At 45.4% G+C, this 144,179-nt stretch overlaps 2 long non-coding RNA genes across 3 annotated transcripts; one reads left to right on the top strand and one right to left on the bottom strand.

Annotated features, from left to right (window-relative positions):
- Positions 1-1,173: 1,173 nt before the first annotated feature.
- LOC128352403 (uncharacterized) lies at positions 1,174-4,108 on the bottom strand. Its single transcript, XR_008320382.1, has 3 exons — positions 4,006-4,108; positions 2,532-2,609; positions 1,174-1,357 (listed from the first exon to the last, which is right to left on the bottom strand). It is a non-coding gene; the product is annotated as an uncharacterized LOC128352403 (long non-coding RNA).
- Positions 4,109-37,837: 33,729 nt separating this feature from the next.
- On the top strand, positions 37,838-99,229 carry LOC128352404 (uncharacterized). Of its 2 annotated transcripts, none has more exons than XR_008320384.1 (3): positions 37,838-37,926; positions 41,748-41,815; positions 96,627-99,229. It is a non-coding gene; the product is annotated as an uncharacterized LOC128352404 (long non-coding RNA). The 2 variants fall into 2 exon arrangements; XR_008320383.1 differs by lacking the exon at positions 96,627-99,229 and adding an exon at positions 65,265-68,386.
- Positions 99,230-144,179: the final 44,950 nt, after the last annotated feature.

Here is a 144,179-nt window from a genome sequence, read left to right on the forward strand (position 1 = left end):
ACACTTGGCTTCCTATGTCCAGCTCTGACATCTTCAGAAGTACCAACACTTGGCATTACTGAGACTTCTAGCAGTGCACTGTCATAACTTCAAAAAATACTGTTTAGACACCGGATAGGAAATAAGAATTGCTGGAGGTGCACCTTTACAACTCTAGATGAATCAGGACTCCTGTGCAAGCAATTAGAACTGCTGCTAACCTGAGTATCTTTACTTGCATGAAAGTATTATGGTTTTAAGTGAGATTAGTGCACATATAACTGGCATGAGAACTACTGACTTGACAAGGATTAGACATTCGCATTTTCATCATTCTAGGCTGATGCCAACTCCACTTTTTGTTCCACCAAACTCCCTCCCTCATCTTAATCTTGAAGCTTCCATGCTTCACTTGGCCTGCTGCCTTCTCAGGCCCTGCCGCCTCCTTTTCCAAGGTTCTTGTTTTCTCTCCCTCTGTCCTTAGGACTTTCTGCAGTGCTGACCATCTGAAGGATCAATACAAGTTCACTCAATGGCAGCAAAAGACAGTACCACAACATCCCTGAGCACATTACAATATAGATAATTGGAATTCTTCTGGTTACAGTGATAGCAGAAAGCTTAAAACTGATATGTAAAATGGAAATGCTTTTCTAAACATTTTGTTTCATGCAGTCTGTAGTTAATGTGTTTTACTTATCTGATCTGCATTCTATGTGCTTATCAAGAAAGCTTGTAGGTTTGGCTAAAATGTAATTCAGTTATAGCGCCTGCTTCAAGCAATATAAATAGTCATCGCTCATGGAATCGAAAAGTGAGCAGCAATAAGATATACATTCTTCAGGGACATATTGGATTCAAAAAGTGGAGATATTATCTCTCTTAAACCTACTAAAAATAAAAAGTAGGCTTTTTACTGAATGAGGCAAAAGAGAGAACAAAGACAGAGAGTTCTTCAATTGCAAACACAAGTCACCTGTAAAGAATGTTCCCTGAATGGTATTCTAGCTTTCAAACTGTTTTATTATGCTGAAAGAGAAATTAAACTTTTAGAATTTCATGTGCAATTTTTTCTGAGGTATGCAATATCTATTTTTCAATTTTTCATACAGTGTTGAGTTGTAATAAGTAGAAGAAATAAAGCTCAAAAGAAAAAGAAAAGAAAATCCCTTGCAATGGTGCAGTATTCTGAAAAGCAAGCAAACAAACATTTAGCCAGGAGATCAGAATAGTTTCACTTTGAAAATAGTGAAAGTCACTTGCCTGAGGCATTAAAAAGCAGGCTAGAGGTCAGCTGCCAGTGTTGAACCTTTGGCTAGAAAATTCCAGTGCACATAATTTTCTGCTACCTGCCATGTAGCTATTCAGCCAACGAACCCTGAGAAATAAGAATACCTTCGTTCCCTGTGGAAGAGATCCCCAATGCCTATCACTTTCTCTCCCCCTTTCTCATCTCTCTCACTCAGTCCTGTTCTCCCATCTCTCTCTCTTCTATATATATAAAATGCTTAGGGTGTATGTGGCAAGCCCCTCCCCACCACAGCTGCAACCAATGAAAACACGGCCCATGCTTGGAGGAGGAGACACAGATAGGAAAAGGACATGGGGGGCAGGATGGCGGTGACAGGTATGGGGCCAGTGAGGTGCGATGCCACAGTGGCGCATGGATTAGTGCTGCTGGTGGCAGAGAGGGGAGACCAAGGTGGGGATGGCGGCAGGGATGGCAGTGGGATGCAGCTGGCGGGGTGAAGTTCTGGTGGTGGAGAGGGAGACCCAGGTGGAGATTGTGGCTGGTCGGGCCTTTTTTGGCCCATTTTGGGGCTCTCTCATTTGGGCAGCAGGAGGGCACACAGAAGGAGGTTTCACTTCCTCCACTGCCATCCTGGATGGCAGGGAGCGGCTTAAGCAGGGAGAAGGTGGGTCAGGGGGCCAGAGCGGCTTAAGGGGGGATAAGCAGGGAGAACTAGAGCACAGATGCAGAGGCGTAACTAGGGAAAACGGCACCCGGGGCAAGCACTGAAATGGCGCCCCCAGCGCCCCCCCAACATACTACATTATACTTAGGTTTTTCCTCACAAGCGCCCGCCGCTGCCGCCAAGCCAGGCCACTGACTGGCTGCCAGGCACCATCAAAGCAATGGGGGGCGCGGGAGGCGCGGAAGGGACCGTTCGTGGGGGAGGGGGTACTGACGCGCTCCCTTGACTGCTGCAGCGCTGCTGCACTGAGCAGGAAACATCTGTATTAACAAAAAATTAAAAAAAATTAAAAAAATTTTTTTTGTCATGGCGGCGCCCCCCACGTGACCAGAAAAGATGGCGCCCGCGGCACGTGCCCCCCTGCCCCCCCTATAGTTACGCCTTTGCACAGATGTTTGGTGCTGGGCCAGCTAGTTTAGATTAAACTACTTGTTACATTAAATACATCATTCGAGCAGACATCTTTAACTTTTCTCTATATTAAACAGGATCTTTTGGGAGCCCAATCCAAACTGAGACTATGGTGTGGAGACTTGAACCCCATGTCCTGCTGCAGTCCTGCTCTAGATTGCCTACCATTTATCCCAAGAGGAAAGTTCTGATTCTTTCTCCATTTTCTTCCTTGATACATGCATTGTTTATGACGAGACTTAGCTGCAATAAGCACAATACAAGATGCAATGAGTCAAGGCAGTAGCGTTTAAACCAATCCAGAATCTGTAGATTGTTGCAATTAAAGAAGGCTGTTCTCTGGGAAAGCTCCTACTAGAACGGAGACAAATCTGTTTTTCATGAAAGTTTTTGGCAATGATAAAAGGCACCACCTTTTTCTGGCAATTATCAGCACTTCTAGTGAAAATGTTTACCTTGTCCTTACTTGCTGTGAAGAGCTTACATGGTTTAAAAGTCTATTGTTTGCTAGGGCCATGCAAAGTTTTAGAGGGCTATTCAGCTTCAGCCCACTTTGGCCTGCTTCAGCTCAAAGCAAAGTGCCATCTGGTTGGGGTCAAAGCTGGGTAAAGAAAACTAGACCAAATCCTCAGCCCTCCCAAGTTTCACTCCTCCGCCCCCACCTCTGGCATTCCTAACTCTAAAAGTAGGCAAGGAACAAGAGGCAGGCCATTTTCCTACAACATCACACCTGGTGATGAAGGAGCAGGTAGTGTCTTCTACGGTTTGTATTTCAAATGGTTTTCCCCGCCCCTTTACTTTCCAGGAGTCCTGAGAATTATGCAAGTGCTTCTGGGAAATACAGTCTTAAAGGTTACCTTGGACTAGGCCTGCAATGAATAGACTCACTGAATACAATGTTCATGTATACATCTGGGAACTTGTAAAGAGAGACCTCTATAGGTGTGGTTATTTACTAAGGTTGCTAGGCAGCCATTTTAGTTACTAAGGGAATGGAAGGAAAGCTGGAAAGTTTAAGCTTGAAGACAAAGCCCATTATAATCAGAGGCGCTTTTACCCCTGGACTTCCAGGCCGAAGTCTAGGACCGCCACACCCAAAGGGGAGCTGGTCCAAGTTTGAACCAAACTGGGCCCAGTTCGGATCAAACCAGTTCAAACCAGCAAGGATTCCCATTTACAAGCAAAGGGGAATTCCCTACCTTAAAAGGGGTCTGAGGGACAGGTGGAGGGGTGGGAGAGAGGGCACCTTACTGGCTGTGGTGGCAGTGGTGGCTCCCCTGTGGTGGCAGCTCCATGGCTGAGGCCCCTCTCAGCCCTGCCAGCGCTCTCCCCCCCACCCCCAGCATGGGCCAGCTGGCGGCCCAGTTCCAGCAGGTACCTTCTCACCTGCCCAGTAAGGTGTAGCTGATAAGGTGCAACTGATAGGGTGCCCTCTCGCCTGACCCCCCCCCAAACTGCCCTTAGGTAGGGAACCCCCCTGGATCCCCCTTCACAAGCAAGGAACAAACTGGGTCAAATTGGTTCGACCCAGTTCAACCGCCCAAACTGAACCGCTGGCCAGTTCTAACAAACCAGTTTGTGGATTTGGTATAAACTCATACCGAACCACAGCTGGCAGTTCTGTGTACACCCCTAGCACCTGGAAGAGGAAGAGTTATTGTGGCTGGAGTCCAGAAACCTTCAACTGGTGTGGACAAAGCAGTGCAGAACATTCAAGGCAGGAATGTTCCATTCCAACTGCCAATTGCCAAAATGGGTCTAGCAATGGTGGGGCCTAGAGCATTTAAAGGGGTGCTGCATCTTTACAATAGTAGGAGTATGTTCCAGGCAGGAAGACCTAGGGGTAATTTGGCCTTAGGTTGGCATAGGGAGTTTGAAATAATTCAGCTAATCTATACTACTCCCTCACAGTATATAATATGCAGTACTACTCCATAGAAGTAACACAGCCGTATTATATTTGTTTCTGATTCATGGTGCTACCATGTCTAAAGACTTTGGTCACTTATTGAGGAGGAAAGGGGCAAGGTTATTTAATTTAAGGGAGATTTGGTGACAGTGGAGTCTGTTGGAAATGAGTAAAACTATGAAGTAATGATTCTCCAGGTATGAGACACACAAGGTGAGAATCTTCAGTCCTCCACACTTGCCCTCAGTAATGTCATCACACAACCAATCTAACTCCATAGTGTTGCACCATCATCCAGTTTACTAAATGATTCCTAGTTAAGTGACAACTATGTGACTAATCTAGGAAGTTGAAAGCAGCAGCTGTGGGCGGGGGTAAAAAAATGGCACCAAACAGGACAATAAAAGAAAGACCCATGCACTATTTTCAGGAACAATTTCCACCCCAATAAATTGATCCTTTTTAGCTAAAAACAGAAACTGGAGAATATCTGGTGTAGCATTGGCTTATATTGCAATAAGCCAGGAACTCTCTAATGCCAGGGCTGGGTCATCGGCAGCAGTCATTATGTGGCACAAGACTCAAAGCCAGGGCTGGGAGGGAGAGCAAGGCAAGTTGGCAACCAGTTGGGGATCAGGGATTATCCAGTAGCTGTAAGTCAGGAATGTACTGGAGGTCAAAAAAAGGCAGTCGGGAAGCAGAGGATGAGTCAGTAGCCAGAAGTCGGGAACACATCAGAGGTCAAAGACAGGCCAATGACTGACTGAGTAACTGCACCAGAAACAAGGAGACCTTGATGCTGGGGTAAGGCCTGCCTCAAATAAACAGCATCTTCCTACAAGGGAGCCAGGGCTTGATGTGCGTACATGCTCATGTGTGTATGATGTGCATGCACAAGAGCATGTTTTATTAAAAAAAGACACTTGACTTACCATGTACATACTGGCTGCAGTCATCTCTTTCTAATCAACAAATCTATGGCAGAGCTTACATCCTGCTCTCTCTCTCTCTAATCCACTGAACCACATTCATTCAAGACAATCCCCTTTTGATATCTATATAGGTATAGCATCAAAGATCATGAAGAAAAAACAAAGATTCGCCTTGTGGTAAACAGGGATGTACAAAGCTTACCTATTATTTTTTGCAGAGGTTTCTCCTTTCCTAAACACTGGCATTGCATGGCTTGGCCACTTAACTGCAAAGGTGGATGCTATCTGATTTTCACACTGCAATGGCTTTTGCAATTCCCAGATCATTACTGTGCATTGTGGTTATGCGTCACATGCACAATTGGCTTAATTGCACATTGTTCCCCATGCTTTGTTCCCTCTCAAAAACCTACAATAACTTTTTATGCTTTCCCATTTTCTCCTCTTCATGTTCGACTTGCTTTCATATTCACATCATTTCACTTGCAAAAGAAATGCCAGCCCTTCCTTAGATACCTCCACAAAACAATCCCTTTATATTGTATAGTACGAAACAGAAACAACAATGGCAGGCATTATTACTTTTTCAATGAAATGTAATTACAATTATTGAGCTACATTAGATTTAAATTAGTAGTTTGATGATGGATGCATCCCTGGCCTATCAGCCCAATCTATCATGGTGAATCTATTCCTCAAATAAAACCAACAAATCAATTGTTATTGGTGGCAAGGGGAAGCATCTTCCCTAATACTGGGTGAAAAGAATTCAACGGAGAGTCCATAAATACTGGTTGTTCAATCTCATCTGAAATTAACAGTAATGAAGTAAAGAAGGCTGTTAATGAAGTCAGTTAGAACCCAGTTGACTAAAGGTTGAAGGTGATATTACAGAAGCATTTCCTGTGATCTACATCCCTTTTTATCCTATTCTTGTTTCTAATCAAATAGTTTGTATAGAGTTTTGAAGCATGGCAACGTCCTGTAATATCAATAAAAGTAAATGATACTGGAACAAGTGTGCACATCATTGGCAATGAGGCCTGTGTATACCAGCTTCAGCTTTTTGGGAAAACATTTATTTTCTCCTAAGAGAGTAACATAAGAAGAGCCTTGCTGGATCAGATCAAAGGTCCATCTAGGCCAGCATTCAGCTTCCAACAGTGGCCAGCCATGGGCCTCTGGGAAGCCCACAAGCAGGGCAAGGAGGTGACGGTCCCTCCCTTTATTATTTCTGTTTCCCAGTAATTGACATTCAGAGATACACTGTCTCTGAACATTTCTTTATGTATTTATGTTTTTCTGTACTGCTCATTCAGCCCAAATTTCACAGCAATTTCCAGCAATTAAAAACACATCCAATAAAATCAGCTAAATAATAATACAACATTACATCAGTGAAAACCAAAACAATTTAGCAACAACAACAACAACAACAACAAAAGCCAGCAAAGGAATCCAGGGGCATAGAGCGTGGTCATTAGTCAGTTAACAATTCTCAAAGATGCATGGGGGTGGGGGTGGGAGTGTTTGAAAGGAAAATTTCATATGAAGCTTCCAGTCAGCCTCAGATAGATCCAGTCGAGGACCTGGTATCAAAGTGTTTGTATAATCAAGCAATAACTAAAGTGAACTCTTTAAATCTTTATAATGGAAAAGGTCAGTCATTTCATGAGTTAAGCTTCAGCATTTTCTCTGTAAATATAGAGGACACAAAGCAAAAGAAATGGTTCCTAATCAAGTCACATATTCTCTGTCAGATAAAAACTTGGGCTGGGGAGCAGTATTCATGGCCAGCAAAATATTTTTGTATCTGAGGTGGGAAATCCAGGTTTCATCCTCCCCATGGTAAAGAAATTAAACAGACATTGGTCTGTTATGAAACCTAGGATCTGCTGCCTGGGTGACCACCTGCCCTCTCTCACAGTAGGATCAGCCCTGTGTATACTATATGTGTAAATCTTCTTTGCCTTGAACCGTGCTCCAGAACAAGAAGTAGAATGTTACAAGAATGTAATCAAGACTTCATGTTACAAGCCAATGTCTGCAAGAACGTATAGGGCTCTAATCCAGGCCTGCTCAACTTCGGTCCTCCTGCAGATGTTGGCCTACAATTCCCATAATCCCTGGCTATTGGCTGCTGTGTCTGAGAATTATGGGAGCTGTAGTCCAAAAACAGCTGGGGGGCCTAAGTTGAGCAGGCCTGCTCTAATCCTACCCCTGTTTGATTTTAGCTGCAATTTCTCTGCCTCCAAGACAGAGTTGCTCTTGTTCAGTTCTCGATCTGGCCAGGTTCCAGTTCCAAGTGTTTCCCTTGATGGGGTTGCACTCCCCTTGAAAGAAGAGGCTCGCAATTTGGGGCTCATCTTGAATTCATGGCTCCTGCTGGAACAGCAGGTGACAGCCGTGGTCAGGAGAGCCTTTGCCCAGCTTCGTCTGGAGCGCCAATTGTGGCCTTACCTCGACCAGCAGGCCCTGGCAACCGTAACTCATGCCCTTGTCACCTCTCGCTTGGACTATTGCAATGCACTCTACCTGGGGTTGCCTTTAAAGATAACTCAGAAGCTTCAGCTGGCTCGAAATGCCACGGACCAGCTGCTTATGGGCAGCAGAAAATATGCTCATGTTTCACCTTTGTTGAAGTTGCTGCATTGGCAGCCAGTTCGCTCCCAGGTCCAGTTCAAAGTGCTGGTTATCATCTATGAAACCCTTCAGGGCTTGGTGACTGTGTACCTTCAGGTCCACCTCTCCCATCCAAATTCGACCCGCCCTGTGAGGTCATCTCAGGTGGGCCTTCTCAGAGTTCCATGCCCAGGAGAGGTACATAGGGCCTGGACTTGTGGGAGGGCCTTCTCTCTTGCAGCCCCCTCTTTATGGAGGCCTCTTTATGGCCTCTTGAGATTTGTAATGCCCCCTCCCTTCTGTCCTTTAAGAAGTTTCTGAAAACTTATCTATTCTACCAGGCTTTCAGTTTCCCCACTATTGTTGTTTTAATTTATGTAATCCACTACGAGTCTAAAGAAGTCAGGCTGACAATAAATTTGCTAAATAAAATACATAAATAAACTTCTACAATTCTTCTCCTGGATAGCAATGTTTTTAAAGTTGGATTTTAAATCAGTAGATAGTCTTGTCATAAGATCTCCTTCTTCCTCTGGAAGCTTACATGGAGGAGAGGAGGGGGGCAGGGTAGAAGGAGGCTCAACTTCCTCCCTTATAAGCCAGTATGAAATTCACCAGCAGGACTTCCCCAATAGAAAAAGAAAAATAATCACCTGTTTAATAAACCCCTGCTAACTTGGCAAAGAGGCACCTTTTAATGTGGTGATTCTCTTTATTTAGCAGGGGGAGAGTAACAGGCCCTCCAGCACAGCATCCCTCCAGTAGCTGTAGTTGGTGTCTATCTTACATTTCTTTTTTAGATTGTGAGCCCTTTGGGGACAGGGAGCCATCTTATTTATTTATTATTTCTTTGTGTAAACCACCTGAGCCATTTTTGGAAGGGTGGTATAAATAAATAAATAAATAATGATCAAGTCTCTGCTCTTATGAGGCGATAACGCAGTCCAGGAGGCTCCAGACCATGCTGAAGTGTATCTGACTATATTGCCATCTTGACTGGAAGTCCTGAGTGGCATTTTGGCGGACTATTTTTCCCTTGCTTCCTGTTTTTGGTACTGGCTTCCAGTTGACTTGCGCTCTCCTTGCTTCTTGATTGTCTTGTTATAATAGAAATCAAGTTGATTTTTATGATAAGAAACCAATCAAGAAGCAAGGAGATCACAAGCCATTTGGAAGCCAGTTCCAAAAACAGGAAGCAAGGGGGAAACAGCCCACCAATATGGTGCTCAGAATGCTTGGAATGTTCCTATTCGGAATGGGGTCATTCTGTTTAGAGTTTCAAACAGGCCCTTCATTTGAAGGGCATTCTGTTTTGAGATTAGGACACTCAAAATGGCCTGTTAATATTAATAAATTTTATTTATTTATTTATTTATTTTGTATACTGCCTGATTACAGGGCTCTGTTTTGAGTTGGGATGTTCCAAGTTCGGAATGTTTTGCACAGCCCTAGAAAGCATAAAGGACAAAATTGTTAAGCATATAGACGAAAAGACCTTGCTGAAGGAGAACCAGCTTCTGCAAAGGCAAGTCTTATCTCACTAACCTTTTGGAGTTTTTTGAGAGTGTCAGCAGGCATGTGGATAAAGGTGATCCAGTTGACATAGTATACTTGGACTTCCAAAATGCTTTTAACTAAGTTCCCTACAAAAGGCTCTTGAGTAAACTTAGCAGTCATGGGATAAGGGGAAAGGTTTAATTGTAGATTGGTTACTGGTTGAAGGAATAAATGGACAGTTTTCACAATAGAGGAAAGTAACGTGGGGTCTCCCAAGTGCTCTTTAACTTGTTCTTAAATAATCTAGAAGTTGGGGTGACCAGCGAAGTGGCCAGGTTTGCAAATGACACTAAACAATTTAGGATAGTGAAATCCAAAACAGATTGTGAGGAGCTCAAAAAGAATCTCTCCAAACTGCACAAGTGGGTGACAAAATGGTGAATGTGGTCCAATGTAAGCAAGTGTAAAGTGATGCATACTGTGGCAAAAAATAAATAAAAATAAAATCCCAGCTTCACATATACACTGATGCAGTCTGAGCTATCAGTGACCAGGAGAGAGATCTTGGGGTTGTGGTGGACAGCTCATTGAAAGTGTTGACTTATTGTGTGCCAGCTATGTAAAAGGCAAACTCCATGCTAGCGAATGGAAATAAAAATGCTAATATTATAATGCCTTTATACAGATCTATGGTACAGCCACATATGGAGTATTGCGTTCAGTTCTGGTCAAAGTCCTCAAGAAGAACATTATAGAAGTGGAAAAGGTGCAGGATAAGGCAACCAAGGAAGGTGCTCTAAGCCTGGAGCACCTTCCTTATGAGACAAGGCTACAGCATTTGGGGTTTTTTAATTTGGAAACGTGGTGACTACGGGGAGACATGATAGAGGTGTATACAATTATGCATGGAGTAGAGAGGGGACAGAGAGAAATTTTTTCTCCTTCTCTCACAACACTAGAAACAGGGGTCATCCCATTAAACTGAAGACTGGGAAATTTAGGACCAACAAAAGGAAGTACTTTTCCCACACAGTGCATAATTAATCGATGGAATTCTCTACCACAGGATGTGGTGATGGCCACTAGCTTGGAAGGCTATAAAAGGGGCTAAGATAAATTCATGGGGGACAGGTCTATCAGTGGCTATTAGCCCTGTGGCTATAGGCCACCTCCAGCCTCAGATGCAAGGTGCCTCTAGATACCAGTTGAAGGGGAGCAACAGCAGGAGTGAGGGTGTGCCCTCACCTCTTAGTTGTGGGCATCTCAGAGGCATCTGGTGGGCCATTGTGTGAAACAGGATGCTGAACTAAATGGGCCTTGGGCCAGATCCAGCTGGGCTGTTCTTAAAACATTGCTTTCTTTCCAGGGGTATTCTAGGATAATATCAGGAAAGGGAAGGTTTCGCTTTGAAATGCTGCTGCTGCAGTTGACTACAAAGCTGGTTCTTGATTAAAAAGTACATCCCCAGCCCAACCCCTACCCATACAGTGAGCTGATGCAAATTATCAATTTGATGCAATCTAGACCATCCCGTGCATCATGTGCATAATGTAAGAATGGCCTAGATCATCATTGGGATTGGTTGATAATTTGGCCCATGTACACCCCTATTATTTAAATACTGCTGTTTTTGTGAAATCAGTAGAATTCAAGGTAATTGAGATTTTCACTGTGTCAGATGAGATGAGGCCGTTTGAGTCACCATGTGGATGAAAGTGGTCAAGGAATGCTCCTGCTTCTGGTCCAAGCCTGCTCCTTCCAAACAGTGTTGTTTAAGTACCAGCTCTTGTAAATTGTCAATAAATGCTGCAGCCCAACATATAGAAGTGAATAGACGCCTCAGATCACTTCTCTACCATGCAGCTTAACCATGATGAAAACAAAAGCTTATATCAAGACTAACACTGCACTAGTGCAATGAACAAAGATGCACTTACACAAGCAAGTTGTATATGTGAGTGGATGCTCAAAGTTGCACAATCTCTTGTAGTCCCGCTTGTGCAAGAAAGACAGCAGATAGCTTTGCATCATTCCCTATATGAACTGAGGAAGAGGAGCTGCATCTGAGGTGCACACAGATTGTGGAAGAGCCCTTTGTTGCACCAGTACAACACTAGTCTGGCATGTAAGCTCCCAATTTAGCACAAATAGCTAGTGCAACATCCTTGCACTAGTACATGTTTGAGTTAGTACAGCTTTAGTCAGTATGACAATGATGATATTTTGCTTAGACTCATACATAGGATATTGAAATGTGAAGTCAAGCATTTACATTGTAGATAAAAATAGTGTAGGGTTGCAAAGGGCTCCTGGTCAACGTGCAGTGTCTGCCGACTTTGAAATCATTCTTATGCTTGCGAGCACTTATTTTTTTAAACTTCATTAGTTGCAAAGAAAAGAAGTAGCAGTTTTTTGAGCTGCCAAAAGCTTGAGCACTGTAACTAGTGATTACAATCAAGTCAAACTCTGAATGACTAATTCCAGGTAGCGGAGAGTTTTATTCTAATAAGAGTACTTGAAGCAGCCATTTCAGGTTAAATGCAGTTATCAACAGAGGCAAGAATCCAAATAAAACCCAGCAGAACATCATGAGATGTTCTCAGTCACAAAGAGATGAGTCATTAACAGAGAAAATCCACTTGTCCATCCATTTTAACCCAACAGGATCTCTACTCTGGTAAAGTTAAATTTATAATTCACTAGAGTTGGCTTATAAATTTACTAGCTGAGCCAGGTGCAGAGCATCTGCTCCTCTGCCAGTCCAGCTAGCCCGTTTCTCCCCCACCCCGGCCCACTTCTCCTCCCCCCGCTTCTCCCCCCCAGCTTCTCCCCCACTCCCCAGTTTCTGGCTGGCAAGCCCACTGGAAAGTTGACCCTCCACCTCCTCCCGCCCTCCCACCCGCCTGCCAATTCTCACCGACCAGGCCAGCCTCCTACCACCTGCTGCTCCCAACGGCCAGCCGCCCACTTGCGGGAGCAGCCCACTTCTTCCTTGCACCTGCCCAAGGTTTCTGGCTGGCGGGCCGGAAAGAAAACTGGCCTGCCACCTCCTCCTCCCACCCACCCGCCCATTCCCAGCGGCCAGCCCAGCCCACTGCCACCTGCTCCTGCCGGCCGGCCTGCTGCCGCCTGCTCTTGCTGGCTGGCCACCCACTGGCGGCCGGCATCCCTATTTTCTCCCATCTCGTCACTAATGGGCAGCTGCTCATGAACTCTCACGAGAGCTGCCATACATGGGATTAGTGACGGGTATGCCTAGGAGAATAAATATAGAGATAGAACCAGTGCTGGCTAGTCTGTAACTCTTCAGAAACACTGGTGCTACACAGGTGCTTATACCATTGCATTGGTGCTGCATTAGTCAGAATGTCAGCCACTGGAACTTGGCATTCAGCCCAATTCAAAAGCTTTATATTGTTTCAAGAGCTTGAAATTAGGGATGTGTGAACCAGTTCGTGGGTTCATGGATTCGGTTTGGGGGTTCGACAGTTCGGGGTTGAACCTAAACCAACCCCCCCCCCCGAAGTTCAGGGGCTTCGCGATCTTTAAATTCTTTTTTAAAAATTTATTTTACCTTTTACTACTTTCCAGGGAGTTCCTTGAGGTGGCAGGAGTGAGTCCATGGAGGTTCCCCCTCCCCCACCTGTTGTAAATCTGTTGGCACAGCTGACCCGACAGGATTTACGATCCCTTCAGCTCTATTTGTGTGAGTCAAAATAAAGATATGTAGCTAAAAGAAGCAGCTTAGCTACACGAACGAAAGCAAATAATGACTCTCAAGATAAAGTATTATAAACAAAAGAAAGTCCCTTGAAACTAAACTAGGTAACCCCCTCTACAATAACTGAGTAATAACTGAAATAACAGAACAAGGAAGAACAGAACAAGGACAGGCTGAAACAGGGAAGATTGAGAAAGTACAAATACAAGGACACTGTCTGCGAAAAAAAGGCAAAGTTGCTGACAGTGCTGACTTAGAAACCATGTCGGCTTGATATAGGGCTCGAGATAACCGGCAGCCAATCAGGCTTTCCTGACTCAGCATTTCTATTGCCTCTCCTGTGAGATCTTGCGCCTGTGTGTCTCCCACTGAGCCTTTCTCTTGAGACGTCTTCTTAACACAGGTGAAATTCCAGCTTCCTCCAGATCAGACTTCTCAGCCCTCATCTCTGTCAGCTGTCCAGATTCCCCTGTCTGTTGCTGACCCCACTCAGCTTCAGCGTTTGTTCTCACAGCCAAATCCTCCTGCTGTGCTTCTGAGCCTGTTCTCCCAACCAAGTCCTCCCATTCATCCTCTGACACTTCTGACTCAGAGGTCTGAGCCATGACACTGCTGACCTTCTAAATCACCCCCTTGCCCGGTTTGGGTGCTCTTTGACCAGTTGTTGGCCTTCATCTGGCAACCCAGTGGCCATGTTAGGGGCTGGGTGTCTGCGCACATGGCCTCTGTGCCCAGCTCCCAACATGGCCACCGGGCCACCAGGTGAAGGCAAAAAACTGGCCAAAGAGCACCCGAACTGGGCGAGGGGTGATTTAGATGGCTGGCAGTAGAGGGGAACCTCTGCAGATCGCAACCCCCCCCCCAATCCAAACCCAAGGGGGTGCCAGGCCAAACTGGCCTGGTTGGGTTCGAGGCTGGTCCAGCCTCGAACCAAACTGGGCCAGCTGGTTCCATGCACACCCCTACTGGAAATAGTGGCATCACTTTGCAGAGTCCTTAATTTACCACATGACAGTCCTTCCCCATTGAGCATTTTTTAATCTATGTGTAATGCTTGGCTCTTACTATTAATTATAGGATTTACTGGCTCTTTCTTGTGAAATCATCTTTCTGCTTACCTCATTGTCCTTGTCAGAGTCATGTGGTATGCACAGCTGGAGTAAATAATCAATTATTTTAACCAAAAGGTTATTAAGCTTTTTGCAAAGGCAGCAAGTTCAGGGAGCATATCACAGGACTATGAAAGCCTGCAGATTTTCTCCAGTACTTTTATTTGTATGTCTGTGATGTTCTCGATTGTCTTCAGTTCTTTAGTTGGGAGTTGCTCTAATTGTTTCCCACAGAAGATGTGGGCAAATCAGTAATGCAGTGGAGTTACTGATGTCACTCTTAATTTGATCAAGTAGCATGGGATCTTTGAGCAAATCACTATTTAGTGTTCAGTGAGGCTAGATGTAGAGTTGATGTTTCTGGCGCATGGATTTTAGTAAATTATTTTAAGGATTGCTGTGGTAAATCACTGAAACTGTCATCCTTAGCACATGATTATCATTTGGAAAAGTCAGATTGACATAATAAGCTAATGAAGAAAACACGGTGCTTGGTATTATATGACATATCCTGTAGATTCTGTTTGCCATGCTATGCACTGAGAAGATATTGTGTTGACTATTCTGAAATGTAGGGCTTCCTTAATAAAAGCCTCAGCATGTTGAGTAAGATGGCATAATAGAAACCTTTTCTAAATGAGAGCAAGTAACTGCCACCAAAAAAAGAAAGAAAAGGGGGGGGGGGAATACTAACATAGCAAAACTTTTCAAAATGTAAAGAGAAAATAAATTTGGGGGAAAAGAATAATTAATTTATAATGCATTCAAAATCTCACATGATTGGGGAGTTTAAAGTGGCACATAAAGAAGAAATTGGGCCTAGTTCTTAGTGAGGTGGTACATCTTTGGGCTGTACCTTCTCAGACTGCTGGTAGGGGTTGACATGATTTCGTTTCTCCTCCTCAAATTCCCTATATGAAGAAAACTATCTTGTCATAGAGAAGAGTTCTAGCCCAAGTATGGCATACTTGCCAAAAAGTATGCCACACTTGCACTGAACGAGACAATCCACTCCAAACTCTGGGTATGAGAAATGGAGCAAAGGAGATTGAATATGGTCAACGAAGTCTACAAGGGTAATCTAGCAGAATCCTCAGTTTGAAGCAGAGACTTCACAGCCTTAGTTAAGCACAATGTTACATTGGGTGTAAAGTGGGTGGGAGTGGGGGCTCATGATTATATTCATGCCACTCACAGACAAATTTTTAAAAAGAAGAAAGAAAACTAATTGTGCAACTTAATATGTGTTGTAGGACTCCAAAGCTTGTGAGAAATACATTTATTGCAGACAAAGTGGAGGACAAGAGGAAATCAGGTTTCACAAAATTATTTGGCCCAGAATAATTCTGGGTTAGTACTTCTATCCCTCTAAGTAAATAGGACTTGACAAGTTTGTAAGTGGCTCTGTTGCTGTAAGAGGAGTCTTGTTTTTCTGTAACACATGCAGTGAACTTGTCAGGAAGTGGGAAGCTGAAATGCCACACACAGCCTACACATTACAAAGAAGAGTTTAGAAACTCTGCTACTTAATAATTACTAATATTTGCATCATACCTTCTCTAAAATGCTTGTAATGTTGTTTGCTAATTCATTGTTGCCAAGGGTGTATACTAATATCCAGATCGTTAAAACCAACCCCAAGAAGAGAGCTGATTCCGAAAAGGGCAAAATAAATGAACAGAGAAGCAAAGATTCCAAAGTTTAGAACTGTTTTCTTTAAATAAAGTGATCAATGAGTCAATGGCACAAAATATATAAAATGAACAAGAAAGATTAGAAGCCACCAGTTCTTTTAATCAGAGGCCTGAATTTCACAAAGTGAAAAGTTTTCTGTTTATTTTAGTGTGGTAATCATTGCTTCTGGAATAACTCGAGATGTGTTATTCACCATTCATTATAGGAAGACCAACTGAAAACTAAAATTCTTCCCAACATGATAATCACCAATTTGCTAAAGGAGAGCAGATTCAGCAACTGAGCTCCACTCTGAAACATTTGGCAAACCCTGGGATATGTTAGTCCCAGCTTTCTCAGACTTTGGAGTAGATCACAGTAACTTGAATAGATTCCAAAATCAACCTATATCCTAAATGAGGTTCCGAGTAGTCTCAGGTCTGCAAGCATGACGGCCTCTGGGGCACCCATGTGCCAGTGTCACCAGCTCTTGCAATACACTGGTGCTGCCAGAAGATGTACAATAAGCCTTAGAGATGTGCTAGAATGCTGTGGAATCTCTTCGAACTTGAGTGCTGGGCTTCTGTTTCAGGAGGAGCTCTCAAAGGGAATCCTCAATTGCCCCCATATACCCATAAAGCTATGAGGCAATAACAAGAGAGACAAGTCATTGTGGGCTATCTATCTATCTATCTATCTATCTATCTATCTAGTATATTTAACATTATAGTATATTTAGAATTATTAAAGTTAATAATTAACTATATTAACTAACTTCAGTTCAAATTAGTGGCAAAAGGCTAACTCACTGCCCTCCAAGCAGTTCGGCCACTACACTCAGGCCAGAGTTCAGACAATAACGGCCTTCCCCTTAACCTGTTCAGGCGATCACATCCTGGCTCAGAACAGCAGATGAGAAAAATGTGGATCCCTGCCAGGGTTCCCTCTAAGATGTGTGCACGTACGCACGCTCACAAGGTTTTTGATGTCTACTCAGTTAATGTTAGATCCTGCTCAGGTTGAATTGGGAAGGCCCCCACTCTGAATGCATGTGCACACATACTGCCTTGATACTGCTGCCTAGAACAAAACTCATTCCACTCCAAGATGGGGGGTGGGAATTAGAGAGAAGACTGATCCCTGCACCTTGTTGCCAACCCTGAAGAGGAATTTCAGAGGTCTCTCTGTACCCCGCAAGTCATTTAGCCTTTAAGTATGGTAAAGGTAAAATGTGCCGTTGAGTCAGTGTCGACTCCTGGCAACCACAGAGCCCTGTGGTTTTCTTTGGTAGAATACAGGATGGGTTTACCATTGCCTTTTCCCATGCAGTATGAGATGATGCCTTTCAGCATCTTCCTGTATGGCTGCTGTCCGATATGGGGTTTCCCATAGTCTGGGAAACATACCAGCACGGATTCAAACTGGCTGGCTTGCTAATCAAGTCATTTCCCAGCTGGGTGATTAGGTGGCTCTTGATAGTGTCCCTGAAATATGGTGGACTCCCAGTTATAGCTCTCACATCACCAAGTCTTGAAGGCCAAAGTGACCACTGTCCTCTTTGTTAAATCCTGCCCAATGGTGCTCATCAGTCAATCACCCTACCTCTACATCTGCCCACACTGAACCTGCCACTTGTGATCTAAAACAGCCTAAAGTAAAGAGAATGAGGTAGTTGAAAAAACTCCCCAGTAAGGGCCAATCAAGGAGGCGCACACAACTGAACCAACCCACACCCCCAGCTGAGTGTCTCCTCAAATCCCATCAAAGCCTCACCTCCTTTCAAAGGCAGAGTGAAGCAAGTCCTCATCCCTCTCAGATTTTCACCTCAGATTATCATGGTGGTAATCTGAGGGGAAATTCAGATGATATAGAAGTTGGTGGCACCTCTTGGATTACACAGAAATAACTGGAAACATCATCTTGTGGTGACTTTAGTATTTAGTAGTAGATAATTATGATAATCAGACCCATCAATGACCCATCAATCAAATCAGTACTAAGGCTTGTGAGTTAAAAGTTAAGCCCTACAGAGATCCTGCCTTCAGCCTCCCACTAAACATCTCCCCATCCACTCTGGACTCAGTCAGTAGGGAAACACACACACACACACACACACACACACACACACACACACACACACACACACACCACCTCAGTGTATGTGGGAAAGAAAGTAATATCTGACACTTTGTTCTTTTACAAAGCAGGACAGTCTGGCTTTTTGCCAAGGAGATGGGTGAGTTGCATGGCAACAGATGTCAAAATCAAATGAGACTGAAAATCACAATAATCTCTTCCTGAAATTCAAAGGACATTCTTCAAAGGCTACAATGGGCAATGGAAATGGAATGAAATTTTAGACTTTGGGGAGCAAATTCATTACAGCTCTAAATAGCAAGTCTCTGCCATCATCTTAGCCAATGACTCTCGTTGCTTCTCTTTCATTCTTCTTGGATGCTGTGCTTGTCATCTCACTGCTATTGTACTCTCATTCTATCACATTATTTCTCTTGCTACTCTCTTGTCATATTTATCATAACTTCTGTTGACCCCTGTCTCACTGAAATTTGTTCCCATTTTTAGATTGTAAGCTTTTTCGGGGATAAACCTTTTGCGTATATTGCTCTATAAAGTGCTTGTACACTGATGATGCTATGTAAATGATAAGTAATAAACATCTTCCTCTCTTTAGTGCATTTGTGAGTAAGGAAGACTCAGCATAAATGAAAGCCTAAACATTCAAAGAGGTGAGTCTCATGATCAGTGAGAATCGCCGTAAGGGGGTTTGTGGGGAGAGTGGACTTAGCCCACTCTCCCTGCAGAAGATCACCAGACAGCCCTGGGCAGCTGGTTCGGCCACCCACAAAACTGCCGGTTCAGCCGCCCACACGACTGCTGGCTCCATCACGGAGCCAGCGGGGGCTGCAGGGATCGGGGGCTGTGTGGCCCCTGGAAGTTCCAGGATGCCCCAGCGAGCATGTAGCGCATCCTGGAGAGACCTCTGAGCCCAGGTGGCTGCTTGCAGCCTCCTGGTTGGGGGTCTCCTCATATTTTGCCACACCATGGCTCACTCCGTTAACCTCGGCTACGGGGAGGGTTACTTGGGGCAGTTTGCTGCTGGCAGCCATGCAGCTCCCATTGCAGCACACAATCGTCAAAAAGCGGGCTAGGCTCCCTTAGCCCACTTTTCGGCAATCATGAGAATCACCTCATTGTCTAATAGAAGGAAATATATGAACTCAGAGCAGATAAGAGGAGGCCTAGTGCAGCTCAGGGACATCTGTAAGGCTGTGCTTCATCTGTTCCAAGGCTTCTGGCTTCTTAATAGGACTAGAGATGTAAATATTTAATAAATTGAATTAAATGTTTAAATGGTTAACATTTATTTGTTTGAAGTGTTACTATGGTCAGCTTAGATTTTTTTAAAAATCGGGGGGAAATGCCCACTGTATCCAGTTGTAAAAATAAAGAAGGAGGGGGAGAGTATTTTACCAAATGTCCACATTGCAAGTGCCTCTAATGTGCATGCTAAACGTGTATGGAGCACTAGCTTCCATACACTATGTTCCACTGCTGTTGCTACAGAAATTACTACACATTTTGGTAGCATTAGCAACATCATGTAGGTTATGACAGCTTTTGGAAACTAACCATGAGAATCTGTAAGTAGCAAGCCAGAAAACAGAATGATCAAGGGAGCAATCAAGCTAAGTAATTTAAACATTTTCTGAAATTGCTAACCAATAAGGCTCATCTTAACAGTTAAAGGTTTAATCATTTTGTGTTTAGCATCCCTAGATCCAATCACCCTCATGGCATGTCAGAGATCTTAGCACAAAAAGAGGGAGGCCTAGAAGCGCCCGCAACACTAGGGATGGAACAAACGTTTCTCCAAAATGAAATTCTAAAGAGAAATTCAGAGTTCTTTGGTGGAGAAACTGAACTCTGAAGAATTTCAAGGTTGGATCCAAAGAGACACATTGAAGACATTTCTCAGATGTTTTCTCCACATCGCATCCCATGCCAGACTTCATCTTGTATGCTCTGAGGCTTCCAGAGCACTGAGGGATTAATAACAAAAAAGCATTCTGAGCATACTCCTGACATAGGAGGTGAGCATATGATAATCCAGGGATGTTTGTGAATCTGACTTTAACTTCAAGCCAGTTAGGGAAGAATACTGCCTACCTCTAACAAAGCTATAATAACGTATGTTAGGAAAATCAGGAAAGGTAAAGAAAAGAAAAAACCCAACCTCCATTGCTTCAATAATTTTAAAGTAAAAGAGGATTCTTTCACATATTTTCTTCTTAGGGAAATTCTTGAGCTTCCTGGGGAAATTCTTGTTGTTCAAAACTTCACCTTTCTGAAAGCATGCTACTACTACCACACCACTACCATTACAACCCCCTGTTAACTGAACAAAGAGGCATCTTTTAAAGTGGTGATTCCTTATATTTAGCAGGGGAGGAGCAACTGTCTCCATCCAACCCCAGCAGAGCACCCCTCCCAGTGGTGCACCTAGGTAGTTTGGGTGCCTGGACCACCCCCATCGTGAGCCCCACCACAGCGCTATTCAAACTGCGAAGGTGCGCTGGAGCACCTCGCTGTTCTCAAGGGCCACTGGGCCAAATGGCCAGGCCGCTCCTGCTCTGCTCACCGCTGCCACCAGGGGGGATGCTTGCTCAGCTCACCCCGCACCCCGACCACGCACATGGCAGCTAGAATTACTGGCAAGATTGGTGGTTCGGCCTTGCAGCGGCGGTGACAGAAACTCACGGCGGGGGCTTTCAGCAATGGTGGAGCCCTGCTGGGTCTTTGGAGGCCCCCTCTGGAACTTGGAGGCCCCAAACCAGGCCCCCAAGGTCCAGGGGTAAGAACGTCTCTGATCCCTCCAGTGGTTGCTGGTGGCTGCCTTATATTTCATATTCATAGAACATATTCAATGTAAAACCTGCTAATTGGGCAAAGAGGCACCTTTTACCATGGTGATTCTCTTTATTTAGCAGGGGGAGAGTAACTGGCCCTATCCACCCCCAGCACAGTACTTCCAGTGACTGTTGCTGGTGTGTGTCCTATGTTTCTTTTTAGAATGTGAGCCCTTCGGGGACAGGGAGCCATCTTATTTGTTTTATTTCTCTTTGTAAACCGCCCTGAGCCATTTTGGAAGGGCGGTATAGAAATTGAATTATTATTAATAATAATAATAATAATAATAATAATAATAATAATAATAAACAGCCTTGAAAGGAACTCTTGCATATCTACTGTAGAATCCCTGCATATCAAAGAGGACATCTTGGTTCCCCAGAGGTTGTTCGATTTCAAGTCCCATCTCCCTCACCCACGACGCCAGCCTATTGTGGCTGGGGATGATGGGAATTATAGTCCAACAACTAGGGACCAAGTTTTGGAACCTTTGCCCAATATGCCTTGTCTCTGTACATGAGCCAGTTGGGCCTTGTTGTTACCCAGTATGATCTACACATAACACCTCCTTGTAGCTGCACACTAAAGGAGTGGGTATGCTTTCATTCAGATACTCTTGTCTGCCATCACTAAATTTCACATTGAAAACCCTTGATGCACTTCCAAGGAACTCCAGATTACCCTTAATTAATATTGAAAACCACCACTTTAAGATGCAGACTGCAAACAAGATGCCAAATTAGACAGAACAAATGGCATATCTGATATAGTAATTCTTTACGTTCTGATTAGAGTCCTTGAGTGGCATGGCAGATTGTCCTCTGTTCTATAACTGGTCCAATTAACTGCTTTTTGAACTGCAATATTCTACACTAGCAACTGAGATGTACTCAGAAAAGTGTGAAATCTTCACCTCCCTGAAAGGAACTCAAAGCCTTATTTCCAATCTTATTAATACAACAGAATGCTCCAAACAATTTGGGGAAATAAAGAAGTGTATTGATGGGCAAACCCTATGACCTAACTTAATTTTTTTTAAAAAATGGATTAAGGAAGTGAAAATTAAATTCTAGGCTCCTTCACTGGCTCCACCAAGAGACCTCACTGGGCTTTGCCCCCCAGTTCCCATCAACATATAAGGAGTTCTGATGTCAAGAGTCAGTAGCCCTTTCCAGACCTGGTTGAGATCTGTTCCATCACTAAAAAATATTAAATAATATTTAATTACTTAGCATAGGCCTAATGATTTAGGCGAATGCAGTTAGATATATCTGATATGGCTACTGGAATGATATCAGGGATATCGGATATATCAGAAATAATTCCGATCCAATATTTAGAAGTCTATATAGAATCAGAATTATTGGAACCACTATCCTAATATTAAAAAAAATAAGGAAGAATATCGGAAGACAAAAAAGCATCAGAAATACAAAATTGCATCTGAAGATTGGCTGATAAAAACTTTGGAATATGCTGAGATGGCAAAATGTACAGTACTGATAAGAAATGAAAACCTGGAATGTTTTAAAGAAGATTGGAAACCATTCTTACTATACTTAAGGAACTATTTTTCTAATATTGATTTTTCAGCAGGGTTTGAAATTTAGTAATAATAGGTTGAGTAGAGTAAAATCGAGTTTGTAAGGTATAGGATATATGTTTTGAATTACTATAGCAACGGTTGAATTGTATAATTAGTGATTCACACAGATTGGCGAGCGGGAAGTCAACATTTGTTTAAAAACCAATAAAAATTTTAAGAGCGGAGGAATACAAAATTGCATCAGCATCTTTCAGCAGCTACAGCAATTACTTTTTGATGGCAGTTTGAAAAATGGCTGTGACCTTCTGCCATCTTTCTGCGTGCCGGTGCATTTGCCCATGTTCCAGGGCATGAAACAACCTCTCCTCTCAAATAGCAGCAGCTGGGATTATCATTCCCAGAAGCTTTTTAAAAGGTTTGATAAGGTGTTCTTGTGCAAGAGCATGCTTTAGGTTTGACAAAGTGGTGCTCTTGTGCACGAGCACCATTTTGTCAAACCAAAAACATGCTCTTGCACAAGAATACCTTGTCAAACAAAAAAAAATATATTAAAAATCAATGGAAGGACCAATTTACTTAAAATTCAATACACTGAGTCCTATCATCCTGAAGTATACATGTGCCAAGTTTTAGACCTCTCTGCCCAGCCATTTCCTATTTCTGATTTTTTCTCTCTTTTCCCATTGTCATCTTATGGAGATTTTCCAAGCATACAATGTCTATTATTTGCTAGGGTCCCCAAATCCTATTCCAATACTTATTAGATTGGATCCAACTGGATATTTTCCATTGTACATAGAACCTATTAAATATATCATTAGGAGAAAAATGAAATAGTTATTATTTGATTATTTCAAACAATTGCTACAGATAGATAGATAGATAGATAGATAGATAGATAGATAGATAGAAGATAGAACTTTCTTAGAAAGATTCAGTTACATTATATACGAACATATAAAGTTGCCTCACGATGAGTGAGATTCTTGGTCCATTTAGCTCAGTATCATCTACATTGACTGATAGGAGTTCTCTGGCCTTTGAGACAGGGGTCTTTCCTTCTGTACACAAAGAATGTGTTCTTCCACTGAGCTACAGCCTCTCCTGTCTGTCTGTCTGTCTGTCTGTTGTGCTGTGCAGAAATGACAATAGCTCTGTTCAGATATTCTCCCCCATCCCCCCATATAGAACAAGTATGAGGGGGCAACCGAAGTGTGACAGTTAGACATGTTCTCTGTTGCCCATATGTGCACCCACTGGCCATGCTCTAGACATTTGTGTATTGGACATTTTTTAAAAAGTGCAATGCTAAATGCAAAGAGAATTCCTCCACATAATCTGGAACTCAGGCTTTCAAATCATGTGGAGGAATCCTCCCTGTATCCAAGGCTCCCTCTTTCCTCCCCTCGTTGTGTGCCACCTCAGTGCTTCCTCCCCTCATTCAGTGCTGCTTCATTTAGTGCCATGTCAGTGGCAGAGGGTGTGGGTGGCTGAGGCACTCTCATTTTCCCTGTGCAGTACTCAATGGAGAAGAGCAATTGAACTAACAGACTAATAAAGCTGTTTCAGTTTAGTTTCTAATGGCAAATATCCCATGATGGCTTTGTTGTGAGTGCTGGTATTTCAGAGTGGCTAAGAGACTGAACAACAAACCAGGAATTCCTCAGTTTGAATCCGGTCTCTGTCATAAAGTCAACCAGGTGGTCTTGGACAAGCCACTTCCTCTCAGCCTCGGCTGCAATATGGGGATAATCATGCTTACATTACCTTTCAGGGTTGTTGGGGGATAACGAGAAGATAAGGCATGTGAAGCATTTTGAACTCAAAGGCACTATGCCAGTGTTAAATATTCCTATGTGAGAATATGTAAATGAAAGATAGAGCTTTCTTATGCTTTCAGTGAAATTAACTGTTACAATCCAAGACAGTTTGATTTATTAAAAAGAAACGTATAGGATTCCCACTCACTCCCTCTTGCCTGGTGTGGTGTTTTTGGTTAATCCATTCCTTGATCCAGGCCAGCTTTTGAATGGGGCTTTGGTTACTTGTATCCCAGTCCTGGAGTATAGGTGGGGCTAACAGCCAGCAGCAAGAGCACTGAAGGCAGACTGCACTTGCCTCTCTGTACATAATGAAACTCTTCACACGATCCGTGTGAAGAGCTTTGGGCAGGTCTGCAGGAAAGAGTGGATTTTCTCGATTGCAAGCAGCTGCGGCAGCCACACAATCACTTAGCCCAGTTTTGGGGCACACTTGTACCCAAAACCTGGGTTAAATGGCAGGCTACTAGGAGGGCTCACCACCATGCCACCACCGCGTGGCTCCTGGTGGTTCTCATGAGCAGCGAAAACCAGGCTGGGCTTCCCTAGCCCAGTTTTCGCTGCTCATGAGAATAGCTTCAGAATCTATTTCATTAAACCTGATTGATTCCATTCCACTGCCTTGTCCTTGCATTCCACAACACTTTCCCTTGGATTCTACACCTGGGCTTGAACAGCAGTCTCACACACCAAAATTAAGCAAGAGCTTTTTTCCTGGCATACAGAGACGATGATGGGTTTTTACAGAGATGTTGTGAAACTTGATTGTAGGTTGCAGCAAAACTCTCTCAGCAAAACTTTCACATTAAGCAGGACACCACAGGGTCACTGAAAAACTAGCCTATGAATTAGTTTACAGCTCTCATGTTCATAAAAGACCAAATTGTCACAGTGGGAGCCTCTTTGAAATGGAAAATTACCATAAATGAATGTGTTATGTTTTATGGAACACATTACTTATGGAGAGGTTTGAGACAGGGAAAAATATTTGCGAAGTTAGGGGACTGCTTTCTCTAAATGTTCAACCACTGCAAAGCAGTGGATAAAGAGATGACTGAAGTTATGTGTTCTCCAGCCCCACCTCTGTAGTCACTAAGGAGACAAGGGACTTAGGCAGAAGATGCAGTCCTTGTTTAATAAAAGAAGAGCCCTGGAACTCAAACACATTTGGAAGCTAAATCTTTTGGTGTAGATGTCATTAGCATAATCCCTGTTAGAGGACTGGTTGAGGTTACTCTCCTCTCATTCATTACTCATGAGGAAGAAGACTGTGCTTTCTGGTCCCTCCCAGAGAGGTCACAAAGTCCACTGGTGACTGCACATTCAGTGTTCTTGAGAAAAGGGTGGCACTTTTGTACACTACAGAAGCAGGATCATTCAGGGCTCCCACTCCAATGGCATATTTGGGTACCAATGCCTTTACAAGAATGGCAAAGGTGTGGTTGTCATGGGTGTGACTGGTGAGTAAGTTGGTGTCAGGGAATGGGACCAGTGGGTAGAGTCCACTGCCCCTCCCCATATTTGATAAACATGGGGAGTATTACTTGAGAGCAGAACTTCTGTGCTGAAAGTTATTCTGCATGTGCTCCAAAACACCCTGCTTCTTGACTGTGTTTCACATCGCCAGGGCTTCATTTATCAGGGTCTATACACTTTCTCCGTGATGTGTTAATTTTCTGTGTGCGAGGACCTCTTTACATGGGAAAGTACTGAAACATAACATGACACCCCAGTGTACCTGCAGTCTTAAGTACAGTCCAATTAAAGCTGCACCATGTGATTTATTCATTATATATATATATCTGCACAAGATGTCACAAGCTTACAAACCCAGGGTTCCCAAGTGGTCTCTTATCCAAGCACTGACCAGACTTGCTTAGCTTCAACAAGGGGGCATCATTATGTGTCTGCAGACAATTAGGGATGTGTGAACTGGCTCAAGATTGAGCTGGTTCCCCATTGAACCAGTTCAGCTTGAGGGTTTGCCCTCAAGACGGACTGGGCCCGGTTTGGCTTGACCTTGAGCCAACCCCCCTGGGCCAGCTCGGAGCTGGCTGGGGTTCGAAACAACAACAACAATAATAATAATAAAATTATAACTCACTGCCAGGTCCAGGTCAACTTTGCTGCCTCCAGGGGGTGCTGCCTTGGCAACAGGGGGTCTATAAAGTTTCCCCCTCCCATGCCAGGCTCCCTCCGGTCTTTATGGGACCAGTTTGGGCCATTTTCAGTCCTTTCTGGCCCCCTCCCAGCTCGTGGCAGCCATTTTGAACGCTGCCCACACATGCATATAAGCTATTTGCATGCCCAAGACATATGGGGCTAACTCTCTGCAACTGAAAGCTCATATCAGGATATTGCTACCAGTTGGCCAGCCTACAGAAGAACTTCAGAAGAGAGGGCAAGAACAGCTAGGCAAATCCCTTTTTACATCTATTAGTGGTGCTTCCTTAATTATGACTTGAATCATATTGATGTAGGAGGGATAGGGAACTTTGAAAGCTCTTATCTTCTTGATGTTTGGGGAAGGGATACATATAAAATACATCTTTGACACATTGCTACCAGCATTTGGGTAATGACATTTAATAAGAATATTTACAGGATGATAGCACAGCTTGTAGTGATAAAACATGCTGTTGTGTATGTCAAACTGTTCCTACACCATGCTGAAGAGGATGGGGTGGGTGGGAATGAGGGGAGGAGTTGTACCCAACAGGTTATTTGACTAGGACTATCTCAGTAGCTCAGAAGTTATTATTCTGATTGTAAAAAATCTCCAAGTGCTAGAGTGATGACAAAGGGTTGTTGTTGGCAAATAACAGAGCTGAATGAATTTGCTTATAAACAAATCCCCGCTTTGCAACTTTTCTTAGTGCTGAGCAAAAACCAAGAGGCCAAGTTTTGGGTACATTTTCACACATTTAAAAATGCATCCCACAACCAGCCATTTCTTTTTCAAGAGGCACTCAAAAAACCTGAAAATATTCACTGGGCAATTTCCACAACTTTTTTTTTGGGGGGGGGTGCCAGGGGCGGGGTCCAAGATGTTTATGATCATCAGTGCACAATCAGATTTTTAAAAGACTTTTAATCCCACATCTGTTTATAACACCAGGTGTTTATGTGCATCATAACACAGCAAGGGGGTGTAGTAGGAGTGTGGAGGGCTGGTCATGAGCTGCTATCTTCTTACTGATGCAACAAAATGTATACTATCTTCTGAATGATGCAGCAAAAAGTAGGGAGGGATATGCGAGCCCGACACTAGCCCAGTTTGGCTTGAATCTGCACCAGATTTGAGTCTCCCTTGACAGCTTGGAGGTCTAGAAGTTGGGGTAAGCAGCGAAGTGGCCAAATCTGCAAATGACACTAAACTGAACTTAAAACTGTTGTTTATATTCTGTTCTGTTCTGTATATGTCAACACCTCCGTCAGATCTACATTGTGTCATGTTAACGTAGACTATTAGTCTTTTATCGTGATATACATATTATGTAATATTTATACAATTTTAAATACTCAGTGGTGCAACCCCATTACTGTATACACCCATGGGGGGCATTAAAAAGAGTATTTTAATGTGCATTAGCATTTGCATAAACTCACACCTTTGTAGGTCTGGTCGCTCTACGGTCGATCAAGCCATGATACTCTGACACTTGGCTGAAAAATACACAACAAAGCCAAATAAAGCTTTCTAAGTGGCTTTTGTTTATTTTAGGAACGCTTTTGACTCAATTTCCAGAGAAAAATTATGGCAAAAATTTCTGCAGCCTACTCTTATTGATATACAACATGTATGAGAATACTAGTTTAAAGATCCCATGCAGTAGGCAACGTCATCTTACAGAAGAAATCCCAGTCAAAAGAAAAGTAAGACAAGGTTGTATTTTAGCTCCAGTTCCTTTTAATCTGTATATTAATTCCCTTGTTAATTATTTAAACAATTCAAATCATCATCCACCTAAGTTAGCCAATAAACATATGCTCAAACAAAAACAAGGGCAGTCACGGGATTAAACCAAGGCAAAGATCATTTGTTGGAATATAACAGCTAAAAATATAAACTAATAACCAACCAAACAAGGGTTGGAAAAAAGATGACTAGAACCAGAGATAGTAAATGACAAACATAATAACAAAAACAATCTAGTGGAGATGCTACTGGGCAAAACAAATGTGGGGCTGTAAAGCAACAAAATGGGGCAGACAAGGCCCTGAGCTGACTGTCCCTAACTGGCTAACATCAAAGGAGTGGCTGAAATAAAGCCATGTAAGGGTTGCAAGGGCTAAGGTGTGTATATCCAATAGAGTAAGACTGAGACTGATAAATCAGAAGCCCCTTTGCCTTTCTTGGTTTGCTAACATGTTTAAGTGCATTCCTTCCTGCATTCCCCTGGAAACTCTATTGGATATACACATTCTGTCATATGAAGGTCGGATTTATTGAGTGGCATGTGGAGGCTGATACGTGCTGCCTTTGCAACATATTTATCTTACAGCATTCTACAGCTACCACCTGAGATTTATTGAACTTGCACTCTACCGAGGCTACGCCCACAGCTGGACTTATTTCTGGAGTGTGTACTTCTTAACCCTTGCACGGATGCAACTGAGACAGCACCATTGAAAGTATTTTCATCATACAGCAGCTGCACCCAGTAACTGTCCTCCTTCTGTCCCCTAGTACTGGCTGTCAGTAATTCTTAATTTTTGCTATTTCCATTCCGGTGTTGTATTTCCATGGTAATTGGTTATGTTAGATATATTGTTTTATGTTATGGACTTTTAAGATTTAACGTCTTAGTTTTTCCGCTTTCTGAGCTTCATATACGGTTTCAATATTTAGGTTATTCACTCCAGTTTTGCAGGTTTTTAGCTCTTTATGAATTACATGGCTTTATTTCAGCCACTCCTTTGATGTTAGCCACTTAGGGATAGTCAGCTCAGGGCCTTGTCCGCCCCATTTTGTTGCTTTACAGCCCCACATTTGTTTTGCCCAGTAGCATCTCCATTAGACTGTTTTTGTTATTATGTTTGTCATTTATTATCTCTGGTTCTAGTCATCATTTTTCCAACCCTTGTTTGGTTGGTTATGAGTTTATATTTTCAGCGGGAATAAACATGTGCAAACATTATTATATGCATATTATATTGCTCTTCTTTCTCAAACACCAATTGGACTCAGAAGCACTTTAAATGCCCTGTCTTCTTATTGCAAGGATCATGACTTAGAAATAAATTATGACCAGACCAAGGTACTGGTGTTCTGAGAAATTGGAAGATGAATAATCACAAAATTGAACAAGTTGTATGCTTTAAATATATAGGCATAGTTTTTTAAGAATCAGGCAGCAGAAATGCTCATCTAAATTATGTGCTGCTAAATGCTCAGAGATCTACAAGGGCTATATTTTTCTTTCTTTTGTTCCAGAGGTGCCCAGTTTATACATGCTGCAATTAAACTATTTTTAGCTAAATCTTCCATGCAGTTACTCTATGGAGTTCAGATCAGACCGCCAAATGATTTTGTCAATTTTTTGTCTTCACCATGTTTTGTCTTCACCAAAGTTTTGTCTTCACCCTGAGCCCCACTGCCCCATAGTTTGTGATGATGCCATCAACACCGATTCAAGATGGCACATGTGTAAACTTTTGGGGCACAAGTGGGCTAACTTGTGAACCACTTAACCAATCTGAACCAAATTTGCTAAAGCTGTAGGGACACATAGGGATGCCCTAATGGTGTGGTGTGTGATGATGTCATCCACCCCAATCCAAGATGGTGGTCGCATGAATGTCTGAGGTGCAAGCCTGTTTAACCCATTTGAACCAAATTGGCTACAGTTGCAGTGAGTGACACACAGGGACACCTCAATGGCATCGTTTGTGAGGATGTCATCTGCTCCGATTCAAGATGGCAGACTCGTAAACTTTTGAGGTTCCAGTGGGCTAACTTGTGAACCACTTACCTGATTTGAACCAAATTTACTGCAGCTGTAGGGACACATAGGGCATAGATTGTGATGATGTCATCCATACCAATTCAAGTTGGCAGACGGGTAAACTTTTGAGGTGCAAGTGGGCTAATGTGTGGACTGCCTAACCCATTTGAACCAAATTGGGTACAGTTGCGGTGAGTGACACACAGGGACTAGGGGTATGCATGGAACCGGCTGTGAACTGCACTCGAACCTGACTGGACCAGTTCAGTCGGACACCCCTTTAAACTCCCCACCACCCATTCAGTTTGGTCCAGGTGGGTACGTGAATATATATATATATATATATATATATATATATATATATATATATAATTCAATTTTTAAAAATTACCTCTAGCCCCTTTGGGGGGCTTCCTAAAGTCCTCAAGGGGGGGTCCACAAAGGTTCCCCCTCCCCCCGCCGGCCTTGGTAATCACTGCCATGGCACGTTTTAGTGCAATTTCCAGCCTGTTCAGGCCTCTGTAAGCTGGTGCAGCAGCCATGTTGCCCGCTGCCACACATGCGCAAATGGCCTTTGCGAGGCCTGGCATGGCCCAGGGCCTTGCAGAGGCTATTTGCATATGTGTGGTGGCCATTTTTTTAAACAAAAATGCAGCGTAGCCCTAATTTTGTCTTCAAATATTCCTGGTTTCTAATATATCCTCCAAATATTTGTTATCTGTATTGGCCACCCAGTAAAATTATATTTAATTTCAGAATTTGAGATATGATTGTTTCTGATTGTCACCATGGCTTTCAAATTTTCTGTCTTTAGCAAACATATTCCACATTGATTTGTATTCCAAGGAATCTCTGGTCATCTGCCACAGAGCCCTGCATATTGCAAAGAATTCTGGAGCTTAAATCATAATTAAAAATCATATTATTTGCATATTAAAGTCAGATGGAGCCCTGATACTGGCAATGTCCCATGCCTGGAACAGCCCCCCAATTATCTGAACATTTCAGAAAATCACATGATCACCACCAAGTCTGGAAGCTGGGGACAGGAGGGTTCCTGGTGAGTGTGCACGCCTGGCAGGCATGTCTTGTGAACCTGCCAGCCACTGATTGCTGATCCTGAGATTCTTGCCCTCTCGGAACCAAGATTTTAAGTTGGGTGGAACATGTTGGTAGAATCTTAGGTGGATGATCAGGAACTGCCAGTTGGTGAATTTGCATGACACACCCACTGGGAACATGAATTCACTGGAAATCTCCAATTCCCAGCATCCAGGCTTGGTGGCAATTGTGTGAAACCACCCAGAAAAAGAACTGTCATGGAATACTATAATATGCATTGTATGTTTATATAACAGTGTCATATGCTCATAAAGACATAAGATTCTGTAAGAACATAAGAACAGCCATTCTGGATCAGGCTCAAGGCCTATTTAGTCCAGCATCCTGTTTCACACAGTGGTACACCAGATGCCTCTGAGAAGCCCACAGGCAAGAAGTGAGGGCATGCCCACTCTCTTGCTGTTGCTCCCCTGCAACTGGTATTTAAAGGTGCTTTGCCTCTGAGGCTGGAGGTGACCCATAGCCACCAAACTTGTAGCCATTGATAGACCTGTCCTCCATGAATCTGTCCAATCCCTCTTTAAAGCCACCAAAGCTACTGAATTCCATAGATTAATTATGCACCCTGTGAAAAAGTGCTTCTTTTTTTGGTCCTAAATTTCCTGGGGTGAATTTCCCTAAATTTAATGGGATGACCCTGGTTCTAGTACTGTGAGAGAGGGAGAAAATTTTCTCTCTGTCTACTCTCTCTACTCCATTCATAATTTTATATACTTCTATCATGCCTCCCTGAAGATGGATCTTTTGCAAATTAAAAAGCCCCAGATGCTGTAACTTTGCCTCATAAGGTAGGAGCTACAGGCCACTGATCATCTTGGTTGCCTTCTTCTGCACCTTTTCCAGTTCTACAATGTCTTTCTTAAGATATGCTGACCAGAACTTTATGATATACTTCAAATGTGGCCACACCATAGTATTGTATAAGGGCATTATAACATAAGCATTTTTATTTTCAATCCCCTTCCTAAAGATCCCTAGAATGGAGTTTGCCTTTTTCATAGCTGCCGCACATTGAGTTGATACTTTGAATGAGCTGTCTACCATGACCCCAAGATCTCTCTCCTGGTCACACACTGATAGCTCAGATCCCATCAGTGTAATGTGAAGTTGGGGTGTGGGTTTTTTTGCTACAATATGCATCACTTTCCAATTGTTTACATTGGACAACATATGCCATTTTGTCACCCACTCACCCAGTTTGAAGAGATCCTTTGGAGCTCCTCACAATCTGTTGTGGAATTCACTTTCCTAAATAGGGTAAGCATAACCCTAATCACTGGTCACAATATTTATTTATTTATTTATTTATTTATTTATTTATTTATTTATTTATTTATTTATTTATTTAGTATACCACCCCAAACTTTCATCTCTGGGCAGTTTACAATAACATAAAACCAGTTAAAAACTTAAAAATAATTTAACAATTTAAAAATAATAGAAATTAAAACCCAAAAATATTAGGAAGCTGAGAAAGCTTGAGTGAAAAGATGGGTTTTCAGGTGTTTTTTGAAAATTGCCAGAGATGGAGAGGATTGTATCTCAGCAGGGAGCGCATTCCACAATCTTGGGGCAGTGACCAAGAAGGCCCATCTCTGTGTAGCCAACAAACAAGTTGGCGGTAACTGGAGACGGACCTCCTCAGATGACTTCAATGAGCAGTGGGGCTTGTAATGAAGAAGATGCTCTCTTAAATACCCAGGGCCTAAGCCATTTAGGGCTTTGTAAGTTATAACTAGCACTTTGTATTTTGTACAGAAACCTATTGGCAGCCAGTGTAGCTCCATCAGTAAAGGAGTAACGTGGTGTCTCAGAGATGACTCAGAGACCAACCTGGCTGCCGCGTTCTGAACCAACTGAAGTTTCTGTACTATGTACAAAGGCAGCCCCACATAGAGCACCTTACAAAAGTCAAGTCTGGAGGTTACCAACAGATGTACCACTGTTTTGAGGTCATTGATCTCGAGAAACGGGCGCAGCTGGCGTCTCAGCTGGAGCTGAAAGAAAGCACCCCTGGCCACCGCCTTAACCTGAGAAACCAGGGAGAGGTGTCAATCCAGAAGTACTCCCAGACTGCAAACGTGTTCCTTTTGAGGAAGTGTGACCCAATCTAGAACAGGCAGATCAAAATCGTCTCTAGAGTTCTGACCCCACACAATAAGTACCTCCGTCTTATCTGGATTCAGCTTCAGTTTATTCTCCCTCATCCAGCCCATTACTGCTTCCAGGCAGGCATTTAGGGAGGATATGCCAGCTCCTGAAGAAGTTGATATGGAGAAGTAGATCTGGGTGTCATCAGCATACTGGTAACACCCAGCTCCAAATCCCCTGGTGATCTCTCCCAGCGGTTTCATGTAGATGTTAAAAAGCATTAGAGAAAGTACAGAGCCTTGAGGGACACCATACTTAAGCTCAGATTTCAAAGCACAACTATCTCCAATCGACACCATCTGGAATCTATCTGACAGGTAGGAGCAGAACCACTGTAAAACAGTGCCTCCCACCCAGAACACCCTTAGACGTTCCAGAAGGATACTATGGTTGATAGTATCAAAAGCCGCTGAGAGATCCAAAAGGACCAACAGAGTCACACTTCCTCCGTCAATTGCCAATTGGAGATCATCCATCAGGCCGACCAAGGCAGTCTCCACCCCATAGCCTGCCCAAAAACCAGTTTGAAATGGGTCTGGATTATCTGGATTCAGCTTCAGTTTATTCTCCCTCATTCAGCCCATTACCACTTCCAGGCACAACACAACATAACATAACGGGTTTTAAGTTTAGTTTAGTGTCATTTGCAAATTTGGCCACTTCACTGCTTACCCCAACTTCTAGATCATTTATGAATGAGTTAAAGAGCACTGGTCCAAGTACAGATCTTTGGGGGACTCCACTTTTTACTTCTCTCCATTGTGAAAACTGTCCATTTATTCCTACTCTCTGTTGCCTTTCCTTCAAGCAGTTACCAATCCACAGTTGAACCTGCCCCCATTTCCCATGACTGCTAAGTTTACTCAAAAGACTTTAATGGGGGACTTGGTCAAAAGCTTTTTGGAAATCCAAGTATACTATGTCAACATGATCATGTTTATCCACATGCTTGTTGATGCTCTGAAAGCTCCAGAAGGTTAGTGAGGCAAGATATTGCCCATTGCAGAAGCCATGCTGATTCTCCTTCAACAAGGCCTTTTATTCTGTGTATGTTATTCTGTACATTTTGTCCTTAAGTATGTTTTCCATAAATTTACCCAGCACAGATGTTACATTTACCAGCCTTTAGTTTCGCAGATCCCCCCTGGATCAGGCGCGGCTTGTGAACTCTCCTCCTAGGGAGCGGCAGGTGGCTTCTTTAAGGGTAAATGGAGCCAGTGCTCCGTGCCGCCCAGCAGCCCCCGCGGTGGGGAATCGCCTCCGCCACTCACCTAGCCGCTGGCGGGGGCTCGCCTCCGCGGGAGCCAGGTGAGTGGCGGAGGCGATTCCCTGCCGTGGAGGCTGCTGGGCGGCATGGAGCACCGGCTCCGTTTACCCTTGAAGTCACCCACCGCCCCACCGCCCCAGAGGAGAGTTCACGAGCCATGCCTGCCCTGGATCCATTCCGGCTGAGCTTCTACTATTATGGTTATAAATGAGTTCCATGCTCTCTGGAGTGATCTGACTCTCCTGACTTTCCTTTTCAGCTTCCTTTTTATCAGTCCCCTCATTTTTGAGTAGTTTCCTCTTCTGAAGTCTAATGCATCTGTGTTGGACTTCCTTGGCAATGTTCTACTCACATATAAGCTTAATTGGATCACATTATGGTCACTGTTCCCCAAAGGTTCTACAGCTCTGATATCTTGCACCAGGTCCTGGGCACCACTCAGGATCATGTCCAAGGTTGCCCTCTCTCTTGTTGGTTCCATGACCAACTGTTCTAAGGCACGGTCATTTAGCATGTCCAGAAATTTGGCCTGTCCTTCCAATACCTGCACTTGAATTTGCCCCATCTATGTGAGGGTAACTGAAGTCACCCATTATTGCCTCTTTGATGCCTCTCTGATTTTCTTCTCCAAATCCAGGTCACTCTTAGTATTTTGATCTGGAGGGCGATAGCACATCCCTAGTAACACACTTCCCTCCAGTCCTCATACTGTCACCCAAAATGTTTCTGTGGATGACTCCAGTCCTCCTAGGTTTCCCTCCTAGGTTTTCTAGCTTATTGGATTCTATCCCTTCCTCAAGGGATACAGTGCTACTCCACCCCCAATCCTCCCTTTCCTGTCCTTGCTGTAGAATGTATGTCCAGGAATAATTGTATACCACTTGTTCTCAGTGTTCCACCAGGTTTCCATTATGCCCACTATTTCTTTGTTTTCATTAGTAACCAAGCACTCCAGCTTACCCATCTTGGCTCATAGGTTTCTGGCATTGGTATATAAACACGTATACACTGAGACTCTTACCTTGCATTGGCATGTGCTATCTCTCTTACTATCACTTGACCTTTTTGACCAACTGTCACATTCTTCCATCTGATCCACTCTTGGTTCTACTCTGTTCCCTTCTGGTTTATCTGAAACATTTGCACCCTGGCACCTTAGGGGATTTTGCTTGCTGAACCAGACAACACCCAGTTGGCAATCCCCCAGGCATTTTTTTTAAAAAGCTGCTCTGTGATCTTATTTAAGTGTCAGCAGTCTGGTTCAATCTTGTTTCAAGTGGAGCTTGTCCCTTTTGTACAAGCTTCAGTTGCCCAAAGTATATCATAGTGCCTAACAAATCTAAATCCTTCTTCCTGGCACCACCATCTCATCCATGCATTGAGACCCCTCAGCTCCACCTGTCTCACTGGCCTTGCACATGGAACAGGTAGCTCTTCAGAGAACACTAGTCTGTGGGTCCTGGACTTCAATATGCTACCTAACAGCCTAAATTTGGCTTCCAGGACCTCCTGACTACATTTCTCAACATTGCTGATGCCAGTGTGCACCATGACAGCAGCTTCCCCAGCTCTACCTAATAGCCTATCTAGATATTGTGTGATGTCCACAACTTTCACACCAGGCAGGCAAGTCACCATGTGGTCTACATGCAAACCCATCTCTCTATGCCCCTAACAATCAAGTTGTCTACTACAAGGAGGCCCCCAACTAGGGGTGTGCAAACTGGCTCAATTTTCCCTTCTTATCTGTTTTGTGGATATACCCATTGTATATCTGTCTGTCTGTCTGTCTGTGTGGTGGTTTCCGGGATTCCTGGGTACCCTATGCTACTTGTAGGGTCCTAGGAAGTCACTGTGCCAAGTTTGGTGCAAGTTTCTCTTTGTTATTGCATCCATATCCATTTTGTGGATATACCTGTTGTATATCCATCTGTCTGTGCAAGATAACTGTTGGGATTCCAGACAGTCACTGTGCAAAGTTTGGTCCTGCTAGCTCAAAGGCCTTTGCCTTTTGTTTTGTGGCTATACCTGCTGTAAATCTGCCTGCCTGTCTGTGCAGGGTGGTTATTGGGGTTCCTGAGTACCTTATGTTACTTGTAGGGTCTCAGGAATTCATTTTGCCAAGTTTGGTCCCAATAGCTCAAAGAGTGTTGGAATGTATAGGGGACAGACAGACAAACATTCAATTTTATTTATATGGAAGACAGATAGATAGACGGGTAGATGAAGCTGCATTATATATCAATTTCATTTTTATATATTATAGTTTCATTTATAGCTATAGCTATAGCTATAGCTATAGCTATAGCTATAGATATAGATATAGATATAGATAAACAACCGTTGAGTTGTTATACCAGCCAGTCTGGTATAGTGATCAGTGTGTCAGACATGGACTCCTAGATTCAAATCCCAACTCAGTCATTAATCTCATTGGGTGACTTTGGGTGACCTTGCCATATAGTCGCCATATTATTAATCACTGTAATTGTTTAATTGTTGTTTTAAAATGTTTTTAAATTGTTAATTATTGTTATATTCTTTTTAATTTGTTTTAGCTCTTTATTGTTTTAGTGGTTTGTTTTAATTGTAAACCGCCCTGAGTCATTTTGGAAGGGTGGTATATAAATCAAATAAATAAATAAATAAATAAATAAATAAATAAGTCATTGCAATTATTATTTTATATTATCTGCAAATCTCCTTGAAAAAAATGTTTGAAAGGCAATAAATTAAAATACAAGAAAAAGATCCTTTGGAAAACATGTTTGATCTTTCTGCTGAGGAATTCAGGGTAAACTTCCAAAGAAGTCAGAAGTCCTCTTCAATTGTTAAAAAGGGGGGCATATAGCACCCTTTCCCCCCTCATATTAACATCCTGAGAGCAAGCCCACAAGCCTTGCCCAGTGCTGAAGTGCTCAGAAGCTCTACCTACCTGCTGCTCACATTTACAGCATTTATCTGAAGACAATAACCTCAGACAGATTCTTTCCATGACAGGATAACTGGGGTGCCTCTGCCTTCCAATCACAGAAATAATCTGTCCATGGTTGTATTGTTTATCTCTTGGAGAGAACATCTCTCCTCTCTAAGCCAGTGAGTATGGCTTAATGCTTTATGAACCTTTTGAAGATGCTGAGAAACAGAGGGTTAAAAGGTGGTTGATGAATGGTTGCTAGGTGAGCTTTGTTGTCAAGGGGGCATGACTGTGTTCTCAGTAGAAGGTTCTATGGATGAGTGACAGCAGAGGTCAGTTGGAGAATGACAGAGCTGCGGAGAAAAGGATCTGGAGGAAACGAGCTGAAATCATGCTGTGAGTCAAAGCAGAGGCTAGGAGAGGAATTCTAAGTTGGAAATGTTATCAAGGAAAGGGGAGTTGAAGTTGGGAGACAGAAGAAATTTCCTTCAAAAGAGACTTCTGGGAAAGATACAATTTACCTCAGAATTCCTAAACCAATCAGACTGTACTAACTGAGGCTGTTCTTCGTTCAGCCAAAACCTAGCTAAGAAAGCCAAGCCCGGTCTTGGCTGATCGTAAGAACCACCGGAAGCCATGTGGCTCCCAGTGGTGGCACAGTGGCAAACCCACCAAAGAAGCCAAATGGGATGAAGTGAGCACTCCCTTAACCCATTTTTTTAAATCACCTGCCAGCTCCGACTGCTTGCAGCAGGGCCTAGGAGACTGCAGTGCTCATGGCTGGCACCGGGAAGGATACTCACAAAGCACCACACACTCACATAATGCATTATGGGATTTCTGGGGGCTGGGGTAACATGTCCCAGCCTTCGACTCACCGCGCTGTTGGGGAAAGCCAGTGTCTATGTGGGCATGTGGTCCGCACGTCCAGCACGGACGGGGTGATCATCTGAGGGGGACATTTTTACAGCCTTCCTCCCCACGCACCCCAAGCCCTTTCTTGTTGATCATGAGGAAGGGCTCAGTAAAAGTTGAGATACTGTGAAACAGTGAAGAAACTAACTGTTGATAAGAAAGCCTATAGCTCAGGCACAAGGAAATATGTTGTATAAAAGGGAAAAGGAAAGGTTCAAGTCTGGGTTTGAAATGAAAAAAACTGGTTCCACGGACCACTGACCTTCATTAACAGACTGGAAAGAGAATAACATCTTAAATTGTTAAAAAGATCCTGCAGATAGTTATATATTCATATACACCTAGAAGAGAACAACATTTTTAAAAAGAAACTTTACACCTTTTTATTCAGTCTTGTATCTTGGATTGGTTCATTCCCATACCTAATGCCATTGCCTTCTACTAAGGAAGAGGAGTGTAAAGAAAGTGGTGGCAGTGACAGACACAGGGGTAGAAAGTAATACAAAGAAGAATTTAAATGGAAAGGTTTGTGCATGAGGCACAACAATCACAAACCTTTCCAGGGCAGAGATGCAAGCAACATGCTGGCTTAATTTTTCAAAGCACAGTTCAGACCCTCTTGCAGCACCATAATTTACTCTATCACACAGTTCTGGAATTACTGGACTATTCAAAAGCCCAGATAGATGGTCATTTCTGTGAACAGGACAGCATTGTATGACAATATAAAAGTTCTGTATGGTTAAAATGTTTAGGTCTCTAATTAAACTCTCTTCATTAAAATTCAGTGCTGAGGTGAGAAGTTCCCAGCTACTAGGCCTCATCAGGCATCAAGTTCAATGAATACTCTCAGGCTAGGTAGAATGTGAAACTTCAAAAATTTGTGGGTTAATGTCCACGCTGGGAAGCCAGGTTGCTTCAGCTAAAGCTAAATGTTTCTACTTCTGATTAGGCTTCTGTCAGATTATTGAATAACATTATTCACTGCCATTATGTCTGATATGGCTGAATAGATTGGATAAAATTCAAGGAAATAGTTAATTTCCCAGAAATTCACAAGTGGACATAACAGACGGAAAGAAAATATGGGAGACACTGATGTGTTAGCACTTGACCAGAAGAGAAGAGAAAGAGACTGGTTATCTGTGGGGAGGGTATGTTGAGATTCATTAGTTACAGGATGTGTGACTTCATTGAGGACTTGAAATATATTTTACTAATAACTATTTAAAAGCTTGTAGAGGAAGCTTTGAAGTTCCTTTGTTACTTTCCTGTCTGAGGAGGAAAAAGTATGAGCAGACAAAGGGTTCAGCACCTCCACATACCCCATTGTTTTACAGCTGTTTAGCAGAGACCCACATTCAAAGACACAAATCTGCACCAAACGCATCATTTGGCCAAAAGAAGTAGGTTGAAGGGGACAAAGGGAAATATAACATCCTTACATTGTTTTAAAGAGAAATCCAAAATTTAAAGATGGTCATGGAGCATTTCATATATTCTATAGGGTAAACCCAGGTTTGCCACTCACTAAGGTCATTCACACAACCATCTGACATGGTGCTGGGGAGGGCTGGTGGGAAGGCAGGTTCCTACTTGCCTCCCCACAAATGAGCAGGCGGCTTCCTCTTACTCAGCTGCTCACACACCTACACGAGTGCTAGGGAGGCAAGCAGTAGAGCTGTTTTCTGGAGGAGGAAATCCTCTAGAATCCCACAATGCACTATGTGAAGAGCATGGTCCATTGGGGGATTTCCCCTTTATGGACACTCGGGTTGCAGGCAGCCTGAGCATCCACAAGACTAGTGAAGGGGGTGAGGCAGAAGAGTGCATGTGTGCCCTTCTACCTCACTTTTTGCCTAGGTAGAAAACATGGACTACACAGTGGAGCAATTGAATCAGTCTCAATCTCCATGCTCTACATGCCCAGGTCTACCCAGGTAGGGCTGTGCTTGCTAGCTTGCTTGCTTAAACCTGTCTGTGTGGACAGCCTTACTGTATATTATGCATGGAGCTGCAGACAATCCTGTCTCTTTGGTTAGCATATCTATATGACACTCATGTTTGCAAACATATGTTTGTTGTTTTAGGTTGGGGATGTGTGAATTGATTCAGGTACAAAACAATTTGTACCCAAATCTACCTGTTTGGGGTGATTTGTAGACAAAACAAATCACCCCTGTGCTAGCTGGCCAGATTCAGGTCCAAAACAAATCGCCCAGATTTCAGACCTAAAAAAAATCATAGATTCAGACCTCCATTTCATGGCAATCTCTCTTGCTCCATTTTGTGTCAGGAATTTATTTATTTTTTTGAAAACTCTGCTCTCCCAAGACTCAGATTGGTGACTTACAGTGTGCAACAATTTGTGCAACAATTGGCTGGCGATTCCCCCCTGGTTCCAGATTGGCTCGTTTCCGATTAAATCTTGTGTTGCCAGGGCTGTCTGACCCCACAATGGCTAGGGAAGGGTCAAAGAAGGGACAAGGGTGGAGGAGTTTGAAGGATAGATATTCAAATGTACATAAGGAGGCAGCCAGCCACCATTCTTCCTCATGGGAGAAGAGAGAGAGAGTGAGAGAGCCAGACGAGCTTTGCCTTGCCTTGCCTGCCTGCTGCCTGGAGTCGGTTCTCGGCTTTTTGTTCCTGCTTTCCTGATTGAGGAAAAGAGAAGATAATTTTTTTCCACCCCTTTCATGCTGCTGAGAGATTTGTGGCCTGTGCCTATGTGAATTGATTTGGGTACAAAAAAATTGTACCCGAATCTACCTGTTTGGGGAGATTTGTGGACAAAACAAATCGCCCCTGTGCTAGGTGGCCATATTCAGACCCAAAACAAATTTGGGGTGATTCAATTCGGGTACAAATTGAATTGAAAAAATTGATTCATGCACATCCCTATATTAGGTGTAGTTATGTTAGAGTTTTAGGTGTAGATTTAAAATGTAATGTGAGAAGAAACTATAAGAAGTAAAATCACATCTCACCATCTTTCACCATCTTTTCCTATTTTTCTTCTCATTATAAAAGTTTGCAACTACCTTTCTTGTGCAGAATGGCTAAGTTTAACTCAAACCTTCCACTGCCTCCATAATTCTATGTGTGCTTTTAGCAAGGATAAGTGAATAGCAATTCCTACATCCTCCCTACATTTCATGCTGCTTTCTTACATAAACTAAAACTAAAATAAAATGGTGCATGCATAGAAAGAATGGTCCCTTTCGGATCCTGAAAGATGTTCCTTCAGCAGAATGATCTCCCATGAATTTTCCACATTATATCCATGTTTTTTTAATCCACAGTTTTTTAAATCATTGGAACCAGCAAGACAGATTTAACATCAGATGTGAAGCAAGTTGAGTACAAACAGGTGAGCTTGCAAGTACTATCAGACCCAGATATTGCTAAATATCTCAAATATATGGAGAACATTGTTATGAAGAAAAACATTTCTGCTGTCAGTGTTCAGCAACTTTCCCCCCTTTTAGTCCCCCCATCCCCCGAATAAAAATACATGTTGAATAGGAGAGTCCCATCTATAAGCAACACAAAAGAAAGTAACAGCAGGAGCCACAAGAGGCATAGAAAAAGGAAAGAGAGGAAATAATTAGGAACAACTTAAAGAATGTGGTAGAGAGAGCAAGGGTTTAAGGTTACTCTCTGAGGTATTACTTTTAGCTTCTCAAAAGTTGAACAGTCAATAAAGAGAGGGAGAGTGTGAACCAATAATTGCCAAGCAAAAGAAAATTGTGGGAAATGATCAAGAGATATGCAGTGACTGTCTTCAATAGCTTCTATTCACCAATGCTCATTTAGCTGGGTAAATGAAATGTATTCATTATGTATTTTAAAGTGGGTGAATCTTAAATGATTTCCCCATAGAAGTTGGTAACAAAGGATAATCAGTTTTAAAATTTGGGGAGAACATTACATTGCATAACCGTTTGGCCAGAGCTAGTCTGTTCAGATATGAATCCTAATCCCAGCAATGTTCTAAGGTAATGGAAGAAGACCAAACTCCGTAGGCACATTCACATGACCTGCTGCAAGTTAAGAAGGAGGGAACTGGAAGTTCCCAGGGAGCACACATTCCTGGTGCGAGCTGCAACTTCCAAACATTTCCATGTTGTCTGAAGCCAGAAATGTTGGGTAGAGAATGCTGGGTTCCAGTTTCCACTCAACTTGCAGCTTGCATTGGAAACACATGCTCCCCTGGGAAGCCTTGTATCCCTCCTGCCTCCTCCCAGTGGCTGATGTGAACCCACCCAATGAAAGTGTGAACACCCATCAGGGAAAGGAATACCCAAGGGATGTGTAAACATTTTGATGTCGAAATGGGCCGTTGGGAGTGTTTCAAGCTAAAAAGAATCACCCTTTAAATAAAGGGCCTGTTTTGAGCTCAGCACAAAACAACCCCATTTTAATTTGAAATGTTTCAATGTCTGTTTTTCCCTTGCTGATCAAGGCCTGTTTTTTCCTTGCTGATTGTTTTTCTGGCACGGGCTTGCGATCCTATGGGGGTTTGGGGGAAAGGTTAACAATTTGTTTAAAATTTCCTGCTTGCTCATTTCTTTTATGGGTTGGGTGGTAGGTATCTACCATCATACCCTACCACCCAACCCACTTTGGTGTCCCTAGGAGCTGCCCATGGGGAACAATGGGGTGTTTTGAGTTTCCCCATTGTTCCCTATGGCTGAAACACTCGAAACCTTTCAAGTTTTGTTCTGTCAAAAACAACTGGGTCGAAAACTGTTTTGAAAAAAATGTTCTGTCCACCTGCATTCTGTTTTGAGCTCAAAACAAAAAGCAAAATCCATTTAAGGCACATCCCTACAATACTCCTCTAAGTAGTAGTAGCTGGTGGGTACTTGGGCTGGGGTGGTGGTGGCAGGGGAGAGCCCATCTGCTGTGGCAGGAACTCCCACCCCTTTTTACTCCATGCTGGTCAGCTTGGGTATTTATATACCAAAGGCTACCAGCATGAAGGAAGGCAGAGGGGCAGGAAGCAGGAAGAGAGGAAGAAAGCAGAAAGAGGGGCAGAAAGCAGAGGAATAAAGCAGGAAGTGGGGGAGAAAGCAGGGGCAGAAAGCGAGGAAGAGAACATGGAAAACAGAGGCAGACAGAAAGTGGAAGAGGAAGAAAGCAGTGGAGGGAGAAAACAGAAACATGTGCAGAAAGTAGGATCAGAAAGCAGGGGAGAGACAGCAGAGGAGAGAAAGCAGAAAGGGGGGCAGAAAGCAGGAGGGAGAAAGCAGAAAGAGGGACAGAAAGCAGGGGGAAGCAGGGATTACATCCCCTCTTCCACCACACAAACAAGCTAGTATCTACACTCAGAAGCAGCCCCAGAATGTGAATCCTTCGAGGCACAGAGCTTCCTCCAGCCCTTCCACTCTGTTTCTCTACCTTCCACTTGTTTGTTACTGGCTGGCTGCTACTCAACTAGACATGTTTTTAGTTGCTTCTTGAAGAATGAGAGCTCAGTGGAAATCCCACACAGTCACCCTGCATGCAAGCACCTACACTTCTGAAGTGTGGATGCTACAACTGAGCCTGGGCATCCTTTGCTGCTTGGACACAGCATTTTTCAGGTTGTCAGCTGGTGATTTTTCAAATTTGGGGAAAGGGGGATGTTTTTAGATACTGTGATTTTATTAAGGATTGGAGTGTCCTTTCACTTGGAGATATACAGTCTACACTACAAAATCAAGGTTTAGAAAAATATTTTCCTGTCACCTACCACTGAGAAAAATGATTTTGAAGGGGGCTTAGGAATGATAGAGGAAATTAGTGAAATTTGAGACACTCCTCTTTTAATGGCTGTAGTAAGCCATTTGGAACCCCCAAATAAAAACTATTGGCTTCAGTCAGAAAAAGACATACAGTTGATGAATATCCTTTAAAAGAATAAGAATTATATGTTTTTAATGAAAGCTTGATTTTCTTCTAATGTGTCTATCTAATAAAATATTTTTAAAATTCTCTACCATTGGTACTTTATTCTAGTTAGACTACCAAAAAATGTTTGGTCGGTATTTTAAAACACTGGAGATGTGATAGACCACAAGGTTTCACACCTTTTGAATAAGTGTACCCTTTCTGCCTCAAAGCTTCAGCAAAAAAATTGTGACCTGCATTATTATATCTTGCTAAAGTCGGTGGAAAATACACTACAAGCTATGAATTTGGCCTGGAATAAGGCAAAAACAAACAATCAAAAACAAAACAAAACCCTCCCCCACCCCCAAACTCCTAACTCTCTTCTGTGGCTTATTTCCTTCTCCCGGGTTCTGGAGCCTCATGGCTATGGATCCACAGCATACCCCTGACCTGATCCCACTCCTCCCTCCTCCATTCAAGGTCACTGGCTAGCTAAGTGCTCAGGTAAATCCCACCTCTCTCTCAGCCAGACAGGCTTGGCAGCAAGGGTAATGCCGATGCTAAGCATTAGCCAGCATTTCCCTTGCTGCCAAGCCTATCCAGCTGAGGGAGTTGTGGGCTGAGCCCGAACACCTAGCCAGTTAGGAGGGAGGGATGCTGCCTGAATTCTCCTCCTCCTAGAAAAGGAGCCAAAAGCATAGCATACAAGTGAGTCAGGGAGGTGCAGGCGCGTAACAATGATAGGGCAAGGGGAGACAGTTGTCTGGGGGCCCCACTGCCTGGAGGGGCACCCCAGAGGCACCTCATGTGACTCCCCATTGCCCCCAGCCCAGCCCCATAGCCTCTCAGCCACTTGCCCTCTTCGCCGTCTCTCCTGCTTGTTCTGCTGGCCCGCAATCGAAGCGGCAGGCAAGCTGCAAAGAGCTCCTTTTCTCCCGCCTCTCAGCTGATCGGCGGGTGGGCGGGGCTTCCACGGAGGCCTCCGTGTAGGCCACAGTGAAGCCTGAACTCCAGTAGGGCCCAAGCAAGCCAGGAAGGAGGAGGCAGCCAGAGTGTTCTCTGCAGCAGAAGACCCCTTGCTGCCCTGCTTAACCCAGACCAGCATTTGCCAGGTAGAGTGTGAACTCCTTTTTGTGGTTACCTTTCCCGCCCCCCCCCCCATATATAGGGATCTGCTTGCCATAGGGCTTCGATATGGGCGGGGGGGAGGGACCGAGAAGTCTCTGAATATTTATTTTGAAACAGCTTGGAAAATTTGCTGACTTAAAAAAAACTATCTAAAAAGTCCTATAAGTGGCTTGTTTCATGGCAGAAAATTGCAAAAACTTCTGGAACAGTATTTTATTAATTTTATTTATTCATTCATTCATTTATAAATGCACTTATGTTCAAGTTGTTTTGCAACCCAGAAGGTCTGAGTGAGAACTGTGAAGCATGTGTGGTGCTTTTATTTTATTTTTCTTGTGTGTGAACTGCTCCCCAATAACTTGCAGGGACTTCAGGGTAAATCTGGCCAACATGTGAATGCAGCACCTCCATTCCAGAGGAGATGTGTCTTAAAGGGCTTTAAAAGCCTCCTGTGAAAAACCTCCTGCAATCAAACTTGACTGAATTGGTTCAGAATTCTGAGAAAACAAACATAGGTTCACCCTGCATGGTTGAAAGTCTCCTTTGCTAATCTGCAGCGAGGGGCCCATTTTAATAATTCATCTTTCTAGTGTGTTCTAGGCATTAAAAGTAATACAAATGTATAGTACTCAATGTATATCACTATATATTGTGACGTGTGTGTGTGTATTCAGTGAAATGTATTTGCAGGCAGCAGACTTATTTTGGAATATCAGACTTAAATCCTTGGGGGCCTGGGGTGTGCGGAGGCCCTGGACTGGGGGGGGGGGCATTTTAAAATCTTGTCTCTGGGCCCACTCCAACCTTGTTACGCCCCTGGGGAGGTGTGAGGGTTCTGTGTATCCCATGTACCTCCTTTAAGGTTTCAAAGTACCCCCCAGGGATTCAAGTACCCCGGTTGAAAAGCTGTGTGATAGCAAACAACTGATCTTTTTCATACTAGGGATATAAAATTAACACTTTTTGGAAGGTGGTTTAAAAAGGAGTCCATGAGATAGTAGCCACTGACCTTAATACAAGTCAAGTCAAGTGGTGTGTTTTAATTGTAAACTGCCCTGAGCCATTTTGGAAGGGCGGTGTTAAAATAAAATAAAATAAAATATAAAATAAAATAAAATAAAATATCTGCAAAAATATTTATACCATACAATATTTATGGTACTCCTCCATGTCAACTTCTTCAGGAGCTGGCATATCCTCCCTAAATGCCTGCCCGAAAGCAGTAATGGGCTGGATGAGGGAGAATAAACTGAAGCTGAATCCAGATAAGACAGAGGTACTTATTGTGTGGGGTCAGAACTCTAGAGGATATTTTGATCTACCTGTTCTAGATGGGGGTCACACTTCCCCAAAAGGAACAGGTTTGCAGTCTGGGAGTTCTTCTGGATTCACACCTCTCCCTGGTTTCTCAGGTTGAGGCGGTGGCCAGGGGTGCTTTCTTTCAGCTCCAGCTAAGACGCCAGGTGCGCCCGTTTCTTGAGATCAACGACCTCAAAACAGTGGTACATCTGTTGGTAACCTCCAGACTTGACTTTTGTAATGCGCTCTATGTGGGGCTGCCTTTGTACGTAGTCCGGAAACTTCAGTTGGTTCAGAATGCAGCAGCCAGGTTGGTCTCTGGGTCATCTCGGAGAGACCATGTTACACCTTTACTGATGGAGTTACACTGGCTGCCAATAGGTTTCTGGACAAAATACAAAGTGCTAGTTATAACTTACAAAGCCCTAAATGGCTTAGGCCCTGGGTATTTAAGAGAGCATCTTCTTCATTACAAGCCCCACTGCTCATTGAGGTCATCTGAGGGGGTCCATCTCCAATTACCGCCAACGCGTTTGTTGGCTACACAAAGAAGAGCCTTCTCAGTCACTGAACCCGAGATTGTGGAATGCGCTCCCTGCTGAGATACAATCTTCCCCATCTCTGGCAATTTTCAAAAAACACCTGAAAACCCATCTTTTCACCCAAGCTTTCTCAGCTTCCTAATATTTTTGGGTTTTAATTTCTGGTTGTTTTTAAATAGTTAAATTGTTTTTAAGTTTTTGTATATGTTTTTAACCAGTTTTATGTTATTGTAAACTGCCCAGAGATGAAAGTTTGGGGCAGTATACAAATTTGATAAATAAATAAATAAATAAATAAATAAATAAATAAATAAATAAATAAATATTATTTATTCAGTTTCTATAATTGAGAAACAAAAGGTTAATGTAATCATTAATATGATTCTAGCAGCAGGAGTGCTAATAGCTAAAAGTTGGAGATGATTAAAAATACCCTTACTTCAGGAATTGCTTCATAATAACCCAGGATATGATATTCTTGGGTGAATGGATGACAAGTATGTAGATCTGAAAATACAAAAGCTATCTTCATGTTTTGTGATAACTGTAACCCTTTTATAATATTGTAGAATTGTATATTTAAAGATAATTCTGTTAAACTTCAGATTCTGGATGTGTTATAGATTGTAGAGGGGAGACGTGGTGATAATCTGTGTTGTTCCAGTGAACAGAGGATTTTCAGTAATGAGCCTATTGAACAGAGGACTTTCAAGATCTCACTTAGATTGCTGTGCCATGTGTCACTGCATGCTTTTTTATGCCAAAAGCCTCTACACAGCATTGCCAAATCTTCAAGTAAAAATTCAAGTACCTGGTGGAGGGATGAGTCTTTTTTTTTTTTTTTACCTGTACACTTGGGTGAATAGACCACTTTTGTGCTGGGCTGTGTTCTCAGACTCAACTAAAACCACTGCACATCACCCCCAGACCTTCACCAAATCACTCGGCCCCGCCATTCAATATCCCTTCCCCACAACTGTTGGGCTGAACCCTTTAGGCCTGGAGGCAATGCCTAGAATAGGTAGAGTGGTCGAGCCCAGAGGTTTGAAGTTAGTTTTGGGGTAGAGGCCAGTGGTTTGGAGCAAATCCATGTGAAGATTCCAGCAGAAAAGTTGTCTATTCACCTCACACCACCTGGTCAAGTTTGGTTTCACAACCACAACCCAGCCTTGCAGGGGTAGTGGACCTATTAAGATGCCCCCCCACCCCTGAGAAGACTGCTGGATCCAGTAGAATTCCAGAAAGCCTTGGAGGGTTTCAGTGTTGGTGCTGCCAGAGACTCTGTTGATGCCCTGGTGGGAACCCGGAATAGGGAACTCTCCATCGCTCCTAAGCATCCCTTCCTCCCTGCTTTAAAAGTGGCCCCTTGATATACAGAGGAGTTTCAGGGTCGGAAGCAGCAAGGTAGGTGACTGGAACACAAGTGGAGGAAAACTTAGCTTGAATTTGAAAGGACACAGCATAAAGCACATTTGAAGGTTTATGTGGAAGTGGCATGTGCAGCAAAACTCTAATTTTGGTCTGCATGCATTGCTTCTGCAGGCTCATGTTTGGCAGAGTTGTCCTGGGTTGTAAAGAGTTTGATTCAGGCTCCTTCCAGTTCAAACCAATCCCTGGAGACTATGTTCTGCTGTAATGTCTTTAATGGGTTCTTTGCGGACAAAATCTCTTGTATTTGGGCCAACTTGGACTCATCTGTTTTTGCAGAATCTATTAAGGTGGTGTCCAGCAATCCCTCTTGCAGTATTAGATTGGATCAGTTTCAATCTGTGATGTCTGAGGATGTGGACAAGCTGCTTGGGGTGGTGTGGCCTACCACTTGTTCTCTGGATCCTTGTCCAACATGGCTGCTTCTATCTAGCAGGGAAATTGTTGGAGATAGCCTAGTTAATATCATTAACTCATTGTTGAGGGAGGGTAGGATGCCTCCTTGTTTGAAGGATGCAATGATTAGACTACTTCTTAAGAAGCCTTCCCTAGATCCCTCAAAGATGGATAGCTATAAACTGGTCTCTGATCTCCCATGTTTGGGCAAGGTGATTGAGAAAGTGGTGGTTAACCAGCTCTAGGCAGTTTTGGAGAAAACCGATTATCTCTAGACCCATTTCAAACTGGCTTTAGAGCAGGCTATGGGGTTGAGATGGGCATGGTTAGCTTGATGGATGACCTTTTCTAGGGAAGAGAGAGACAGAGACAGAGACTGAGACTGACTTTGTTGGTTCTTTTGGATCTCTTGGTGGCATTTGATACCATCAACCATGATATCCTTCAGGGGGATAGGAAGCACTGCTTTACAGTAGTTCTGCTCCTATCTCTCAGGCAGATTCCAGATGGTGGAGCTTGTTGAAAGTTGCTCTTTGAAACAGGAGCTATTATATGGAGTCCCTCAGGGCTCCAACCTGTCACCAATGCTTTTTAACATCTACATGAAACTGCTGGGTGAGGTCATCAGAAGATTTGGTGCAGGGTGTTTTCAGTATGCTGATGACACCCAAATCTATTTATCATCATCATCATCATCATCATCATCATCATCATCATCATCATCATCATCAGGAAATGGCATTCATTCCCTAAATGCCTGCCTACGGACAGTAATGGGCTAGATGAGGGACAACAAATTGAAGCTGAATGCAAGCAAGATGGAGGTGCTCATTGTGGGGGATCGGAATCTGAGGGATGAGTTAGATCTTCCTGTCCTGGATGGGGTTACACTCCCCCAGAAGGAACAAGTAAGCAGCTTGAGAGTACTCTTGGATCCAAGCGTCACCCTGGTATCCAAGGGGGAGGCTATGACAAGGAGTGCTTTCCTTCAACTTTGGCTGATTTGACAGCTGCATTCATTCCTTGAAGAGAATGATCTCAACAGTTGTGCATCAGCTGATAACCTCCAGGCTTGATTATTGCAATGCGCTCTATGTTAGGCTGCCTTTGTACATAGTTCAGAAACTTCAGTTAGTTCAAAATGCAGCAGCCAGACTGGTCTCTGGGGTAACTCGGAGAGACCATATTATGTCTGTTCTCATTCTCAAACAGTTGTATTGGCTGCCAATATGTTTCCAGGTAAAATACAAAGTGCTGGTTATTATCTTTAAAGCCCTAAGCGGCTTAGGTCCGAGTTACTTTAGAGAGCGCCTTCTTCTGTATGATCCCCATTGCACGTTGAGGTCATAGGGAGAGGTCCATCTCCAGTTACTACCAGCACATGCCATGTGATCAGTAATGATGTTGTACAGTGTCAGAAATTGCACTCGCTTCCAACCTGCCCTCCATGCACTCACACTTTTCCTCGGTCTTTGAAGCCCAAATCAAGATGGGGATATGGAACGCCAGCAAAGATGTCCCATGTTGTCCTGCTCCTGTACTGCTTTATGAATTATCTGAGCCTTGGAGCAGTAATTTTCAATCTTGGGTTACCAGAAGTTGTTAAACTCCAACTCCCATCATCCCAGCAATTGTGGCTAGGGATGATAGGAGTTGTAGCCCAACCATCTCTTGAAATGCAAGTTTGAAGACCCCTGCCTTACTGTATTCTACAGGAAACCCCACAATGTTGCATTCCCAGATACAAAGTAAGAAGCTTGAACTCTCACATCATTCAGCAGGGGAGCTCCTAGGAACGGGCAGTGTGGTTAGCTTCTTGAGTACCAGAGCAAGCCACCCTGCCTGGGGTACCTACCATGTGACCCCTTCACCTGCCAGAGCAGCATCCTTTTTCTCAGCCTCCATTAACCAACTGAAGCTTTAAAAACAGAACTGGAAGACATTAGACTGAAAAACACACTGCAGAAAACATTAATGAATCTAGAATCTTTTATAGACCCAGTTTTTAGCTACTTCTAAGTCTATAGTCCCCAACAGAAGAGGGATGGGTTATCATATGATCCTCTTTCTCCCTGAGCTTTGGACAAGCTTGGGATGGTGCTGTCATCCAGCCTTTACTGGAGTGTACCATAAAACATCCTTTCTGTTGAGTCAGGCTAAGGATTATGAAGGATGCTAGAAAAGGGGCCCCTCCCAACTGTTGATCCCATCCTGCAAATTAAGGATGTAAACAACAAACAGGTCAACTCACAGAAGAATTTATTTAGCAATACAGTTTGGGTGTATGGAGGGCAAGTTGTAAGTGAGCACAATTTCTGAAATTGCACAACATAATTACTGATCACGTGGCACATATGTTAAGGCAGAAGCCTTAGATTCCAGTTTCTTGGCTTTGCAGAGCTTGAGTCAGATTGAGATTGCCTTAACTCTGATTTTAAACTGGGAGGTTTTTTGACCATCAAATTTCTATTACTATATTTTCAACAAAGGCAGGCCTTGTATTGATAAATAATTAAAGATGAATATCTCACACAATTATTAATCACTATTAGCATGAGAAATGCCAAGTAGAACTTGCTGTGTAATTTGAAAGAAATAATGAACTGAATAATCCCCCTTGGGTAACAGTGTTAAAAAAGATCAAGTATTGCTCCTACATGCATTTAATGATCATAGAACATACAATATCTTGTAATCTACCTGTGGAGAAGATTACAATTATTGCCCATTGGCCAGCCCTAAAAAATCATCCTATCAACCTTGATAGGCAACATGTTTTAATACCACTCTCCAGGGCAAAATAAAATCTTATTTTATGTTATTCAAATATTGCATTTTCAGACCCACTGCTTGGTTTTATTTTCTTATTGATTAGCAGCTGAAATTAACTTGCTCACTTAGCTATGGAGCCCCTAGTGAGTACTATTGGAGCTTATGTTGCCTGTTTTGCAAAAATTAGGACCTGCTTTTTTTCCTTTCGGGGAGTGAAAAATATTGAAATGCCTTAATCTTACACATAGATATTTTACTTCCACAGAGTGGCTGGCATCCTGACTAACAAAGTGTGCATGTAAGGAGGCTCTGTAGGGATGTGCTGAGAGCTCTACAGCATAACGTGGTGGTTAGAGTGTTGGATTAGGACCAGGAAGATCCGAGTTCAAATCCCCATTCTACCATGAAATTCACTGGGTGACTCTGGGTGAGTCATGTATCTCTCAGCCTAATCTACCTCACACGGTTGTGAGGATAAAAATAACCATGTACACCATTCTGAGCTGCTCAGAGGAAGAGCAGGATACAAATGTAAAATAACGATAATAATAAATAAATAAATAACTAATCCAGTCCTCCTATGCAGCACTGTTGTGCCACAGGGTAGGGATGTGTGAAACAATTTTGGTACAAAATGATTTGTACGTGAATCTGGCTGATTCGGGTGATTTGTAGGCAAAACAAATCATCCCTGTCCTCAATTGCTCAGATTCGGGTACAAAACAAATCACCCCAGATTTGGACCCCCAAAATCCAGAGATTCAGACCTCCATTTTGTGGCCAAAGTGGGTTGGGTGGTAGTGCCCAATGGGTGGAAACTACCACCCAAATTTCAAAGAAATTGGGCAAAGGGGTGATATTTAAAGAATTTTTGAAGTTTGCACATCTTAAAGCTTCTCCCGATAGGGAATAATGTTTCAGTAGCCTTATAGCTTTGAAAGCTATAAGGCTGCTGAAATCCTCATTATTCCTTATGAGAAAAAGCCCGATTTATTTTAAATGTGGGTGGTAGTTTCCACCCATTAGGCACTACCATCCATCCCACTCTTTTGCCCCCAGAACCCCTTTCTTTGTTCCGAATTCATTCAGATCCAGATTTTGGAAATGTGGGTACAAATTGAATCTGGAGTGTTTTGGTGGGGGGCAGATTTGGACCCAAAACAAATTGGGGGTGATTCGATTCAGGTACAAATTGAATAGAAAAAAAACAATTCGTGCACATCCTTACCACAGGCATAACATTTCTGAGTGCTGCTCGTGCTCTGGAAGTGCTCTGCAAGTAGGGATGTGCATAAAACCGGTTCTCCCGGTTCGGTTCGGGTCCGAACCGGGTCCGGACCGGACCGGGGTGGTTCGGTTTTGGTTTTGCCAGACCACCCCCCCGGTCCGGTTCGGTTTCGAACCAGTTCAGATCCGAACTGAACCGGTTCGGATCACAAAAAGTGGCTGGTTTTGAAGGGGACATTGTGTTCTACCTGCCACCCAAATTTCAAGTCGATTGGACCTTCCTCTGATTTTTAACAATTTTTTTTCAAAAAATAAATTTTTGCCCATAACTCACAATGTGGAGCCCTTAGGGGCAAAAAAGCTGGGGTGGGTGGTAGCCACCCATGGGTGTCCTCCACCCCAAAAATCCCAAGGCAATTGGTGGCTCCTAGTATTATTGGTGAATTTCTGAAGAAATTTTTTTTCCATTGGCTAGAATGGGGGTTTGGGGCTGCCCCAGACCCACCTCTGTGGGGTGGCAGCACCCCCAAAGTGGGTCCGGGGCCATGGCAAAAATGCCCTCAGTCCCTCCCAGCAATCCCCGTAGAGATAGGAGTGATGGTTCTGTTGTTTTTCTGAGGTATTCTGAGTGTAGATTCTATGATAGCTTATGAGATTTCCAATGAGACACCATGAATCCACTCTCATTTGCTATCACAGAATCCACACTCACTCAGAACACCTCAGAAAAACAACAGAACCATCACTCCTATCTCTACGGGGATTGCTGGGAGGGACTGAGGGCATTTTTGCCATGGCCCCGGACCCACTTTGGCGGTGCTGCCACCCCACAGAGGCGGGTCTGGGGCAGCCCCGAACCCCCATTCTAGCCAATGGAAAAAAAATTTTTCTTCAGAAATTCACCAATAATACTAGGAGCAACCCAACAATTGCCACCCCATCTTTTTGGCCCCTCTCTCTGGGCGCCCTAACACGTAACACCTAGTCAGTCCATCTTAATGCCTACCTACTACCACCACTCCTATCCAAGCAAGTAAGAGGAGGACACTCAGAGAGACAACACCCACTCTCTGATCTAACAAAAAGGCCACTGCTGTGCTGCCTGCCAGCACAGCAGCAGCAGCGGAGCAGCACACTAAGCACAAGAGCAGCACACACAGAGAAGAAGCAGGAGGCGGAGCAGCAGAGCAGCAGACCTGCCGCTCTGCATGATGGGTGACGTGATGCCCAAAGAAACCACCGCCTCACTCAGTGCCTGCCACTGACTAGGCCCGACAGACAGAAGCCAGCCAACCTGCTCTGCTCTGCTCTGATGTTCCGCATGGATGATGCACACACACCCTACATCTGCATCCAAATGACCAGACCAGACCAGACCAAGTGCGCAGAGTCAGCACAGGCCAGCAGCCACCAGCCCAGCAACAACAACAGCTACTACTGCTACCACCACAACCAGTGTTGCCGCTACAATAACATTCCCAGTCCAGTCACGCGCGCCACAGCCTGAGCCTAGCACACAGCCAACAGCTGCTGCCAGCCAGTGCCTGGCAAGCCCAGCCAACATGAGGAGGAGAGAGCTAACAAGTAGACGGCGCACGCACATCACCAACCCATCACGACGGCGCAACTGCAAGGGGAGAGGGCACAATTACAGGCAGGAGGAGGAGGAGGAGGAGGAGGAGGCGGGCGAGGCAATCCTAGCACAGATTTGAAAGTTTAAAATCCACCAGGACATCTTCTAGAATCTAGACTTCTGTTTTTTCTACCACCAGCTGTAGTGTCTAGTTAGTCAGTGTGCTGTGCAGCTGAGCTGAGCTGAGCTGAGCTGCATGTGAGGAAGGGTGATTGTAGCTAGTTCTTTAGTTTCAGCAGACTGAGCATTGAGCATGGGCAGTGGCCTTGGGAAGCAACACAATTACACGACACTCACCTGCTGCTGCTGGTTCTAGAAGTTGCCTCTTCTCGTCTTCACCTCTTCGTGTGTGTGTGTGTGTGTGTGTGCAGTGAGTGCATGCCTTTTGCCTTGCTGGAAAGAAATGCTTCTCTGGTCCACCACCACATATCTGCTCAAGGACACAGAGGCCCAAGGCAGAGGTGGTGGCACCAGTGTGAGTGCATGTGTGCTGGTGGTGTTTGCCACCACAGGTGTTTTGTGTGTGTATGTGTGCGCTGCTAGCTAGGAGGGGGGAGGGAGGCAGGGAGGGAGGCTGGGAGGCAGGGGGGAGGAAAGGGGAGGGGGAGAGGGATGTAGAGGGGATTGAAGGGGGGAGGGTCCGGCTCAGAGTTGGTCAGCCACATATTTGTGCACACACGTGCTCACGTGTGTGCTTCGGTGGGAGAGACCAGACTCTCATCATCTGCCAGACCGGGGTTGGGGGCAGGTGAGGCGGTGGTGGGCTGGAAGGGAGGGAGGATGGAAGGTGGTGAAAAGGAAGGGGAGAGGATGAGAGGGGAAGGATGGAAGGAGGCATGGGGGGGAGGAAAAAAAACATGTAGACAGACACACACCACACTACACACAGAAAGCATCCACACACAGAGACAGTGCTAGGCATCCATTCACACAGACAGACAGACAGACAGACAGACAGACAACAGGAAGAGACAGACTGAGCCTGCACCACACACACACACACAGACCCAATTCCCCCCCTGCACAGTTATCAATCAATATGTTGTGTTGGCAGCCAGTTCATTGCTATTCTGATGGTTTTGGGTTTTTTGCCATCAGCCAACATCAACAGTGACCACAATCAAGATGAACATAAGATGATAATAATTCATTCGTTTCATTTCAAAAAATCACCCAATCATTTTCTCCATGTAAACCAAGCTCCCCACACATGATTTCTGGTGACATTTTCAATAAAATCAATTCATTTGGCATTCATCATTTTGTTCTCCCTTTGTCACCTTTTTTTCTTTCTTTTGCATAATTTTGAGGCTTGATTTTGACATGGGGTTTTTAAAGAAAAAATTATTTACATGTTTATTTACATACAGTATTTACATATCTACACTGCATTTTTGAACGTATACCTGCCGCTGCCGCTAAGTCTAGTACTCCGTGGGCTGTGCTACTTTGGGGGGGTGTGCCGTGCCCACGCCAGGTCCCCAAATGCTGACAGGTGGATAGATAAAGGGCCTGTGCTGGTCAGCATTGGGTTTCTTTTTAGGTGGGCGTGGGCATTGTAAACATCTGGCCAGTCGCAGCACTACAACTACTACTACAACTGCATCTCTGTGTGGGCACACTACACGCTGCGACTGGCTGGCACGGCTCAGCATCTGTCACGTCAGCTCAGCTAGAGGTGGAAGGGGGGAGGGTAGGGATAAGCACAGAGTTCGAGCCAGGCAGGTGACCAACCATGGGGCAACCCACGGTAATCACTCGCCCGTCTCAAACTGCAGCTTGGGGTAGCCCAACAGGGGGAGGTTCACCTTAAGGAAGACCAGCTGCTCCACCAGACCAGGGTCCAAGCGGGAGCGAGAGGGTGTCACCACGTCCCCGGCACGTGAAAACACCCGCTCGCTCTGGACACTGGTTGGGGGGCAGGAGAGGAGGCGCACAGCCACCACCGCCAGGTCCGGCCAGACTTGGCGGCGGCTCGCCCAGAACTGTGCGCAGTCCACGCCGTCTCCCTCCACAGGCTCCTCCAAGTACTGCGCAACGCATTGCTCAGCACTGGAGGGGGGCCTGGCAGGTCGAGCCTCCCGCATACCAGGCATGGCGCCATAGCAGAACCGCTGAAACCACTGGGCGGATCTCGAGTCGGTAGCAAATGGCTGCTGCGATGGCGCCGCCTGGGATGCCGCGCTGCTGGACTGGGAAGAGGGAGGGGGAGGGGAAGCTGACGCCGGCTGGCCGCCCATGCTGCTGCTGGGTGCGGGTTGGGCCGCGAGGGCTGCCCCCGCACCACTACCAACACCCTGGTCTCTGCGGGCCCTAGCGGCCTCCTCCTCCCTAACCTTCTCGACCAGGATGCCCTTCCACCTGGGCAAGTCGTCGGCACTCACGGCATTGCCCTTGAGGGCTGGGTGACAGAGACAAGCGAGGACATACTCCTCCCTGTCTCCCAGCACATCAACGAGCCGCTTGTCAACCCCAGACCTCAGCCTCCCAGCCAGAGCACGACCCTCTGGCGTGGTCAGAGAGATATGGAGTCCACCCATCAGCTTCTCGAGACCAACAGCTGTGGGCAGCGCCTGGCTCAAGGGAGTGGTGTCGCCACACAAGCCCTTCGTGGCAAGCTGGAAGGGCTTGAGTGCCGACACCGCCTCGGACATCTGCTTCCACTCTGCGTTCGAGAAGTCGCAGACATCCAAGGACTCGTCCCTCGCCAGGGCGACAAGGGCTCTCTCCTGCTCCAACAGGCGCTGGAACAGGAGGAAGGTGGAGTTCCACCGCGTCTCCACATCCGTAGGGATGAGATGGCGAGGAAGGCCAAGGTCATCCTGCTTCTGGCGAAGCAGTCTCCTGGACTTCTCGCTGTGGTGGAAGTGGGCGGCCAGCTTGCGGGACTTATCCACAAGCGTGGCCGTGGCAGCAACAGCACCTGCGATGGGGCGGGCCCCCTTCTCCTGGGACGCCTTCAGCTCCTTAAGGCCAAGGGCGTCCCTGACGGTCAGATGGAGCGTGTGTGCCATACACCGTATGTTCACACAGTCCATGACTGTCTCGACAGCGGCGGTAACGTTGGCTCCATTGTCGGTGACAATGAAGCCGCGGGAGAGGTGTGGACACCCGCCAATCCACTCCTCTATCTGGCGGTCGAGTACGGCCGCCACCTCCTCCGCGGTGTGCCTCGTGTCCATCGTCTCCACGTGCAGGACGGCCCACCTGTGCCGTAGTGCATCGGGAGCCGCGCCGGACCCGGAAGCATCGCCCGCGGAGGTCCCCTCACTCTCCGGTCCCCACCAGTGGGCAGTGAGGGCCAGGAAAGAAGCGTGCATCCCACTGACACTGGTCCAGAGGTCAGTCGTGAAATGCACGCTTGTCCCGGCCAGAGCTGCACGCAGCTCGGCCGACACGAGCTCCCTGCACCGGCGGTACAGGGAGGGGACCACGTTCCGGCTGAACGTCGTCCTTGAGGGGATGACGTATTCGGGAGCCAGGTATTGGAGAATCCGGCGGAAGCCGTTGTTCTCGACCACCTGAAACGGCTGGTCATCGGTGGAAATCATCTCCCCTATGAGGCGGGTGAGGTGATGATGGTCCACGCGAACAATACGCTGGCTGCCCGAGGACTGCGTCCACCGCTGGACGGGCAGTGTAGCCTGCCTGCTGGCTGACACACTGCCGCTGCCCGCCCTAGTGGCAGATGCACAAGGCGCACTAGCGCTGCCAGCCTGTCCCCTGAGACCTGGGTGGTGACGCTCTAGGTGTCTCCACATAGGCGTCGTACCCAGGTGCGCAGGGTCCCTTCCACGGCTGACAAGCATCCTGCAGTGGACACAGCGGGCGTGGAATGGGTCATCTTGAGGGACCTCAAAATGCACCCATGCACCACTGCCCTTGGCCTCCTGCGCCCTGGGCGCCGTCCTAGGCCGTTTCTCGCAGGGTGGCTGCAGTCCTGGGGGGGGGGGCGGCCGCCGCTGCCTGCCCACTGCTGCCACCCAACCCGCCCCTTCCGCCCTCCACAGCGGAGGAAGGGCCCGGCTCAACTGGCATCGGAGAGGCAGGCCTCTCCTCCACCACCTCGCCAGACCGCTCCCCACCAGAGTGTCGGGCTTCATGAGGGGGGGCCCCACTGAGCGGCGAAAGGATAGGGGGAAGGGGCCCCAGAGGGAGGGAGAACCTGGCTGCATCGCTGCCAGCCGCACGGTCCTCACCGCCCTCTACCTGCTCTTCCAACTCCACAGTCTCCTCCACCTCAACAACTGGCGGTAGCTCAGCAGCACCTGGTGCCGCCGGCGAGGAGGGACCCGCCACAGCCCTAACAGTGCCTCTGCCTCTGCCGCGATTGGCGGCAGCAGGCGTGGGGAACTGAATCCTGCGCACCAAAGATGGGGCCGGAGCAAAGAATTCTCCAATGGGGAGAACTGGGGTGTCCTCAGGCTCCCCGCGTCCTCTCCCTCCCCGTGCCGCAGGCGCACCCCGCACCTGGCCTCTCCCACCTCTGCCTGCCAGCCTTGAGCGAGCCCTGCCCGCCACACGGCGCTCAGACATGCTGCTAGGTCAGAAGGAGGGAGACTTTAGGAGGAAGGCCAGACAGGGTCAGAAAAATAATTTGGAGGGGCTTAGGGGCCAAAAAAAAGGCAGCTGATTTGGAGGCGGCGGGGGAGAAGTTTGTTTTCAAAAAAGGAAGCCAATTGGGGGGAAAGGAAGACTTTTTGATATGGGGGGGAAGCCAATCGAAGTGAGGGGGAGGGTGTCCTTTTTGAATTTGGGAGTCAACCACCAAGCCAATTGGGGAGATGGGTCTGGGAGGGGTTTTTTTTAGAAAAATAGGGGGTTAAAGGGTGGAACCCCGGTGTGGGAGGGTGGCACGGGCAGTTGGGTGGAGTAGTTGTGGTGTGGGTGGCAAGTTTTTAGCTTTTTTTGGGGGGGAGAGTGGATGGGGGGAGGGCACAGCACCTACCGGGGGTGGGGGAGGGATGCAGTCAACGCTTGGGAACCTGCAGATCAAAGGAGGAAACCCTTATTTAGTGAACTGGAACACAAAGTGTGGGTTCTGGGGGGTGGTTCTCAAGTAATGCTCCTGTGGGGGGAGCATCAAACTCAATGCAGCCTATTTAGTGACTCTAAATTGCACACAACCAAAACCAGAACCCAGTCACACCAACACAGAGGTTGAACCCACCCACTCTGTGACTCTGCCTGCCCAATGCCATGGCAAGCAAGCAGCAGCAAACACTTGATGGCAGCCTCATGGATTGAACATCATGATCATCATCATACGTGTGTATTGGCCCAGCATGTAGTGGCAGCATCAGAGCCCAGCCAGGACCCCACTCAGACTGCCCCAGAGGCAAGGAAGCACTCTGGCATGGCATGGGCCCAGCATGTAGTGGCAGCATCGCATCAGAACCCTGGACCCCACTCAGACTGCCCCAGAGGCAAGGAAGCACTCTGGAAGGCACCTGTTCAAAAACCACCTGCAAGACGCATGCAATGCAACGCAACACACAGCAGCAATTTCTTTACTGGGCATGGGCATGAAGACACAAGTTTTACAACAGTACATCTCCTCTCCAAGGTTCCCTCCCTCCTCCCCACACCCAAATGCATTTCAGAATAGGGGTGTCCCTATTTAAAACCGCCAGCTAGGGAGAGAAAGGGGCAACAAAAGGTGCACAATCGCACACGCACTAACCCCTCTTCTTCCGGTCCTTCTCCTGCCGCTCACTGCTGGTCACGGATTCGCCGCCGCCAGCCAGCCACCCTGGGCTGAGACACAGCAGGGCGGCCGCACGAGGCACACAGGCAACCGGGGTAGTTCAACAACGATGGAGGGGCAGAAGTGAGGAGACAACACTATTTGTGTCGCTCAACTCACCCCCAAGCAGAGACAAAATCAACCAAAAACTATCAAAAGGGGGAAAAAAAACCGATGGCAGCCGCCAGGTGGGTAGGCTACTGTGTGTGGCTGCAGCTGTGGGAGAGGAGGTGGAAAGTGAAGGGGAGCAGAGAGAGAAAAGACTAAGAGAGAGAGAAAAGAGGGGGGGGGCAGGGACAAAGAGAAAGAGAGGAGAGAGAGAGAAAAGAAAGAGAGAGAGAGGAGAAAGAGAGATGATAGAGAGAAAGAGGAGAGAGGAGAAGCGCAGCGCAGCAGGGAGGGGGGATTCAGGTGTGGGGGGAGGACACAGCAGTAGCAGCGGTCCAAAGAGGTGGGGGGAGCAGAGAGGGTGTGTGTGGTTGGGGGCTAGTGTGTGGCAGGGGGCCTGGGGTAAGTGGAGAGAGTCGGGGGCAAGGAGGAAAAGAGGTGGGGTGGGGGGAGCAGAGAGGGTGTGTGTGGTTGGGGGCTAGTGTGTGGCAGGGGGCCTGGGGTAAGTGGAGAGAGTCGGGGGCAAGGAGAAAAAGAGGTGGGGTGGGGGGAGCAGAGAGGGTGTGTGTGGTTGGGGCTAGTGTGTGGCAGGGGGCCTGGGGTAAGTGGAGAGAGTCAGGGGCAAGGAGGAAAAGAGGTGGGGTGGGGGGAGCAGAGAGGGTGTGTGTGGTTGGGGGCTAGTGTGTGGCAGGGGGCCTGGGGTAAGTGGAGAGAGTCGGGGGCAAGGAGGAAAAGAGGTGGGGTGGGGGGAGCAGAGAGGGTGTGTGTGGTTGGGGGCTAGTGTGTGGCAGGGGGCCTGGGGTAAGTGGAGAGAGTCGGGGGCAAGGAGAAAAAGAGGTGGGGTGGGGGGAGCAGAGAGGGTGTGTGTGGTTGGGGCTAGTGTGTGGCAGGGGGCCTGGGGTAAGTGGAGAGAGTCAGGGGCAAGGAGGAAAAGAGGTGGGGTGGGGGGAGCAGAGAGGGTGTGTGTGGTTGGGGGCTAGTGTGTGGCAGGGGGCCTGGGGTAAGTGGAGAGAGTCGGGGGCAAGGAGGAAAAGAGGTGGGGTGGGGGGAGCAGAGAGGGTGTGTGTGGTTGGGGGCTAGTGTGTGGCAGGGGGCCTGGGGTAAGTGGAGAGAGTCGGGGGCAAGGAGAAAAAGAGGTGGGGTGGGGGGAGCAGAGAGGGTGTGTGTGGTTGGGGGCTAGTGTGTGGCAGGGGGCCTGGGGTAAGTGGAGAGAGTCGGGGGCAAGGAGGAAAAGAGGTGGGGTGGGGGGAGCAGAGAGGGTGTGTGTGGTTGGGGGCTAGTGTGTGGCAGGGGGCCTGGGGTGAGTGGAGAGAGTCAGGGGCAAGGAGAAAAAGAGGTGGGGTGGGGGGAGCAGAGAGGGTGTGTGTGGTTGGGGGCTAGTGTGTGGCAGAGGGGTGTTGGGGGGAAGGGGAGGGGGCAACAACAAACAGCAAAGGAGAAACTGGAACAACTCGGGCAGCAGCAGCGATTAGGCTGGATGGGGTGGTTGGGGGAGGAGCTGGGCCTGGGCTAGGGTAGGGTCTGGGAGGAGGGAGGGTGGGGGGGGCAGGCAGGGGGGGGAGGAGGAGGAGGAGGGTAGCAAAATATATAAAGCAATATATATCAAGAGAACACAAGCCAGAAGTTAAAAAAAAAAATTAAAAGAAAGACTATAACCAGCAGAAAAAACTTGGGGGTGGGGGTGTGGGGAGGGGGAACCAAACACAGACTCTGAGGGGGGCCACTAAGTGAACAGAGACAATGAAACCACAATTGCTGCAAATTAATAATAGCAAATGAATAAGTGGAACCAAGCAAAGAAAACTGGACTCGGTTTGGCAGCAGCAAACTTGGGAGAAGGCTGGATGGGGTGGGGTTGGGGTGGGGTGTGGTTGGACTTGGAGGGGCAAGTTTGGAGCAGGGAACCAAAACTGATTATATGGGACAACAAGAAACAACAACAGAATCCTCTGGGGGTGGGGGGGAGGGATTCAGGGAACCAACTCGCAGGGGAGCAGCAGTCAGCAGAAACAAACAAAATGGTACAATTTAAGCAAAACCAGCAAGCAATATATAACTGAAACCAATGGAATGCAATGTGAAAATCAAAAAGTTGGACAACAACAAGGCAGGACAAAGAGCAATAATTAATGGAAGAAGATTTAAAGCAATGAGGATGCAGTGGGTGGGAGTGGGGGAGGGGGAGGGTAGGCCCAAAGGATGAGAAGGGAAAGGGGGGGAGGGGGGGAGAAAAGCAGACAGACAAGGAACAGGGAAAATTGGGGGAAATTAAGAAGAAAGTAAAGTGAAGTAACACACAGTATACAGACAAGAGACAGACAGAGAGAGGAGACACACAGAGAGTCACAAAGGGCAGGTGGACAAAGGATTAGACAGAGCACACACAGAGAGACACAGGACACAGTCAGGACTCACAGAGACACCAGAGCAGCCAGCAAAGGGCAAGCAGGTCTCAGAGATGATCCCACAACTGCAGCCAAGAGAAGTTTCCAGAGAAGAGGCTTGGGTTTATATAGGTTTGAAATTCCCTCCTTTGGGAGCCCCCACCTTTGCACTCCCCCCACGGCCAACAGGGTGCCAGCTCTCAACAGTGCAACAGCCAAGCAGCCTACCAGACCAAAGGACTCATTCTGGCCAATCAAGGATCAATAGCGCAGCCAATACAATGCCTGGAAATAGCATCACAAAATGGATGCAAGGAGGAGCAAAAGTTTCGGGAAGGAGACACAAAATGGAGGACACACTTGGAACTTTAAAGAGACACTCCAGAGACTCAATTTCATTCCCGAACCGGTTCGGGAAACCCGAGCCGGTTCGGTACCGAACCGGCTCGAATTCGTTCCAGCTCGGTCCCCGGAAGGGCCCGATTCGGTCCGGGATCGAGCCGCTGGATCCGGACCGGTTCGGATGAACCGGTCCGGATCCGAACCGAACCGCACATCCCTATCTGCAAGATTGGGAACTTGTTACTTACCCTCAGTGATGTGTTTCTGATCTTGCAGAATACTTTTACAAGTGTTTTCAAATTAGCCTTTGGAAATGTGAGTCCTGTGGCACAACAGCAGGTGAGCAAGAGGTCTGAGGGAGCTGTGTGAGAGCACCTGGAACATCCCCCCAGAGCATCCTTACATGCTCACTTCATTAGTCAGGATGTCAGCCAGTGTCTCGTAGATCATGCCATAGTTTAGGGTTGTTCAAATTAGGGATGTGCATTTTGATTCAGGTACAAAACATTTTGTGTCCAAAAATGGTACTTTTGGATGTTTTGTACACCTAACGAAAATGAAAAATAACAAAATGAAGATTTTTGTACATTAAATCGAAATGACTTTTTCATTTCATTAAATTGAAATGACTCCATTTCTTAAACAAAGCTTTGTATTTTGGGAAGATATTTGGACCTGTTTTGCAATCGCCAAAGTCTCCCTTTAGTTCTTCCCTGACTTCGTTTTGAATTTCCCGCCCTTCAGGCCTGATTGGCAGGTGAAAGCACTGCAGGACTGAATGTGGCAGGGAGTTCCTTCCTAAGTGACTGGGACAGGGTTGGGAGCTTGCTGACCAGAGAGCTCCTTAGTACAGGTGGCGGAAAAGGGCACAATTGTCACAACCAAGGGTGGCACACTTGACGGAAGGCGGGGTGAGGAGGCGGCAGCAGTGGGCAGGCCCTGGCAGAGGAGGTGGATGGGCGAAAATGGCGGGGAGGGAAGGAGGGAGCCTGGCGCTGGGGAGACAAAGCACTGCCAGGGGCGGGGAGGCAAGCTGCAGGAGTGGATAGGAGAATGGACCGGGGAAGGAACAGAAGGCAGGGAATGGACTGCAGGGAAGGAGAAAAGAGAAACGGAGAATGGACTGGGGCGGAAGGGAGGGGGGAAGTGGAAGGGAGATAGGCAGCAGTCAATTCGGTTTCGTATTTGGAGCAATTCAGCTACGAAAATGAAATTTGGGGGGTTTGGGCGGCTTCATTTCGGGCCCTGGCCGAGTGGGGGTGGGTGCTCGAATTCGGCCGAAAATGAAATGCAGAAATGCTGACATGCACACCCCTAGTTCAGATTCATGTTTTCTTGGAACTGAAATGTCTCCAAAGTGAAATTCAAAGATGAATTTCAGGAATTCTTCCCATGGAGCAATTGAAATTTGAAGAGAATTTCAGGGTTCTTCCCAAGGAGAAACATCTCAGAATTTTTTCAGACAGCATCTTCACATTCCTGATTAACACGTCTCAAAAACAGAATCAAATCATTAAACATTTGGGTTCAGTCCCTTGGTTAAGAGAAAACATACAAAATGTGAAGAGACAGGGCATTCAGAGACAGAGAAGGTGAGAGAGGCGACATTCCTCCTCTTGAGGAAACTTCCTTGGAAGTATTGTTCCTTATCTTTTACTCCATATTCTCATCTTTCTTAGTTTCCTCAAATGCCTTTTTCTCCATTTAACCCCCACCCTCTCTCCTATTTTTCCTTTTTCTGGCTACTTTGTTGGATCCCCAGATAGCTATGGCTTTGCTTGAAAACTTTAAAGCTTTTTAAATAGAAGGGCAGGAGGAAGGATAGGGAGGGAGATGGAATAAGACATGTTGGCTGTTAGGAATTGCTTTGCATTTTTATGTATATATTTTTATCACTTTGTAACCCATTGTTATGGATAGCCTTCAATTTTTGGTAGGTGTTTGATCTAAAATGGACAGTGGGGCCTGAGCAGAGCCATTGTGACCCAAGAAAAGCCACGTTGGCACTCGTTGGAAAACAACAGGGATGGAAACATCTTCTATGCATGCTGTATTCCTGGAGAGAGAGGAACTGTGTTTTGTATCTTTTTGCTTGCTTTTTGTACGTGCTACTGTTTTTTGGAGTCTGGACCTCTACTTCAGTGTGTGCCTTGACTTGATGTCAACGATTGAGTATCCTTTCCTTTCCTTTCCTTTCCTTTTTGCAAAAAAGGGGGAGAAAAGAGTCCCTCCTTCATTTTTTACTTGTCTGGACTAATCTCGGCCTAGCTTAGCCTGGGACTATAGGCATTCACTTTGGTTGGCAAGAGGCCCAACTGGGATAAAATATATGTTCTCGGCACACACACACCCCTCTTCCCCTCAGGGATGACATATACATGACATCATTGTGTATGTGTGCGATCTAGTGCCTTAATAAATCATTGTTAATGTGTTTCAGTAAAACCAGTGACTAACATCCAGACAAACAGTGCACTGGTAGAAGAATGTTTTCCATCAGGCAAGGAGGGGTGATATTTAGCAACTCCTCTTCACCTGGCATCCTCTTATGTCCCCTGGGACATATTTTCAGCAGGCATGGGGGGCTACAGATAGAAGGAAGTATAGCTGAAAATGGCCCCTCCTCTTTTGTGATGGGAAATGCTATTCTGCTGGTGTGTCATTAGTCTGGATGTCAGCCACTGTGTCACCATTTTTGTGTTTTGTGTGTGTTTGCCTTTCTGGTCATGCATTTGGCCCAATGGTCTAGCTCATTGTAACAATTAAATAACCTCGTTTACACAATTGCTTTGCTTCTAGGCATCCATTTCAACCATATTACTCAGTAAGGGAGATCTCTAAATTCTCAGTTGTTCACAACAGATATTCCCCACAATATAAATTCCCCACAAAATAAATAAAATATTTAAACTATCCTACAAATTTTCCAAGAGAGCTCAACATGCCTTTTTTGTTCCCTTTGCTAACAACTGCAAACTTTGTCATCTTGTCTATGTTGCCCACTTCACAAAAACTCCATGAGGCTGTTCTCACGAGCAGCCAAGCCCAGGCTTAGGCAGCTGCCTGTGAGAACTGCTGGGATCCACGTGGATCCTGTTGGTGCCACAGTTCCAAACCCAGTGCTGAAGCCTGGTTCTTAGCTGAAGATAAGTTCCCTTAACCCGGCTGCCAGGATCATGTGTCAGTGTGGGCTTCTTGCAGCTCACGCTGACACAGAGATAGGCACCTAAAGCGCCCATCCCCTGGTGAAATCACCTAGTGCACCACGCTCGGTGTGTGGTGCACAGTGGGATACCTAGTGGCCGGGATAATGAGCAATTCACTCTGTTCCACGATATACGGAGCAGCTGGATCATGTGCAAGTGCAGAGCACACTCCCACCAAGGACAGGATGATCATCTTGGGAGAAGGCAAGGTTTGCGAAGCCTTCCCTCCACCCACCTGGTAGATCGTGTGAATGGCCCCCATATATAATTTCTTTCCTCAAGCCCATGTCTTAATGACATATTGTGGCTGCTTTGCAACAATCCTGGCTGACAGTGGAATTGGCTACTGAATCTTAATTATTGATTTTTGGGAATCCATTATCATTGTTACTGCTCAAATGGGAGAAAGAGCAGACTAGCATAAATTTGAAAACAACAGCAGTTTAACAAAGTCTGCTACTTGTGGAATGGTCCGGTCTAGTTCCGTCATCTATAAGCCCAGGATTACTCATCGATCCTTTAGTTCATTCCTTCATAAGGTCTATTCTCCTCTGGGGAGTGCCCTGCAGCTCTGATACCATTAGCATGCTTTGTAGCTAATATATGTTACTGCAGCTCTTGTGCCCAAAAGTTACTGAATATTATATGTGTTCTGAGTCAGACACTGCTGGTGTAAATTAACATAAGCAATGAACCATAGGATTGACACTGAATTTTTTGAAAAAGGTCAAATCAAAGGAAATGGCAAGGTTCCTCTCAAGGAGAAAGATCTGGGAATTTTTAGTGGAAGTCAAACCAGTTTCTTTAAGACAAATGAAATTTTCCCCAGGGCTTTGGCACATTGCAAGGGTTGGCACCAAAATATCACGCACAGGCCTGGTTCACACAGTCATCCAAATCTAGGTTTAATATGGGTTACTCACATTGATTTGATCGTTTGAACTCATGCCATGGTGGTTTATGGCTCAAGATGAATCTCACATTGGTGTGAGTTCACACAATCACGCTAATGTCAGTGACCAACATTAAACTTAGATTCAAATGACTGTGTGAACAGCCACAGTGAAATTTGAAATAAATAACAAGTTTCATTGGAAGGTGAAACATCTGACAATTGTCAAGGAATGCCAAATGAGTTCCTGTAAGACAAATGTAATTTCTTGGGTAGGGGGAGGTCTGTATATTCCTAAGAAGCTAAATGGCAGCTCTGCACTTGAATCAGTGATTATCTGTGGCATTCTCTTAAAATCTGGATTTCTTTGCAGCAGAATTTGAATGTGCATATTCAAATATGTGTGCAGGGTATGAATGCTTTGTTCATAAGTAATTCACATTCTCTCGTTCTCTCTCCCTCCTCCCTGCCACCCCAAAGTATGGCTGGTAGAAGTGAACAAATAAAGAATTACTAGCACATTCATGTCAGTGTGGAAGCATCTGTGACAATGATTCAATTACAGCATATTGGTTCCATCACAGCCTTCTGCTCTAATAGTATATGGTCCACAGGGATGCTTTGCATGCCCAGCTTTGAGTTTCATACAGTCTCATCATCATGCATGGTCATAAATTAGATTGAAACATACTGCTTTATGTCATGTCTGCCTTCCCAGTTTTAATTAACTAAGTGCCAGACTCTGGTAAAGCATTCAGAGATACTTCTCAAAAATTCTCTTGCAAGGAACTTGTCTGCATTAACTATAGCTTGCTCCTCTGAGCAACCATCTCTGAAGGCCAATCCCCAGTCTATTCTCATAGCAAGTGGGTTGTTTGAATGATTTGCCATGAGCAAAACTTGCAAAGTTTGTTTTTTTTTTAAAAAAGTCTCCCACCAATCTGTACATCTATTTGCAAAGTGAAAGCCAGCTTTGGGTAATTTTTAGTGCCAGTAGAGAGACAAAGGGGATATATTCAGATTTTTTGTTGTTGTTCAGAAATAAAATTCAGAAATGACTCTATTTTATTTTATTGCATTGCATTCTTTGTTTTGGTCATGTGTACTAGTGGCTAGACTGTGAGAACTGGGTTCAATCTCAGCTTTGGTGGCTCTGCGGAATACTGTGGCTGCCTTCAGATGTAATGTGGAACCTGTGGTTCCAGGCAAACCCTGCCCCCCACCTGCCCACTCTCCTGTCCGTATTCATCATACTGGAGAGCTCCCCCTCTGCAGTATCACTGACTGCAGAGAGGAGGGGAACTGGCTTCCAGGGCTTCCTTCTTTAATGAAGGACAGCCCTGGAAGTCAATAGCAGCTGGAGAGAGGGAGGAGCTTCCTTCCTCAACTCTGGTTGCATAAAGGGAAAACTGTGGTGCCGGTGTGCAGATGTAATACTGGCATTGCGCAACCGGAGTTCAAGGTGGTGAAACTCCACTCAGAACTGAAGGTATAGATGGGAGTCTGGGGAGGGAAACTGCAGGTCCATTTTCTTGCTTAACTCCAGTTGCCCGCATTCGGATGTAGAGCTCCCAAAATTGGAGGTGAAGGGACCTCCGGTTTCATGTTACCCCTGCTAACTGGGCAAAGAGGCACCTTTTACCATGGTGATTCTCTTTATTTAGCAGGGGGAGAGTAACTGGCCCTATCCACCCCCAGCACAGTACTTCCAGTGACTGTTGCTGGTGTGTGTCTTATGTTTCTTTTTAGAATGTGAGCCCTTTGGGGACAGGGAGCCATCTTATTTATTTGTTATCTCTCTTTGTTATCCGCCCTGAGCCATTTTTGGAAGGGTGGTATAGAAATCGAATTATTAATAATAATAATAATAATAATAATAATAATAATAATGTTATGTGCAAATGCAGCCATGGTCTCTCAGGCCTGATTCAGATGCTGCTGGTGAGGCATGAGGTGTAGCAACACTGTGCAGTGTAACACTGCCAGTGTTCAAGATCCACTTTGCTTACCCACATCCACACCCATGATTTGGAACCATATGATTCCTAAGACCTAAGTTTTCTAACTGTTGTGTGTCCCTTCCCTGGTTCGATTTGCTACTCCTAAAGGGTGTGTTGCATTCCAAGCAAAGAGAAGATATGGAAACATATTGAGGAGACTTCTGCTGTCAAACAAGGTTTGACACTGAAGCCATTGCTTCCTCTAAGGAAGGTGCAAGACAGATCGAGCAAGAGAAACCTATGAGAGATGAACTTCCAAGAAAGAAGACACTTCCTCTCCCTGGCAGCTGAAGCTTAACATTGTAGCCACCACCTACTCTGTGATAAGGAGAGATTCCTTGCCCTATGTTAAGGAAATTCACTGAAGAAATATGTGCTCTGTAGCATACAGCCCACATAATACTGGGGCTATTCTCACGACCAACAAAAATTGGGCTAGCAGAGGCTAGTCCGATTTTTGTTGGTTGTCAGAAACACTGGGCTCGCAGCCGAGCCTGGTGGTTCTGGAGCAGCTAACCCGCTCAAGAAGCCCTGGCAAAAAGCAGGTTTGCAGATCAAGCGCTCCTGCAAACCTGCTTTTTGTGATCGTGAGTAGCCGCGGTGCGCAGGGCATACTGGGGCTTGAGGGGGCCACATGGCCCCTGCTCCCCCCACCCCCCGCCGGCTCCGTCTCGGAGCCAGCCATTGTGTGGGTGGCCGATCCGGCTGCCCAGGGCTCTCTTCTCGCTCGTGAGCGGGGAGAGCGGGCTTAGCCTGCTCTTCCCGCTCACCAGACAAAACCGGGTCTCACTGATCATGAGACCCAGTCCACGATGTGCAAGGATTCCTGAGTGCTCAATTAGTACTAGATTGGGGAAGGGCAGAAAGTGTAGATTTAGACAGGGATCCAAGTTAAATAAAATTGAGAAGCACTGCCCTAAGGCACACTAGATTGTCCCTGTACTCACTGCTTCTCAGATCTCAAGAGAACTGAAAGCTGCATGCATAAAAAAATGAACCATGAAGGAGCAGCTGGATTCCCACATTCTGCCACTGCTCCTTGGGCAGAGTGGAGCTGGGAGACAGAAGATGAGCGAAAAGTCAAGAGCCAGAGCCAGGAGACAAATGTTGCTCAGACAAAGACTGAGCCCATACAAGTCACCTTGTATAAGCTCTTCCGCTTGGGAAAGACCAATGGTCAGCCTGGGTGGCCAGGGCCATCCCAAAGCATGAGAAAAGTTTCTTGTGCAATGTTCCAACCAACATACAGTTCCACTTCATGGGATAGCCACCCAAAGAGCGGAGAGTTTCAGCTTCTAGCCCTGGTGGCTCCTAATTAGGTGGCTCTTAACTACAAGAACAGTTCTTCTTTCCTTGTTGGGTATTTTCACCGCTTCTGAAGACTTGTAAGACTTAGGTATGAGCCAGCCCACCCCCATGCCCATTCTTGCTGCCCTGTTCACAGGTGACAAAAGTGGAGATGCCATTTCAGCATATTTTTGAGAAGGCTGAGAAATTTTTTGAGAACCTTCTGGGTTGTCAGCAATAAAGGTCCTCCCCCTGCATTTAAACTGTTTTGTTTGCTGCTGCTTTGGCAGTGATGGTAGCAGCAGTGGATCTCTTCACAGCAGCCAGCTCCAACCATCTGCTATGGTTTTTTTCCTCCCACAATGCTCTGGGAAGGGTGCTATATCAAAATACACAATTTGGGAATTGCTGCTCTATAGAAGCTTTGTAAAGCGATTGGCCCTGGCCAGAAACCAAATAGGTCTAGATAAAACAATATTTATCATGTTCTGGGAAATGTGGAGTTGTTGTTTTTGTTTGTTTGTTTATCTAAAGGAGATAGCCCACATTGATTCATTGATTATCAGAGACCAGAGACTTGGTCTCTGACACTTCTAGGTTATAACTCAGGAATGGTTTTACCCTTATTCCAAAATGATTACCAGTTATTCTTGATGTGTACAGGATGCAGCACAGATATTGGAAATACAAAGGAGTGGAAATCCAGATAAAATATGTAGAAAACTATGGAAGCCAACAACTCTAGTCACTTAAATTGCTGTTCAGTTGCTCTAAGGCTTGCTGAATGGAAGTAGTCAAATTAAGTTTTTCTATTGAGTAATAGTTTTATTATATATTATCTGCATTCATTTACAACAGCCTTCAGGCAAGGGATAAAACAAGGGTCATGTGATTTGATTTCAAGCCCAAGCTAGTTATGAGAACCACATGGCTGCCACTGAAAGCCACACTGCAACTGCATTCAGACGTAACAACTAACTGGAGGTAAACATGGCTGAGGTTTCGATTTGGAACTCCAAATCGTCCTACAGACATTCAACAAACTGCAGCCTGGCAAACTCCAGTTTCAGAAAAGGGGAGCCCCTCCTGGCTGCTCAGCCTCAGAGGCTGATCTCAGCCAACTTCATGGCCAGACTGTGGGGAAAGCATCACCATGTCACCTGTGTTTGGCCACAGTCTTGCAGGGGGCATGCTGAGCACAACCGTGCATGTTTGGTTGTGCACCTGTGCACAGGTGTGGATGGCCAGGTAGGGGGCATGTTTCCAGAACAACTTAGCCACTGTCACCAGAATCAGGAAAGCAGTATCAGGGTTCTCCTGCCCACCACTTCCCAACACACAGCAACACAGCTAACTTAGAGCACCCATGGCCTGAATCTCCCATGAGCAGGCACTGTCTGTGCTGGGTCTGGTACCCATCCTTATACCAGAAGAAGAATCTCTCCAAAAATTGGATCAATGCTGATCCTGCTGCCCCAGCCCTGCTCATGAGTAAGCCTGGGTTGGGCCACACTTCCCCACTCTTTTGGTGTAAAATAGAGAACAGATGCCCCTAAACCTCTCCACCCTCACCCTCATTCCTTATGGAGACTTTCATGCACCCAAAGGATATCTAGATGCTCCATCTGTCATTGCCCAGATGCATGCATGTAAGCGTGGGGGGAGACACTGGGACTGACATTTAAACCCAATCATAATCCTGGGTTGTGGTCTGTCATCACATCATATGCAGATCTGCAGGTGCAGAGAATCACGGGCGAGGGGAGCACACATTATTTGGCCACCCTGGCACTGCAGGGTGGCTGTTCCGGGTCACTGGCAAGGGTGCACATGTACACATGGATGGGTGGTCTGGCAGGAGGCATGGTTTTGCAGCAGGCTCTTGGGTACCCCTCCCCACAGCTCTGATGCACACAGTAACCTGACTCTATTTTGCACCCCAATAGCCTGACACACTCATGAGGGAGGTGTTCATGGGAGAAGGGGATGTTTTGCTGTCTGGCATCATTTCAGATTTGTCTGGGCAATTCTTTCCCCTCCTCTCTGATGGTCCTTCTCATGAGTTGTGTGTGGGGTATCCCCATGGCTGTTCCCTCTCATGCCTGGCCAGTTCACCCCGGCTTGGGTGGCTGTATCTTTGAAGAAAGATTTCAGCTTACCCATTTCGACCCTGGTGATGGCCTTGATCATGAGTACCCCTGTGGGACACAAACCCCTAAAAGGGGAAGGGGCTGGGGCCGCCTTCCCCAACCTTTCTGTGAAAAGGATAGAACTTGGCTGCTCCAGAATCCCTGCTTGCAGCAGCCCCTCAAACCCAGACAGGACCCCCCTCTTCACAGCTAGAGAGGTGATCCCCTGCTCATGCTCATGCTGGCTATACCTGCCGTGAGGGGGGCCCTTTGCCAGGGCCTACCCACTTATGTGGACAGTGTAGACACAGGGGTTGGGCGTGGAACTTTAAATGTGTCCAAAGTTCCTGGGCTCAGTCCAGCGTTGCACCGTATGCAAATCTCCCAGTGCAGGGATTCCCGGAAAACCCAAGTTTTCAGCTGGCCTGGGACATGGGGCTTAGCCTTCGGTGCTGTGAGTAGAAGTGCACATCCCCACATGAGCGTGTGGGCTGGTAAGGTGCAGGGTTTGACAGCAGCTTAGCAGCAGTCACTGAGACCAGGCAGCACTTGCCCAAGTACCCATCCCCATGGCTTTCCTGCATAGAGCATCTTCACTTGCTCCCCTTAATCCATGGGATAACGGGCTAGGCCGTGGGATAGGGCATGGTAATAGCAATTTCCCGTACAATGGGGATGCCATCCTGTGCTTTTGCACTTAGTCCTCACAGATGGTTCTTCTCATGAGCAAGACTAGGGTGCAAATATCCCCACCTGGGAAAGGGGCTGGGCCACTCTTCCCCAAACTTTATGTGAAAATAAAAAAACAACTTTGCTGCTCCAGATTCCCTGCTTGGGTCTGGGTCTGCCTTTTATACTTGATCCTGGACCACCACCACCCTGCCATTGGCTCTCCTCATGACAGAGTGATGGGGTGCCTGCTTATGTTACCACTTGGAGTGCTTGTGCATATGTGAGTGTTGCTCTCTTCTGGGAGAGCAAAGCACTTAGTGCCCGTCTTATCATCCTGTGCCATTGCCCTACCACTTGCAAGGTGGGAGGAACAAGGGACAAAGTGGAAATTGGCAATTCCCCTGAGGGACTGTGAAGCTTGTCAGGCTGACAAGTTTGGAATGGGGCATGATGACTCCATAGCTGCATAGCTGACAGGGTTAAGGCTGGTTTTCTGAGAGGCTACCAGTGAGAAGCGCTGAAAGCATGGAGCAGCCACATCCGTGGGTGGGTCCTTGCCACTGCCTCTATGGTTGCAGTTTGAAAATCAGTGTGAAACCAAGGTTATAGCAGTGCCATGAATCGGATGTAATGTTTCAGTGGCAAAATCTCAGCTCTTGGCTGCAAACCTTAGAGATAACAAAAAGGTTCAAATTGGAGTTTGGCGAGGCAAATCGTAGGTCACTTTCAGCACATAACTGCACGTTCACACATTCAAACATAATGGAGTTACAATCTTGACCATGTTTAACTTTGGTTAGCCACTATATCTGAATGCGGCCAGTATCTCTTCCTTCCTACCTAATTCTACAGTATGATATGATGTCATTTAGCTGTGAGTTTCTCCACTCCTGTTTCATTTTTTTTTTTTGGGATGCCACTTGCAGGAATGGAAAGCTTACAGCACAAAAATATAAATGATCACTGGTTTTGTTTTACTAAATGTTACTGAGTGTGGGGAGGTGGGGGTGGGGATGGTTGGAGAAGGAGAAATGGCCATGCAACAGCTATAAAGTTTAATCTTTTAATAGGGTTGCCTACCCAAGACTGACATGAACTCTCTAGGAACCAGCATCAATCTCTCGATAGTAATGAAAAGCAATCCTGGAGATCTTAATGGTTTTTATATTGTGAAAAATATTGGGGGCAGGGAGGAAATCTCCAGGAATAGTTTAAGTCAGAGTTGGTAACCCCACCTTTGAAAGTGCTAGCTCTCATTTCTTTGGATGAGAAATGAAACACCTTTTTATTTTGCTGTTAACCACCCAGAGACGAAAGTCTGTGTGGTGTACAAATTTGATCTATCTATCTATCTATCTATCTATCTATCTATCTATCTATCATAGGTGTTCCCCTATGTTTCTTTTAGATTGTGAGCCCTCTGGAGATAAGGAATAATCTTCATTTTTACTATGTAAACTGATTTGAGAATTTTTTCTTGGAAAGCCATTATTATTATTATGCTATTTACACACAGTCTACCAAATGTTATTGATTGGATTTGGTACTTTAATTATCAGGCCCTTTCCAAGGGTCAAGGATAACTAAAGGATAATTAAAGATATTGCCATAGTATTTGTGCTGCCCCGGGTAGTGTGGCATTCTGTAGCTGATGTGTTGTAATTTTATTGATGCCCAGGGTGTTGAGATGGTGTTCAAGTTCTTTTGGTACTGCACCAAGGGCACCAACCACTATTGGCACCACTATTGTTTTCTTTTTCCAGAGCTGCTCAATTTCAATCTGAAGGTCCTTATATTTAGTTATTTTCTCCAATTGTTTTTCATCAACTTGTCTATCTCCTAGGATTGAAACATCTATTATCAGAACCTGATTCTTCTCAATGACTGTCAGATCAGGCATGTTGTGTGCTAAATGCTTATCAGTTTGTATTTGAAAATCTCAAAGGACTTTTGCCTCTTCATTTTCTGTGACCTTCTCAATCAGATGATTCTACCAATTCTTGCTTGCTGGCAATTTGTAATTCTTGCAAAAGCACCAGTGGATCATTGCAGCAACTTTGTTGTTTCTTTCCTTATGATTAGTCTGCACAATTTCTTACAACAGCATACAAGGTGCTCAACTGTCTCATCCGCTTCCTTGCATAATTGACACTTACTGTCTTTCTGGGTCTTATCATTTTTTGCTTTTATAACATTTGTTTGTAGTTATTCTTCCTCGGCTGCAAAAATGAGACCTTCCATTTCTTTCTTCAATGTCTCCTTCTTTAACCATTGCCATGTTGTGCTATTGTTGACTTTCGATTGTATGTCATTAAAGAACTAACTGTGCAATGGTTTGTTGTGCCATTTTTCTTGTCGATTCCTCATCTGCTGTTTTTTGTATTCATCCTTTGGTTCCTTTATTTTCAACAGTCCTGTCTTACTCTCTTCCTGTAGCATTTTTTTTTGGCTTTCATTGATGTATTGATGTATCAATGCTCATTTTTCTTCTTCAACAGACTGTCTGACTTGTAACATTTGACATTCCACATCCACCTTCATTTCTTGGCAGGTACAGCTAATAATAAAGCAATGAGCATGTGGAGTACACAGTTAACAATCAATGGCGAGACACTTGGACAGGTTAGTATTAGAAGAGGCATTTTCCAAGGGGACTCACTATTCCCTCTGTTGTTTGTAATCGCCATGACCCCACTTTCACAAATACTTGACAAAACAGGCCTCGGATACCAAACATCTAAAACATCAAGTCAAATCAACCATCTGCTGTACATGGACGATCTGAAGTTGTATGGAAAGTCCCAGTCAGAAATCGAATCACTGCTAAACACTGTCCATATATTCAGTAGCGATATAGCAATGGAGTTTGGACTAGACAAGTGTGCTGCATTAATAATGAACAGAGGGAAAATAAAAAAAACAGAAGGAATAGAACTGCCCAGTGGAAGCAACCTCAAGAACCTGGAAGAGAAAGAACATTACAAATACCTGGGCATTCTCCAGGCTGATAACATCGCACACACTGAAGTTAAAAGAAAAATTGGAAGTGAATACATCAGGAGAGTTAGAAAAATCCTCAAGTCCAAACTCAATGGCGGGAACACCATACAAGCCATAAACACCTGGGCTATACCTGTTATCAGATACACTGCAGGAATAATAGACTGGACCCAGGCAGAGCTAGAGACGATGGATTGTAAGACCAGGAAAATAATGACCATCAATCATGCTCTGCACCCCCGCAGTGATGTAGATAGGCTCTACCTCCCTCGCAGCTTAGGTGGAAGAGGAATGCTGCAAGTGCATCAAACAGTAGAGGAGGAGAAAAGAGGCCTTGAAGAATATATCAAGGACAGTGAAGAAGATGCACTTCAAATGGTCAATAATGCGAAACTATTCAACACCAATGAAATAAACCAGGCCTACAAGAAAGAACAAGTCAAGAACCGAGCATAAAAATTGAAAAAATAAGCCACTGCATGGTCAATATTTGCACAATATAAGTGAAAAATCAGACATCACCAAGACCTGGCAATGGCTTAAGAATGGCAACTTGAAGAAAGAAACAGAGGGCTTAATACTGGCTGCACAAGAACAGGCACTAAGAACAAATGCAATAAGAGCAAAAGTAGAAAAGTCAACAGCAGTTTCCTGTCTTTCAACCAGTTAGCATTCCACACATGTACTTGTCCCTTTATCCCATGATAGCTAAGTTTCCTCAGGAGTCTTTGATGAGGAACTTTGTCAAAAGCTTTTTGGAAGTCCAGGTAGACTATGTCAAATGGATCACCTTGATCCACACACTCGTTGACACTCTCAAAGAAGTCCAAAAGGTTGGTGAGGCAAGATTTACCTTTGCAGAAGCCATGCTGGCTCACTCCCAGCAGGGCCTTTTCTTCTAGGTGCTTTACAATTTTATCTTTGAGGATGCTTTCCATCAATTTGCCTGGAACAGACGTTAGGCTAACTGGCCTGTAATTTCCCGGTTCGCCCCTGGATCCCTTTTTGAAAATCAGTGTTACATTTGCTACTCTCCAGTCCTCTGGTACAGAGTCAGATTTCAGGGATAAGTTAAATATTTTAGCAAGGAGGTTGTCAATTTCACATTTGAGTTCTTTGAGGACTCTTGGATGGATGCCATCCGGCCCTGGTGATTTGTTAGCTTTCAGTTTTTCCAGACAGTTTAGAACATCATCCCTTGTCACTTCTATCTGACTCAGCTCTCTAGCCTCCATCCCTAAAAAGCCTGGTTCAGGAACAGGTATATGCTCAGTATCCTCTGCCGTGAAGACAGATGCAAAGAACTCATTCAGCTTCTCTGCAACCTCCATATCCTCCTTAATAATCCCTTTCACTCCCTCATGTCTAATGGTCCAACTGCCTCCCTGGCAGGTTTCCTGCTTCTGATGTACTTAAAGAAGTTTTTGTTATTCCCCTTGATACTTTTGGCTAAATGTTCCTCAAACTCTCTTTTTGCCTCCCTTATTGTCACCTTGCATTTCTTTTGCCAGAGTTTGTGTTCCTTTCTGTTCTGTTCATTTGGACAGGCCTTCCAATTTCGGAAGGAAGTCATCTTCCCTTTTATGGCTTCCTTGATGGTACCTGTTAGCCATGCTGGCATCCTCCTGGACTTAGTGGTACCTTTCCTCCTTTTGGGTTTACAATCTAACTGGGCTTCTAGTATTGTGGTTTTGAGTAAACTCCATGCACTCTGGAGCGAGGTGACTCTCCTGATTTCCCCCCTCAGCTTTCTTTTCACCATACTCCTCATTTTGGAGAAGTTCCCTCTTCTGAAATTCAAAATGTCTGTGATAGACATCCGTGGTGATTCTCTCCCCGCATGTATGCTGAATTTGATGGCACTGTGGTCACTGTTCCCTAAAGGGTCAATGACACTGACATCATGCACCAGGTCCTGGGTGTCACTCAGAATTAGATCCAAGGTCGCCTTCTCTCTGGTCGGTTCCATTCATTTTTGATGAATTATTGAAGTTTTAGTGTCTTTGGGGCAGATTTGGGGCATAAAGTGGCATCTGGGGCAGAAGAGTAGGGTAGGGTGGTAGCGCCTCATGGGTGGAGGCTATCACCCAAATTGCAGAGGGACTGGGCAAAGGGTGAATGGTTTTTAGTGAATTGTTGAAGTTTACGTGTCTTTAGGATTTTCCCCAATATGGTATAATGGAGCTGTATCACTTCACATCGGTGGGAAAGGGGTTGCCCAGAGCGGTGTGGGGTTGGTGGTACTGCCCAAGGGGGGCAAGGAAGCTACAGGAATTTTTTCAAGGTATTTGGGCAGAGGGCTGATTTTTGGTGATTTGTTGAAGTTTATGCGTCTTTAAGGTTTTCCCCCATAAGGTGTAATGGAGGTTTCAGCAGCTTCATGACTGCACTTAGGGGGCTCTGGGGTGGCCCAGAGAAAGTGGCAGTGTAGTAAACAGGGGGTGCCAGCCACCCCCAAGAGTTACTAACCAATGGGGTTCAGGGTTCTGTTGTTTCTGGGGTGTTCTGAGTGTAGATTCTCTGGTAGCAAATGAGATTTTCAATACAAACCATGAATCCACTCTCATTTGCTACCAGTATATGGCAGCCTCCTATGTTCCTATATTCCATTATACCCAAAATGGAAATTTTCCATTTTCCATTTTCCATTTCAGGCCCCAAAATTTTGATCCCACAGCGTTGCAGGTGGGGGTGGGGAATTAGTGGCATCCCATGTTCCAACTACCCCCCAACCCACAAATAACTGGGTACTCAGTTTATATTTTAGGAATTTTTAGACTCTTCATTATGAGGAAAGGTTATTAGACATCAAAGAGCCTAAAGACTTGAAAACAATCCTAGAACATAAATGGAGTAGTACCCCACTGCCTTGAGGGTGGGAGTGGGGTGTAGTTGGCACATGGCAGTTGACACTTGGCAGTGTCAAAAAGACTGTCAAAATTAATCGAAGAAATGAAAGTGTGTAATGAATCCTCATGGGGATTCATTGAGGGAAAGTTATTATACACCAAAGAATCCAAACACTTGAAAAATAGTGACCACACATTTTATTCCATAACTTCACTTCTACAAGGGCTAGAGCTTAGTTTTGTGGGGTTTTTTTAATTGAAAGCTGGGAATCTTGAGGAATTATTAGGAGGGATCTGAATCTTGAATTGATTCGAACTGAATCAGGCGCGATTAGATTAGTACTCGAATCTAGCCAATGGACCACAGGGTGATTAGTTTTGTCTCCGAATTACCCGAATCAGCTAGATTCGGGTACAGATTGATTTGTACCCGAATCAATTTGCACATCCCTAGAGAGAGACAGAGAGTGTCTGCTTAGCTGTCTCTATTTTTTCCCTCCTGCAGTGCCAACAATAACTGCTTCCTCCCCCCCCCCAATTTATTTTTAATTGTGCCCACAGTCCCAGTGGCTTTGAAAGCGTTAATGCCCTGGATGCTGCTTTTTGAATTTTCTTTCTTCTTTGGACCCCCCCCCCCGCCTTTTGCTTATAGTCAGCACCCAGTGACTTTAATAACTGGGGTGCTGTGCTGATCCCCCCCTATATTTTTATTGCCCTGCAGTCCCAGTGGCTTTAACTGGGTGCTCTTTTGAATTTTTTTCTCATTGCTTGTAGCCAGCCCACAGTGGCTTTAATAAATGGCTGCTGTGTTGATTTTTTAAATATGCCTTTTTGCAGCCCCAAGCTGCACCTTTGCTGCTACCTGCTGTGTGCCTGGATTCTTGTTTGTTTGTTTGTTTGTTTGTTTGTTTAGGTTGGTGTGTTCTATCTGGTGCCCAGCCTGCCAGGCTTTCTCTTTTTACCTTTTTCTGGGTTTTTGGTGTTTTGATTTATTGGGTGGTTGGATGCCTGACTGGTGTCCACCTGCCATCCCCTCAGCTGATGAGTCCCAGTGTCTTCTCAGCCCAAGAGTGCCTCTGAGAGCAACACCTAGCCTACCCCAGCTGAAGACACTGGAAGGTCAAAGATGCCCATGGTAAGAGTCTCCCCTGCCTTGTTCACGTTACAGAACTGAGAGTTCTTTAAATAGGACCTAGTTTGGGGGAGGGAGGGATTAAGTACTGTAGGACTGGAGGGGTGGGTTTGCATTAAAGAAGCCCACAGTAATCCCCTTCCCCTTCCCTTCCACTTACCTGATTGTCTCTTACTCCCCTAAAAAAAAGCGCCTTCCCAATAAAGCCTGCTTCTTTATTGGGGAAGGGGGATTTAATTTTTCTAGCTTCTGTGTGTGCACTGCAGTGCTATAGATATCACTGTGTGTGGCACACACAGCATAAATAGACAACCCCAACCCCCCCACACACACCCTTTTAAAAATATCTGCCATCACAGTGCTTCTTCTTTCCCCCTCCTATCAGAGTTATGGCTTCAATTTCTTAAAAACCCAAGATGTCCTGGAGGTTGCAAGACAGAGCCAGGAGCACAGTGGCAGGCAGAGGGAGGGGTGATAATGCTGGCCATGGTGGGCAATGGCAAGAGGGGCCTATTCCTTGAGTCATACCCGCTGATGTGGTTGTGCACAGGCTCTCTCCTCTGGAGGAGCCTGGTCTTGCAGTGCAGCTGCCTGTGGCAGCTGATGTAGAAGTAGGGGAAAGGTCCTCCCTTGTCAGAGAAAAAGCTCTTCCCTTGGCAGCGGAGGAGGAAGTGTCAGCTGCTAGCCCAGACAGATCCCTCTCTCCATCCTCCCCCATCCCTGTTGACAATATGACCCCCACCCCCGTCTGAGAATGAGGAGGAGCAGGAGGAAGTACTTTCACTTCCTGTACCTTCTCAGCCCTTGACCAAGGGCAGCAGTGGCAGCGGCAGTCCCCAGAATGCACCAGCAGCTGCAGTAGTACCACCACCAGCACCAAAACAGTCCCAGTCCGATAGCAGCATGGTGTGGGACCACTTTGAGCTCTACCTTGGTGACCCATACCATGCTGCCTGCATCCACTGTGGGACACAGGTCAGCAGGGAGATGGGCCCTATGCAGCTTATGATGTTGGGGATGCTGCAGCACCTGAGACAGCATCACCTGGGGGTCCCTACTCCTGCTGTCAGCAATAGGCCGGGTGTGTCCTCGCATACCAGCAAGTTACCTGCTCCTGCTCCCAAGCAGGGGAAGTTGCCTGCGTGGTGGATGCAGTCAGTGGGCAAGTGATCTGGTTACCCAGAGCCTCATCTCATCAGCCAGGCTATTGGGAGATGATCGAGAGGGTGTTCGCCATGGCCAGGGACATAGTGACACCCCATCACACATGCTTAGATGCTGACTTGGAGGAGAACAGATGGACTTCCTGAAGGCCAGCCTCACCCTGTTGGGTTATCCAGAGCGGGTCATGGAGGGTGAATGTCTCATGGTCACTCCCACCCACTGCAACACCACTCTCAGTTCACCCCATCCTTGTCAACCCCAAACCCAGATGTCTCAGTCTGCCCATTAGTACTGCTGACGTATGCAGACATACATACATGCACACCACCACCATGGCTGATGAAATGATGGACTGCTGCCATGACCCATGTGTCAGGCTGTCAGCCAGGGCCCAGCACCAATCTGATGCCATGGTGTTATCCAGACACAGGCAGGCAGAAGAGAATAAAGAAGAGTTCTTCTCATGGTAAAAGTCTAGAAGCTTTATTTCTTTTCAGATCATTGGGCCATGATTTTGTGGTTTTCTTTTCTCAGCACTGAGTATAGTATGCTGTGCTGTTGCTGCTTTAACAATCTGGTTTTGCTGGATCTCAGATTAACAAAGGCAGAACATGGATGCCTTTGGTTTAATTTAAAACAAAAACAAAAAAACCCCAAAACAAAAGGTTGTTTGTTTGTTTTTTTAAACTTTCCACAAAACCCTTTATAGGATCCTCTGGTGGGGTTTTTTTTGGGGGGGGGGATGTTTAAAAATTTGTTAGAAATCGCCTGCTTGCCAATTTCTTTTGTAAGTTGGACGGTAGTCCATGATGGGTGCTACTTACCACCCATCACCAGAGGCCGGGAAACATTGCTCGATTTGCCCCATCCTCAAGATGTCCCTTTGTCTGCACTAAGAATGTGAAAATCAGTTTGTACCCAAATCTACCTGTAAAAACAATTTGTACCCAAATCTACTTGTTTTGGGTGATTTGTGGACAAAACAAATCACCCCTGTGCTAGCTGGCCAGATTCAGCCCCGATACAAATTGGGAGTGATTCGATTCGGGTACAAACCGAATTGAAAACACCAATTTGCACACATCCCTTATCTGCAGCCCTGCTGGACTTTAATTTCAGCAGATTTCCAGAGTTTAAATTTGTTACATTTTCTTACAAATGTTTGCCAGATACAATAATCTTTGTCATGGAAATAGTCATGCATTGCTGTTTTTTGTTTTTTGTTCTGTTTGAGCACTAAGCTTTCAGTAGTTCAGTGGCATTTTAATCTTGCAGATTCTCACCTCTCAGTGCAAGCATTCAAATCTGAATGTGTAACTCTTGTGAACTTTACAGAATGTAGCACTTTAATATGCCACTACACTGCAGCTGTTCACTCTTTTGCTTTTCTCATCATGCGTTGTGTTATAAATCTGCAGAAACTCAAACCAATCATCATGTACAAATTACAAATTAAAGACGTATGTTTGTGAATGCTTTTGACCAGTCAATGCATTTGCATCAAATTTTAAACTATGGTGGATCTATGGTGGTTCAGCCTCCCCTATGAATATTCATTCCAGCTCTGTTTTGTAGTCGTTGTCTCTCTGTTCCCCACAAACTGCCTGTCCAGACTTTATGTTAACAACAATTGATAATTCCATCAATTTGCTCAGTGATGCAAAAGTGCTCAGAATAAAATGAATCCCAAGAGTTATTACTCAGCATGCACCAGGTCACATCTTCATTGGACTACTGTAGTAATAAATGATTATAACATTTTTCATCTGAAGAATCATATAGTATATGCACAATAACAAAAGCATGTATTACATCCTCTCAATAGATACTAGTAAATAGTCTCATCCCTGGCCGCCACTGTAAATGTCCCCCATCCTTCTGGTTCAATGGAGTTAAAAGGGTTCTCCTCCCACATACTTCCATCTAATTAACTGGATTAAATGACAGTGAGGACAAATGAGGCCAAGGGCAGAGGGGTTGGGGAGGAAAAATAGTGTCAAGGAGAAACAACAGCTGGGGAATAAAAGGTTGCCAAATACCATTGAAAATGGAAATGTCCAGTGAGGTGCACATGCACATATCTAGAGTTCTGTTTCTCCGTATAGAAACCTATTTGTTCAATTGTGCTGATATTCTAATTTGAAAGCAAATATTCGGCCCATTCCCATATTATGTTCAACACTTATATGGTGAGTGTACAGTGTACACAGGTACAGATTGGTACAGTTATTCACATGTTATGCTGAACTCAGGTACAGCCGTACACTTCCTATCTGTACCATGCATTTGAAGGGCCTGTATCCAGGTTCACTTTTAAAATGAACAGAGATACAGTCATTCACACAAACACATGTACGAGTGTACAGACATCTGTACACTTGTATAGTATAATGTCTCAATCGGGCTAGTGAAATTTGTGAATATTCAGGGTAGCCATAATGGTGGAGAAGACTTTTGAGGATACCATGGACAGCCAGGAAAACAAACAAATGGATCATAGAACAAATCAATCCAGAATTTTCACTCGCGGCACAAATGACCAGGCTCAAACTCTCATACCTTGGACACCTTATGTGAAAACCCAGCTCCCTTGAGAAGTCCATAATGTTGGGGAAAGTCATTATTATTATTTAGATTTCTATACTGCCCTTCCGAAAATGGCTCAGGGCGCTTTACACAGAGAAATAACAAATAAATAAGATGGATCCCTGTCCCCAAGGGCTCACAATCTAAAAAGAAACATAAGATAGACACCAGCAACAGTCACTGGAGGTACTGTGCTGGGGGTAGATAGGGCCAGTTACTCTCCCCCTGCTAAATAAAGAGAATCACCACGTTAAAAGGTGGCTCTTTGCCAAGTTAGCAGTTGTAGGAAAAAGAAGAAGAGGACAACCAGCAGCAAGGTGGACAGACTCGATTATGACAGCAATGAATGTACCACTGAGAGACTTTAAAGGCCAAGCTGAAGACAAATCATCCTGGAGAGAATCTATCTATGTGGTCGCTAAGAGTCCACATTAACCCAGTCCAGGTTAATATTCTAACCCAATTTTGGGGCTTTTAATCACTGTAATTGTTTAATTGTTGTTTTAAAATGTTTTTGGATCGTTAATTGTTGTTATATTGTTTTAATTTGTTTTAGCTCTTTACAGTTTTAGTGGTTTGTTTTAATTGTAAACCGCTCTGAGCCATTTTGGAAGGGTGGTATATAAATCAAATCAAATCAAATCAAATCAATCAATCAATCAATAAAATAAGAGTCGACACCGACTTGATGGGACTTAATCAATTTTTAAAAAATTATTGAGTGACTGAGAGTTGATACAGATTATCATATATCCAGAAGTTCTACCACATATCTGCAGCTCATATGTAATAAAAATCCTCCTCATAAACTCGTGGGATGATAGAGGGGCCAGCTGTATGCAGGGTTGTCTTTAGAGAGCCCTGGTGGGATGTAGGGCCCGGGGCAGATCACCCAGTGCTGGTCCCCCTTCCAGTGAATTCTAATGGGGGTTAAAAAGGTGGGGCCTGGGGCAGTTGCCCTGCTTGCCATGTCCTAAGAGCAGCCCTGGCTGTATGATTCTCCAGTGAGCCCTACATGTCTTTATGTACATGAGGAAGCATCCAGACTAAGACTTGTACAAATAGAACTCTTCCACTCACACAAGGGGAGAGGCGTGATTTTCACTGATCCCATCCTTCTTCCTGCAGTCTTCTGTGATCACCAAGAATATGCATTTGAGCATCCCCCAATCCTCAGTGATGACACATTTTTGGAGGGCATAGAGGACTACAAAGTGAAGATCAGTGAATATGGGATCAGTTAAAATGACCCTTTGTGCCTTGTGTGAACAGAAGAATTCCATTTGTGCAACTCTTAGTATGGATTTTATACACACACACAAATTTTTTAGAACTTTTGCAAAGCTAAGGCTGTCAGAGATGCTTCAGGTAATGCTCTGTAATTTTGCTTCTCAGAGATAATGTGGGAGGAAGCAGGATACATAGGACTGTACAGTATATTTTCAAGTGAGCGGATAATTGCTTTTCAGTGATAGGGATGCCAATATAAGCACATGAAGTAAATAATAGCTGGAATGTTTCTTGATTATTATTTTTTTGTATTTTGAAGGCTAGCTCAACTTTTTTATTCAACATTGTTTGTCCTAAAGCTTCTGGGGAAATAGACTTATTTGTTCCCGCACCCTATCATCACAAAGATGAGAAAAGAGTGTAATTCGGAAAGATTCATGGCTAAATAGATTAATATTTCTGCTTTTAATGCACCAGATTCTCCGTAGTTGGAAAGTAGTTCTAGTGCCACTTTCAATGGGAGTGGCAGGAAATCATTCTGATTGAAAATCCTTAAAAGGTCACCTGTAATATTAGGGGGCTCTTCCCAGCAGAGGTAATATATACATCAGCTCTCACTTGATGGTGGAAGATGACAGCATAGGAGTTTTGCTTCTGATTTTGTTGTAGAACTAAATATTGATGATAATAAAATTTTCCATACTGCACATTATACTAGAGGCCTTCAGCCAATTTTGGTTGGTTATTTCAGATAAACATGTAAACTTCAGCCTTCCTCATTCCTGCCTCGCCATGTGCAGTTCTCCTCTTTGCTTAATTCCAGTTGTCCTTTTCCTCTACATCCATTCTCTAGCCTCCCTTTATTCTGTAGCATTATCATCCAGCGCTTTGGTTCTTCTACCATCTCTGAGCCTGTTTGCCCTACGCACTGATTTGAGCAGTTCAGTCACTGACAGTTAGGAATCCTTCTGCCTGTCTGTGACATTTGCATTTCTCAGTAGCATTTCTCAATCGCTGCTAGAGGTTTCACCACCAGCATTGCCACAAAATATCTTAGAACATTATGTTGTATTTTAATCTTGCAATTCAGGCACCAAGGGCCAGTTTATGGTTGGTCCAGAATTGACTGAGTGTAAAGACTGGAGTGTTTCACCTACTATCCAACATCATGTAGATTCAGGAATTTCTCACAAAATCCACTCTCTCGGATAAGTACCAGGCTACGTGAATAAAGTACTAAGAGGTGTTATGTAATATTTTCCTTGCATATGCAAGGAAAACCTTTTGAGCACTACTTACCTTTGTAAGTGGATGGTGTACCCACACAGAAAAATTAGATAGCATGACTGTGATGTTTTGCTTTCAGTCTTGCATACTGCAGTGCATAATTTATGAATTAAGGAAGGGGAGAAACCACCTGTGAAAATGCGAGTGTTTCTCCTTTTGTGGGACCCTGAAATTGTCTTTTTAATTTCACTTAGGAGAAATGTTGGTGCCAACCCTACTGTGAATGAAAAGCCATATTCATGGTAGTGGGTGCTGCATGCCCTCGGAATACCACTATCTTGGAGTGTGGCTATGAATGGTACCTTAGATTTATAATTGAAATAAAGATGGTGGCAACCATGAATGACCTTTGTATCTCTTCAGATTTCTCATGCAGAAAATCCAGGTAACTGGCAACTAAGACAAAAATAAAGTCATCCTAAAACTGCAGCCACTCAAAAATCTTATTGGTCTATGTCAGCCTTTCCCTACTAGCCTTTTCAGTTGTGTGCAACTAAAATTTGAACATCCAGTCACATCACTGATTATGGGTTCTCTTTCAGAGTCTTTGGTGATGGTGAACATGGTGAACTCCCTCTCCTTCTCCAATATAATGTTAGTTGGGAGACTGACATGCTACATTTCTATTTGTGGTGAATTCCACACCCCCCCAAAGGAAAACAACACATTCAGTCCTCATTCCCCACCTTCAGCCTGAAGTGATACAGTCTAGGAAAAGGCCTACAATGTGTTTCTGCTGACTGTATAAACCAGACCTTAGACAGTTTTAATATCTTCACTTGGATATGCTCAGCAAAACTATTACATCAATTACACTCCAAATCCAACTATCAGTGGAACATCATATCAGAGAAGCTGGCAAAAAATGTATGTGACAAGCTATATTTCAGAGAAATTAAAAACAAACCTCTGACAAGAGGAGAGAATCTAGATTAATATGTCAACATCTCTTTTTGACATAAAGAGCTTCATAAAGAGCTTTAGTGAGGGTGCAAGTCAAGCTGCCGGTTCCTCAGCTCTTGCATTTCCCACATATTTAATACTGTTAGATTAATAAGAAATTTTAGGATATTGGTTTCTTTAGAACTAATGTGTTATGCTGGTGTAGCTGTTTCATTTTCACTTACTTTGGTACACATATGAATTCTTACACAGTGCTTGAAAAACATGCCCCAAAATGTACGGACAAACTCTCATAATCTTACAGACAGAATATTCCATAAATCTCAAATTAGGTTATACACACACAAAAATATCAATTCTACACATACCCAACACCCTTGTATGTTAGTGCTTCTGTAGCTTGGATCAAATCAAGTTGATTATATGCCCACTTTCATATCAAGTGATTAAGTGCATGCATTTCCCTGTCATTTCAAACTATTTAGAGGAGTTGTGATGTTGAAATGAGACAGGCAAGTGTTCTGTTTTGAATATAAAGCAATCATCAACATAACAATAGAATGTTCCACTCAGATGAATGTGACAAAAATGGACTGGGTCCAGAACCTTCTTTCTGTACAGAATCAAAGGATTAGGAGGTTTGAATGCCTTGGTTTATCCAGGTCCAACTAGGCATTCCATTGCCTCCAGTCCCACTATTGTCCAAAACATTGAAACACAAGTATAATTAGGTACTGTATCTTTCAGATGCATCCCCTATATGCACATGAGACATTATTCTGTGATGTGTTCCCATGTGGCTGCCCGTGAACAATGCATTCATTTTTATGGGGTCCATCAACAAGATACCTATGATTTGCCCTAATTCAGGGACTCTCAAACTTGAGTTCCCAGATGGTGATGGAATACAATTCCCATCATCCCCAGTAGCAATGGTCCTTGGCATTGTGGAAAAACATCATGAAAGAGATCCCATGCATCTTGGAGCTGCATCTGAAGCTTTTACTAAATGTGGGTTAAGCAGACCACATTCCAGCATGCACTGGCTCCGCAAGAGTTGAGATGGTTCTCACAACGAGCCCTAGCCCAGGCAGGTATGTTCTTGCCTCCCCCGCCCCAGTGCTCCCCAGCCACAGCAGAGTTGGTAGTAATATGAACCTTAATATGAACCTTAACATGTACCTGCTGCTGATACCTAATAAGAAAAGTGTAGGCAGGTTGTAAGTAGGCTGCAGGATAAGGAAATGGTGCAAATGACACATGGTGTGTGCCTCATGCATGTGAAAGTAACATGTGAAGAGTTAGAGATCTGAAGCACTAATCAACATGTAGTTACTTCAAAACACAGAGATGAGCACCAGCATTTTAATCTCTCATTTAAATAGTGTTCCAGCTAATGGAACAAGAAAATCACTTTACTCTATCATTTACAATCTACTCCACCCACTCACAATTTAACTTTAAATGAGAATGTGTTACATAATTGACACTGGAATCTGCAGAGTAGGAAATAATAACCTGGTTTGCAAAGAGCCAGAGTAGTAAAGCTACATTATGACTGGACTAAAATATAGTGCTAGGGTTAAAAATGCTAGTAAATAGGGGTGTGCACGGACCTGGTTTGGCTGGTTCAGTTCAAATCTGATCCAGATCCTAATTGAAACTGGGTCTGGTCCGGTTTGGCCATCATACCAGGCTGAACTGGTTTGGGGGATATACTTGTAAAGGGAAATCCAGTGAGGATTCCCCTTTGCAAGTAAAGGTGATATTCCCTAAGGTGGAGACATCAGCAGGGGCGTAGAGGGCTCCTTCATACATCCCACTGGCCTCTTGAGGACCGGCCCTAACTCTCTCAGCCCTAAACCTGTTCTTTTTCTATTTTTTACTTTGTTCATGATCCACCAGATTCCACAAGAACAGCCGTGCTGGATCAGGCCAAAGGCATATGTAGTCCAGCATCCCGTTACACACAGTCGTCCACCAGATGCCTTTGAGAAGCCCACAGGCATGCGGTGAGGGCATGCGCTCTCGTTTGCTGTTGCTCCCCTGCAACTGGTGTTCAGAGGCATCTTAATCCACCAGACTAGTAGACATTTATCTGTTCTCCATGAATTTGTCTAAGCCCCTTTTAAAGCCATCTAAGCTAGTGGCCATCACCACATCCTGTGGCAGAGAATTCCATAGATTAATTATGTGCTGTGTGAAAAGGTACATCCTTTTGCTGGTCGTAAATTTCCTGGTCTTCAGATTCATGGGATGACCTCTGGTTCTAGTACTGTGAGACGGGGAGAAAAATTTCTCTCTGTACACCCTGTCTACACCATGCACAATTTTATAAACCTCTATCGTGTCCCCCTGCAGTCTCCTGTTTTCCAAATTACAAAGCCCCAAATGCTGTAGCCTTGCTTCACAAGGAAGGTGCTCCAGGCCCCTAATCTGCTTGCTTGCCCTTCTTCTGCACCTTTTCCAGTTCTACAATGTCCTTCTTAAGATGTGGTGACCAGAACTGCATGCAGTACTTCAAATGTGGCCACACCATAGATTTGTATTAGGGTATTATAATAGTAACATATTTTTGTTTTCAATCCCCTTTCTAATTATCCCTAGCATGGAATTAGCCTTTTTCACAGCTGATGTCATGTGCACTGAGTTAACACTTTCAACGAGCTGCCCACCACAGTGGACTTAAGCCCTGCGGGTTGGGTGGGATGGTGGGTGTGAGGGAGAGGCTTGTTAAGCTCACCTTACTCCCAGATGACTGATTCCATGTTGCTGGGAGTGTGGATCATGCTCCCAGATGATCTGTTCTGCGTCCCTCCCTGTAGCCGGGATGATGCATACCTGCCTCCTGAGATCCCACAATGCTTTGGGGAATTCCCCCAAGAGATGGGCACTCTAGGCGCCGATCTCTGTGTCTGCTTGGGCTAAACACATCCTGAGCAAACACAAGATCTGGTAGCCTGGGTTAAGAGAGCACTCACTCCCTTAACCTCGGCTAACAGCCGGGCTACAAAGCAGGGCTAGGCAGCACTGCCCCACCAGAATTGGGTCCAATCCCAGTAGTTCTCACAGACAGCCTAACCCAGGCTGGGCTTCTCTAGCCTAGGTATGGCTGCATGTGAGAACAGCCTAATAATGTTGTACGTGTGCACAGGTATATGGTTTTGTATGAATGACTGTACACAGGTTCAGTTGAAAAGTGAATGTGCATACAGACTACCTCAGTTGCAGGGTACAGAAAAGAAGTGTACTACTATACATCTGTTGAACATAATGTGTGAATAATTGTATGGGTGTACCTATCTGTACATGCATACACAGTCCACAGGTTTTATGTGTGTTGAGCTTTACCTGAGGAGCTTGCAAAGCAGCACAAATTTCACTGAAGTTCATTAAAGTCTGTTGCAGATTTTCCCCTGCCTTCCAACTTTCATCCTTAATATCTGGGCCGGGCACAGAGCATATGTGCCTCTGGCCGGCTCACCCACCACCACTGTTTTCCCCTCCCCCAAAATGCTGGCATGCCTGGCTTTCTGACTGGCTGGTTGCTCCCCCTCTCCTCTGCCGCCCACTTCTTGCCCCCCCCCCACGATTTCTGTTGGGCCAGCTGGCCGGCCCACTTCCTCTCCCCCCTACCCCATGCTTTCTGGCCTCCTCCTACCCACTCTTCCTGGCGCCCAGGCCCAGACAGTCCATCACTTCCTCCCACCTCCTTCTCACGGCAGTCGGCTGGGCCAAGCTGGCCCGCCACTGCCTCCTCTCACCTCCTCCTTCAGGTGGGTGGCTGGGCCAGGCCTGCCTGCCTCCGCCACCTCCAGCCAACCGGCGGCTGGGCCAGGGCCATGCCGGCCCACTACCATCTCCTGCCACCACCTCCTCATCACGGTGGGTGGCCAAGCCAGGCCGGCCTGCCGCCACCTCCTCCAGCCAACCAGAGGCTGGGCCAGGGACAGGCCAGCCTGCCGCCGCCTCCTCCTCATGGTGGGTGGCTGAGCCAGGCTGGCCCACCACCGCCTCCTCTGGCCAACTGGCAGCCAGGCCAGAGAGAGGCTGGCCCACCTCCTGCTTCCTTAACCAACGGAGAGGGCAAGGCCGGCCCATCACCATGTCCTCTGGTGGCTGCCGCCTCCAGCCAACCGGCAGCTGGGCCAGGGCCAGGCCAGCCCGCCACTGCCATTGTCTCCCATCCCCATCACTATCACCAGGCAGCTGCTCTCATGATAGTTGCCACGCATGGGATTATCGACAGATACACCTAGGAGAAATAAATATACAGATTCTGAACATCTGCTCCAGGATGTCAATCAGGATTTCAGTGTGCAACATTGTAGTAATTTTTATGTGCTAGTCATTATGTCCATCATTTTAGCATCTCTGGGACTAAAGAATTTCTGAGCTCCTTGAATCATGTCCTTTTTAGCAAGCCCTCTCAACTTCTGGTTGAATCAAAAGCTAAGGCCTACTGCTCTGGAACTATTACTAACTCTGTTTCTATAGTGTCCCTCCTGCCTAGACTTTGACTTGATAGAGATTAGTTAAGCATGCCTTTCTAAGGACACATGTATGACTTAGTGTAGTGGCTAATCAACTGAGATAGAAATCAGGACTTCCCTGGCTCAGATCTCACTAGAGATGTGTAAACTGGTTCGACATCGAACAGGTTCAACATTGAGCTGGTTCAGTTTGATGGTCCAGGGTTGAACCGAACACACACACCCCCAACTGTTCGGGGGTTCGCAGACTTTTTTTTACTCCAATTTTTTTTTAATGTCACTTACCCCCTCCGGGGGAGTTGTTGGAGGTGGCAGCGGGGTCCACAGAGGTTCCCTCTCCCACCACAAGGCCTCTAGGAGGCCAATTGCACAGGTGCAGCAGCCTCCAAAATGGCCACCACACTGAGGGGGAAGACCCAAATGGGCCGAAGAGCTGGCCAAATGGGCTGGTTCAGGCTGCATTGAGGCCGGCGTGGGGAGGGGGAACCTCCACGGACCCCTCCACCTCCAACAACTCCCCCAGAGGGGGTAAGTGACATAAAAAAATTTGGAGGGGGGGAAATGGTTCGCGCACCCACCCACCCAGACTCAAACCAGACCGGGCCAGCCGGTTCTGTGCACATCCCTAGATCTCACCTCTGCTTTAAATGCACTACTCCCTCTCAGCTGCCCAGCTGCTGTAGAGGATACTGGCATTATAGGGTTGTTGTAAGAACTCCAATAAGAGAAGAATGTGTTTTTAGTATATGCTAGTCACCTCTCAGGCTTCCACATATGCAACTTATTTGAATACACTATAGCAAATGTCATGCATTTCATACTTTTGGTGTGCAACTTAATCATTAAAAATCTCCTCTATGGCATTTCATTGATTTTATTAATGAGATCCCATCAGTGACATTTGGTTGCTGTACATCTGTCATCGCTGTAGGCTCAGGCTGATGATTTGCTGAAAGGGATACATTTTCACCTGCTATAAAATGACATTGCTCATTTAACATGAAAGGAAGGTTACCATTGCCACTATTAAACATTCATTTGGCTCCAGCAGTGTGTAGTTACTCTGCAATGATACTATTCCAATCTATGCCTCTGTTCACACATCACTAGCAATGTGTAAGGCAATTTCCTATAGCAAGATCCCACAGTAGTAAAGTACAGGTATCTAAGAAATCTACGTTGATAAGACCAGTCACATGTGTCCTTCCCATCTGATAGTTTACCTTCTTTCTGGCCAGGTGACTCGTGGGAAGGACCCACATGGCTAGCCATGTCCATGTGGTTCTGGTATTGACACATGCACCACAATGGAGGGAGAGAATTGCTGAACTGAGAATCTGTGGATAGAATTATACATTATTAGAAACATGGGGTTGCTGCTGAAAATGACAGCCCTGTGTTGGGCTTCCTTCTCCCTCCTACATTACATGCAATGCAGTTTGCCCCATATTCTGACTTCTGGAGCTAGCTCCAGGTTTTAGGGGGCCCTCAGGAAAGTGCCCTCTGAGCCACCCTCAATGTGGGTGGCTCCCCTAAGGTTTGTGGGGGCTCATCTTAGTATTGCTGAAGGACTGTTGTTTTCCCCCTTTTCTTCTGCTGACATAACTGGTGGAGGTACTGTGTCCCTTTCTTCTTCCAACTCTCCCCTTTCTATTGTATCCCTTCTATGTGTGCCAAAAGGACTAAAAGGAGAGTGAAAAGGTGTGTTCCATCACCTGCTCTTCTCTCCTATCTGTCCCATACACAAATGGGAGGTTTCCCCCCCAGGCCTGTGATGATGTTAATTTGTTGATGGGCTGGGAGAAAGAAGGCAAGAACTGATTAGACCCTGAGGGCTATATGAACAGAAAGCAAGAAGTGATTATCCTACCATATGAGGGCTATGGATACAGGTAGTCAAGGATCAGCAGTGGAGGGTCCAGGCCCTTGGCAGTTGTCTAAGCACAACCAATTCTAGGGCTAGCCCTGCTGACACCATTATTTATTTCTTTATTTATTTATTTAACTTGTATACCACCCAAACATTCATCTCTGGGAGGTTAACAATGACATAAAAACAGTTAAAACAAATATAAAAGGTTTAAATTTAAACTTTTAAATTTAAACAATTTAAAAATAGTATAAAATTAAAACCTACAAATTTAAAAAGCTGAAAAGGCTTGGGTGAAAAGATGGGTCTTCAGATGTTTTTTAAAAATAGAGATGAGGAGGATCACTTCTCAGTAGGGAGCGCATTCCACAATCTCGGGGCAGCAATCAAGAAGGCCCATCTCCGCGTGGCCACCAGACGAGCTGGCGGTATCTGGAGACGGACCTCCTCAAGTGACCTCAAGGGGTGGTGTGGCACATAATGAAGAAGATGTTCTCTTAAATACCCAGGGCCTAAGCCATTTAGGGCTTTATAAGTTATAACTAGCACTTTGTATTCTGCCCGGAAACCAATTGGCAGCCAGTGTAGCTCCCTCAGCAAGGGAGTAATGTGGTCTCTCCAAGATGACCCGGAGACCAACCTGGCTGCTGCATTGTGAACCAACTGAAGTTTCCAGACTACGTACAAAGGCAGCCCCACTTAGAGCGCATTATAGAAGTCCAGTCTGGAGGTCACCAACAGAAGTACCACTGTTTTGAGGTCATTGATCTTGAGAAACAGACTCAGTTGACATATCAGAAAGAATGCTATGCATTTTTCCCCCAATCCACATGATTGCTGGTAAAGACCAATTACCAGCATATTAACATCAGAACATTGGGTAAGTTGTATGTATGCTCATTGTATACAAAGATTGACCAGTTTGGTTCAAATCTGAACCAGCTTTGAACAAGGATGGGTAGGTTCGGTTTTGGTTTTGCTCAAACCCCCTCCCCCCGGTTTGGTTCAAATCCAAATCCAATATGAACCCTATTATATCTACATAGGGTATAACTGGGACGCAAACTGGCCCATTACTCCCTATGTAGAGCACCTAGGGTCACAAAACCAGAGTGGGTGGTAGGAACCCAGGGGTACCAATCACCCACTGAACCCCAAAGCAATCGGACACTTCTGCGATATTTAATGGATTTTAAAAGATTTTTTTTTCCATTTTTTTTTCATTTCTTCCATAGAGAATAATGGGGATTTGAGGCAGCCCCATTCCCACCCTTTGAGGGGTGCCAGGGCACTCAAAGTGGGTCTGGGGGTATGGCAGGTTGTACCACAACTCCCCCCAGGCAGCCCCAAGCCGGTCAGGTTCATGTGTTTTTTCCCCAGGAATTTTTTTTTAGTTGATGCTCTTTTAAGTCTCTATTTTTATAAGAGTAGCTTCTCTGGTCTGTAGACATATATATATATGTGCATGAAAAGATCTTCATAGGGATTCATGGAGATAACTCATACAGCAGTAAGTCCAAACACAAGGATTCTTGGTGGCTGTATGAGTTCTTTCAATGAATCCCTATGAATATCTATATCTATATCTATATCTATATCTATATCTATATCTATATCTATATCTATATCTATATCTATATCTATATCTATTTCTATTTCTATTTCTATTTCTATTTCTATTTCTATATCTACAGTATATCTATATATAGTGAGAGAGTACGCAGAGAAGACCCACCATGCCCCCAGACCCACTTTGGGGTGCCCTGACACCCCCCTTAAAGGGGAGAATGGGTCGGCTGGGCCTCCTCAAATCACCATTATTCCCTATGGGAGAAATGCAAAAACTGGAAAAATCTAAAATCACAGAAGTGTCTGATTGCTTTGGGGTTCGGTGGGTGCTTGACACCCCTGGGTGCCCACCACCCATCCCAGTTTTGTGCCCCTAGCAGCCCACTATACCAATAGACAGTGACACAACTAAAAAGACAACCAACAGTAAACAAAAAAACCACCACAGAAACAGACCTGCTGCTGTCCCCACACAACTGCAAAGCCAAGGGGACCAAACCAAACAACAGCAATTGTTAGAGAAAAACAGTTTTTAATTACAGATTACTTCATTCCATTGCTTTCTTTTATTATTATTATTATTATTATTATTATTATTATTATTATTATTTCTTCTTCTTCTTTCTCTTCTCAGTTTGCCTTGACGCAATCATTAAATACTTTTTGGTAGATAATATGTTAGATACCTGATTGATATAATAACCAACAAGAGTCAGTTCTAATTCGAAGCTCAAAACTGACAGAGTTGCCACTTTTTCGTTATCATACCTTTTCTTTTAGATTTTGCTTTAAAAGGACATTTGGTCGGAGTAGACAACTTAGATGATAAGATTATACTTTATTTGTGGATAATAATGCTGCAAAATAAGTATGCAAAACTGTTTTGATTCCTGGATATTGGAAGCTTGGAGATGCATCCTATTCTTTTGATCTTATATTACTTTCTCTTTCCCCCCTCATCTTTGTATCTTTGTATCTTTGTATCTTTGTATTTTTAAAACTAATAAAATTTATTTTTAAAAAAACCCAGAAACAACAGCACAGACTACACAACAGCCACAAACCAACAAAACCTAACAAGATGGCGCAAGGCAGCAAAACTAACCTGGCATGAAAACTGCAAAGAACGAGGGGCAAGGCAAAAACACACCAGTATACTGAAGGAGAACTTAAAGTAACACATGGTTCTTCTGCTCTTCTCTTCCTGTGCAATGCATGCATTTTGCCTGTGGGGAAAGAAATGCCTCAGAGTGTCCAGTCCTCCACATCTTTGCTGGAGGCCACACAGGGTCCCAGGCATGTGGTGACAGCAGAGCACATATAGTCATCATCGGCTGCTCGACCAAGCCAAGGTCCAACCACGTTCTAGCTGAACGTGGTCCTTGAGGGGATGGTGTAGTTGGGCGCTAGCAGCTGGAGTATCCAGCAGAAGCTGGAGTTTTTGACCACCTGAAAAGGCTGGTCGTCAGTGGCTATCATCTCCCCTATGAAGTGGGTGAGGAGATGTGGGTCCACATGATCGGGGCACTTCTTGCCCAATGACTGAATCCACTGCATGACTGGCAGTGTGCCCTGTTTCAGGGAAGCTGGCACACTGCCCTTGTCAGTGCTAGTCGCTGGCACATGAGGCACACTATTGCTGCCAGCGGAGTCAAGGAATTCCTGGTGAGGCCTCTCATGTTTCGCCACATGGAGGTCGTCCCCAGATGCTTAGCATCCTTGCCCCAACTGACCTGTGCCCTGCAGTGGACACAGCGAGCAGTGATTGGGGCATCTTGAGGGACTTCAAAATGCCACCAAACATCACTGCTCTGCATGGCCTCTGACACCCTGGGCAGCTTATTGGGCCTCTTGGGTGAGGATGGACCTAGTAGGGCTGCTGGTGCTTGCCCACCGCTGTCACCTACCCCCTTCCAACCTGTGTGGAAGAAGAAGGGCCCAGCTTCACTGGAGGGGGAGCCACCCCCTCCACATCAGCAGCAGATCCTTCCCCCTTGGGGAGGTTAGGGAAATGGGCCAGAGAGAGGCCTTAGGCCAAAGGGCCTGGGCCCCTGGCCCAGGGGAGAGAGACAGACAGACAGACACTCACTCACTTGGGGGGGGGGGGCTGCAGCAGAGAACAAACACACACAGAGTCAGTCAGGTTTAAAGCAGGGGAAATGGGGAGCAGAAAAATAGGCAGAAGCGAATAGGGGATTGGGACCAAAAATACAGCCAGGCCTGCCAGGCAGACTCTCACCACACCAGCCGCACTAAAAACAGCAGGCCAGAAGGAATCCAAGCAGCAACTGCCATCAGAGTGATTTTGCTAGGTCAGAGGCTTGGCAGGATTTGAAACTCCCTCCTTTGGGAGTTCTCACCTTTGCCCTCCCTCCAGTCAATAGGATGCCAGTTCTCAAGGACTGGCACAGTGCAGAGCCTACCAAAGAGCCAGACTCATCTGACCAACCATGGAAGCAAGAGCTGAGGCAATGAAATCAAGTAACACAAGTCACACAAAATGGAGGACAACATCTAAAATGGCCTCCAGATCCTTTGAATTGACTTGAACCGGCTCGAACTGAACCTGGCTCAATTGGTTTGAACTCAGACCAGCATTGCCAATGCAATGCCCTGTTTGGTCCGAATTTGAACCTTCGAACCAAATCGGTTCGATTTCAAATCTGTTTGCACATCCCTAGTAGGAACTTGATGCTATGCTACCATTTTCAACACCAATGTATCAAAACAGTGGGTGCTTGTACACAATCAAAAGAGGGTGGTTTGGGGCTTGGGAGAGTCCTTAGCCCATTCTGGAAAGGTGAGCCGAGCTTCCGTTGGGCAGTGCAACCCCCACTCTCAGTCGAGAACCTCAGCAGTGAGCTAGGTTCAGGGAAATCCCCTGAGAATTGGGAGAACCTTACCATAATGCACCACATGGCCAGGAGGTGGGAAACTCTATTTTCTCCAGAACTGTGCTTTGCTTGGCCGTGGGGTCAAGAGGCAGACAAAGCCCTATTCAGGCCATTGCTAGTATATGACCATACAGAATGCTGTGCAAAGTGTAACATTCACAGCTAGCAGCCCCTTGATCAGCAGCATTCTCACACAAACATGGTGGCTGGCTGCCAGGACTTGAAAACACTGGGGAAAACGGATACACAATCAGCAGTCCTAGGTACCAGGGCCCCTGCTCTTTGCTAACCTGTGTTGAGAGAGATGGTTAGAAACAGGGTTACACAGATTTCAGCTACCAGGGCTTGGGGTATTTGCCTTGTTTCACATGTGTATGCAACCCTTGGTAAGAGGCAGTTAACCCAGATTTAGCTGCTCTTGTGAATAGGCTTAAAGAGTGTTGCCCTGATTTGTTGGTTGGGCTGAGTAATTAAGAATGAATAAGATGCTGCTTTGGTTAATCTGAATATTTGGAGGGCTGTGGAAATTAATGCAAATGAAGGGGAAATCAAATGGAAGGAGAACCATCCATGAGCATGGCTACTGAAATATTCCTCAAAGAAAGTTCCTTTCTAGATAACACAGTCTTACCCAGTGTGAAGTTATATAATGAACACTTTCTTCTCTCTCATGTTTATTTTGACTCAATAAAGCACAACTTAAATAAAATTATATGATTTTCAGATATACATAGGCAAGACTCAACATGTTGTGTCTGAATTTGATTTATCCCTTTTGCTAGAAAATAGATACTGTTTCTAAGCTGTGATAATAAATATAATGTTATTATCTTCTTAGTGATGGTGTGCCTCAAAAACCTAAACACAATGGGCAACATCCAGACTAGTTAGTCTTGACAAAGTCCCATTGAAATTAATGAGACAAGTTAGTCATGATTAATTTAAATTCCAGTAATTAATTAATTTCAATGGGACTCAGTCATGACTATCATTATACTTAATTCTCTTACCCAGCCACCAGTCATGCATAGGGATGTGGCAAGGCTATGTGTGCTGGTGAGGGAGGCACCTGATTGGCTGGGTGCTGGTTGGCTGCTGTTGGCAGCAAGGAGAAGCAGGCAAGGCGGCGACGGGCCTGGTTACGTTGGGGAGGTGGCGATGGCGGGCTGGCCTCAGGGGCGGGGAGATGGTGGGGAGATGGCGGCTGCAGCGGCAGGCCCGGCCTCAGGGGCGGGGAGATGGCTGCTGCTGTGGTGGGCCTGGCCACGGTGGCGGGAAGATGGTGGGGGGGGGGGTGACAGGGAGATGGCGGGGGTGGGAGATGGCGGGGGTGGGAGATGGCGGGGGTGGCCCAGCCACGGCGGGGAGGCAGCAGCAGTGAGGAGGCAGCAGTGGGCCAGCCGCCATGGTGAGGAGGCAGCGGCAGAAGGGGAGGGGATGGGCCTGCTTGAAAACCGGTCAGAAATGGGGCAGGGGGAGTGGGCCAGGCAGATGTCAGAGACGCCTGGGGGAAGAGGGCGCAGATGTTCTGTGCCTGGTCTGCTAGTCTTATTTATTTATTTATTTCATTTATATCCCGCTCGTCCTCCAAGAAGCCCAGAGTGGTGTACATGGTTATGTTTATCCTCACAACAACTCTATGAGGTAGGTTAGGCTGAGATATGTGTGACTGGCCCAGAGTCACCCAGAGAGTTTCATGGCTGATTGGGGATTTGAACTCAGGTCTCCATGGTTCAGTTTAGTCTGGATATTGCCCCACCACCATCCTATTTGTCTATTAACTGGAAACCTGGAGAAGTAATGGATTTCAATGGGCCAGTTCATGTGCATGGATCAAAATCTGTGATTCAATTTGATGTTGAATTTAATCACAGACTCTTCAAAGTGATTCATTTAAAGTAGCCAGCTTGGCCAGCTGCCTCGACGAATCAGCCCCGAAGCACCCAAATCAATCTGGGAGATTTGCACTCCATTTTGAGGCCCGTTTCCCTAGAAAAATTGGCCTCAAAATGGCATTTGAATCACCCAAATTGATTCAGGTCAATTTGGAGTTGATTTTCCTCAACCCTGAATTGGGCCCTCTATTTCGAGGGTGATGTGATTCGGGGTCAAATTTGTGAATCAACCCCAATTCAACCTGAATTGATTTGATGGCTAATTGAATTGCACAGCCTTGGAAAACACATTTGTCAGTTGCTCATTTCATGTGAATCACTGAGGCTGTGCACACGAGCAGCCCTACGCAGGTTATGGCAGCCCTACCTGGGTAGGGCTGCTCGAGTTCAGGATTGCGATCGAGGTCGAACTCAGTGCTGCCTCCCCCAGTAGCCCGAGTTTTTACTAGGGATGTGCACGAACCTGTTTGGAGGCCCTTTTACAGGCCTCCGAAGAGGTTCAAACACTGGCTGGCTCAGAGGTTCAGTGGTGGTGGGGTGTCTGCCTTTAAGGGTGGGGGAGGATTTATACTTATCCCCTGCAATGTTTCCCCTGCTGGCGCCAGATTTTCTAAAAGTCCATGAGGATAGCAGCACACCTCTCTGCCACCCCATTTTCCCCTTTACCAGATGTAACCGGAAGTACTCAATGTGCCTGTGTGTGTCAGGCACACGTGTGCATGTCGCACATGTCATGCACATGCATCCGATGTGCGTGCTCATGCCTGATGCATGTAGACACCTTGAGTACTTTCAGTTATATACAGTAAAGGAGGCAATGAGGCAGCAGGGAGGTACGCTGCCACCCCGACTGACTTTTAGGAAGTTGAGCACCAGCGAAGGAAACATGGCAGGTTTGTGTGTAAGTGCATCCTCCCCCACCCTCAAAGTTATTCCCCACCACCACCACCAAATTGGCCCCTGCCAGTTCTGTGCACATACCCAGTTTTGATCTGGGCTTTTACCTGGGTAAAGGGTGTGAGATGCCTTTTACCCCAGGTCTGTGGTCGTGTGTATGCTGGGGCTGCATACAGCCCAAGCATACATAGAGCTGGATGCTTAGAGCTCCCAGCTAGAGGGGAAATTTCTCCATGCACCCCGCTGCTCGTGTGGTGCAGTCAGAGATTCCTGGAGGCCAGGACTCATTTTCCCGGCCCCCAGAGATCCATGCTGCTGGGAGTAGGGAGGATCATGTGGGTGTGCGAGCAGCGTGTCCCACACATGGCGTGGAATCATCTGGGGGGGAAGGTAAGCTCAGTATTGCCTTCCCCCTCTGCCCTCACTGCCTGTGGAAAATGGTTGTGTTCATGGCCTTACTGCCTGGAAGTGGCATCTCTGATCATGCTGGTTGCTGCTGGTCTTGTGGTAGAGAGCTTGTCTTGTGGTAACAAACATGACTTGTCACCTTAGCTAAGCAGGGTCCGCCCTGGTTGCATATGAGTGAGGGACTAGAAATGTGAGCACTATAAGATATTCTCCTCAGGGGATGGAACCGCTCTGGAAGAGCAGAAGGCTTCAAGTTCCCTCCCTGGGTTCTCCAAGAAAGGGCTGAGAGAGATTCCTGCCTGCAACCTTGGAGAAGGCAGAAGCCGCTGCCAGTCTGTGAAGACAATACTGAGCTAGATAGACCAATGGTCTGACTCAGTATATGGCAGCTTCCAATATTCCTATGTTCCTATGCTATGTTACTTCTTCCATGTGGCTGCATAAACAGGACCATTACACCTGGAGAAATATTTTACATGAAGTGGCCCTGTTCCTTAGAATCATGTGTTATTACAGTCAAGCCAAAATTCTCCTTAAACTCAGGCAGAGTTGGTCCAAAATAAGTTGTCACCTGAACTGGAGTATCAAATGCCACTTTCCGTTCGCTTTCATACACACTTATCCTTCACCCCCTTACCTGGCTCTTCCTGCGGTAACCCTCAGCTCGTCAATGCTGAGCTCGTGATGAGTGAGGATCCTGCTATACCCAGCCTCAGCAACAGCCATTGAAGAGGAAAAGGAAGAGAAGGCAGTGGGGGGAGGGAGAGAGAGTCCCCCATTGAGTTGGACTAGAATGGTGCCCACCAAAAGTGCTTGGGCTGGCTAAAGTGGAGCTAGTGGCTGTGACATGTTGTCAGCTTCAGCTAGGGTGAGAAATGTGGCGGTGTGGCTCTAAATCTCCCAGTCATCCAGATTAGCTGCCTGCTTCATGGTAGGCCTGGGTTTGAAATCAGGAGTACCTAGAGCTAATATAAAGTCTTGTACAGTATTTGATACAGGTGGATCAATAGATCGGACAGTTACACATTTCATTACACACCTTATTTTAATTAATTAAATTATTTAATTCATTATATATTGCCTTTCCTAAAGTGGCTCAGGGCCATTTACATTAAAATCAAAAACACATAATAAAACATTCAGAAACATTTAAACCAGATTAAAATTCAAACTATATATCATTAAAAGCCAGGCTAGAAATATGGGGTTTTAAGGCTCTCCTGGAGGCCTCCAAGGAAGATAATTCTTATTCTGTATATATCCAAAATAATAGCAGATTCACAATGACAGAATCTTTTTGTGTGTGTGTGTGGTGAAGTAGAGTAGTTTTATTTAGTGCTTAAATAAAACAAAGATCTGTTGAGAAAAATTAAGCATATTTCTAAGCATTTAAATGCTTTCATTTTCATATGTTTTGTAATCTACATTGAGTACATAAATGGGCTGGAAATTTTATTATGCCTTTATATTAAAAATATATGAAAATGTAAGAAAAATCCATCATTATTTTAGAATACCATTATCTCAGGATGGTACAATTCTCATAATCTCCAGCAAAAGGCCATTGCAGCCGGGAATGATGGAAGTTGTAGTCAACAACATCTGGGAATCCCTTTTATAGGGAACATTGGGGCTGACCCAAATATATTTGCAGAAAACACTTTCAGTCAATATATTAATCCTGGATGAGATTCGATAAGGTTAGGAAGGCAGGACAAACTATCTTGAAATTTTCTGGCAGAGAGGGGCCGATAAAATAACACTGATTTTTTTTTAGTCACCAGGGGCTTACAGTATACGCATGTGCAATTGACAAAGTCAAACCTCTGCGGGCAGTAATGAGAAGAGCAATGACTTTCTATGCTAGATGTCCTTTCGCTCCATAAAATAAACCAGAGCATGACGGATGTCACCACATCTTTTTCCCAGTGTATGATGGGGAAAAATTGTGTCCCCTGGGCATGAACTGGTTACCACACAAAAAGCTACTGCTACCCACAAAACCACATTTGGTCAAGCAAAATGCATCTGTTGGTAAACCCTCCACACCTCAAACAATGTGATGTCCTTTTGTGGGTTTTCTGTAAAGTGCCTAAAGACTCACCTTCCATTTCATCACCCACAGAAGTATCAGCAAAAATGAAAGCATTTTAGACCAGCACTACCACTAGCAACATTTTTTATTAAGGAATTCTTGACAGATGACAGGAACAGGACAGCTGAAGAGAACAGGACAAACTTCTGTGTAATAAATTTGTCTTTAAAAAATAATAATCAGTGCGTTGTTGAATGTCCCAGTGAAGGATTCTAGCCAATAGGGAAGACAATTATACATTTTAAGGTGGTATCTCAACTGATAATTAAGTATGTTTGCTATAATATCATGTGACATTATTCAGTTCTGTGTCAGAGGGACTAGGGCTGACTGTGCCCCAATATAGACCTTCCAACTCTGAACTCCTTCAGTCAGTGGCTTGAGTTGAAAGCCAGAGAAGCTAGTAGAGATGAACAAATCTATAAAGGTCCATTTGGACAAATTTGCTTCAGGATGGACAATGATCGGCAGCTTCTGCCTTGAGTCTGAATGGAAGCAAACTGGTGTGCTTCAATCTGGACCTGATTCAGTGGTTCAGAATTTTGTTTCCTTTTGTTTTAAATGGGGGATAAACTTCTAAAATATACATTTACAGAAACCCTGTGCCTATTTGCAATTTTGCAGGCATTGCACCCTCTCAGGGGGATACTGTATCTGCAATATTCATTTTATTGAACCTTAAATAAAATATTATGAGGGAAACCTCAAACTTTTAAAGTGTTGCTTTACAGAAACCCCTGAACCAGTTTGTCTGCAATTTGGTAGGTGGCATTCCCTCAAAAGGGATTAATATATCTGCAGTTTGCATTCCATTCTGCTCAGAAAAGAAAAAGCTACAGGCATTCTAGTGATTTCTCATTGTAGTCTATATAATAGTATTTGGTGGCAAAAGGGGATAAATGTCTCTGCTTAGAAACACATGTACTTATTTGTCCAAAATTTTGCAGAGTTACATCCTCAAAAAGATCTATCATCCATGTAAGTAACATCCCATTCTGCCAAGAATTGAAAGAGTTGTAGGTGTTTTAATTCTTTTGATGTCAAAAGGGGGGAACCTCAAACTTTAAGGTTGATTCTACAAAAATGCTTACATCTTTTGTCTGCAATTTGGCAGGCTTTCTGCTTTCAAAAGAGACTACCATCACTGCAGTTTTCATCCTACTGTGTTCTAAACTAAAATATATATAAGGGGGAGACTCAAACCTTAAAGTGTACCTTTAGAGACCTAGTTGTTTGCAAGTTGAAGGCATTATACTTCCAGAAGAGTCTGTCATCCCAGCAGTTTTCATCCTTTTCTTCCAGGAAATGAAAAAGTTATAGATGTTCTAGTGGTTTCCTATTATTTCTGTGAGTGAAGCTTTGGGTTCAAATTGAAGTGACCCTTCAAGTTGATTCAAAGTGAATAGTAATATGTAGCCAATAGGGATGTGCAAACAGGTTCGGAGTTCGACCTGTTTGATGTCGAACCTGTTTGGTTTGAAGTTTTAGGGTCAAACCAAACCGTCCCCTAATCGGTCCGACCACAGACCGAACACTCCTGAATGTTGTGGGGTTCGCTGACCTTTTAATAAATAAATAAATAAATAAATAAATAAATAAATAAATAAATATTTTGGGGTCACTTACCCCCTTCAGGGTGTTGTTGAAGGGGGTGGCAGGGGTGTGTGTGTCTGCGGAGGTTCCCCCTCCCCCGCTGGACTCTCTTGCAGCCCAAACCAGCCCATTCAGGTGGTTCTTTGGCTCATTCAAGCCTTCCCCCTCCAGCGCAGTGGCCATTTTGGAGGCTGCCGCACCTGCACAGTTGGCCTCTGTGTGGGCTGGGTCTCCAAAGCAGTTCCTAAAGCAAATATTATTTCTATAAGGGATGTGCACAGAACCAGCTGGCCCGGTTCAGTTCAAGTCCAGAAGGGACTCAAACCTGACTGGGTCAGTTCAGTCCTACACCCCGTCAAATGCCTCCCCCCATTAGGTTCGGTTCAGGGGGTGGGGTTCATGAACATTTTGCAGTGCAAAAATAAAATAAAATATAGATTTTTTAAACTTTGCTCCTTTTGGGGGAGTTGCTGGAGTCAGTGTGTGTGTGTGTGTGTGTGTGTGTCCATGGAGGTTCCTCCTCCCCCACCAGCTTTACTTATGCCCCCTCTGGACAGTTCGGCTGATATTCGGCCGGTTTTCGCCCTTCTCCCGGTGGCCTGGTGGCCATTTTGGAGGCATAAGTAAAGTTGGTGGGGGGAGGGGGAACCTCCGTGGACCCCCTCCACCACTGCCTCCAGCAACTCCCCAGAAGGGAGTAAGGTTAAAAAAAAAAATCACTGCAAAACATTTGCGAACCCCTCTAACATTCAGGGCAAGCTGGGTCCATGGTTGGACCAAACATGGGGTGGTTCAGTTCAACAGCAGACTGTCGAACCAAACCAGTTCAATGTTGAACTGGCTCAACGTCGAGCCGGTTTTCACATCCCTAATTTCTATGCTTAGCCCTAGGAACTAGATCCTGAAGTCAGGGGATTATGGACCATGGAGCAAGGGAGGTAGATTGTCCCCCGGCTGCCTGGGTCTGGGGGAGCAACCAAGGCTTCCGCTCACCCTCAGAGAGGGTGCACCTTGCCCCCTCCCCCACCCAGACAGAGAACAAAGCACTCACTGGCTAAGAGCATGATGCATTACCATCTTCTCTCCAGCCAGTTTTTCACAGGCTGTGCTGGGGTGGGGGGAGCCCAGCCAGCTAGCATTTCAATGAAAAGCTAACTGGGGAGGGATTGGAGAGGGTATGAATGGATCCTTTTCTGAGCTTTGGCCCCACCCCACATCTGACATCAGTTGCAAGGGAGTGGGGCCAAACCAAGAATGGGTCCAGTCAGCCATGGCAGAGCTTCCCTTCCCTAGTCAGCAATTTATGGAATTGCTGGCTGGGAGCTCTTTTCCCTGCCTCCTCGAGAAGTCAGGGAAAGGAGCTCAGAGTTAGCGATCCGACAAACCACTGACTGGGGAAGGGAAGCTCTGTTGGGGCTTACAGACCCCATTCTCTGCATTGGCCCCACCCCTTGCATCTGACATCAACACAGGGGGTGTGGCTTGGGGTACGCATGCAAAGCACACACAATGGTAAAGCATAGGGGGTGTGGAAGCTGTTGGAGGACATTGTCCTCCAGCTGTAGCCGAGCTCCTTACACCCCTGCCTGAAGTGTAGCAAGCAGGAAATCAACTACCCTATTATCCAAGCAAAGTTCAGACTTATAGTGTGTATACCAGGCCTGAACAATGCAAAGACTTAATATTGTCTTTCTATTCTTTAGGCTGTTTCCCTTCCTCATTCTCTTCAGTGCCTACATTTGGTCCAGAATGTGGCAGCCAAGCTGGTCTCTGGGTCATCTAGGAGAGACCACATTACTCCTGTATTGAAGGAGTTACATTGGCTGCCAATATGTTTCTGGGCAAAATACAAGGTGTTGGTCATAACCTATAAAGCCCTAAACAGCTTGGGCCCTGGGTATTTAAGAGAACGGCTTCTTTGTAATGAACCCTGCCGCCCATTGAGATCATCAGGAGAGGTCCGTCTACATTTGCCACCGGCTTGTCTGGTGGCTACTCAGGGACGGGCCTTCTCCGTTGCTGCCCCGAGGCTTTGGAATGCGCTCCCTAGTGCAACAAGAGCCTCCCCATCTCTGACATCCTAGTGCAATAAGAGCCTCCCCATCTCTGACATCCTTTAAAAAGTCCAGAAAGACACATTTCTTCACCCAGGCTTTTAACTGATATTGTTTTGATTGTTTTGAATGTTATTTTTAGAATATTGTTTTAAAATTTTTAAATTGTGTTTTACATTTCTTGCTTTTAAATTTTTGTTTTGTTTTGTTTTTGTTTTTAATTAATGTTTTACTTTTTAATCTTCTTGTAAACTGCCCAGAGATGTAAGTTTTGGGCGGTGTAAAAATATGATAAATCAATAAAATAAATAATAAATAAAGAGAGTGCTGAGGTCTGAATAGACATAGCACAGAAATAATAGTGGTTCACTAGCCTAGGTATCAACCTCAGAACCCTGAGGTTGATGGTTTTTGGCCATGACAGTTTGGATTCAGTTTGGAGGTCCTGGGGTCAAGTTTACATCCAAGATGAACACCTCAGATTCAAAACTGATACATTCTGCCTAACATTAATATATTTCTGCATCAAGACAACCATATTTCATGCTTCCATTTCATAGAAGTTTCCCCATCTTAGTGTTAGGGCTTTCTGCAATGCAAGCAAATTCAAGAACCTAGGCTTAAAGGTAGCTGTATATATTATGGTATAAACAAAGTTTTATAGTTCCGTTGATGGAAGAGTCCTTCCAGTGAAATGTGTTAAGTGAATTGTTAATATCACTGAGCTTGTTTTATTCCATCATAATTTGGTTTGGACATTTATTTCCTGCACGCTATTGTCATAGCTTTTTTCTTTGCTTTAAATTGGTGCTGCCTTCCTGACTCTCATGCATATTTCTGCCTTCTCAGTTTATAGATTCCAATCCCTTTGCGATGTTCATTTTGCTTATGCGCTTATGTTCATGAATGGATACTGTACTATATATGTTAATTAATCTGCAACGAAGTTGTGTATTGGTCTTGCAACTCTGCCCTTGAAAATCTTAACTTGTTTATACCCATTGCTAATAACATTGCTTAATGATACAATAATGATAAAATAAATGACTTGTAACATTGCTAATGAAAGTTCAGCATAAAAGGAAATTACAAGGTGATTTATTGTGACCCCTAAATGGTGAGGAGCAGCCGCGGAGCAAACTGAACGGCGTCCTGGGTCTGGCCCCACTCAGCGGCCCCCTCCACATATGCCTGTGCACGTGATGTCACGTGCATGGGGGCATGGCTCGGGCTCCAGAGGAGCCCAGAGTGAACTCCCCCCTCCCACCCAGGCTACCGAGAGCCCAAGCAAACTCTCTTGAGGGAGAGAAAGGGAAAAACAACCTATTGGGCAGCTGGCACTGCCTGAAATGATGAGCTGAGAGCTCGCTCGGGCTTTTGGCAGCCCGGGCCATGCCCCTTTGCACATGATGTCATATGCAAAGGAGGCATGGCCTGGGCTGCCAAGAGCCCAAGCGAGCTCTCAGCTTGTCATTTCAGGCAGTGCCGGCTGCCCGATAGGATGTTTTCCCCTATCTCTCCCTCCAGAGAGGGAGAGAAAGGGAAAAAAACATCCTATTGGGCAGCTGGTGCTGCCTGAAATAACTGATGGAGAGTTCAACCGGGCTCTTGGCAGCGCAGGCATGGGAGGGGGGAGTTCGCTCTGGGTTCCTCCGGAGCCCGAGCCACAGGGATTCGGTGGCCCTTTTCATTGGTGGCCCAGGTTCTTTGAACCTGTTGGCATAATGGTGGCTATGCCCCTGGTGAGGAGGCAGATTATTTCTTATTGTGGCAATCTACAACTAAAAGTGGTAGAGGCTGGACTAAATCTTTATTTATCAGGACTCAGTGTCATTGTGGCTCCTGAACCTGCACAGACTCATCCTCTGCAGTGTGCACTGCCATAGATGTTTTACCAAAGGAGTACAGGGTAATCAGACTGATTAGCAAAAAAAGCATTTTGATCAGCAATAGGCCAGAGCCGGTCATATGATCAAGCCTGCCCTCTATAAAGCTTTCAGATCAGGCTTGCTGTTGTCTGTGCAGCTAGGGTTCTTTACTACTGCTGATTTGAGGCTTGCCACATAAAGCCATGGATTTTCACCTAAACTGCAGCTTTGAGGTGATTTTGGAGGTTACCACTTGGGATAAACATTCAAGGAATTTCAAGGGAAGCAAAAATGCATCTTATCAAGACTAGTGAAACTTGTTAGGATGATCTCTTAAATCCCTATTCCCCTACTTCAGCATTGCCTTGCCTCACTTCACCTCTGCTTCACTGTACCCAAGCTGGCCTTCCTTCCAAGACATTGCACCCACCCACCCCTGATTTGGCAGGACTCAGGAGATGAACTTTACAGCATCACAGCAGCGGTACCAATTCTTCACCTAAGACACCTATTTCAAATGTTTGCTCTTCTACTGTCAAGTATAAATACTGCAGCTCCAGGAAGGCAACACACACACAAAGAAAGAGATACCAATGTACATGTAAATGAGAGAGAAACGTTTTGCTTGGCATGGAATATCAACACTGCCTTATGGACACCTTCTATCACTGAAGAATTCCAATCAGTTCATGCCTGAATTTTCTCCTGAGTCCTACCCAGCCCCCAATCTTTCACTCTCAATTTACATGCATGCTGAAAATTCATAATGCAATCAGTCACTTGTGTTTATGTAGCACCCTTCATGTAAACATCTCTGAGTGCCTTACAGTTATTAAGATCAAATTAAAATACCATCTTAGTAAATACAGGAACATGCATATTAATGTTGATTTTAATATTAACGCTGTCTAGGGGCTTTTAATGCATTTCTTGCTGTTGTCGGCTAATCTTGCAAGTGGGCAACAACACAATTACCCTTTGACGATTGTCATGTAGATTAAATTCATTCCGTTCAGTGCACTTGTATTAACGTTGAATCAGGATTACTTCTTACAGTGACAAGATTCTCGGTGACATGTCTAAGGCCTAGTTCAGGTGTGCTCAAATTCTGATCCCCAGCTGTGGTTGGACCACCACTCCCATCAGGGGTGGAGCTACAAGTGAGCAGATGTATTCCATGAACATGAGCTGCTCACTGCCATGGGCCACTTGCCTGATGCCTCCCCACAGGCCCTGAGGGGCCCACCACCTCCTTCTCCAAGACTTGCAGTGACTTCTAAGGCTCCAGGAGCCATAGAGTCTTCCTAAATTTTGCCTGACTGCTGTGTGCTACAAAGATGTCATGACCCAGTGCCTATTGCTGGGCCATGCCACCTTTATAGGGTGCAGTGGATGGGAAAAGCTTAGAAGCTGCCATTGGCATTTAGGAGCCACTGCCACAGCTGAGGCCATGGTGGTAGAGGCCATATTAGGTGAGCCACCATGAAGGTGACCGGTGAGGTGGCAGTCATGGGGCTTGGGGCAGCAGGATAGACAGGTGGCTTGCTGCATGGTGATGTGACTGTGGTAAAGTAAAGTGTGCCATCGAGTCGGTGTTGACTCCTGGCGACCACAGAACTCTGTGGTTGTCTTTGGTAGAATACAGGAGCGGTTTACTATTGCCATCTCCCATGCAGTATGAAATGATGCCTTTCAGCATCTTTCCTATATTGCTGCTGCCTGATATAAGTGTTTCCCATAGTCTGGGAAACATACCAGCGGGGATTCAAGCTGGCAAGCTCTGGCTTGCTAAGTCATTTCCCTGCTGCGCCATTAGGTGACTGTGGTGGCTACTGCCAAATTTAGAACACTACCAATGTCATTATGGTGCTGACTTCCATCGCCTGACTTCCATCGCCTGCTTAGGTCCCCAGATGTTGCTGGATTCATCCCCCATTGGGACTGGGGATGAATCCAGCAACATCTGGGGACCTAAGTTTGAGAATCCTTGGCCTAGTTCACACATACAGAAGATACAATGGCAAAATAACTAGTGGATGGTACCACCTTATTTTGGGAGAGGGTTGAGACATATTACTGGATGCTTCTCTGCATAAAATAGCTCCTTGCTCACAGAAAACTAGATATCAGAGAGAAGAAATATACAGGGCCAATTCAGTTGATAGTTCATCTGCTGGCCTCAGCACACACAATAAGGATGTGAGTGTGCACGTCCTTTCCTCCTTCTGGCTCATCAGTGTGCCTTTCCCTAACTGTGTGCAGGGGCGGCAGTTTATCTGAACCTCCCCTCTACACATCCTAGAAATACTAGTTTAAATGAATATTTGTAGCATGTGTTCAAATAAACGCCACACCCCCTAATTTGATAGGGTAAAGGCACCCTATCACATCAGAAGGTGGGAACGTCAATACTGAGCACACATTGTATGTGAGCTGAACAAAATGCATGCCTAGGGCTCTACTGTTGGCGTGAAGTAAGTCTGCAGAGTGGAAATTGCTGGTGGGATAACTGGTGGGATAAAACCTTTGTGAAGATGAGAATCTTGAAAAGATGACACAAGGTCTGCTTCGCCTCCCTTCTGTGCCATGTTTGTGCAAATGCAGTGCCACTTTTCTCTAGGCTGAGGAAAAGAAGCCTACAAGATACTTGTAAGTCACATGTTGCTCATGTTCTGAGTGCACTGGTTTTCTCTGCAAATCTAAGATTGTGGACCCAATATAGGCAGTGTGGCAGTAGTGGCTGCTGTGTGCACCGCCGGGGGTGGGGGCAGTGAGAGGCACCATTAAGCCTAAATTAGTAGGTACTTACTTCTGCTCTGGCTGCACCTGCAAGCTGCTCTGAGCAGCAGCACGCTGCTCAGCACTCCCTGTGGCAGGGGATCAGCTCTGCCATTCACCTGGTTTCTGCAGAGCTGATCCCCCACCTGCAGCCAGGTGAGTGGCAGAGCTGATTCCCTAGAGCAAGGAGTGCTGGGTGGCATGCTGCTGCTCAGAGCAGCTTGCAGGTGTGGCCAGAGCAGGGGTAAGCACCTACTACTCATTTAGGCTTAAAGGTGCCTCTCACCGCCACCCCAGTGGCACCCTCACTGGATGCTACTGGAGTGTGGGTCTGCTTTCATCGTTTATTTATTTATTCAAATTTTCTTATATACCGCCTCCTCCAAAGACTCTAGGCGGTGGTCAACAACAATACCAATAACAATTAAAATAACAATTAAAATAATAATAAAATAAATGAAATGAAATGAAAGGGCAAATGCCTGGCACAACAGGTAGATCTTAAGGAGGGCCTTAAAGGCAGCTAGGGAGGGAGCTGAACAAATCTGGGGGTAGGAGACTGTTCCAAAGAAGAGGGGCAGCCACAGAGAAGGCCTTCCTACAGGCCCAGTTTATCATGTGTCCCCACACTGTGCCACTCGAGATTATAGATAGGGGGCTAAAGGTTGCAGTGGTGGTGCATAGCTGAGTCAGGGCATATTCTGGCTGTACAGGGTGAGTCCTGGCAAAATCTGAATTGGTTGTTCGGATCCCAGTAAACCTGACAGAAAACTATGTTATGGATTTGCCCAATAAAATATTTCTCCTACTACTGCTACGATGAATATTTATATACTGCTCTTCAACCAAAGTTCTCAAAGCGGTTTACAGAGAAAAATAAATAATACATAAATAAGATGGTCCCCTGTCCCCAAAGGGCTCACAGTCTAAAAATGAACATAAGGCAGATACCAGAAACAGCCACTAGAGGGATGCTGTGTTGGGGTTGGATAGGGCCAGTTGCTTCCCCCCTGCTAGATATAAGAGAATCAACACTAGCTGATAGACTTGTCAATATATTGCCCCAGTCCATAGAAACAGGGCAGATGAAGTACAACTTTCAAATCAAAAGGCCTACAAGGGTGAGGACTGGAGTATAATCATCTTACCCTCCCTTTACTTCCCTGAAGTGCCTGCCCAAAGTGTTTTGGGTTTTTTTGCAGCTGAGCTTCCATAGTGGAAGTGACCTCAACTGAGGTGAAAAGTATTTGGAGAGAAGTGTGCACTTGTTACCATGTAACCAGCAGACGTTCCCCCACTTTTAAGTCTGGACTCTATTCCCCCACCTTCGGTCTCTTTTCTGTGTGATTGATTTAGATTTGGGCTTAAACATTTTGAATTGCTGTGTCATGTTTTCACTTGGCCCTGAAGGAGGTGTGGTAATAGAAAGCTGGAAATCATCCAGAACGGGTTGCCTTCTGTTTCAATATATTTGCCCTGACCCCTTGCTGTAAATGAACTGAATCTGAATAGCTTAATATTGTTTTGGTTTATAATTTCACCTGCTTAAAAAAGAATACACATATTGATTTTTGTGATGTGGAGAGGTTATAATACTCTTTGTAAACTGCATAAATCTATCCCTTGGCTGAAAACTCAGTCCTTGCCCATGGTTATCAGTTTACAAGCACAGAGAAAATGCCCATCATATGAAATTAAAAATGCATTATCAGCCTATCCAGCGAAGGAATGAAATTATGGATCCAAGATAAATCAATCATCTCTGTGGAAAGTGATAGCATTCTGAGGAGAACGAGCAGGACTGTTCACTTGCTTTTATTGCTATGTGAGGTATTTTCCCCAGCAAAGTTGCTTTAGAGTTGCTATTGGTTCTCTCCTGATAGAAACTCAATCTGTGTTTTAATTGAACAGCATTTTGAGTTGAGCAATAGATTTTGCTGAGAGAGGGGTGTGTGTGTGTATGTGTCTACACACACAGAGGCTTGGAAATCCTAAACAGAGAGAGGAGAAATGCTACATGATAATGATTCAGTTCTGTAGGGAACTTCAGTAATGTAAAATGCTGTTCACACTATACAAAATTACCGCTAGCCCTTTTCAATTAGTGTTAGGCAATGTTGTTCCCTGGGAACAATTGTAATGCTCTTCTACAAAAGGTACTAGGATATTCTGATATGAAGGCCTTCTTCCTACATTCTGTACATTGGTCCCCAGAGCCATTTTAATGTTGTTTTGATTTGCCTTCATTTGCAATCTGCTCAGTGCAACACTTTTCAGGTCAGGGTAAAAGGCCTGCATATTTTCTTGGTGTGCACAATATTTTGTCTGTTGACTGAGGTCCAGGTTTTCTGAGCTTGACGGCTGTGGATCCTATTTTCCTGAAGTTTTTTTTTAGGATGTTTCTAATATCACAATGCATAGAATGCCATATTTAACTCACTGGCAAGGGGCCTACCTTCAATCACCTACCTTCTATTTCCATTTTAAATCAATGCTGAAGACCTTTGTTGTATTCTACCTAGCAAGCTTTTATGTTTTCATAATTAGAAGTTTGTCCATATGGGGATCCTGTAGAGAGTGTGTGGGGTGGAGTAAAAAAGAAAAGGGAGCAAAAGCTGAAGAGGGAAAATGGAGTCAATAAGCATGGCTTGTAGCACTTCAATATCTACTTCTGACCACTAGAGGTATGAGGAGTTGTGTTAATAGGTGTCTCTTGGTCAAGAATCAGAATTGTTCAGTTATTGTTAAAGGAACATAGGAAGCTGCCATATACTGAGTCAGACCATTGGTCTATCTAGCTCAGTATTGGCTTCACAGACTGGCAACGGCTTCTCCAAGGTTGCAGGCAGGAATCTCTCTCAGCCCTATCTTGGAGAAGCCAGGGAGGGAACTTGAAACCTTCTGCTCTTCCCAGAGCGGCTCCATCCCCTGAGGGGAATATCTTACAGTGCTCATACTTCTAGTCTCCCATTCATATGCAACCAGGGCAGTCCCTGCTTAGCTAAGGTGACAAGTCATGCTTGCTACCACAAGACCAGCAATCCTCTAGGGTGCCTGTTTGCATATGTTGTTCTTTGTCTCTCTCAGTATGTGAAGTTTCAGTTTCTTAATAAATCCTTATTTATTTTATTCCTGAGCTCAACCTATAGTCTCCAGATAATCTCTTAGGCTGAACTTCTTTACCATCAGAGCATACTCAGCTATGTGAGGAAATGGTTCTCCTCACCCCCCTCAGAAGTTTCTGGAATAAAGTCTAAGTTAAATCCACATAAGATTGTTTTGTGTTTATGAGGGAAGCAGTTATAAAACATTTGGCAATGAGATTTTGAACCAGCCGTGTGTGAGTCTGCAAAGCTTGTGATTTTTCCTGCATCTTCGTTTCATTGCATTACCAGGCCTACATTCCTGAACTGCTTTATACTGTTGCCACTGATGATTGTTTCTCCAGCTTCCTGATCTGCACAACTCCTTAAGGTACTTTTTCCTTATCAATCCTGGACTCTGTTGTTCACTGGATGCCCATTGCAGCATGGCTCAGTTCCCACTACCACCTTTTTTTCCTTGTCCATCTCAGGAGAACCTGATCTTCCCTGGAAACAATGGAGCTCCTATTTTTGCAATTACCTCCTCACTATACAAACCCCTGATTTTACTCCAGCAAAGCATAAGGCTATATTACTTCACTGCCTGGGCCCAGAATGCCAAATAATAAATAATCATTTGCCCTTTCCTGCCAACTTGGAAGGGGAAGCCAACCCTTATGAAACTGCTCTTCAAGCTTTAGATGATCATTTCAACCATACTTTGAATGTGATTGGTGAACATTACTAGTTCTATTCTAGGTCCCAGCTGCCTGGTGTATCTGTCAATCAATATGTTATAGCATTGCTTGCCTAAGTGTAACTTGTGAGTTTGTCCACTTTACTGGTGAGCTGATCAGGGATCAGATTGTTATGAAAACAAACTGTTCCAAACTGCATGAAAAACTGCTACTGGGAGGGAAATTTGCCTTGGATAAATTTATAGAGATGGCTCGGAGGGTGGGAAATGCTCTTCACTGTGCAAAAGTCACCCTCAACCAACTTCCTGAAATCCAGGCTGTTCAATGAAAGTCCTTCCAAACCCAATCTTCTCATATGGAAATACCATGGAAAACAGCAGCACAGTAAAAGAAGAGCTACCGGTGCTGCTGATGTGGAGATTGCCCACAAAGCCAATTTTGCTCACTGCCCTGCACAGAAAATTATTTGCAACAGGTGAAAGAAAGGGGGATACTTTGCTAAAGTTTGCAAATCTTCTGTCCACTCCACAACTGATTTGTTATATGATAAGGAGGAGGCAGATAAACCACTTCCTGACAGTGTTTTAAGTGTGACAGAATCAGAGCCTGCTTCGCCACATTGTCAAGTTAAACTTACTGGCCATGAAGTGATGATGATGATGGCTGATTCTGGTTCTTCATACACTATCATTTCCCATCTACATTACAAGAAATTCCTTACTACATCAGATCTGCACCTGCATCCTTCAGACATCCATCCATTAGGATATGGGAGTTTGCCTATTGCTACCAATGCATACTTCACTGCTGTCATGGAATACAAAGGATTTACTGCAGAAGGAAAAGTGTATGTGACGCAAAAAGAAGTCTCAGTATTGGGCTGAATACATCAGAAAGATCTATGAATAGTGTTAGACCCAAATGGAATGGAACCCGTATTACAGATGGTGGAGAATCCATATGCTGATATAATTGCTGATTTCTCAGATATTTTTGCTGATACTCCTGGCACTGCTATACATTCCAAACATAAAATTCAGATGAAGGCAAATGCAAAACCTGTACAACACAAAATGAGGAAGGTACTCATAGCATTGTGCCAACCACTTAGAGAGGAACTTTTAGGACTACAGCATGCTGACATCATAGAGATTCATCAGAATGGATCTCTCCCATTGTTTTTGTGAGAAAATAAAACATTACACTTTGAAAGGGTGTGGATTTAAGAGATGTGAACTCCAACATGGTGGTGGATTGTCATCCATTACTCAGTATTGGTGAAATGCTGCTTACTCTGAAATAGGCCTCCATGTTTACAACTTTGGACTTGTCTTCAGCCTGTCATCAAATTCCTCTGCTCAAAAGTTTTTGCAAATACTAGGGATGTGCACGAACCTGTTTGGAGGCCCTTTTATGGGCCTCCGAACAGGTTTGAATACTGGCTAGTTCAAAGGCGAGGGGGGTGTCTGCCATTAAGGGAGAGGGAGGGTGCACATACCCCTCCCTCCGCTTTCCCCCTACCAGTGATTGGTTTTCTCAAAGTCAATCGGGGCGGCAGCATATCTCCCTACCGCCCCATTGCCCCCTTTACTGGAAGTAACTGGAAGTACTCGACGCGACTGTGTGTGTCGGGCACATGTGTGTGATGTGCGTGTGCTGATGTGGGCAGGCGCGTCAGGTACTTCTGACTGCTTCTAGTAAAGGGGGCAACGGGATGGCAGGGAGGAATGTTGCCACCCTGATGGACTTCGAGAAAACCGAGCGCTGGCAGGGGAAAAGCTGAGGGAGGGGTGTGCACCCTCCCTCCGCCCTTAAAGGCAGACAACCCCCTCCCCCTTTGAACGGGGCCCCCTGGTTCCATGCACATCCCTAGCAAATCCACAGCCTTCACTGCTTCAAGGGTCTTTTTGAATTCAGATGGCTGCTCTTTGAATTAGCCTCTGTAGCTTCAGTATTTCAACCGAATGATGCATGCAATGTTTGGGACTATGGATGATATCACTTACTTTCAAGATGACATTTTAGTGTATGGCAAAACCATTGAGGAGCACAATGCTAAACTGACAGGTCTTAAGAAATCTCTGACAACATGGACTTACTATCTCTGCAGAGAAATGTCAGTTTTGCACAGACTCAGTGATATACTTGGAACACACAATATCTCAGAGTGGTATACATCCCCAAACAGACTTGATGAAAGCTATTCAGGAAGCACCAGAGCCACACAACAAGAATTCACTTTACTCATTTTGAGGATTCTGTGAGTATTACTCTAAATTTGTTAGACAATTTGATGCAAAAGTTGCTCCATTGCATCTTCTTTTAAAAAACAGTGTAGCATTTAACTGGAATGTATCTTGCAAGGCTAGTTTTCAGACTATCAAATCAGCTGTTGCTGAAAGCTCTCCTCTCACTTCTTTTGACACCAACAGGCACACTATTGTAACTTCTGAATATGGTTTATGGTTTTATCTTGACCCAGCCAAAATGGGACAAGGAAGTTATAGTTGCCTTTGCTTCTAGAGCTACTGCATCAGAGAAGATGTATTCTGTAGGGGTGTGCACGGAACTGCCACACTGCAGTCCGGCACTGGGGTGGGGGGTAGCTTTAAGAGCGGCGGGAGAGTTTACTTACCTTAGAAAATCCTAATTAAAAAACCCATCACTCCTATCAGTCTGGGGATACTTGGGAGGGACTGAGAACATTTTTGCCATGGCCCCAGACCCACTTTGGGGGTGCTGCCACTCCACAGAGGCGGGTTCGGGGCTGCCCCAAATCTCCATTATATCCAATGGGAATCCCCCCCCCCAAATTCACCAGCAATACTAGTGGCACCCGTCAATTGCCACCCCAGCTTTTTTGCCCCTATCTGGGCACCCTAACACGTAACATCACCTAGTCAGTCCACCTTACCTTACCTACCCAAGCAACTAAGATGACACACAGACAGACACCAACTATTGACTCTCTGATCTAACAAAAGGCCACTGCTGCTGCTGCCTGCCAGCAGCACAGCACACACACAGAGAAGAAGCAGGAGGCGGAGCAGAGCAGCAGACCTGCTGCTCTGCATGATGGATGATGTGATGCCCAAAGAAACCACTGCCTCAGTGCCTGCCACTGAGGCCACCACAGACAGACAGAAGCTGACCTGCTCTGCTCTGCTGCTCCCCTCCAAGGATGATGCACACACACCCTACATCTGAGTTCTGATCTGAGACTGAAAAGGCCAAAAAGGCGTCCAGGCAGGCCAGGGGACCGATCCAAACCAGACCAAGCACGCAGAGTCAGCACAGGCCAGCAGCCAGCAACAACAACTACTACTACCACTACTAGTGCTAAACCAACATTGCCAGTCACACGCACCACAGCCTGAGCATAGCACACAGCCAACAGCTACTGCTAGCCAGTGCCTACACAAGCAAGCCAAGCCAAAAAGAGCTAAGTAGATGGCACACGCCAACCCGTGACGATGCAACTGCAAGGGGAAGGCACAATTACAGGCAGGAGGAGGCGAGGCAATTCTAGCACAGATTTGAAAGTTAAAATTAAGAACTACCACCAGTGTGTCTGTCTACATCGTGCAGTGAGTGCAGCTGAGCTGAGCTGTGTGTGAGGATGATAGTTAGTTAGAGCAGACTCAGAGCATTGAGCATTGGCAATGGCATTGGCAAGCAACACAACACTCACCTGCTGGTTCAGTACTACAGTTCTCTCTCAACTAGTAGTTGTCTTGTCCACACTAGTGTCTTCATCTCTTCGTGTGTGCAGTGAGTGCATGCCTTTTGCCTTACTTGGGGAAAGAAATGGTTCTCTGGTCCACCAGATTTGCTCTAGGACACAGAGAAGCCCAAGGCAGGTGGTGGCACCAGTGTGAGTGCATGTGTGTTTGTGTTTGCCAGGTGTTGTGTGTGTGCTGCTAGCTAGGAGGGGGGAGGGAGGGAAGGGGGAAGGGGAAGGAGGGGGAGGGGGATGTACCAGAGGGGATTGAAGGGGGAGGAGGATCCGGCTCAGAGTTGGTCATATGCTGCCACATATATGCACACATGGGATGTGTGTGCTTTGGTGGGAGACCAGATTCTCATCATCTTGCCAGACCAGGGGCAGGTGAGGTGGGTGTGGAAGGGAGGATGGAGGGTTATGAAGAGGAAGGAGGGAGGATGAGGGGAGGGATGGAGGGATGAGGGGGGAAGGGAGGGTTGGAGGGGGGAGGGGAAAATGTAGACTCACAGCACAGACAGAAGACAGCACACTACAGCAAGCATCCACACACAGAGACAGTGCAAACATCCATCCACACACACAGACAGACAGACAGACAGACACAACAGAAAGAAACAGCCTGCACCACAGTCCACACACACACACACACACACACACACCTTTCTTTACAGACAAGCAGCACACAGCACAAGCGCACAGACACACACAGACCCAATTCCCTCCCCTCCCCCCAAATAACCCAGACAATCAAAGCAATAATCATCATTCAATATGTTGTGTTGACAGCCAGTTCATTTCTATTATGATGGTTTGGGGTTTTTTGCCATCAGAGTCAACATCAACAGTGACCATAATCAACAACATAAGATAAGAATTCATTCAGGAAGGAAGTAGAACCATTAAAAAGACATTAAACTTGTTTTGCATGTAAACCAACTCCCCACACATGATTTCTTAGGTAACATTTTTTAGAAAACCAATCCATTCTGCAGTCATATATTATTTCCTTTGTTACCAGTATGATTTGTAATATTTTTTGAGGGTTGATTTTAACATGACATTCTTAAAAAAAATTATTTACATATTTATTTACATATTTATGTACATATTTACAGAACGTATACCTGCCGCTGCCGCTGAAAGTCTAGTACTATTAGGGCTGTGCTACTTTAGGTGTGTGTGCCGTGCCCACGCCAGGCCCCCAAATGCTGATAGGTGGAGATAAGGGCCTGTGGTGATCAGCATTGGGTTTCTTTTTAGGTGGGCATGGGCATTGTAAACGTTTGGCCAGTCGCAGCACTACTACTACTTGAACTTGTGGTGTGTGGGCACTGCACGCTGCGACTTGGTTGGCATGGCTCAGCATCCGTCACGTCAGCTCAGCTAGAGGTGGAAGGGGGGAGGGGAGGGATGAGCGCAGAGGATGAGCCAGGCAGGTGACCAACCATGGAGCAACCACGGTAATCACTCACCCAGCTCAACTTCCAGCTTGGGATAGCCAAGCAGGGGGAGGTTGATCTTGAGAAAGACCAGCTGCTCCACCAGACCAGGGTCCAAGCGGGAGTGAGAGGGTGTCACCAAGTCCCCGGCACGTGGGAACACCCGCTCGCTCTCGACACTGGTTGGGGGGGCAGGAGAGGAGGTGCACAGCAACCGCCGCCAGGTCCAGCCAGACTTCGCAGTGGGTCACCCAGAACTGTGCGCAGTCCAAGCTGTCTTCCTCCACAGGCAGCTCCTCCAAGTACTGCACAACACATTGCTCAGCACTGGAGGGGGGCCTGGCAGGTCGAGCCTCCCACACACCAGGCAAGGCGCCAAGGCACACCTGCTCAAACCACTGGGTGGATTTCACGGCGGGAGCAAGTGGCTGCTGGTTTGGCGCTGCCTGGGATGCCACGCTGCTTAACTGGGAAGAGGAAGGGGAAGGGGAAGCTGACGCCGGCTGGCCACCCACGCTGCTGCTGGGTGCGGGTTGGGCGGCAGGGGGTGCACCCGCACCACTACCAACCTCCTGGTCTCTGGAGGCCCTAGCGGCCTCCTCCTCCCTCACCTTCTGTACCAGGAGGTCCCTCCACCCGTGCAAGTTACTAACGACATTGCCCTTGATGGCTGGGTTGCAAAGACAAGTGAGGACATACTCCTCCCTGCTTCCCAACTCACCAAGGAGCCGCTTGGCCACCCCAGACTTCAGCCTTCCAGCCAGAGCACGACCCTCTGGCGTGGTCAGAAAAGCCTGGAGTTCGCCCATCAGCTTCTCCAGACCGAGAGCTGTGGGCAGCACCTGGCTCAAGGGAGTGGTGTCACCACACAAGTCCTTCATGGCAAACTGGAAGTGCTCGAGTGCCAACACCGCCTCGGACATCTGCTTCCACTCTGCATGCGAGAGGTCACAGACGGCCAAGGACTCGTCCCTCGCCAGGGTGCCAAGGGCTCTCTCCTGCTCCAACAGGTGCTGCAACAGGAGGAAGGTGGAGTTCCACCGCATCTCCACATCTGTAGAGATGAGATGGCAAGGAAACCCAAGGTCATCCTGCTTCTTGCGAAGCAGTCTCCTGGACCTCTCGCTGCGGTGGAAGTGGGCGGCCAGCTTGCGAGCCTTCTCAACAAGCGTGGCCATGGCAGCAACAGCACCTTGGGAGGGGGTGGCCCTTCTCCTGGGATGCCTTCAGCTCCTTAAGGCCGAGTGCATCCCTGACGGTCAGATGGAGTGTGTGTGCCATACACCGTATGTTCACACAGCCCATGACTGTCTCGACAGCGGGGGTAATGTTGGATCCATTGTCGGTGACAATGAATCCCCTGTAGAGGTGTGGACACCCACCAATCCACTCCTCTATCTGGCGGTCGAGTACGGCCTCCACCTCCTCCATGGTGTGCCTCGTGTCCATTGTCTCCACGTGCAGAATGGGCCACCTGTGCCGTAGTGCAGCGCGAGCCGCGCCAGAACCAGAAGCATCACCCAAGCAGGTCCCCTCACACTCCAGGCCCCGCCAGTGGGCAGTGAGGCTGAGGAAAGCAGCATGCATCCCACTGACACTGGTCCAGAGGTCAGTCGTGAAATGCACGCTGGTGCCAGGCAGAGCCACACGCAGCCCGGCTGACACGAGCTCCCTGCACTGGCGGTACAGGGAGGGGACCACGTTCCGGCTGAACGTGGTCCTTGAGGGGATGATGTAGTTGGGCACAAGGTACTGGAGTATCTGGCGGAAGCCGGAGTTCTCGACCACCTGAAATGGCTGGTCATCGGTGGAAATCATCTCCCCTATGAGGCCGGTGAGGTGATGATGATCCACACGAACAGTCCGCTTGCTGCCCGACACCTGTGTCCACTGCTGGACTGGCAGTGTAGCCTGCTTTTTGGCTGGCGCAGGCACACTGCCCTTGTCCGCCCTAGTGGCAGGTGCACAAGGTGCACTAGCGCTTCCAGCCTGGCCAAGGAGACCTGGGTGGTGACGCTCCATGTGTCTCCACATGGGTGTCGTACCCAGGTGCCTTGCATCCTTGCCACGGCTGACTGGACCCTGCAGTGGACACAGAGGGCATGGTTTGGGGCATTTTCAGGGATCTCAAAATGCTCCCAGACACTGCTGCCCTTGGCCTCCCTTGCCCTGGGCACTGTCTCAGGTCTCTTTTTGCTGGGTGGCTGCAGTCCTGGGGGGGGGAGGCCACCGCTGCCTGCCCACTGCTGCCACCCAACCCGCCCCTTCTGCCCTCTGTGCGAGAGGAAGGGCCCGGCTCCACTGGCATCGGAGAGGCAGGCCTCTCCCCCACCACCTCAGCAGACCCTTCCATGGACTCTGAGCTAGAGTGGTGGGATTGATGGGGGGCCCCCAGTGAATGGTGAAACTATAGGGGGAAGGGACCCAAGAGGGAGGGAGAACCTGGCTGCATGGCTGCCAGCCGTAAGATCCTCACCGCCCTCTACCTGCTCTCCCGCACAAGCAGTCTCCTCCAACACCACTGGCGGTGCCCAAGCAGCACCTGGTGCCACCAAGGGATGCGCCACAGCCCTAGTGCCTCTGCCTCTGCCACGATTGCAGGTAGCAGGCTGGGGGAAATCGAGCCTGCGGACAGACCCCTCAGCTCGGGCAAAGAATTGTGCAATGGGGAGGACCGGGGTATCCTCAGGCTCCTCGTGTCCTCTCCCTCCTCTTGGTGCTACAGCCGCCACAGGCACAGCCTGCACCCGGCCTCTCCCACCTCTGCCTGCCTACCTTCTACGAGGCCTGGCCACAACACGTCGCTCGTGTTGGTCAGACATGGTAAAGTTTTTCTAAAGGTGGGAGACTGTACGAGGAAGGCCGGAAAGGGGCAAAAAAATAATTTGGAAGGGGGGAAGGGGCAAAGAAAGCCAATTAATTGGGAGGCGGGACAGAAATTTGATGGGGAAAATCCAATTGGGGGGAAGGGAAGACTTTTTGCTGTGGGGGGAAAAAGCCAATTGAGGTGAGTGGGAGGGGAACCTTTTGAACTTGGGGTCAGGTGTGAAGCCAATTGGGGATGGGGATGGGTGTTTAAATTTGGAAAAAGTGTAGACCCCTGGGTGGGTGGGTGGCATGGGCAGTTACTAAGTGGAGTAGTTGTGGGGGAGGCAAGTCTTTTTAGTATGGGGGAAATGGAAGATGGGGGGAGGGCACAGCATCTACCGGGGAGGGACACAGTCAAAGCTTGGGGTGGAACCTGAAAATCAAATGAAACCCTTCTTTAGTGAACAGTGTGTGGTTTGGGTTGGGGGTGGTGGATTTTAAGTAATACTGCGGTACCATACCAAGCAACCTTGCCTATTTTAAAATAGCACTTTAACAAAACCCACCCACTCCACCCAAAGCAAGCAAGCAAAACACATAAAACATCATATATCATAACAACAATGACCTAGGGGGTGGGGTGGGGAACCTGTTAAAACAAGAAACAACCTGCAAGAAAAGCAACAACAACAATTTCTTCAGCAACACAACAGTACATCTCAAAGTGTCCCTCCCCACACCCAAATGCATTTCAAAATACAGGTGTCCTTATTTAAAACCGCCAACTAGGGAAAGGGGACAACAAAAGGTGCACACATGCGCACGACGCACACTCACCCCTCTTCTTCCGGTCCTTCTCCTGCCGCACACTGCTGGTCACAGACGCGCCAACCAGCCACCCCTGGGCTGGGACACAGACAGGGCAGCCACCACGGGGCACAGGCAGCCGGGGTTGGTCAAGGACATTTGGAGGGGCAGAAATGAGGAGCCAACACTATTTGTGTGACTCAACTCACCCCAAGCAGAGACAAATAAAATAAAATACTTTTTAAAAAACCAAAAACTGATGGCAGGGACCATGTGAGGTCGGTGGTACTGTGTGGCTGCAGCTGTGGGAAGAAGGGATGAATGAAAGAAGGAGAGAGAGAGAGAAGGAGAGAAAGAGAGAGAGCAAAGTCAGAGAGAGTGAAGAAGTGGAGACTCAGAGAGAGAGAGAATCAGAGAAACAGAGAAAGAGAGAAAGGAGAGAGAGAGACAGAGAAAGAGAGAGAGACAGAGAAAGAGCAGCACGGGGGGGGGTGATGTAGCAGGGAGGGGGGATTCAGGGGGACAGCAGCAGCAGGCCCAAGAGCCAAGAGCAGGGGTGTGTGTGTTGGGGGTATTACTGTCAAGGGGAGGGGAGTGTGTTGGGAGGCAGGGGGCAGCAGGCCCAAGAGAACAGAGGGGGGGTGTTGGGGGTATTACTGTAAAGGGGAAGGGAGTGTGTTGGGAGGAAGGGGGCAGCAGGCCCAAGAGGGCAGAGAGGGTGGGCGGGTGGGGGTTAGTGATGCAGCGGGGGGGGGTGTTGGGAGGAATGGGAGTGGGATCAGGAGTGGGGTGGGGTGGGGTGGGGATCAGCACAAGCAACAGGCAGGCAAGAAGCAACACAAGACAACAACCAGAAAAAATCAAGAAAATAAATGAGCAGTGCAAACTAGCAAAAGAAAAACAAGCGGGGTTCAAGAATCAATGGAGGGGGGACCACACAAACAACAACAACAGAACACACCAAGAACTCTTGCAAACCAAAAATTGAAAAAAAGTTAACAGCACAGCAGCAACCCAAAATCTTAAAACCAAGCTCGGGCAGGCAGCAGGAGCAGAGGGTGGGTGGTGGTTGAGTGGGGATGGGAAATCCGAAGGGGAGGGGGAGGGGGGAGCAAGGGGGAAGCAGGAGCAGGCCCAGTCCAGAAGGGGCACACAAATCAATAATTAAATCACACAGCAATAAATATATAAATTAACAGCAGCAACAACAAGAAGAAGCAATAATCAGGAATCAATCCAAACAATTTATAATCAAGTCAATGAAATAAAACTCGGGCACAGGCAGCAGAAGAAAAACAGAGAGGGAGGGGGTTGCAGAGAGGGGCAGATGTGTGGCACACAGGAGGAGGAGGGTGAGGGTCACAGGGCAGGGAGACCAGGCCGGGCTGCAGGGCCTAGGCCCCAAGCCAGGGACTGGCCTGGCCTGGGAGGGATGGGATGGGATGGATCAAGGAGATGGGATGGCAGCAGGGACAGGGAGAGACTAGAGGCAAGAGGCAAGAACAACAATAATTTTTTTAAAAGCTGAACAAGGAACAAAAACAAAGCACAAATAAAACAGCACTAAATGAAACCAATGCAGATGGATGGGGGTGGGGGGAAGGGCCAAGGTCCTGAGTGGCCAAATGATAAAGGAGGAATGAAAGAATAAATGGATGAGGAAAGGAGGACAACAGAACAACAAGAACATGGGGAAAGAACAAAGTAACAGAGACAGACACAAGGCAGAGAGAATGGACAAAAGAAAGAGCAGGAGGTAGGACGCACAGTCAAGGGGCTCGCAAACAGATTTGGTTCGAATTCGGACCAGGAGGGCTTGAAAAGAGCCCGGTCTGGTTCGAATTTGAACCATCGAACCGGGCCGGTTCGAATTTGAACCGGTTCGCATATCCCTAGTGGATTATTATTCCAGGTGGCCAGAAGTTTCATTTGCTGATTCCTTCCTTCCTTCCTTCCGCATTTTGTTTTCTTCAGGATGTTTATTTGTAATAATGCATTTGTGGTTTTTGCTTTGGGAATAAAAAAAATTTTTTTTAAATCCACCATATGCATATTAGTTGCATCTGTAATGGACCATTGGTCAGACTAAGCAAAGCAACTTTTTAATGCTCCTGTGACTCTATTGAGATTCACTTTCCACCTTAAACGTTTGCCAGGAGCTTTTGTATCTCTCCAGGCATACACCAGAATCAGCTGCATGTAGCTATGATCAATGTGGCTCCTAGAAGCTGGAATTAGTAAAGTACACTAGAGTGGTTTGAAATCATTTTAGATGAGAAACACTATGCTGTGTGTGTCTGCACACACAGTCCACATATTATCATCATAACTGAGTAAGTTTGCAGAGTTAACAGCACTGTAATAGGTACGCCACAAAGCATGTTCTGAATGTCTAGCTGTTTAAATCTTTTAAAACAATAAAATACCTCCATTTATCTCTCTCCACTCCTCCTGCTTTAAAAATCATAAATCTATAGAGAAGCCGCTGTATAAATGAGACTTCAAATAATATTTAATAGGGCATTTCTGTTTAATCATGCCTTTCAGGAATTTTCTGGAGTTCCTGCAGAGTCACTGGAATGAAGCTGAACTCTTCCGATATATAGCTGAAGCCTTAGGAGAGCGGCTTCCTGTGCTCAGAGTAATACAGATTTTAGCAAGATTGATTACAGCAGAGGAATTCACACACATAAGCTATTAGTCCTTGTTCTGGGGCTGGATTTTCACATACTTGGACTGAATTTGTTCTCCATTCCCTATGAGATCTTCCCTAGGATAGCATAATTTGAAATAGAGTCTTCTGCCACAAGACTGAAAAGTTTTGTTTATAACAGAATCACACCTTTTTTCTGTTTTGAGGGAAGAAACATTCATCTCATATTAGGCTAGGCAATAGTTGGCCCAAACAAGCTGCTTCAGGCCCAGCTCTCTTGAGCCTACATGAGAATGTACACGAGAGCCAGCGTGGTCTAGGGGTTAGAGTGTTGGACTAGGACCGGGGAGACCCGAGTTCAAATCCCCATTCAGCCGTGATACTAGCTGGGTGACTCTGGGCCAGTCACTTCTCTCTCAGCCTAACCAACTTCACAGGGTTGTTGTCAGGAGAAACTTAAGTATGTAGTAAACTGCTCTGGGCTCCTTGGAGGAAGAGCAGGATATAAAATGTAAATGATGATGATGATGATGTTCTGAAGATAGTATGGATTTACTCTAGAACAGGAATGTACAACTCTAGCCCTCCAGCTGTTTTTGGACTACAACTCCCATAATTCTTGACTATGGGCCACTGCAGCTGGGGAAGATGGAAGCTGTAGTCCAAAAACAGTTGGAGGGCCTGAGTTGTGAAGTCCTGTTTTAGAGTGAAGTCTATGTGCCCCATATTTGCCCCATCCTTCTCCAGTTCTTCTCAAAAATTTCCTTTGCAAATGCGGATGATGAATTTTCTCTAAATACTCTAGGATAGGGTTTCTTAACCTTGGGCTCCCAGATGTTGTTGGACTACAACTCCCATCATCTTCAACCACACAGGCCATGTCTGGGGATGATGGGAGTTGTAGTCCAACAACATCTGGGGGCCCAAGGGTAAGAGACCCTGTTCTAGGAGGTGTGCTGAGATTCATCAAATATTTGATATTGATTGATTGATTGATTGATTGATTGATTGTTAAGTTTATATACCGCCTTTCATTAAAACAATCCCAAGGCGGTTTACAGAAAAATTTAAAAACAAAATTGTAAAAAAGACAAAATTAAAATATTAAGCTAAAAATATAAAACAAATTTGATTAAAAATACCAGATAGATAGATATATAGATAGATAGATAGATAGATAGATAGACAGATAGATATCTGATTATTTACCATTTGGCATTCTGAAGATTTTGCAATAATAGCCATCACTACTGCTACTACTACTATGAATATTTATATATTGCTCTTCAACCAAAGTTCTCAAAGCAGTTTGCATAGAAAAATAAAAAATACATAAATAAGATGGCCCCCTGTCCCCAAATAGCTCACAATCGAATAAGAAAAATAAGGCAGATACCAGCAACAGCCACTGGAGGGATGCTGTACTGGGATTGGATAGGTCCAGTTGCTCTCACCTATAAGAGAATCACCACTTTAAAAAGTGTGTCATTACTTGATAGTACTGGATATGTATGTAACAATCAAAATTTGATAGCCTTTGACTGCTGATAAGAAATTGATAATATTCTGGCATGCAGCAATTAATATGAACAATATCTGACAGTCGTCAATATTTGACAATATCTGGCAATAGCTGTTGATTGACTATCTTCTGTGAATTTATCTAATTCCTTGATAAAGTTATGAAGGCTAGTGGCCATCTTGTGTCTATGAATCCTATGGAATTATATCAGTAATTCATGATGACATTTCCTTCATTAAATGCATGCTTTTCTGTGTAATTGTTAAATCTCTCATTCATATATATATATAAAAATAATTATATATTCAACACAATATAATCAATTAGAACACTGAAGGGGCCGGAATGCACAATTTTCAGAGAAAAACTGAACCTAAGGAACAAAGATGGAAACACATATAACTTAATACCATGAGAAAAGGAGAAAATTATTTTGGAAAATTTGGAAGAAGGGAATACCTGTTGTATCCCCTTGTGTTTTCAGGTGGGAGAAAGTAGTGGTTTAAGATGTCTGTCCCTGAGAGATACTTCAATACTGGGGCCCTCCATGGAGATTAATTTCTTCCAGCAGGAAAGGCGCCTGCTGGAAATGGCCTCTTGTATCTCTTCTGGCCTAGAATGAGGCAGCTGGCTCTTTTGAGTCTCTCCCCATCCCTGCCACATTCACTCAGCCTCCCTTTAGGCAGCCAGGTAATGAAGCTGGCTTGTTACAGAGTCGTTGAAACAGTGTCAGTGAAACGGGTCAGCATGTGATCCAATCACTCGGCCATTTGTACCTGTCTGGCCCAGTGAGTTACTTCTTCATCACAGAATGACCTGGTTTGTGGCCTGAAGGTGAGGAAAGGTGTGGATATCCTGCCATTTCCTTTTGGCTTGTCTGCTGGAGTTAAACAGCTGGCAAGCTGATGAACAATTGCTTTACTTTTTCTTCTTCTTTTTTGCCTGCTCTTCCCACAATTGCCACCAAGTTTTGCCGAAGTGAAATTTCACAGGGGCACCACACATCACCTGCTGACATCCAGACTCCTGAAGCACTCGCACAAACATGTTGCTCTAGCACAGGGCTGTTGGCTAGCTAATTGCATGAAATTTTGAGCCTGTGCTAAAGCAAACATGTTTGTGCTCGTGCAACAAGGTGCTCAACCTGCCACATGCCTCGTATGTTTTGCTGGGAATTTTTGCACAAGGTCCTAATTCTTAAAGTCCCCATGACTCCATGCAGCTATGCAGTCTTCATAGCATTTTCCATTGCACAAGAGCTTGTCTGGCTGACGTCCAGTTAGTCTTGATGTCAGTCAGCCTTTATTTAGTACTTTTGAGTTTTCAGAGCACTTAACTAAATCATTTAACTAAATGATTAATCCTCACAATAATCTTGTAAAGAAGGTATTATTCTCTCCAATTAATAGATACAGGGCTGTGGGTGAGAGAATGGAGGTTTACTTAATGTGACTTACCTTATGGTAGGTTTGAACCAAGGCCCTGTTGTTTCACAGCTCAGTCACCTAACCTTTATGCTATACTATGCTGGACTATTTTGCTTTCCTCAAAATTCCTCAGATCCTGTTTGAAGGTAGGAACTTGCCTCAAAATATGAATTTAGGCTAAAATAAGCCTAAAGAGGTATTTTGAGGCAGGGTTACACCTTGGAACAAATTCTGCAGAATTTCGAGGGAAGTAAAAGAGTGTTCATAATGCTTAAAAAAAAAAAAGAATTCCACAGATCTAGTAGTCAGTCACTAGGGTAAGGCAGTCACTAGGTGTGATATTAAGGGGAAATAGCATATGTGATGACAAGAAATTAGGGTGGTCATGAATTTGCTTTACACTCAATTTGCACAATTTATATATCTGAGACCAAGGAAAGAGTTTTCTGCAGGTTTCCTTGACTTTGAGGGCTTTTCGCTTTTCACTGTCCCATATAGCTTGCCTACCTAAGCCATCTGGACAATTTTTTCCTTTCCTGAGACTACCTTTGCCATGATACACCTTGTTTATTCTTTTTATTTGATTATAGCATAGTATAGTCCATTACAGTCCACAGATATCCGAATCTGATATCTCTCTGATGGGCTTATATCAGTACATGGCACCTTTGAGCAAGTGTCAAGACCAAGCACCCAAAGAAGCCCTTTGTTGACAGCTGCCCCTCCTTCCCTCCTCCACCTTCTATTCCCCTGGTCTCTTAGTGCTGAGTGCCAGGAGACTGGGGAGTGCAGGCTCCAGCCTCTTGGCATTTCCTCCACCCTCTTCTGTCAGCATGATATCCAGCCACCCAGCTGTGTCTGCCCCTTCATCCATCTCCTTCTCTCCTCTTGATGCCTGCAGTGCCAAAGAGAGCAAGTAGGTTTGCAAAAGCATTGGGTTGGTGGAGATGGCACATTCCATCCACCAGGCACTTTCAGAGACACCTTGCCTTCCTATCCTTTCTTCATGCCACCCACAATGTACTCTCAAACCACCTGGTGCTTTCACCATTCCCCCCCCCCATTTCTCCTTCTTTCCCCACCCATAGCAGTCGCGGGAGGAGGAAGAGACAGCACAGATGCTGGGTGGCTGGGGAGAGTACTCTTCAGTCACCCAGTGCATTTTTGCTCCCTAATCCCTGAGAATGTGTCAGCCAGAAAGCACTTTGTCCAGGGGCCTCTGAAACCTGGAGATAACCTTGTTCTGTGATTCTGTTGTGCTTGACTCCATTCCACACAGCTTGGCCAGCCACTTTTAGTCAGCTTATACTGCGACTAGCCCTTTAGAGGAAGATGGCAAGAGCAAAGAGGAAGTTCTTTTTGCAGGATTAAAAGTCCTCTGTCTAGAAAATATTTTTAAAATAGTTTATTTGCTTTTTACATAGTACTTCAGTTATATTAGTAGAGCAACATTCAAGTATTTGATTATAAGTGACCCCAGAATACAAAAGGCAAGGCAAATGATTAAAAAACCTAAAAATGGTTCAGTGCTAATTTCCCTAACAAATCTATCACTACGCCACTGAGAGATAACAGTGAATTTCCCATTAATCTGGGCTGGTAGAGTTATAACACGCATCCCACTATTGCATAAATAAGTATTATTGCTCTGTAAATGGATTCATAGTTTTCAGTTGCCTGTTTCTAAATCTCAGGCAATAAATAATTTTTCAATAAATGCAGAGTCTGTCAGGCCTTAATTAGCCATTACTGCATTGATGGAATTCCCTTATTTGTAATCAATACCCTTAATTTGTTGTTAATTTAATGTTAAATATTATTTCTAGGCATGGTGCAATCAGCAGGTTCTGCTCTATGGATTTCCAGCAGATAATGGAATAGAATTACTCCTTTACTCCAAAACACTAGAATAGAGAAATTAAAATGGTTTCCCCAGTTTTATAGCTGTTTCCCTCACAAACACAAAGTAATCTTATTAGCAGCGGCTAGTGCGAGTGCCACCGGGAGGAGGTGGTGGCAGGAGGCAGCTTTAACTCTAAATTACTAGATGCCTACCTCTCCTTCCACCACACCTGAAAGCTGTTTGGGGCAGTGGCATGCCTCCCAGCACTCACTGAGGTGGACAATAGGTTCTGCCACTCAGCTGGCCTCCAGACATGCATGAAGGCCATTTGCTGGCCATGCAAATGGCCTCTGCGAGATGAGTGGTGGAACCGATCCTCCACTGCAGTGCATGCTGGGTGGTGCACCACTGCTCAAAACAGCTTTCCGGTGTGGAGGGAGATGTAAGCACCTAGTAATTTACAGTTAAAGGTGCCTCCCACCTAGGGATGTGTGAAGTGTTTCAGGTACAGAACGATCTGTATCCAAATCTGCCTGTTTCGGGAGATTTGTGCACAAAACAAATCATCCCTCTGCAAGCCCCAAAAGATTTGGCTCTAAAACAAATCACCCAAATTTCAGAGCCAAAGATTTTGTTGTTTCGGACCTCCATTTTGTGGTGATCGCCGTGTAGTCTCCATTTTGTGTTTAACATCTATTTGAATATCCTGCCCTTGCAAGCTTCAGATCAGTGAACAAAAGCATGGGCTGATCTGCTGATGATTCCCACCTGGTTACAGACTGGCTGTTTTGGCTCTTGCTGCTACTGACTGACCCCACATTGTCCAGGGGAAGGGTCAAAGAAGGGGCAAGGGGGGGGTTCAAGGAGGGATTTTCAACGAGATTTAAAGAGGCAGCAGCCACCATTCTGCCTTTCTGCCTCATGGGAGAAAGAGAGAGAGAGAGAGAGCTTTGCTTTGCCTTGCCATGCCATGCCATGCCTATTGCCTTCTGACTTGCCAGCCTGAGCCCAGCCTGCCTGCCCCTGATGCTGCATGCCAGCCTGGGAATGGATTATATCTGCTGCATTGCTTGTTTTTTTGTTCCTGAGAAGAAGATAATTCTTTTTTCAAACCCTTCCTGTTGCTGAGAGAATCACTGCCTGCCTGTGCCCGCTGAGTCTGTGCCAGCCACCAGCTGCCACCCCCTTTCCCCCCAGATTTTCCATGTTTTTGCCACAGCCCCCACAGCCCCCCCCCATCGGAAGACTGAAGAAGGAGAAGAAGATTGAAGAAGAAAGAGTAGACTCAGAGACCAGACCAAAGAAGTGGACAACTGGACACAACGTTGGTGAAGCCCTAGACTGAGTTAGTGCCCATTTTCTTTCTTTCTCTTTCTCACACACACACCTACCTCTGGAAATGTGTATTCTTGGGGGGTTTTTTCCCCTGTTTGGAGGGAGGTTTGGGGTTGCAATTGAATTTAACAAGTTGTGTGTTGTTTAGTTTAGAAAAAGTTTAAACAGGGGTGCTGTGTGGGAGGGATGCCCATTAGCTAGTACTAGTAGATGGTTAGAAGGGTAGCATAGCCTTGTGGTTTTAAAAATCTATTCTGTCTTTTTTTCCCCATTCCAAAGATTGTTTTTGGCATTTTTTTTTTAAGAGAAGCCTGTCCTGTGCCCATCCAGCCCTCTGTGCCCATCATATATCAGTATTAATATTCTCTGCCCAGCAGCCTACAGGCTCTGAGTGGGCAGGAAGGTACCGACTCTAGCCTCCTCCCTGCGCCCATGTACCCCACCCCCAACTGCAGCATTCCGAGGCCATGGCAAAAATTAACCTTAAGCCCACTAACCCTTTCGCAGAGTGCACACCCGCACAGGTATACTATGCTTCCCCCCACATAATCTCAAGTCTAGCAGTATATATATTATGCAGTTCAAGTGCCTTGGATGGTCTGTTGTTGTGCCTGTATTTGGGGGACCTCATGGATGGGCACAGGAGAGGATCTCTCTCTCCCTCTCCTTCTCTCTGTCTCCCTCTCCCTCTCTCTGGACTTCTTTGTAATGAAGATTGGGTGATATTGTGACTTCCAGCATCATCATCATTTTTATTCTGACTGGTGCTGGTGCTACAGGCCCCAATCTGTGCTGGTGCTACAGGCCGCAATCTGTTGCAGAAATGTCAAAAAAAAAAAGTGCCAAAAAATTGTGTGCCATTGTTGTCATCATCACTCTTCTACTTGTGTGTAGGTGGTGGTGGGGGCAAACCTCACTGTTCCACTGGCAGAATGTTGCTTTGCACCCTTCCTTACTTAACCCACTTTTATGCCAGGATGCCACAGATGTAGCTGTGTCTGTTGCTTGTGGATGAAAAATGCTTGGGGAAGGGAGGGCAGGGCACATCTGATGCTGTTGGCCCTAGTCTGCTGCCCTAGTCTGCTGCATCTGTGATATCACACTTGCTTGCTTGTTGCTGGCTGCTGCGGTTACCCTGCATTAGGATGGGGGGGGGGCATGGGGCAGTGCATTTCATTGTTGTTGTTTCACACTGTTGTGTGTAGATCAATTGCATTTCTGTGTGGGGTGGGGTGGTGGGACACAGTGGATGTGCATGACCTTTGGAAACCTTGTCCTTTGCAAAGCTCTGCTGTTGTTGATGATGTGTGCTGCATCCAGCCTATTGGACAATGGGAACAGACAGTGCCCATTTCTGCCTGTGGGTGCCTCCTAGGAGTGCCACAGTAGGTTGGGTGGTAGTGCCCTAATGGGTGCCTGCTACCATCAAGATTCCAAAGGAATTGGGCAAAGCGTTGATTTTTAAAGAATTTCTGAAGTTTGCATGTCTTTGGGGCAGATTCAGTGCAGAAAAGGGGCTTCAGGGGCAGAAGAGTGGGTTGTGTGGTAGTGCCCCAATGGACGCCTGCTACCACTCAGATTCCAAAGGTATTGGGCAAATAGGTGATTTTTAAAGAATTTCTGAATTTTCCATGTCTTTGGGGCAGATTTGGGGCAGAAAAGGGGCTTCGGGGGCAGAAGAGTGGGGTGGGTGATAGTGCCCCAGTGCAAGTTGCCCATCTGCAATCACCTATATGCAAGTCTCGAGAGTGCCTGCTACCATCCAGATTCCAAAGGAATTAGGCAAAGGGGTGATTTTTAAAGAATTTGTGAAGTTTGAGCATCTTTAAGCTTCCCCCCCATAGGGAATAATGGGGATTTCAGCAGCCCCATAACTCCACTTGGGGGGCACCGGGATGGCCCAGAGCGAGTGGTGGCATAGTGCACATAGGGTGCCAACCACCCCCATACCCACAAGCCCATGGGGTGCTGGGTTTTGTTGTTTCTGAGGTGTTCTGTGTAGATTCTCTGGTAGCAAATGAAAATGGATTCATTGTTTGTCATTGAAAATTCAGGTACAAATAGAAAAGAAAAGAAAAACTACTTGTGCACATCCTTACTCCCACCCATCCTGCCCCCCTAGCGACGCCTGCACCAGCCACCACGAAATCTTATATAAATTTAACTAAGAATTGATTCAGAAACAACTCCATTTTCTCCTTTCCCTCCCTTTTCCTTTCTGACTCCCCCCCCCCCACCGCTCCACACACTCTCTTCAGGATCCCCACTGGGACAAACCTCTAAACAACAAAAGATAAAATATACCGGATAGAATACAACACCCACTTCCCTATAGGTATGTACAAAGTGATTTGAATTGTTATGCCCATGTCTCAGGATCTCTGACACAACTGCATGGAGGTGTTTTTCAGTGTCTTCCCTGAAACAGAGACCTTTGGGATGTGAAATGGGGAGGAAGTCTCGTTTATCCTCCCTCCTTGCATCCTTATATCACACACAGGCAGTGAAGGGGTGGTTTATCTTTAACTGTTAGGGACTTTGAAGAATATCTCCGATACTTGCAAGGGGCAGGTAAAAGAACAGATAGACTGGAAACCTTTGTTATGCAGGGCAGGGATCTAGTACAACCTCATGAACTTTAGAATCCCCCCCCCCACCCCATAATGTTTTTCACAGAACAAGGCTACATCATACTATAGCATTGTTCTGAGGTTGAAGGTTCCAAGGACAAACTTGCTATTGGCCATCATGAAGGGGGCCACCAACGGCTAGGTGCACTCTTTCATCCCCACTAAACCGCATTTCAGCACCCTACCCTGAAAACTGCCACACACCCCACCAGCTTTGTTGCCTATAAATTTGGGAGGCATTTTGCCTCAGCCCTTTGGATGTCACCAGCACATGGATTTCACTGCTTGGAAATCTCTCTCAGGGACTGGGGGTAGTACAGCTGGCACACCAGCCTCACCTGATGGAAAGCACTCAGATGCCACAAGGAATGGCCCAAACAAAGAGCACCCACAAGCTGCAAACTTGACTCTTTAAGGGGAATGCAACCTCAACCAGAACATGTGCACCCAGAACACTACATCCCAAATCACATATGAACAGAATCTCCACCTTATCTGTATTAAATTTCACTTCATTGGCCCTTATCCATTCCATTAGTGATCTCAAGCACCAATTCATTTTATCCACTGCTTTACCATAATCTGACAAAAAGGAGAAATACAGCTTGATGTTACCAACATAGTGATGACACCACTCTCCAAATCACTGGGTCACCTCTCTCAGTGATTTCATGTCGATGTTAAATAGTATAGGAGACAGAACAGAGCCCCACAGAACACTATAGCATGAGTTTCATGGAGCAGCACAGTTATCTCCCACTGCCCCCTTCTGGAATCACAAATAGAGTGATCCAATCCTCATCCTAGGCAGTTTGTCCAGAAGTAGGGATGTGCACAAATTTGGTTTGCCTGGTTGAGTTCAAATCTGAGCTGGATTTTAACCTGAACGGGCATGTTCAGTTTTGGCACCCCTCGAACAGGATCCGATACAGTTTGAATCAGAATCAGTTCGAGCCTGGTTCAATGGTGGGGGTGTTCAATTTTTAGTTTTTTTAAAAAATGACTTACCACCTAGCAAGGGCAGCAGTGGTATTTGGGAGGTGCTGTGGTGGCCACTGGTGGTCTCCAGTATCTCCCCCTCCCCGCTGGCATCCCCCCAGCCTCCCACATTTTGGGGCCATTTCGGCCCTCTGTGAGCACACCGTGGCCATTTTTGAGGCTGCCGCACATGCATGTGGCCTATTCTTGTTTGCTACCACAAGAGCAGCTCTCCTCACAGATTGGGACCATGATTGAAAGAAAGGGTTAAAGTCTCTACCACCCTCCACCAGTCCAGATCCCCCTCCATGGCTGGTATTTAATGAAAATACAAGCAAACATGCAAAGCCAAATGGCACAATTAACATCATATATTGTTTGGCCCTGAGAGTTTTATCTCTTGACTGCATTACACTTCGACCATTATTTTATCATTTTTATCTGTTTGGAATTATTGCTGTTATATAATATTATTAAAGTAATATGTATATCTCTTTCTAATAGCTTTTAGTACATGTGAACCCACTGCTGTGCCATCTGTCCACATGTTACACTCATTACTGTAGATGAGGCAAGGTGAACTCAGGCAGTCTGGCTAGTTAGCTGGACAGTAAGGTCTTTATGATGGCAGCTATTAGGTGACTAGATTAATTGTGCAGCACAGCAAAAATATGTGTGCTCTATTTTCCAAATAGAAGACATGCTGGTTTAGATCATGAAACATATACCAAGTTTCAGGGATTTCCCCCTTTAAAACTTCAGTTGGTTGCTATAGTTCTATTAAGAAAAGACATAAACAATCCTTAATCTCTAATTAGTAACTCACTTGCCAGCTACACTGTCTCAAAAGGTAAAGGTCAGAACCTGTTTGATAAAATGTCAGACAATGTGTTCTAAAATGATTAACATCAGAAATGTTGTGTTAATTGTTCCAGAGTAAATACATTTATAAGCCAGTTAAATTAGATCAACTAACTGTTATTGACATCAGTGGTAAGTGCCTTTTCAAAACTGCAGGTCTAGAGGTATTGTTTAAAGTGTCTGGTAACACATCAATTTTTTCAAACATAGTACTTTACAATTAATTTTAAAACATTGTATATGTGTGTATAGATATATTCAGATATTTGTTTATTTACGACCCATGGTCAGCTTAGAAAACAATTTTTTAAAGGTATAATAAAGAAATCCTACAAAAGGTTAACAGTAGGGGTGTGCAATTCGGATTTTCGGTGTTTCAATTCGGATCCAAACCGAAACACCCCTGTTCTGTTTTGTATCCGAATATGGTCCATCCGAATCACCCCTGATTCGATTCGGATCCAAATTAATCCGAATCCAAATTGATTTGGATTAAAAAACGGGTCCCAGGGGCAAAATAGTGGGGTGGGGTGGTAGTGCCCAATGGGTGGAGGCTACCACCCAAGTTTCAGGGGGATTGGGCAAAGGGCTGATTTTTGGTGAATTTTTGAAGTTTTAGTGTCTTTGGGGCAATTCGGGGGCATAACGTGGGATCTGGGCCAAAAGAGTGCTACCTGATTTTTTTCAAAGGATTTGTGCAGAGGGCTGATTTTTGGTGAATTGTTGAAGTTTACGCATCTTTAAGGTTTTTCCTCATAAGGTTTAATAATGGAGCTTTCAGCAGCCCCATAAGTGCACTTTTGGGGTGCTGGGGTGGCCCAGAGCGAGTGGTGGTGTAATGCACATAGGGTGCCAACCACCCCCATGGGTTTCTAACTCATGGGGTACTTCGTTCTTGTTTCTGAGGTGTTCTGAGTGTGGATTCTATGATAGCAAATAAGAGTGGATTCATGGTGTCTCATTGAAAATCTCATTTGCTATCATAGAATACACACTCAGAATACCTCAGAAAAAACAGAACCCTGTACACCATGGGTTAGAAACCCATGGGGGTGGTTGGCACCCTATGTGCACTACACTACCACTCGCTCTGGGCCACCCCAGCACCCCCCAAGTGCACTTATGGGGCTGCTGAAAGCTCCATTCTATTATAATTTATGAGGAAAAACCTTAAAGACGCATAAACTTCAACAATTAACCAAAAATCTTCCCTCTGCCCAAATCCTTTGAAAAAATTCAGGTAGCTTCCTTGCCCCTACCCGGCACTACCACCAACCCCAAAACACTCTAGGCTACCCCTTTCCCTCCGAAGTGAAGCGATACACCCTCCATTATACCTAATGGAGGAAAACCTTAAAAACACATACACTTCAGAAATTCACCAAAAATCAGCCCTCTGCCCAATCACTCTGCAATTGGGGTGGTCACCTCCACCCATTAGGCACTACCACCCCACCCCACTCTTTTGGCCCACATCCCACGTTATGCCCCCAATCTGCCCCAAAGACACTAAAACTTCAAAAATTCACCAAAAATCAGCCCTTTGCCCAATCCCTCTGCAATTGGGGTGGCAGCCTCCACCCATTAGGCACTACCACCCCACCCCACTATTTTGCCCCTGGGACCCGAAATTCATAGAAGAATTTCAAACCTTTTTGCATTGAAGTCAATGGGAGGCAAAAAGGCGGGAAATTCAAATAGACGTCAAAATCTGAAACAACAGATATTCGGAGTCAAAATGGAGGTGATTTGGTTTGGCTAAAAAAAATTTCAGAGGGCCAGAAGGGTGATTCAATTTGGATCCGAATCACCCAAAATTGACTGTTTCGGGTACAGATCGTTCTGTACCCGAAACGTTTCGCACATCCCTAGTTAACAGTTGCTAGAAAATAATAAAACACCAGTCACATACAGTACCAATCAAAAACTTAACTAGCAATTGCTAACAATAAATATAAATATAAACTAAAAGTTCAGGAAGAACATGCACATGAAATAAAAAACTGACGTATCCACATAGCATTAAAGCAACACTTCGCCACCTTATACGTAATGGATGGAGATTGTTCTGCCAAAAGATAAGAGAAAAAAAAAATTTCTGAGCATCCTGGAAAGAGTGCCAGACAAGGAGATATCAGGGAGCGTCTTAACTCTCTGTAAAACAGACAACGGAGCAATATATGTTGGATGGTTTCAATCTCCCTATAACCACAAGGGCAGATTCTATCTTCCCTTGGTATACTCTTTTGTGCGTATAGAGAGACAATTTTAAAACTTCAAACCGCACTCCATACAAGTGTTATCTGTATCCCAGGATGCAGTTAATCAAAAAGAATAAGTATAAATTTATTGTTGATTAAAGTAACAGAAATGACAGAAAAGGGCAATTGGGTCATTATATTCATCCAAACTGGCCCTGATATAGGGCCAGTTTGGATGAATTAGATCATATAGAACACAGTACAAACTTTCTCCAGATGATATGAAATTTTAGGACCTTGGGTTTTCCTTCTTCTTTTTGCATTTTGTTTGCTGTTTCAGTTTTCTGTGCTACAATTAAGTTAATCACCAATTCCTTCCAATTTTTTTAGTATTTGGTCTCAGGTCCTACAAGGACCCAAGAGAAGTCAATCAGACATGGAGCCAGCCGAGCAGTGGCCTGGGTCCAGCCCCGCTCAGTGGCCCCTCTGACAATGTCCCGTGCATGTGACATCATGTGCAAAGGGGGCATGGCCTCAAGCTCTGAAGAGCCCGAGCGAACTCCACTTGCAAATGCTGCCTGACAAGGATGGGCAAGCACTCGTTCGGGGCTCTTAGTAGCCCAGGCATGGGTGGGGGAGAGATCATTCGGGGCTCTTCCAGAGCCTGAGCCACACACCCCCTGGGGGCTTCAGAGGCCCCTACCATTGGCTGCCCAGGTTATTTGAACCCGTTCACACAATGGTGGCTACGCCCATGATGTCAATGAAGGTGAAAATGCCAATATAGCCCTTATTAGTTCAATTATTTCTTTCTAAAAGGTTTGAACTTTCTGACAGCTCTGCCACATTTTGGTATTCTGAATTAAGATATTGATAGTAAGGATGCACAAACAGGTTTGGAACCAAACCGGTTCAAAGTTGAACCGGTTCAGTTTGAAGGCTCGGGGTCAATCCAAACTACGCCTGGTTCAGCTCAACCCTGGACTGAACCTGTTTGGGGGGTTTGTGAACATTCTTAGGTAAAGAAGATTTTTTAATTTTAAAAATGTACCCCCTGGGGGGGGTTATCCAAGGCATTTGGGGGGGTCCATGGAGGACCCTCCCACCACCAGCCTCCCTGCCTTCCAAAACCAGCCCGTTTGGCCAAACTTTGGCCTGTTCGGGCCTTTTCCCCTGTGCAGTGGACATTTTGGGCTTCTGTGTGGCCGAATGGGCTGGTTTTGGAAGGTGGGGAGGGGAGGGGGAACCTCCTCGGACTCCCCCGCCTCCTCAAAGAACCCCACCCTGAGGGGGTAAGTTTATATATATATATATATATATATATATATATATATATATATATATATATATATAAAACTGGAAATGTTCATGAACCTCCCTGGACTGAATCGAAATGGTGGGTGGGTGTTTTCAAGTGGGTGCCGGACCAAATTGGCCCAGTCCGGTTTGGGTCCAGTTCAGACTTGAACTGAACCAGACCAGCCGGTTCCATGCATACCCCTAATTGATAGAAGAACAGCCTTGCTCTGCTCATTTGCTGAGAGACTGCCTAGCAAGAGACGACTTGTTCATCAACAAATCCATATTTAATAAGTTGGAACTCCAAGCTGAAGTTCTTTTCCTTCCATAATTTAATGACATTTCTCATTATCAAAGAGAGGTGATACAGGGAATAAGGAGGACTGGATATATTGTCATTAGGGGTGTGCATGGAACCGCCACACTGCGGTCCGGCACTGGGGTGGGGTGGGGTCGTTTTTAGAGCGGCGGGAGGGTTTACTTACCCCTCCTGCCGCTTTCCACTGTGGCGCCATAATTAGTAGAGTAATTGGGGTGGCAGGATACCTCCCTGCCGCCCCTTCCCCACTGCGGCTCTGCAAAGCTCCCAATAATGCTTTGCGCGCGCGCACATCGTGCACGTGCTTCACGTCACTGACGTGTGCGTGCACAAAGCATTACTGGGAGCTTTGCAGAGCCACAGTGGGGAAGGGGTGGCAGGGAGGTATCCTGCCACCCCAATTACTCTACTAATTACGGTGCCATGGCGGAAAGCGGCGGGGGGGGGTAAGTAAACCCTCGGGCCGCTCTTAAAGCAACCCCCCACCCCCAATCCAGACCACCCAGGTCCGGACCGGTCCGGGCCCATCCCTAATTGTCATTGATTGTTTGCAGAGGTCTTAGGATAGAGGTTTGGGCTCAGCAACAGTTGCCAAGGGAGGGAAGAATGTTTATAGTTGCTAAGGGGTGTGACTATAGACTCTGACAGATTGTTGTTGATCTAAGGAGGAAAAAAGAGTTAATGTGGTCAGTTTGGCTTTGGGCTGTTTGTTTGAGGGAGTTGAGCTTGGCTAAAGAAGAGTAGAGAGGATGAAGAAGGTAAGATTGGAAGCGAAACCATTTTGGAGACAAAGCTTTTGATGTCTCATCCATTAAAGGAAGAAGGAGTCCATTAAAATTCCCTGCTAGGAGTATATTACTATGGCTACAGTCATCAATATTTTAGTTGTTCAAGGAAATTCCTATTCCCAACATTTGAAAGATACAGTTTTTATTTTATCAAAACATACCAGCCCTCAGAGTCTACTAAAGAATCTCAAACTATTAAACTAACCCTAGCCTTACTATGACAGAATATTTTTCAGTCTAGTGAGAGCAAATGCTTCATACATATCTGCCAAAATCATTATTCATTGTTAATATTTCCTTGTCTCCAATGAATTTCATGAAGAAAAGTAGATTTCCTTTATGTTGTGTAAGTATTCTCCTAAATTCCATCTTCTTATATAGGTTGTTCAACCTTTGAATATAGTATTTACAAATATACATTCATTTTATTTTCCATCTTCTTCAAATAATCTTCCTTTTCCTTTCCCCAAATAGAATAATTTAACTAAATTTTTTAAATCTGTTATTGATTTATTTTCACTATTTGTCATCAATATTTCATCTCATACATATTCAAAAGGAACTTTTTTCGGGGGGAGGGCAATTATTTCTCCTCCCTTTAGGAAATAGCAGTGGAGCCTTGTGTAGGAGGGTTCTGTAAAAAAGAGTTTCTGTCCTTCTTCGCAAGTCTGAAACACAACTTAATCTGTTTTCACAAACATGTTCAGATTGAAAGAAATCCACCATGTATATTTGATTCCCTTTACTCTAAAATGACCAGGCATTAATGTTTGCTTTCCTCATTATCCACCATCTGAGGAGGTCTGTCTCCACTTACCACTGGTAAGTCTGGTGGCAACTCAGAGGTGGGCCTTCTCTATAGTTGTTCCTGGGCTGTGGAATGCACTCCCTACAGAAATGCATAATCTGAATTCATTATTGGCCTCCCCCACTGTTTGGCATGGCCTTCCGGGGTTTCTAAATTATCGTAAATGTTTTTAATCTGCTGTAACCTGGTTTTCCAGGGTTTTTAAACTGTGTTGAATGTTTTAATTGTTAATTGTTTATGGTGTTTTATAACCTCTGTTATTAACTGTTAATTGATTTTAATTGTTTAGGGTTGATGAGCCATTTTTGGAAGGGCAGTATGGAAATCAAATAAATAAACAAATAAGCAAATAAATAATGCAGAATATCCAGGGGGGGATAACTGCTAGAACTGAACATTTCTCACATCTGATTTAAACTTCTATCAACTCCAAAATGTTCATATAATTGACTCTTTAACTCATATTCTAGACACTCTTATGAACATGTCCCATGGACATTTAGTCTGAACTATCTGGGCTGGGTACAGAGCATCTGCGTCTCTAGTTTGCCTCAGCTATTATCTCTCCCCCACCCCTCCCACCCACCGACGCTTATTTTCAGGTGGCCAGCCACCCTTCCACAAGCCACCTCAGCTCACCTCCTCCTCCAGCCCAGCACCTTCTCCTGGCAGCTGGCCACTTCCTCCAGCCCATCACCACAGTTCCTCCCGGTGGCCAGCCCACCGCCTCCTCCAGCCCACTGTCTCCTCCGGCCAGCCGCTGCGCTTCCTCCCAGTGGTGGCGGCCGCGCTTCCTCCTGGTGGCCCCTCCAGCTACCTGCCTGCCAGGCCCACCTGCCGGTCACGGCTGCCTGCCGCCGTCTTCTTCGGCTGGCCAC

This window comes from Hemicordylus capensis, chromosome 3 (assembly GCF_027244095.1).
Source record: "Hemicordylus capensis ecotype Gifberg chromosome 3, rHemCap1.1.pri, whole genome shotgun sequence".
Classification (NCBI taxonomy): domain Eukaryota; kingdom Metazoa; phylum Chordata; class Lepidosauria; order Squamata; family Cordylidae; genus Hemicordylus; species Hemicordylus capensis.